This window comes from Serpula lacrymans (genome assembly GCF_000218685.1).
Source record: "Serpula lacrymans var. lacrymans S7.9 unplaced genomic scaffold SERLAscaffold_2, whole genome shotgun sequence".
Taxonomy (NCBI): domain Eukaryota; kingdom Fungi; phylum Basidiomycota; class Agaricomycetes; order Boletales; family Serpulaceae; genus Serpula; species Serpula lacrymans.
This window is the reverse complement of record NW_006763291.1, coordinates 2,502,683-2,638,943: the sequence shown is the minus strand read 5'-3', so window position 1 is coordinate 2,638,943 and position 136,261 is coordinate 2,502,683. Positions and strand designations below refer to the sequence as shown.

Below are 136,261 nucleotides of genomic sequence, written 5' to 3'. Positions count from 1 at the left end.
GTGAGTAGTAAACTTGAGATTAGAGAAGAAGTCTGGATTTGAGTTCTTGTTTTTTTTTACAAGGTAAAATACAGGGGTTTATATAGTGAAAGAAAAGTAGGCTATGCACAGTATAGCTGTGCAAAAAGAATGAGAAAGAATATGAAGGAAGGAATGTACGCTGACAAATCCTGCGTAGGTAGTACAGGATAAGATTGTCAAAAAAAGGAAAAGAAAGGGATAGAACAATAAATGCTGTGAGTAATGTCACAGGTTTGTACAGCCATAAAGTAAAGTCCAATAGCAAAAAGAGAGCAGGAAAATTATGATGTCATGGGAAGATGCAGTAAAAAAAGGGCAAGGCAAAACACTATCAGTATCAACACAGTTCCTTTATTGTCAGTCAGACATTCTAAAAAAATATGTGTCCATAAAAATGATTCAAAAATCAAAAATAATTGCACTGTAAATGAATGTTCTGCTGAAGAAAAAGAAACTGGAGCCACCGGTCCACCACCTAGTCCAAATCCAACAGTTCCATGGCCTTACCAATGGACTGGTTGTGTTGGACCACCTGATCAAACGAGGGAGAGAGAGGAGTAGTTCCAATTTGGAACAAGTGAGTCCCAGGCAGCGTGTGGTAGGTGTAGCTGTAGCGAAGACGATGGACAAAAGATAAGTGTACCCAAGTGAATGGGACAGCAATGAACATGGGCGACGCAAGGGGATGAACCTTCTCCAGCTCAAAAAATACCCACCCACGCTCCAACCAGGCAAGACGAGCGACCAATGTTTTGATAGTATATGATGGTAGATCGACGTCATGAAGATGGACCTGTTGCCCTATTTGGACCGGCCGCCGGGCCTTTGCTGATATCAGCAGTGGCACATGGTAGTTGACGGATTGGTGACAGAAACGGATAGGAAGTGGTGACATCAGAAATGGTGGGGGTGCAAATAAGATGAGGAGGAGGAGGGTGGAGGTGACGAGGAGGTGAAATAAAATGGGGATCCAGGAAACGACCGTCGGGTGAGAATAAAAACAAGAGTAAGGGACCCATGGTGGGGCTAGGCAAGTGAAGGAAATGACAAAAGCAAGGGCGCAACGCAATGCAATGTGTAGCCAGTGGCAACACGAAAATTTGCCAAAATGCCAAAATGTGGAAAGTACCGAATGGAAAAGCAAAGGTGAGCGTGACTGAATTGCCTAATAGAGGTGGTGCTGATCAGCCACAAGTTCAAAAAAGGCAATATTAATTACTATTCCACGTGGCACTGTGCCTGTGTGGCGCAAAGGCGAGTTTTTTTGAATATTCGCTTTGTTATTGACACCTGTCCATGCTACCAATCAACTTTGGTGCATGACACCGGTTCGGACCAGTTGTAGTCACCCAGGAAGGTGAGGAAGAATTCGAAGTGGAACGGGTGGTAGATACACGCTTGAAGTGTGGAAAGTTAGAGTTCCTAGTCATATGGAAGGGCTATGGAGACGAGGACAAAATGTGGGAACCAGAAGTCCATCTGGACAATTCCTGCAACGCTGTTTGTGAATTTTATTCTAAGAATCCCTCGGCTCCTAGGAAGCTTAGAGGCATGGATTCAAAACTTTTTATTTCCCTTTTTCAACCTATGCCCGAAAATTTAACTACTACCTCTGGTACTTGGTCGAGCCTGGAAGTCAAGCCTTAGAGGGGGGGGTAGTGTTACAATACACAATTTTTGGACTTTCAAACTTCTTTCTCCGTTCTAACTTACCTTTCTCAAAGAGTTCTCACGCACTCGGGCCACGTGGCACTTCCCTTTGTTCAGACTTCCACTTTCTCGTGCCGTGCTGCCTTTCTTACTTTAGCTACAAAAGTCTCTCACGCAGTGGAGCTGGTCACACGGGCTGCGCCCTCTGACATCATCAGCCACTGCTTCCATCAACTGTATAGTACATAAGTACAAACACGCTGTATTAGCATATAAACCTCAATAGATCCAGGAGACTCCTCAGCGAGTCCTCCTGTTGTTTACCCACAACTAACTCGGTCCCATCTTAAGGGGTAACCACTCCCTCTCTTTACTCTTTTGCCTGTCTGAGTTGCACGCCAGAGTAACTAACTCTTGGTTGTTACAAGATAACATGTATGATTTTGCCGTGGGGCCATACATTGTGTGGGTGAACATGTTACTCTCTGTACAGGTCCAAACATTTGAAAGTCAAAAACAGACTGCCATCATTAAGCTGAAGTGGTTATGTATTTAACTGTCAGTAGAATAATTTCTCAGTACTGTAATAACAGACTGATATGGAATTTGGTACCTGTTAATAGAATAATTTTTACATAGGCTAGAGCAGAGGAGATTGTAATCCTATGTTAACTCACCTCAGTACTGTAATAACAGACTGAGGTGTCAAGTGTTCCGAAAACCAGGAAATAGACCTTGCGGGAAAGTCTGAAGATAGAAAGAGGAAAGAACTTCCCGCGGTTACAAAAGTTGTAAGTAAGGTAATTGTTTCTAAGCGGAGGCTCAACTTCTATGAGCGTTGTCTAATGCTCCAACACAAGCATATCAAAAGTTGGCAGACTGCTGATTGCCCATGGTGGGGAGGAAGAGCTTAGTGACAAATAAGAAGATGACCAAGATGAGATGAGTAATTTATAAAAGGTCCGCAAAAATCACGGCGTAATTGCGCAATGGAAACCTGGATCCTACGGGTCCAGGAATTACATGTTCTCTCTCCGTTCTGTATCTTAGAGAAAATAATCCTTCGCACAACAAAGTGAATCACATTATTTTCCTCTTTCCTCACCAGTGCGGCAAACAACAAAGCGTGTCTATCTGGCTTTTTTGAAGGTTCAAGCGGAGGATCTGGGCTTCTGAGATTAGGAGAGGTTTCAGGTGTCTCAGACCTGGGAGCTTCCGCGGCCCGCCGCACCCTTATTTTTCTTTTCTCCTACTTATCAGCAGCTCTCTGCCGAACGCACACGTCAACGTCTGGCCTGTCGGAGCGTGCTCAGTCATTCTGTTCTTTCTCCTGTTAGCAGTTGTCTGCCGAACGCGCACGTCAATGTCTGGCCTGTCGGAGAATTCTAAGCTTCGCTACCGCTGTGAAATTGTGTGAATGACTCGGTTTACAGTACATATGCTGACTTGATAAAGTGTTTGTATTTTAGTCAGATGAGTCCCTTAAAACCCTTCTAGATTCATCCAGAGATATTCAGTGTGAAGCTTTCAAAAGTGCATAGAATCATGGGTCTTTCTTCATATATCCCTTAACCTGGGCTCATTGCTTTGATTCATTACAGATAACCAAAAGGTCAATATGACGGACGCTGTTTTAAACCATCTGACTGCAAGCAATATCTTTGATCTTCGTGGCGTTGTCGCCGTTGTCACTGGTGGTGGTTCAGTATGTCACGGTTTTTCTTCATATGGATTTTACCTTACCTCACTATTTGCAGGGTATCGGGTTGATGATCAGCTCAACTCTTGTTGCCAACGGTGCAACTGTGTATATTGTGGGACCGAAACAGGCTGATTTGGACAGGTGACCTATTATCGCGTACATTGTGCCCACTAGTCTCTGATGAGTCCGGTGTTTATATTATAGATTTGCTCATACATATAACGAGGCTGCATCCCAAGACCCACGAAAAGGACGTATGCATGGTATCGAGGGAGATATCAGGCTAAAGGTCAGATGGCTCGTGCTTTTCACCAGTTTTGATATTTAGTTCATGTTTCAGTCGGAAGCAACCCGCTTAGCTGAAGAGATTGGAAAACGCGAAAAATATCTCACTGTCTTGTTCAATAACGCGGGAGTTCTTCAGGGATCATATGAACCTCCTACTGAAGCCACTGCTGCCTCCTATGTCGCAAGTCACTTTGATCGCGTCACTCAGGAAAACTTCAACAATGTTATCAACACAAATTCTATTGGACCGTATTGGCTTTCTTTTGCATTTCTGCCTCTTCTCGAGAAGTGGAAAAAGTCGGAAGATCCAGCCACCAAAAAATTCTTACCACAAATCATCATGACAAGCAGTATGAATGGGTGGACCAAGGTATTTGACGGGTATTACTATTTTTTCAACATCGTCTCATTGTGATTCCTCCCCTCTAGGATTCTAACACAGCTGGCCGTTCATACCCCTATATGTTTTCCAAAAGTGCAATAGGGCATTTCACGTCCTCTTTGGCTCACGAACTTCTTCCACTCGGTATCAGAGTCAATGGAATTGCTCCTGGTGAAAATCAAATTGTATACCTATAGTTTTCTCTATATTCTGCTAATATAATCCGTGATAGGACTGTTCGTCTCCCAGGTATACTTTATTTACTTCTTATACATCAAATCCTGTTCATGATTATGCACTAGATGAGTGCCCCGGGGATGGTTGACCCCGTTACTGGGGCTTCGCACCTACCTCAAGGGGCAACCTTTCCTCTTGAGGTTCCCGCTGTGCTCGGTTCTAATCGCGACATGGGCTCCCTCGCTCTATTCTTGGTTGCTAACTGGTTTGTCAACGGAGAGACTGTCCTCATTGATGGTGGGGTACGTGCATGTCTCGCTGCATCCGAAGAATTTTTTCCCCCAGTGACTAAAGAAAATCGTGAATACAGACCTTACTCAAGCATCCGTCATCATATTAGTATGCGGACTGCTCTATATTATGCGCGAACTTCGAACTTGTATGGTTTTACTTTCCTTCATATGACATATACTTGGGCCGTCTTGGCACATGTTACTGAATCCCTGTCATATCTCACTCCTTTCTTGCGCTAGGTCATGTCCAACTGTACTTATCCCAATATATTTCATACTCGAGAGCCCCATGTTCATTGAACGAGATCAGAATATTGAGTTTTGGTCAAGTACTGTCCCCCAACTCTGCCAAATACCGTTCTCCTTGCTTATCTGTCAGTCAGCACATAACATTTTGGTGGACGTGTGACCATGTGATGATCTGCACCTGGATCCATGGCCCGAGTACTACGCTATTAGCCGAAGAGCAACATTTCGTTCCTTGCCAGATAACTTGGTTTGTCAAAATCATTCCAAGGCTCGATCGTATCACTCTACATGGGTGTATTAAATCTGCTTTCCAGGGACGCCAACCAAATCAGGCATGTGCCAGATTCGGGCCACACTGATGGCTTGAGATGAGTTCTGACGCCAATGGTGGCAGTGTTAGTGGTATTTTGAATGGTGGCAGTGATCGTATCTGATGACCTGCGCAGGACTGAAAATGGTGATATATATGTCAGTAAGCCACCATGGTCGGGAATCAACAGTGGGAAAGATTCTGAATCACTGGCATATCACTTTAGGCCTGAGTAATCTATAGCATCTACTTTTTTGATGGCGGCGTCAACAATATTTACGAGAATGATTCTAGCGTTTTCGAATACACGGTTCTATTACTCTCCGCGAACATCATGACTTATAAAAGGACGCAGATGAAGATGGGTTTCGATTCCTCCCCCAACCCGACATATCACTTCTCAAATTAACATGGCAGATACTGTCCTCAATAATCTGTCTGCCAGTACCATTTTCGATCTCCGAGGTATTGTCGCGGTAATTACTGGTGGTGGATCTGTGAGTAACTTGTCGTTGCATTGTATGATTTCTGAGCCCTCACTTTAAGGGAATCGGTCTTATGATCGGTTCTACCTTGGTTGCTAACGGTGCTACAGTATATATCATAGGTCTTGAGCAAGATAAGTTAGATAAGTGAGTCGTGAATATGGTTTTTTTAGAGCACCTAACATTATGGCTTCAACAGTATCGCAGAAACCTATAATGCAGCTGCGGCAAAGGACCCTAGGAAGGGACGAATGTTTGGTATTAAAGGCGATGTCAGACTAAAGGTGCATACTATATCAATCACTGTATCGCAGTCAGGCCCAAGCTAAACGAAGATATGATTCAGTCCGAGGCAGCCCGCTTAGCAGAAGAAATTGGAAGACGTGAGAAATATGTCACTGTCCTATTCAACAACGCTGGCACAAGTTCGAATTCCGCCTTTTCAGCTCCAGCTCCTACTGCCGAGGCCTACAGGTCCCAATACTTTGATTCTATTCAACAGGAGGATTTTCATAATGTTTTCGATACCAATACTGTGGGCCCATATTGGCTTACCTTCGCGTTCCTGTCTCTACTAGAACGTTGGAAAACTTCTGCCCCAGAAAATGCTGTAGCGCAGAGGTTCGTTCCACAAATCATTATGACCTCTAGTATGAATGCCTGGACGAAAGTAAGGCAACGATGCATCTACTCTGCTTTATCATTCGATAGTTTTCTCAATTACGATTGACATCAGGACTCAAGGACAGCAGGGCGCTCTTACCCTTACTTGTTTTCGAAGAGTGCTTTAGGTCAAGCTACATCTAGTCTGGCGCACGAACTTTTACCCCTTGGAATAAGGGTGAACGGGATTGCTCCAGGTAAGCTCATCGGATGATTCTTGGTTCTTGTCATCATGCATCATTCTAGGTTTTTTTCAAACTGAAGTGAGCTGCATCAAATAGTATCGAGACTATATTGGCTTTCAGACTCACGCACTCACCGCTTCCGTTCAGTTATCGGCTCCTGGTACAGCAGATGAAGCAGGTCTGTCCCATGTGCCGGATGGTATGGAAGATCAAGTCGAGTTCCAGGTGCCTGCTGGCTTTAAGACTGGCAGTAACCGGGACATTGGTTCATTAGCTCTATTCTTGGTGGCCAACTGGTTTGTGAATGGGGAAACAGTATTAATTGATGGTGGCGTAAGTAAACATTTTCAGTCTTTCACCTTTCATCTCTGCTGAGGATGTTACATAGACTCTATTGCAGCACGCTAGTTCGTACTAATACCATTATGGTATAAAATCTTTGTTTTGGCGCAAGCACCGACGTTATCATGGTATCTGCGCCTAACCGTATAGCTGTTAACGTGAGTAGTGTACGTGCTAGCATTATTTTGTAGAGTATTATACAACGTACAATGTTATGAATTTTGGAATTATAGCCAAGAGCATAATTGAATTGGTCATGAAGCCTTCGTGCATGGGCGCTTATTTTGTTGAACATGTCATGTCTCCAAAATCCGACTCTCGAGTCCGCCTTGTCTCTTATGTCTGCCTCTTGCCCGGCTATCAGTGGGACATCAATTGCTAAGGAATCTGCTGATATATTTTCTCGTATTTCACTCCCATGCGGTCGTAGTGTTCGGAATAGGCTCGTAAAGGTTCTTTGCTATGCTTTTGAATAAGCACAACGTGGTACTAATTGGGTGGTTTCTGGTCTGGGTTAGGTTGCTACATACGAGCATCTTGGAAATACTCCTAACCCATATCACTTCGCTCTTTATTCTGAATGGGCTCAGAATGACTGGGGAATGATTATCACGGGAAATGTGCAAGTTTCACCAACCCATCTCTCACTGGGATATGACATGATTGTGCCGCGAACAATTACGCAGGAGACATTGAAGGCTTTCAAAAGATTGTCAGGTGTAATTCACAATTTCAGCGCGGCGCGACATACATCCCCGGTTTATGGCGATTCTGTGTTGTCTCCACCTCCTTCACAATCTGCACATGAGCATCCAACCTTGGCTATCATGCAACTATCTCATGCAGGACGCCAGTCACCCAATATGCTCGGGGGTCGCTTTCCCTTTGTCCCACCACTCTCTGCTAGTGCTATCCGACTGGGTTCTAGCTTGCACGCCATTGGTGGTTCTTCGGAGACCAGTAAGGTCAAGCGGAGTGTAATATCAAATATTTTTTATCGCCTTTTGTTTCAAAGACCTCGAGAGATGACCCCTCTTGACATCGAAGCAACAATCCAGGAATTCGTTCATGGAGCACACTTTGCTGTAAAGTCCGGATTCGATGGTATTCAGCTACATGCTGCACATGGGTGTGAGTAATGGCTTTGTCCACCGCCCTTTTGTGCTCTCGTGGGCTGCGGGTGTACTGATTAGAACCTAGGACTGTTTTCAGACCTGCTTGCACAGTTTCTATCTCCTGAGGTATTTCTGTTTTTTCCGGGTGCAGGCTGCGTAGATATATAACGCAAACCTATTCTTTCTAGAGTAACTTGCGCCAAGATGAATTCTCCTGCGCTCCAGAACATGCACTTCATCTCCTTCGTCGCATTGTATTTTCAATTCGTGAAGCGGTTCCCCCAAATTTTATCGTTGGGCTCAAGATCAATGCTGCCGATTATGCTCAGTCAAAGATCGGGCGGTCAAGTACTTCTGATCACGGGATAGATGAAGAACGGCGTATCCTGGATCACGTCATGACTATCGCCCGCTGGGGACTCGTTGATTTTATTGAGATCAGTGGAGGTGATTATGAGAATCCAGGTGCATATACTCTTCTGCGGTATATATTCACGTTACTCACGGCGACCCCTGGTATGAAGACTTCATGTCTGTCAGACCCTTTCCTGAATCGAGGCGTCAAGCCTTGTTTGCGCGATTTTCTTATCAGGCACTGAAAGCAATCCAGTCTTTGCCTCTTCCTCCTGGGTCTCATCCTTTGGTACTTCTTACAGGTGGATTACGTACACCATCTCATCTACGTAATGCACTTGCATATAGACATGCACAACTACTAGGCATTGCAAGAGGATCGATATTATGTCCTCATCTGCCACAGCTGTTGCAACAAAGTCAAGAAAACGCCTTTCATAAGTCGGACGATGATTTTGAACATCAATCCTTCGCACCAGAACCTCGAATACAGTCTGGACGATCAATATTCAAACGCTGCATTTACTCTTGGACCTCAAACATTAGACTTGTTGGTGCAGGAATGGGTATGGCCTGGTATATCGTAGCGATGAGGAGGCTGGCGATCGCTCGCATACAGAAATATGGAAACGTTGCTGAAGTCAGCGTGAAGCAATCCCACCATGAGACGACAGCAGTGGACTGCAGCATGGATATGGACGGAGTAGATGCTGTGATCAGGATGTGGGTGTGGATAGGCGTGGACCATCGCGTATGGGCACACTTTGGCATACTATTACTTGCTCTTTTTGTGGCATATTATTTGAGCTGACGTCGACGATGTTATCGAACTATAGTATCTAAAATCCTGCGCAGCTCCTGGATGAACGAATGATGAAACTAGCACGTAGACGCACCCTATCTATTCAGAACGATCAAGCAATGGATCATATTATACTTATCCAAGCACCTGAGTGTGTTAGTGCTACGCATTGGACCTGATTTCGAAGAGGTCGGCTTGCATATCGGTATTTAGGCCCGAACAAGGGTGTCAAAATAAATTGTGCACCACTTGGAGTCGGATTCTGTCGGCCCGAAGCATTCCTGCACATGGATCCCTTGATGGATCCTACTACAGTCCCCACTTGGTCCCACTGTCAAGTTCACGTGAGCCCATCGTACATGACGAGTGTCACAACGAAAGATAAATGTTTCCCACCTTTTTACAAGGATATCTGGGAACGGACAGTCAAGCAATGTCAGGTCATTCTCGCTGCTGTGATGACTCTGTGGCAGGAATCTTATCGAGCTGGGGGTTACCTTCGATTATTGCCAATCGCCTTATTAGATCGGGAAACTACTATTACTTTTCTCCGATGACGTTTTCACTAGTTATCCGAACTTTTCCCGGCGCACAGGATCGAGAGAAAACGTCTATCAACTAAACCACTCACGTTCTTGGTGCGGTGCGGTGTTCCGTTGATAGTTCGTTAATACTTTCATGCGCTCACCGATTCATTGGCTAATAATTTTACAATGAAAGGTAGGTAATTGCTATAAAGTCTGAAAATCACGAGGATTGTTTTACCCCAATCTCAAAGGATTCGGTTTTTCCCTAGTCTTTTGCTCTTTCGTCCATCGCTATGCCTGCTACAACGTCGGTCAAGCTTAACACCGGTGCTATTATGCCCACAGTCGGTCTAGGTGTGTGATACACAGACTCGGGGCCCCTTATCTTATCATACACTGATATTTTTGCCCTGGTTTAAGGGACCTGGAAGTCTAAACCCGGAGAAGTAGAGATTGCAGTCGAGTTTGCCTTGAAGAATGGCTATAGACACATCGATACCGCAGCTGGCTATCAAAACGAGAAAGAAGTTGGTCAGGGCTTGAAAGCATCCGGTGTACCAAGAGAAGAGATTTTTGTCACAACGAAGCTCGACAACCCCGATCATAGGAACGTTGCACAGGCTCTTGAAACATCTCTTTCTAAACTGGATACGCCATACATTGATCTCTGTAAGTGCTTACGTGTGGCAGGTAGACTCTGGCATTCTCATGTATGTATGATATCCAGGGCTCATGCATTGGCCTGCTCCTATGACCCGAGATGGTAAAGCTGACAAGGCGTACGATTGGCTTGATACCTGGAAGGATATGGAAGACATCCATCTTGCTCACCCGCAGAAGCTGAGGGCTATTGGTAAGATTAATTTCGTCGCGGTTTCACCTGGGTTGCGCATTCTCATATTATATCAGGTGTATCCAATTTCTCAGTGGAGTATCTCGAAAGGCTCACTAAGTCTGCTCGGGTCACACCTGCTGTTAATCAAATCGAGCTTCACCCGTATGTATGTCGTCGCTGGAATGGCAGGTTTGCTCAATCATTAATATAGATCCTGTCCTCAAGATGATGTGGTCGAGTACTGTCAATCAAAAGGGATAACCTTGACTGCGTACTCGCCATTAGGCTCTGACAATTCACCTTTACTCAAGAACACTGTCGTCAATTCTATTGCGCAAAAGTACAAAGTACAGCCCGCCAATATCTTGATTTCGCTACAGGCGAACAAGCCAGGACATACAGGTATGGCACTTCGTGCTAGATCATAACATGTATATATATTAAGTTTTGTCCTTGTCCAGTTTTGCCCAAATCTGTGACCAACCATCGTATCCTGAGTGAGTCTTCGTCAAGAATGCGTTGAACTTCTCGGCTGCTGACAATCTTGTGAAAAATCACAGACAACTTCACGATCGTAGACCTTACTGATGAAGAAATTAGCGACCTACACAAAATCGATGAAACACATCACTTCCGCGCCTGTCATCCCGCCTGGACTGGTTGGGGTAGCATCGGCTTCCCTGATTGTAAGTAATGCTCTAGCAGAATGGGTTAGAAAGAAGTGGCCCTACGTTAATTGCTCTACTGCGTCTGGAAATGCCATGGTAGTCAACTGACGTAGTATGCTACCTGTTCGTTGTCTTGTATGGTGTCCACATTTCTACGATGTAATGGTCATACAATAGCCTGACAATAACGCAAATTTAAACTTCTCGTTAGTGTGTTAGTGTGTGGCCTGTAGCGTAGTTTTCGATATACGAAGCCAGAGCGGGTAACATCAATTCGTGTATTCATGCAGAAACGGACGTGCCAGCTCGGTCGGCAATTTCCATGATTTCGAAATCGGATGTTTGCGTTTACACCGTGACATCCATTCAATGATCATGAACTCCGTTTGTAACAGCAAATCTTTCTACTTTGGCAGGACTTGAGATCTGGGACCCGACAGATATGTCTGACAGTTATACATTTTTAGATCAGTAGAGTAAAGTCTCCCAAGATCACAAACAATATTGGTGGTTCGTGAACTCGCCTGGTCATGATTGTTGTGTACAACTAACGTTCGAGTAAAGCTAAAAGCAACTTGCCGGATGACGCAACCTGTCCTTTCGGCGCGGCTGTAGATGGAACATGATTCCACGATAGCAGTATCACCAATCACGATGGCACACTCTTATTCAGCAGCAATTCAAGAAGTCCCTCTCGTTCTGATCGGGAAGCAATGGGTTCCACACAATATATATAAAGACAGCAGACCGGTGAGTGACTATCCATTCATTGTTTTTTCCTCCGCCTTCAACACCTCCCCCACAGTAGTAATAATGTCTTATCCCACACGTAAAATTGGCAATAGCGATGTTTCAGCCATAGGCTTTGGTGCCATGGGTATCTCTGCTTTTTATGGCGCCGTCGAATCTGATGAAGAGCGCTTCAAAGTATGTCAACAGTTTGTCATTCTCACATTCTCTGATGGCGTGAATAGGTCCTGGATGCAGCTTATGCGAAAGGTTGCACCTTCTGGGACTCTGCAAATATATATGGAGATAGCGAAGTGCTCCTTGGAAAATGGTCTGTCGATTAATGACAGTCAGGATCCTTTACCCCTGTTCTCACCTATCGCTTTCAGGTTCAAGCGGACGGGAAAACGGAACGAAATCTTCCTGGCCACTAAGTTTGGTGTTGATCGTAATTCAGGAAGACCTGCTGGTGTCAATGGAGAGCCTGAACAGGCAAAAATCCAGTTTGAAAAGTCTATTTCGCGGCTGGGTGTGGACTTTGTAGAACTGTACTACCTCCATAGGTACCTTTCATGTCAAATCCACCTCGTTATATGTCATTGATGACCTCTTTTGATAGACCTGACCCTGACGTTCCCATCGAGGTAATTCCATGACTTTCTTAGCTTATGATATATCTTAAGAAGCTACGTAGCTAACTGTCGGCGCTATGGCTGAACTGGTAAAGTGAGAAAATAACCCTTTTTGTTTGATCCATAATTATCTGATGTTTTGTGATTTCCAGAGCTGGCCAGGTAAAGTACCTTGGTCTCTCTGAATGCTCGTCTGCCACTCTTCGTCGTGCCCATGCGGTGCATCCAATTGCTGCGGTGCAACTCGAGTATTCGCCTTTCACGCTTGATATTGAAGACGAAAAACTTGCTGTGCTCAAGACCGCTCGCGAACTTGGCATCAAGATCATAGCATATTCACCTTTGGGCCGTGGTTTGATCACCGGTCAATATGTGAGTGATATTTCCCAATTTGATATCACGAGAAAAAGTCTGACGTTATCTATGTTTCAATAGAGGTCTCCAGATGACTTTGAGAAAGATGACTTCCGAAGACTTGTTCCACGGTATGCGTATTACTCGTTTCCAGGCATGTCGACCGCTGACTTGTGATCGGGTATCTCAAATTCACAGTTATTCGAAGGAGAACTTCCCCAATATTCTCAAACTCGCCGACAGTCTGAAGGAAGTCGGTGCTGCTTATAATGCTACTGCCGGTCAAGTTGCCCTTGCCTGGCTTCTTGCTCAAGGCGACGATGTTATTCCCATTCCAGGTACCAAGAAAATCAAGGTAAAGTACATTCTTATATTATACTTATGTTGCGTCAACTTTGACGCAATGATATATGCAGTATTTGGAAGAAAACCTCAGTGCTGCCTATGTTAAGCTTAGTCCTGAAGATATCCAGAAAGTACGTGCTATTGCGGAGAAAGCAGATTGGGCCCAGGGAGATCGCTATCCTCCTGCCTCTGTGAAGACTCTGTTCGGGGACACTCCTGAGTTGAAGTAGGTACAATTTTTGTGGAAGAGGCAATGCAATAGAAGTCTTGCCCTTGGGTGGTCAAAAGGAGTTTGTTTTTCGTTTTTGATGTAATGTTAGCGATTATTAGGCCCTTTCAGAGTACACTGTCAGTAAGGCCATATACTTATACTCTCCCTTACTGGCGTTCCTGTTGGGATTCGAGAATGTATGAATTTGGTTATGACTAGGGCATGATGGGAACAACTAAGTAAATACAGGTTTTGTAGTTGTACTTATATACTATCTATAGTATTCCTATGAGTATTCCTATGTAGGTAATGATGTCACAGTCAATGTATGATGACAAAGGTTGTCATCAAAGAAACACCATCTGCAATGGAGAAAAACTGCACTGTTGATTAAGCAGTTGCCAAATGCTAAAGTGTTTCATGTGAACACTTGGAATTGTCTATGGTTGTTGGACCGTCAGCCTTCATATCTTGAGACTTTTATCAATTGATAATGGTTGATAATGATAATAGATAACAGTTATTGTGACAGTGGATCAGACATAAATTGGTAGATAAATAGTTTGCAGATTACTATACAACATGAAAGTAGGTAACAAGAACTAAATACAGGGGTTACACAAAATCCATCAAAAAAGTGTGATGCATGTCTTTATCTGAAAAATTGTTGATATAAGATGCAGAGGAGTACTCCAGAGAGTGATTTGGAGTAAGTGTGTGGTTGACCTGCACACCATAAACATACAGGAATAAGCTCAATTGCATGTGATATACAGTGAGCAACAGAACCAATGCAATGTTTGCACTACTTTTCTGAAGTGCAAATATCTTGAGATATACTGATGTTAGACTCCCAAGGTATTGTTAGAATACAACAACCATACATAGAACTTCACCGGATTTCCAATTCCTTGATTACAAATCTGCACAGCCACTCACATAGAAATGTCGCACCACATGTTTAACTGCCTTAGCTTTAGCAAGCCAGTTAACATGTGAGTAATAATTATGCAGACATTATAGAGACATATCATTAATAGCCTTCTAGTACATTATTCTGTCTAGGTATATAATACCAATATATGAGCTTTAGCAAGCCAGTTAACATTACATTATTCTGCCTAGTTTGACAGCTCACAGGTATCATTAGAAAGCCCTTGATCAGGGCTTTCAGAAGATATTTGGGTTTCCTATGTAATTCTTTCTGACATAGATTATGATGTTCTCACTGTAGTAAATGAGTAGAAGTCTATGGAGGATGTTCAGAAAGAATTATTCTACTGTAAGTCTAAATGGATATGTTCACCTCAGTTCAATATGCAATGAACTGAGGTACGAAAAACTAGTCTGAAAGAAAAATAAGACTATTGGAGAAATCCAAGAAAATAGAAAACTAGTATGGTAGTTGTTTCTCATGGTTCATGTTGGTGAGAGCTCCTCGTTGCAGCATTGTAGCTGCATCATACTCCTACACTTACTATATCAGGAGATATTCCAAATTAATGAGGGGTACTTATTGCATCAGTTTTGTTGCTGATACTACAAAGTATTTAAACTACATGTTTGCAAGTGATTATTATATAAGCAATTGATCATATGATGTATAATAAGTTCAACATGGTACAAACACACACACACATCATTATTTTTTCACAGCTGTCATCATGAAATTCTTCTCTGTTGAGCAAACTCATCATATTATCTCTCTCTTGGAATAGGGTCATTCAATCCATCAAATCACTCATTCTACTGGTCTCTGTTTGTTATAGCGGTATTTTTGGCATCTATTTTCACTATTATTTTACTTTTTCTTTCTTTTATTTCCAGACTCTCACTTTTGAAAGTCACATGACTGATCACATGACACATCACCTGACTGGTGTCTAGACTCAACACGTAATTGGTCACATGCTATGACATCAGATACTTTACTTACTCAGCAGTGACAACATATAGCGTTAGTTTTGGTAATTCTGCACCTTTCTGCTACCTACATATTTTCATTCCATTCAGTATTGATCGTGTTGCTTATTATTTTGCCTCTGTGGCTCATTTGTTTACCTTTGTTTACAAAACTTCGGACAGTACTGCAGTCCAATGAAATTATTTGGGTTTGATCTAGATAAGATAAGAGCTTAGAACTCGTAGATGAGTCTCAGGATATATTCAAGTACCTAGATAAGATAAGAGCTATACTAATGATTAGCTAGGTATCCAAAAGGGGGGGGGATAAAGGGTCTCACCTCAGAACTCGTAGATGAGTCTGAGGTGCTACATGGTGACCAGGCCAGTTTATAAGTAAGACAGAACCAAAATATTTACTGATGGGATATATTGGTGCACAGACCACCTCAACTTATACTCCTTTCTAGATGTTTTGTGACTGCTTGTTTCATGCTTCAATCCTCAACGTCTAACACTCCCCCTCAAGCTGCACGGAGCCCAAGTTCTTGTGCAAAATGCTTCACTTTTGATGATGGCAATGCTTTAGTCAGTGTATCGGCGATCATATTGTTTGTGGGACAATACACCAGTTCAACAGCGTGGTGTATGAAGTGCAATTGTATATCGATGTGCTTCATATGTGCATGGTACTGGCTGTCCTTGGATAGGGCTATGGCTGACTGGTTATTGCAATAGAGTATGGTCGCAGGTGAGTTGCTTATAAACACTTCATCAACAAATATTTTTTCCCACAGGATTTCTTTGGTTGCATGTGTCGTGGCGACGTACTAGGCCTCTGTGGTTGATAAGGCCACAAGCTCCTGCTGTTTGGAATATCTCCATTCAGCATGATGGTGTAACCCAAGATCACCATGCAATTCTTGTTCATGCTGCCATCAGCATCACTATTTTGAGGAATCAATTTTTCTCATTGCATTCCCATCATGTCATGGTTATCCGATTCATTCCCCATCACTCCTCTTGCCCTTGGACTAGAGATCACAGCTGGTATCTTGTTACTCTTATCTTTCTTCTTCTTATTTTCCATTCATACTCATGTCCTATCGTACTTACAACAAAGGAGAACCGTTGTAGACCCTCGAGAAGATATCCAGATGACATAGCATTGATCCAATGCTATGTCTGGGAATACTTTGGAGGGATATTGATCAGCAATGTAGGCTGTGACTCAGCGCCTTATCATGGGCTTACTGATACAGCCAATTGTACATCTCTTACCAAGACTCTCTCTCACACGATTAGTAAATACAATAGATCGGACCACTTTCTTACTCTTTCCCTTTTTTGGTCTGACCCTCGCTGTTCACTATATAAGGAGTACATACTTGATGTATTATTCCTTAGTTCAATATTAGTTTGGATTTGTGCCTATACCAATACTCTTCAGCTCTCATACCCTGATCCACCGCCTTTCATCAAGGACTTGGCCAGGCATTGGTTGTTGTTATATAGCTTCGTGTTCGTTGCCTGACAGAATGTTGAACTCACCTTCTTCAAATCCTCTTCCAGAGACCCTTTGGAAGACTATCTTGCTATACCTCAAAAAGACTGTTGTTGCATCTGCACCAGTCTTAACCCTCATCGTCACCTTTTCTGCACCTCCATCATCCCTATCTCTCTCCTCACCACCGTCATTGACCTCTTACTATCCATACTACCACACCTATCATTGTTCAGTCCTCTCAAACTGGATGTCCCATCTACCATAATCACTCTTGTCCAATTCCTTGCACTCTTTGCATCATTCGATATCTTCAGACTGAGCTCATCAGCGATATTGTTTACCTTCACCGTGTCTACATCCCGACAGCACTCAGAAGAGTGGGTTTCAGAAGCGGACCACAGACACCAGAGAGACTTCCTCGCAGCCCTCAACAAGCCGCTCCCAGTCCTCCCTGTCCCTACCAAAGCCCGTACCCCAGACGCGGAAGGAACAGTCGAGCAGATCACTGAATTGTATCAAGACTCATCTGCTTTGTCTTCTCCAATTGATCCAATTGAGGAAATCATCCTTGACATAAACAATGCCCTCGCCCTCGCCCTCACCCAATCTATCTTTTACCATTCCACCATCTGTAGGAGAAATACTAGGAGCCTCGAGGAGGTTCTCCAGCGTCTCAGATAGGGCACAGAGAGAACTTTTAATCTTCATATTCCTGCACCACGATCAGGTTCTGTTGAACGACTACTTCGAGAGCCTAGTACGCCTGAGTTACGAGAACACTCAGAGGGTTAAACTCTTGAAAGGAGCAGTGAACGTACAGGAACAAAACCTGCATCTCATCTTGCAGGATTATATTCCCTCTCTCCTTGAACTTTATCGTATTCACCCTCTCTCATTCCCAAGCATACCCAGTCGACTTCTCCCTTACAATTTTGAACATACCTTGCCTTGTGGTATTGTTCTAAGGAAGAAGCCCAAAGAAGAACCCACCTACAACATCCCCTCCTCATTTTCTACAAACAACTACTACAACATCTACTCCACTTCTCCAGTCCACTATCAACCCATCAAGTACTTTTGCATCGGCAACCATCTCGACAACCTCTCCATCATCAACTACTTGATGCGACTCCGCTGTACTCTCTACCTCCCCCAAGTCGAAGATCTCGAAGCATTCGGACCATGTTTTGGTCTTCAACACAGTACCTCTGTTATCATCGTCACACCTGCTACCAAAGATCAGATCCGACAAGTTGTTGCTGGTTTAGCTCAATTTGATCAGCTTATTGCAACTGCACAGAGGAAAGCTCGTGACGGGGAAGACTACACCGCTGATATAGACAACATCCAATATGTCTCCAAATACGTTGAGAAGTACTACTGGGTCTTAGAAATCCTCACGCCATTCATTGTTAACCAGCGATCAGATTACCCCGAACACTTCATCATTACTGTTTCCAAAGTGACTTCTGGGCCATTGCTAATTATAGTCCAAAAACTCATATCTACTCGCAATCCTCGTCCACCTACCAAGGTCAAAGAGGAGAAGCATCACTTATCCCATCAGTCGAGCAACTTTTTGCACCTAGCACAGAAATAATTGAATTAGAAATGGGAAGTTTGTTGGAAGATATAATAGGAGGCAAATCAGACGAAGGGACAGAATTGGAAAACAAAGAGTCTACAGGAGGCATAGAATATTGGAGACCTCAGGAAGCAGAAGGAGGAGATTTCCCTAGTAACTTTGTTTTTGACCTGGACTTTGATTGAATAAGACTCATTTTTCTAACTCGTTAAAACTGGAGCCCTATCGAGAACCCCGTCCTTTTGTTACTCCCAAAACACCTCCTCCACAATCTCTAGGAGCCGCCACTGAAGCCCTAGAACCAGACAATTTATATCAATCTGCAGGACCAGAAGACTTTCCCCCCCACCTCAGAATCCACCACCTGAAAACCAACCTGACAATTGGTACAATCAAGAGTCTTTAGACCTTGAACCTGATCTAGCAGCCAGAATGACCAACAAATCCAATCAAGGCAGCAAGGCTGTCCTTGCCTCTCCTCTGTTCGAATTCATCGGCAAAAAGGAAACATATGTTGACTGGAAGAACGTGCTAGCAAACTACTTCATCGCATATCCCCAAAAGTTTCCAAACTGATTCCTCCAAAATCCTCTTTGCATTGTCTCAAATCTCGTCCGATAAAGCCAATGATGCCTGCCACACTTGGAAGGCAAATTTCAACAACAAACCTGCGGTGCTGAGAGACTTATTCGCACCACGGAATTGGGGAACTATCTTGGAGTTTATCAAGGAATTAGATAATGAATTCATGGACCCCACCTCAAGTTGAATGCAGAAATAGCGCTTCATAGCTATGAGCAATGAGATATGACAGTTGATGTATACTTTGGGGGACTCGAGTCCAAACCTATGGAAGCGGGATTACCAACAGACACACATGAAAGTTATCCGTTTATTCACAGTATCCTTTGCCAAAACCTCTCTCAATTCCTTTGCAACCATATCTCGCAACAGGAAAACCTACCCACCACGTACTCAGAATGGAAGACAGCAGCCCGGAAGTGGGAGCAGCGGAACAAAGAACTTAACTTGGAAAGGAGGAGAGGCAGACCCACACAGCAGAGACTACCCCCACCTCAGTACCAATGGTATCAACCACGTTATCAGCAGAATCAAAACTATCCGCCGCCACAGCAGAATCAACAAGTAGTACCGTGTACAGAGATGCGAAGACCACAGTATATTCAACAACGACCGTATTATACTCCACCTCAGATGCCACTGCCCCAGAATGCAGTCCATCCCAACGCAGCAGGAACATTTGGAGGATCAGGTGTGCCTATGGAGATTGGGTGTTCGGACACACAGAGACAATGTTGGCCCAACCTGAACATTATTTGTTACAATTGTGGTGAGCAAGGCCACATTTCTAGGAATTGTCCATATGGAAAGGTGGCAATACATTATATGGAAATGGAGGAAACCAAAGACACTCCCACTACGTCATCGTTAAAAAAAATTGAAGCACCTCCCAAGGATTTTTGGAATGGTCAGGAGTAAGCACGGACTCTCTGACCCGTAATGTTGTATCTAACTCTTGTACACTACCAACAACTGCAATGAATTGAGTTGATCAACATCTACGCTGTACCCAAAAACTACGCAAAGCCACATTCACCGGAATGGTTGGCCAGACAAATCAAAGACCAGAAACCGGAAAGAGCAAGGGCTCTACTACAAAACTGGGCGAATAGAGACCATTACGAGCATATCACACTGCAAGCAATACAGATGCTGAAGAATCACAATGAAGAAAATATTGTGGAACATATCCATGCTTACACCTCGCCGCATAGACCCATGCCAAAATGCAGCCTCCATGTCATTTCTCAAGTTACTACCACAGACAACAGACAAATGTTCACCGTACCTACCCTTATCAACTCCGGCTGCACCAACTCAGTTATTGACCAAAGCCTGATTGACAAGTATACCCTCAACACCACACCACTCCCCGTCCCTCTTGACGCCACAGGAGCCAATGATCAATCCCAGAAAGTAATGTGTTATGTCACCCTTCACATCAGTGTGAAAGGGAAAGAACACTTAATGGATGTCATCGTGGCATCATTACTTCCGCCACACATACTACTGGGACATGACTGGTTGATATTTACTAATCCTTCAATTGATTGGCGGGCCAACAAGATTACTTTCCCTGCTGATAATTTGGAGTATCATCCCAAAGAAGGAGATAAAATCTTAGCCGTTGATCTTAACATGAATCATAGAGATCACGCAGTTGGAGTTGAACGCCTTCGCTACCAAAAGCCAACAGATTAGCTGAGTCCTCCAAAAAGGCGAAGTCAAAACTCACCTTCCGAGATGTTGTCCCCCCAGTCTACCACAAATTTGAACCCGTTCTTATCAAAGAATTATTCGACAAACTTCCCCCCAAACGTCCTTGGGACCACGCAATTGAATTAGTACCTGAGGCTAACAGTCTTGACTGCAAAATGTACCCTCTTAGCCCAGACAAACAGCACCATCTAGACAAATTCCTTGACAAAAATCTGAAAAGTGGACAAATCCGAGTGTCCAAATCACCCTACGCATCCCTGTTCATCTTTATCAAGAAGAAAGATGGTTCACTACACCCTGTCCAAGACTATTGCAAGCTGAACAAGCTTACCATAAAGAATCACTACACCCTCCCCCTCATATCCAAACTCATTGATAAACTCAAGGGTGCCAACTACTTCACAAAGCTAGACGTGCGATGGGGATACAACAATGTCCAAATCCAAGAGGGAGATAAACATAAAGCTGCATTCAGGACCAATCACGGCCTGTTTGAACCCCTTGTCATGTTCTTCATATCACAACACAATGGGATCCGCACCCGTGTACAGTGATTCTGGACCTTCTGGGCATGCAACCAATCAGTATGCTTTCCAAGTACGCCTTGGTAGCTTAGTTGGTAAAGCACCAGACCATGAAAGCTGGAGTCCCAGGTTCAAGCCCTGGCCAATGCATGTTTTCTCATACTATAAACAAATGTCATAATTTGTCACTTCAGACTTACCAACTCGCCGGCAACCTTCCAAACAATGATGGACCACCTCCTCAGAGAACTGATCACGGAAGGAAAAGTTATCATGTACCTGGACGGTATCATGATCTTCACAGAAACACTCGAGGAACATTGTTGAATAGTCACCAGAGTCCTTCACATTCTGCAGCAAAATCAGTTGTATCTCAAACCGGAAAAATGCAAATTCAAGAAACAGAAAGTAGAGTACCTAGGCCTGATCATTTCCAGAAACACTATCCGTATGGATTTGTTAAAGGTTGCAGCAGTTGCCAACTGGCCAGCACCAAAGAACAAAAGAGAACTCCAATCATTCCTAGGATTCTCCAACTTCTATCAACAATTCATCTGAGACTACGGAAAAATTGCAAAACCACTCACCACACTCACTGGAAAGGTTGATTGGACCTGGAAAGATGAACAAGAAACATCTTTTGAAATGTTAAAGAGAACACTCACCACTGCCCCCACCCTTGCTATACCAAACAATGACGACCCGTTTAGATTAGAAACTGATGCCTCTGACTTCGCTGTAGGAGCCGTCCTATCATAAAAACAGAACAATAAGTTTAGACCCATAGCATTCCTTTCAAAAGCCCTCACCCCCGCCAAACGAAATTATGAAATCTACAACAAAGAGATGCTTGCAGTCATGACTGCACTAGATGAATGGCAACATCACCTTGTAGGATCGAAACATCCCTTCACTATCTTCACAGATCATCAGAATCTCCTTTATTTCCGCCAACCTCAGAAATACAACCGACATCAGGCTCAATGGTCCTCTCAGCTTGCAGATTATAATTTCAAAATGGAGTACATCAAAGGAGATCAAAATACAAAGGCTGACCTGTTAAGCAGATGAATCAATCATCCTAGAGGCACAAACAATAACAAGAATCAAACACTCCTCCCAGATGTACATTTTGAAGTACTTGACACCAACGAAGGATACCTACCAGATATACATCGAAGCTTCCAAGAACAGGACGACGTAGTAAAAAGGAACTTGAAGGATAAGTTGGATACCTGGAAGGTGAAGGATAGGATCATCTGGATCAAAAGAGAATCCGCGATGAGTTCCTACCCGATCCCATTAGCTGACCGCGTATACATTCCTCGAAACCACGAATTACGGGCGCAAATATTGAAGGATCACCATGACAAAGCTCTGGCTGGACACCCAGGAGAGAGAACAATATTTGAACGAGTAAACCGAGAGCTCTGGTGGCCGAGTCTTCGTACAGATATCAGACAATATGTACGAGGGTGCGAGAGTTGTCAATGCACCAAGGCACATCAGACCAAGCCTAACGCCCCCCTACATCCAAACCCGATACCCGATCGGCCTTGGCAAATTATCACCACCGACCTTATAGGCACTGTCAATGATGAGAACTGCTGTTAGAAAACCACACACAAAAACAAACTAACACACAATCCTCCCAGATTCCACGGAACTTGTTTATGGGCTTTGCCTCCTAGAACAGTGGAGTGGTCTGGTTGTTCGTGGGGTGGTACATATAAAAATCCTTCAAAGTAAAACCCAGAGGTGTATGAGTGTGGGTTTTGAGGAGGAGGGATAGTTGAATTGATAGAAGATAGGGGCTTAGTGACGAGTATAGATGAGCACTACCTTGCTCATTGTAGCACAAGGTAGGTTTGAGAACGACAAGGATGACAAGGTGACGAGGTTCCCAGTGATAGCGCTCCTGACGCACAAACTGTAGTGCTCAGAAGGACTCTAATCGAAAGGGATAACAATGACTTCAAAAGTGGGAAGTGACAATGACAGCAATTAACAGTGGTAGCAGTGGGAAGTGTTGTGACCACACTGGATCACAAGTAGCAGAGAGTAGTGAACTTGAGATTAGAGAAGAAGTCTGGATTGGAGTTCTTGTTTTTTTTACAAGGTAAAATACAGGGGTTTATATAGTAAAAGAAAAGTAGGCTATGCACAATATAGCTGTGCAAAAAGAATGAGAAAGAACATGAAGGAAGGAATGTACACTGACGAATCCTGCGTAGGTAGTATAGGATAAGATTGTCAAAAAAAGGAAAAGAAAGGGATAGAACAATGAATGCTGTGAGTAATGTCACAGGTCTGTACAGCCATAAAGTAAAGTCCAATAGCAAAAAGAGAGCAGGAAAATCATGATGTCATGGGAAGATGCAGTAAAAAAAGGGCAAGGCAAAACACTATCAGTATCAACACAGTTCCTTTATTGTCAGTCAGGCATTCTAAGAAAATATGTGTCCATAAAAATGATTCAAAAATCAAAAATAATCGCACTGTAAATGAATGTTCTGCTGAAAAAAAAAGAAACTGGAGCCACCGGTCCACCACCTAGTCCAAATCCGACAGTTCCATGGCCTTACCAATGGACTGGTTGTGTTGGACCACCTGATCAAACGAGGGAGGGAGAGGAGTAGTTCCAATTTGGAACAAGTGAGTCCCAGGCAGCGTGTGGTAGGTGTAGCTGTAGCAAAGACGATGGACAAAAGATAAGTGTACCCAAGTGAATGGGACAGCGATGAACATGGGCGACGCAAGGGGATGAACCTTTTCCAGCTCAAAAATTACCCACCCACACTCCAACCAGGCAAGACGAGCGACCGATGTTTTGATAGTATATGATGGTAGATCGACGTCATGAAGATGGACCTGTTGCCCTATTTGAACCGGCCGCCGGGGCTTTGCTGATATCAGCAGTGGCACGTGGTAGTCAACGGATCGGCGACGGAAGCGGATAGGAAGTGGTGACATCAGAAATGGTGGGGGTGCAAATAAGATTAGGAGGAGGAGGGTGGAGGTGACAAACAAGTGGATTAGAATGGGGACCCAGAAACGACCGTCAGGTGAGAATAAAAAGGAGAGGAAGGGGCCCATGGTGGGGCTAGGCAAAGGAAGGGGAGTAAGGGAAACGACAAAAGCGAGGGCGCAATCCAATGTGTAGCCAGTGGCGACGCAAAAATTTGCCAAAATGCCAAAATGCGGAAAGTACCGAATGGAAAAGCAAAGGTGAGCGTGACTGGATTGCCTAATAGAGGTGGTGCTGATCAGCCACAAGTTTGAAACAGGCAATATTAATTACTATTCCACGTGGCACTGTGCCTGTGTGGCGCAAAGGTGAGTCTTTTTGAATATTCACTTCATTATTGACACCTGTCCATGCTACCAATCAACTTTGGTGCATGACAGCGCACTACCGGAGTCCAAGGGCTACACCGCCGTTCAGGTCTTTGTAGACCAATTTAGCAAGATGGCCCATTTTGTCCCCACTTTCGTTACCCTCGACTCCGCCGGTTACGCACTTCAGCTCAGAGACAATGTGATACGACTCCACGGAATTCCCAAGAAGATTATCTCCGATTGAGGTCCTCAATATGTCGTTATTTACTAAAGACTTTTATGAATTGATGGGAATAATGCCAGGTCTTTCTACAGGTTATCACCCTCAGACGGATGGACAGTCTGAACAGATCAACCAGAATCTCGAGCACTACCTGCGTGTCTTTGTAAATCATAAACAGGATGATTGGGCAGATTGGCTCTCCATTGCCAAATTCACGTATAATAATCATCTTCGCACTTTGACGAATCAAACACCTTTCTTTTTAAACTATGGTCTACACCCACGAACAAATATCACCATTGCATTGTCCCCTTGATCCGCGTTGGCGGCCGAGTTTGGTGAACAAATGAAACGACTCCATGACCTCACAAAATCTTCCCTTCTTTTAGCAAACAACAATCTCAGATGTTACTACGACTGTAAGAGATCCCCACCGCAAGAGTATCAAACTGGTGACAAAGTCTGGTTGGAAGGGCACAACATCATGACAGACAGACAGATGAAGAAATTGGACGACAAGCAGTTTGGTCCTTTTAAAATCATCCGGAAAGTTGGACCTTCCACTTACCAACTCGACATTCCAAAAAGCTGGAGGTCCATTCACCTAGTATTCAACAAAGCTATTCTATTGCTGTACCATACCCCCAAATTCCCTAACTGTTACGCACAAAGTGCTTAACAAAGTCTGAGGATTTGTCGAGGGTTCAAAGAGACTTATCTGAAGACAAATTTGAGGATGTAGTTCTGAGTAGAGTTCTTCCAACAAGAGTTGGTCTTCTTCTGAGTAGAAGTCTGATCTTAGGAGTCTAGCTTTGTAAGCGTAAACTGCGTAGAATTGTATTGAAGAAATACTACTACTGTTACAAGGGTATTTATAGGGAATAAGATCGGTGATAGGAGTTAGGTCCTATCTAGGGGAGGCTTGCCTGTTGAGGGCTAACTACTATACTAGGTAATGTAGTCTGTGAAGAAAACAGAAATGTACGTGAAGGAAATGAGTCATCAGTCCAATGGTATAACCAATGAGTAAGGAAAAATAAGTAGTCCATAAAGGGAGTAGAAATTGTAACACTAACCAGCCTTTCTCCTCGAGACCACCACCTGAAATCATTGAAGGGGTAGACAAATACAAAGTAGAAAGTATAGTTGTGTCTAGACCGACCAAACTACGAGGCACTAAACTCGACTACTTGAGACTTCAACAAGTTAGTTGTGAGGATACAACGAGAAGACTCGCTGAGTCCTTCCCCATGTATTGCTCCTGTATATATACTAAAATACATGAGGTACTGTACAGTTGTAAATAAAGTTTAAAGTCCGATGTTTAGACACATGATGAGTCTAGACATTGGTCAGGTGTTGTGTCACATGACTTGGTCATGTGACTATAAAAAGTCGAAAATGTACAGTGAAGTAAATGGTCACATGACAAGTCATGTGACTTGGAAAACTAAAAGTAAAAGTGCAAAAAGTGAAGTGTAAGTAGGTACTGGTATGTCAATTGTAACATTCTGTAGATGAGCACTTTCAGACAAGTGCACCATACTGCTGTGTAGAGGTCTGGAGTGAACATTATCAGGCAGGACCAACATGGTTACATTGCCTTGGTGTTCTGAATAGCGAGAACATTGTGGTGGTGGTGGTGGTGGTGGTTGTTCTTCACAGTCATCCAAACTGGGAAGTGGTCTTTTATGAGCTTTAAGACTCTTCATTGACACTACTTGTAGCTCAATCTCAGCATGCTTGTGCTCTTCCATTAAGGAAGCTGATCCATGAGCAGGAACAAACATGTCAACATTTGTGTTGGAAAGGCTTGCCTCCTCAGCTGCAATAAGAGCTGCTTCACGGTCATTTTCTTTTTGTACTTCACGCAGCAAACGGTCGTGATTGTCTACAACATCACTCGCAGTTTCATCGCACTCAAAGGCATCATGTAGTGTTGGATCCATGTCGGGGTCAACAGGTCTGTTATCAGAATAGTAAACAATGTCAGGATCATTGGCTGTTGCGCAATGGGCAAAGTTGTGATCACGTGCATTTTTACACCCGTTCTCTACATCCATGTTTCTCATAATAGCAATACTATTGTTGTCAAATTCATGAGCATTGAATAAAGAACACCAGCTCTCATCCTCTGATTTCAAGTTGGCTGCTGTTCTCCATGGTTTAAATAATATTAACATTGCACGATGTCATGCACCAAAGTTGATTGGTAGCATGGACAGGTGTCAATAACAAAGCGAATATTCAAAAAGACTCGCCTTTGCGCCACACAGGCACAGTGCCACGTGGAATAGTAATTAATATTGCCTGTTTTGAACTTGTGGCTGATCAGCACCACCTCTATTAGGCAATCCAGTCACGCTCACCTTTGCTTTTCCATTCGGTACTTTCCGCGTTTTGGCATTTTGGCAAATTTTTGCGTCGCCACTGGCTACACATTGGATTGCGCCCTCGCTTTTGTCGTTTCCCTTACTCCCCTTCCTTTGCCTAGCCCCACCATGGGCCCCTTCCTCTCCTTTTTATTCTCACCTGACGGTCGTTTCTGGGTCCCCATTCTAATCCACTTGTTTGTCACCTCCACCCTCCTCCTCCTAATCTTATTTGCACCCCCACCATTTCTGATGTCACCACTTCCTATCCGCTTCCGTCGCCGATCCGTTGACTACCACGTGCCACTGCTGATATCAGCAAAGCCCCGGCGGCCGGTTCAAATAGGGCAACAGGTCCATCTTCATGACGTCGATCTACCATCATATACTATCAAAACATCGGTCGCTCGTCTTGCCTGGTTGGAGTGTGGGTGGGTAATTTTTGAGCTGGAAAAGGTTCATCCCCTTGCGTCGCCCATGTTCATCGCTGTCCCATTCACTTGGGTACACTTATCTTTTGTCCATCGTCTTTGCTACAGCTACACCTACCACACGCTGCCTGGGACTCACTTGTTCCAAATTGGAACTACTCCTCTCCCTCCCTCGTTTGATCAGGTGGTCCAACACAACCAGTCCATTGGTAAGGCCATGGAACTGTCGGATTTGGACTAGGTGGTGGACTGGTGGCTCCAGTTTCTTTTTTTTTCAGCAGAACATTCATTTACAGTGTGATTATTTTTGATTTTTGAATCATTTTTATGGACACATATTTTTTTAGAATGCCTGACTGACAATAAAGGAACTGTGTTGATACTGATAGTGTTTTACCTTGCCCTTTTTTTACTGCATCTTCCCATGACATCATGATTTTCCTGCTCTCTTTTTGCTATTGGACTTTACTTTATGGCTGTACAAACCTGTGACATTACTCACAGCATTCATTGTTCTATCCCTTTCTTTTCCTTTTTTTGACAATCTTATCCTGTACTACCTACGCAGGATTCGTCAGCATACATTCCTTCCTTCATGTTCTTTCTCATTCTTTTTGCACAGCTATACTGTGCATAGCCTACTTTTCTTTTACTATATAAACCCCTGTATTTTTACCTTGTAAAAAAAAAAAAAGAACAAGAAATCCAATCCAGACTTCTTCTCTACTCTCAAGTTCACTACTCTGCTACTTGTGATCCAGTGTGGTCACAACACTTCCCACTGCTACCACTGTTAATTGCTGCCATCGTCACTTCCCACTTTTGAAGTCATTGTCATCCCTTTCGATTAGAGTCCTTCTGAGCACTACAGTTTGTGCGTCAGGAGCCTGCTATCACTGGGAACCTCGTCACCTTGTCATCCTTGTCGTTCTCAAACCTACCTTGTGCTACGATTAGCAAGGTAGTGCTCATCTATACTCGTCACCAAGCCCCTATCCTTCTATAAATTCAACTATCCCTCCTCCTCAAAACCCACACTCATACACCTCTGGGTTTTACTTTGAAGGATCTTTATACGTACCACCCCACGAACAACCAGACCACTCCACTGTTCTAGGAGGCAAAGCCCATAAACAAGTTCCGTGGAATCTGGGAGGATTGTGTGTTAGTTTGTTTTGTGTGTGGTTTTCTAACTACAGTTCTCATCATCGACAACGACACCACATTTCATGTTCGTCTGGGGATCTATTCAGCCTTGCTATACTGCCACCAAGTAGGACAGGTACCAAAGGCACATCATGCATACACAAAAGATGACTCTGATGCTGAGGATGTTGGGGAAGAAACCTACCTCTTGTATTTTGTGGTCTGCCCCAATTTTGTAGGTGATCTGTATCACTGGATGGCCCCTCAGAATCAGAATCAACTGTTGGTCTATTGTCACTTTTGGTAATGATTGATTCTGTAAATTTCCACAATGACAAGTTTGAAAATGCAGCTTCATCTGGTCTATAACAATAATCCAAAATATCACTTGTCATGAAAAACCCCCCGTCCACCAACACGAGATCAATCTCATCAAAATCATTGACAGCATCATCATCTTGCACATTGTCATTGTCAACGGAATCATGTACCACATGCTGCATGTGAGCAACATCATCAAAGTGCCACTTTATATGATTATCAAACAAGAACCATTTCAGGAGTTTAAATGTATGGCTTTTTTAATGGTCGCCCCCACCTACTAAATAACTCATAACCTGTTGGTGGGAGACTTCTTGGCGAGCCATGATGGCATTGACTGTTTTGGTGAGAAGGCTGTTGTGCACAGTATGTTCTGGAAAGTCATTAGTGGGAAATTTAGCATCATTTTGTTGTATAGCATACAAAACTGCTTTTAAACCAACATGGGTGGCCAGTGAACTTTCCAATGCTTTTGCAGCCTCACCAGAACCTATATATTTTATGTCCATATTGCAACGCAGCAAAAATGGAACAACATCATTGAAGTTATTGATGCGGTGGTGGAGCCATTTCAATAAGATTGACAAGATTTTTGGATCAAGCTCAGTAAAGTGTGAGGAATCAATTTTTCTCATTGCATTCCCACCATGTTGTGGTTATCTGATTCATTCCCTGTCACTCCTCTTGCCCTTGGACTAGAGATCACAGCCGGTATCTTGTTACTCTTATCTTTCTTCTTCTTATTTTCCATTCATACTCATGTCCTATCATACTTACAACAAAGGAGAACCATTGTAGACCCTCGAGAAGATATCCAGATGACATAGCATTGATCCAATGCTATGTCCGGGAATACTTTGGAGGGATATTAATCAGCAATGTAGGCTGTGACTCAGCACCTTATCATGGGCTTACTGATACAGCTAATTGTACATCTCTTACCAAGACTCTCTCTCACGCAATTAGTAAATACGATAGATCAGATCACTTTCTCTCTCTTTTCTTATTGGTTAGTTGTTTGATCAGACCACTTTCTTACTCTTCCCCTTTTTGGTCTGACCATTGCTGTTCATTATATAAGGAGTACATGATAAAATTGGATAATGACCAGACCAGGGATTGAACCTGGAACCTTCTGGATACATGCCAGCTGCTCTACCAATTGAGCTATATGGCCAAGGTTATACAATATTGGATCTTAAACATGACATGCAACCACAGACGTCTTACACAGTATAACTGCTGCATACTGGGCTGGCTTACAAATCAGAGGTATTATCCTATGGAGTATTGGTATGTCAGAGTATATTCTAACCGTACATACTCGATGTATTATTCCTTAGTTCAATATTAGTTTAGATTTGCGCCTATACCAATACTCTTTAGCTCTCATACCCTAATCCACTGCCTTTCATCAAGGACTTGGCCAGGCATTGATTGTTATTATATATGTTATTATATAGCTTTGTATTTGTTGCCTGACATAAAGGACCTTGTTGATCCATCCATACACATCCTACAGTGCTTATCATCTCTTGGTTCACCAGGTTTCAAATGTTTCCAGCAGGTGTCGGAGTGCTTGTGCCAATTACAAAGTACTGCAAGATTTTTCACAGTTTCACGAAAAGCAGACTCAAATTCCACATCAGTCATATGGCAACAAGCAGGGTTAGTGTGTACTGTTGGGTGCGGGATTGATGCATCACGAGGAGGACGTCAATGAGGAGGGTCCAAACAACATGTAGTCATGTCAGGTAAATGGCATAATATGACTGACTCCAACCAGCTAAATACAGATGATTTAAAAGTTGGGTCTGATGACATGCGATCATGAAGGTCTTGCGGGTGCGGATTTCCCTCTAGCCAAATCAACATATGACAGTGTAAACTGCCTCTGCCTTGAGCTTCAACTATGCCATAGTAAGCTTTATATCTCCCAAATAAACCAAATCCCTTTTTATAGTGCAAGATAATGTCAATGAAACCTTTGATCAAGGAGTCAAAGAACTGGGCAGCAACACCTGAATTATTAGCAACAAACATGCCCCGTTGAAATGTGTTCATTGCCATACACTGTTCAGCTGACATACCACCAATTACAGCTAACAAAGGATTGCAGACATCTGCGGGATTCAAAGTGAGAAACAATGCCGGAGTAGCAAATTGTTTAATGAGTGCACAGATCTTATTCTTGCGACAAAGTTTGTAGTCATAACTTCCTTGTAAGTTCTTTGCCACAAATTTCAGTCTATTCAATAGTTTTAACGCTCTTTTTTCTTTTCTATTGGAAGGTTTTGCATGTGGATGTTTTTCCCAATTAGAAATCAATTTGGTGAGTGTAGGACTTAGCTCTTTGAGATCATGAGCAATTGCCTCTTTTTCTTCATGTATTATAGAAAAAGATGTATTTTTGTTAACCTCCTGTTTTTGTAATATGTTCCAACACACAAAGGCAAAGCGGGATCTTTCACGAATGGTGATTCATCTTGACGGAGAAGATTCTTCAGTTGACGCTCAAAAAAAATCTGTTGATCTTTCCGTCGACGTGGATCATGAAAGCCACCTATGCCCCAAGGATCAAGATGAGGAAATAGAAAAGTCAGTAAAGAAGCATCTGATTATGAACTATTGTTACATAAATGAGTACACGGTTAAGAATGCCTACCTGCTGCCTTTGATTAGCCAGCTAGTAGACAAATTAGCAGGTGCCAAGATCCTAACAAAGATGGATCTCAGATGGGGGTACAACAATGTACAAATCAAAGAAGAAGATGTTTGGAAGGCCGTGTTCACATGCCACCAAGGATCCTTCGAGCCCCTTGTCATGTTCTTTGGGTTGACCAATTCACCGGCGACCTTCCAGAGCATGATGAATGAAATCTTTGCAGATATGGAAAACTGTGTTGTCATTTACATTGACAATTTGTTGATATTTACAAAGTCGGACAGTGACACGGAGTATGACAGGATTGTGCAAGAAGTCCTTTGACGCTTACAGGAATGGGACCTATTTGTCAAACATAAGAAATATAACTTTAAAGTGAAGGAAGTAGACTTCCTTGGTATGATAATAGGCCAGAATGGAATCAGGATGGATCCTGAGAAAGTTCAAGCTATATTGGATTGGCCAGAACCTACTTGAGTAAAAGGAGTTAGGGCCTTCCTTGGCTTAGGCAACTTCTACCGAAGATTTGTTGAAAATTTTGCAAAGATAATGAGACTGTTGAATGATCTCTGTCATATCCGTACCAGAGGACAGAACTCCGGAATCTCTGAAGGAGATATTTCCTCAAGTCCAAACCTCCCGAATCTTTGGTATTCTCAGGATTAGGCTCCTCATGGCCTGCTGGTCAGCATAACCCCATACCCCACCCCCACATGGTGCCCCGGACTCCCGTTCTGATACTCCTGTACCGGACTTCTGATCCGCCATATGCTTTCCTGCACATATTCTCATACTCCTCATGGACTCTGTAGTTTAGACCTTATGATACACACTTTGCACATACATTTCTCTTTCGCTAGATAATTGTCTGCATGGAACTCCGTACCTACATTACAAGTTACTCCTTATGAGCTCCTACTCCTCCAACAGTATATGAGTTGTAGCTCCTGTACTCCATTCCTGCATCTCAAATATCAACTAGATTCTCTTGCCTTTTTACAAGTTGTAACAACCTAGAGTTTGTATACTCTGGCGCACAACTAGAACTAACTAGAAAGGTAGTGAGGGGAGTGGTTACCCTTAGGATAGGACCAAGTTAGTTGTGGGTAAACAACAGGAGGACTTGCTGAGGAGTCTCCTGGATCTATTGAGGTATTTATACTACTACAGGTTGTTTGTACATGTTGTACTATACAGTTGATAAAGCAGTGGCTGATGATGTCAGAGGGTGCAGCCTGTGTGACCAGCTTTACTGCGTGAGAGACTTGTAGCTAAAATAAGAAGAAAGGCAGCACAGCACGAGAAAGAGGAGTTTGAACAAAAGGAAAGTGCCGCGTGGCACAATGTGAGAAGACTACAGTAAAAGATCAAAGCGGAGAATGAAAATAAAAGGAAAGGTCCAAAAATGTGTTATTGTAACACAAGTCCCTTTCCGGTCCTTCTCCAAAGGATCTTTACTCTGCTCCCTTTTCATCCTCTACTCTCCTCCGTCCATTCCAACAAGTTAGGGACCAAGGTCCGCAGAAGGGCCTAGGGCCTAGTGCACGAGCTAAGCCAACTCCCAATCTCATACTTCATTAACCCCCCTACTCCATCTTCATACTCCCTAACTCCAACACTCCAAAAGGTCACGGCTCTGACAATCTCACAAAAAAGGACATTGTCTGGCATTGGGGCGTCAAAGAACAAGAAGCTTTTGATGAGCTTAAACAAGCATTTACAACAGCACCCATATTAGCATTTCCTGAATTAGACAAAGAGTTCTGGTTAGAAACTGACTGTTCTGATTTTGCTACTGGGGCTGTTCTGTCAATTAAGTGTCCTGACAATCTTTGGAGGCCTTGTGCCTATTTATCACATAGTTTGCCGCCTACAGAGCACAATTACCAAATTTATGACAAAGAGATGCTAGCCATCATTAGAGCTTTAGAGCACTGGCAGCACTACTTAGAAGGTGCTAGGCACCAATTCAGAATTTGGACTGATCATAAAAACCTGAAGTGTTTTATGATGGCCCGGGGCCAAAACATATGTACTGAAGTAAAGATCAAAGACCAAGGACCCCAGAAGAATATATGGAGATGAGGGACATACCGTATTGCAAAGCGGTGTCGATGATGAGAACTGCAGTTAGAAAACCACACACAAAACAAACTAACACACAATCCTCCCAGATTCCACGGAACTTGTTTATGGGCTTTGCCTCCTAGAACAGTGGAGTGGTCTGGTTGTTCATGGGGTGGTACATATAAAGATCCTTCAAAGTAAAACCCAGAGGTGTATGAGTGTGGGTTTTGAGGAGGAGGGATAGTTGAATTTATAGAAGGATAGGGGCTTTGTGACGAGTATAGACGAGCACTACCTTGCTAATCGTAGCACAAGGTAGGTTTGAGAACGACAATATAACGAGGTTCCCAGTGATAGCAGGCTCCTGACGCACAAACTGTAGTGCTCAGAAGGACTCTAATCGAAGGGGATGACAATCACTTTCAAAAAGTGACGAGTGACGATGACAGCAGTTAACAGTGGTAGAAGTGGGAAGTGTTGTGACCACACTGGATCACAAGTAGTAGAGTAGTGAACTTGAGAGTAGAGAAGAAGTCTGGATTGGATTTCTTGTTCTTTTTACAAGGTAAAATACAGGGGTTTATATAGTAAAAGAAAAGTAGGCTATGCACAGTATAGCTGTGCAAAAGAATGAGAAAGAACATGAAGGAAGGAATGTATGCTGACAAATCCTGCATAGGTAGTACAGGATAAGATTGTCAAAAAAAGGAAAAGAAAGAGATAGAACAATAAATGCTGTGAGTAATGTCACAGGTTTGTACAGCCATAAAGTAAAGTCCAATAGCAAAAAGAGAGCAGGAAAATCATGATGTCATGGGAAGATGCAGTAAAAAAAAGGGCAAGGCAAAACACTATCAGTATCAACACAGTTCCTTTATTGTCAGTCAGGCATTCTAAAAAAATATGTGTCCATAAAAATGATTCAAAAATCAAAAATAATCGCACTGTAAATGAATGTTCTGCTGAAAAAAAAGAAACTGGAGCCACCGGTCCACCACCTAGTCCAAATCCGACAGTTCCATGGCCTTACCAATGGACTGGTTGTGTTGGACCACCTGATCAAACGAGGGAGGGAGAGGAGTAGTTCCAATTTGGAACAAGTGAGTCCCAGGCAGCGTGTGGTAGGTGTAGCTGTAGCAAAGACGATGGACAAAAGATAAGTGTACCCAAGTGAATGGGACAGCGATGAACATGGGCGACGCAAGGGGATGAACCTTCTCCAGCTCAAAAATTACCCACCCACGCTCCAACCAGGCAAGACGAGCGACCGATGTTTTGATAGTATATGATGGCAGATCGACGTCATGAAGATGGACCTGTTGCCCTATTTGGACCGGCCGCCGGGGCTTTGCTGATATCAGCAGTGGCACGTGGTAGTCAACGGATCGGCGACGGAAGCGGATAGGAAGTGGTGACATCAGAAATGGTGGGGGTGCAAATAAGATGAGGAGGAGGAGGGTGGAGGTGACAAACAAGTGGATTAGAATGGGGACCCAGAAACGACCGTCAGGTGAGAATAAAAAGGAGAGGAAGGGGCCCATGGTGGGGCTAGGCAAAGGAAGGGGAGTAAGGGAAACGACAAAAGCGAGGGCGCAATCCAATGTGTAGCCAGTGGCGACGCAAAAATTTGCCAAAATGCCGAAACGCGGAAAGTACCGAATGGAAAAGCAAAGGTGAGCGTGACTGGATTGCCTAATAGAGGTGGTGCTGATCAGCCACAAGTTCAAAAAGGGCAATATTAATTACTATTCCATGTGGCACTGTGCCTGTGTGGCGCAAAGGCGAGTCTTTTTGAATATTCGCTTCGTTATTGACACCTGTCCATGCTACCAATCAACTTTGGTGCATGACAGCGGTTGGCTCGCTGATGTATGCTGCCATTAGGACGCGACCTGATATTGCTCATGCTGTTGCGATTACTTCCCGATTTGTTGAAAATCCTGGTAGGGCCCATTGGGAAGCCGTGAAGCGAATAATCCGATACCTAAAGGGGACTTGTGAGCTCTGGTTAATGTATGGACCTGAGCAAACTGACCTTGTAGGCTATAGTTGTCAGGCAACAAATACGAAGCTATATAACAACAACCAATGCCTGGCCAAGTCCTTGATGAAAGGCGGTGGATCAGGGTATGAGAGCTGAAGAGTATTGGTATAGGCGCAAATCCAAACTAATATTGAACTAAGGAATAATACATCAAGTATGTACTCCTTATATAGTGAACAGCGAGGGTCAGACCAAAAAAGGGAAAGATAAAGAAAGTGGTCTGACCGAACAACTAACCAATAAGAAAAGAAAGGGAAAGTGGTCCAATCTATTGTATTTACTAATTGTGTGAGAGAGAGTCTTGGTAAGAGATGTACAATTAGCTGTATCAGTAAGCCCATGATAAGGTGCTGAGTCACAGCCTACATTGCTGATTAATATCCCTCCAAAGTATTCCCAGACATAGCATTGGATCAATGCTATGTCATCTGGATATCTTCTTGAGGGTCTACAACGGTTCTCCTTTGTTGTAAGTACAATAAGACGTGAGTATGAATGGAAACTCAGAAGAAGAAAGATAAGAGTAACAAGATACCGGCCGTGATCTCTAGTCCAAGGGCAAGAGGAGTGACAGGGAATGAATCAGATAACCATGACATGATGGGAATGCAATGATAAAAATTGATTCCTCACATTAGCTCCCCTTTTATAAGACTTGTGTCCTCATGAGTCCAGAAGCGGCACTGTGGAACTTGTTGGTAATCCAATCAAAAAGCATCGGAGATTTAGAAGTTGCGGTGTAGTTTTCATAGGGACAGAAATGAAGTGAAGCAGTGATGATGCGAGGGGCAGCAGGATGTGTTTTATGGAAGGTGGCAAGCAAATCGGAGACGTGTGTAAGATTGGTGTTGGGTTCCTAAGTACGCTCAGAGACTGGATAACCATGCCAGTGGACCAAGGGTAACCACTCCCGCATCATCATCTTTATAGTGTGTTCTAGTTGTGCACCAGAGTAACAAACTCTTGGTTGTTACACAGAATGTCTTGAAAGAAAATGGCATTCTTGGTAATGCTGAACAAGAGCACACAATCAACATAATTGTGTGACATTACATATCTAACGATCAAAATCAACTATTAATGTATGTAGGAGGTGTTGGTGGTATAGGCAAGAGTCATATAATACATACCTTGATGGATTTCTTTTGTTGCTGCAGTGTTGAGGACATGCTTCTGATAAGTGCCCCAACTGGATGTGCTGCTGTGTTGATTAACGGTTATACCATACATTCTCTTACTTTCCTGGCTAGTAAAAATTGGGAAAGTAGGTCGCAAGAGCTCAGCTATTAAACATCCAACACCTGCTTCTTTTGCAACTACAGTGGGGAACAAAAGAGTACTTTGATGATATGGAAAAGACTATTTGCACCAAAGGAACAAACAAACCGGCAGCTTTTTGGGTACCAGGTTGCATTAACCATTTGTGGATCACTGAGCGCAATGGTGATCCTGCTAAGCAAGTCTCTATCAACATTATTCCATTCTTGTCAACTGCATGCACAGAACTACAAAACACTCTGTCTGAATTTACATTTCCCAGTAAATATATGTTATCATATCAATTTTTGGCACTGATTCACGCAAATCTACAGAAACAAAGACTGTAGTCTGGAAAAATATTCATTTCTCCTCTTGGCAAAACAGCCTGGTCTGCGGCTCTAGAGATCTGGTATGTACTTTACCACATTGTAAAAGATTTTGACGCTTTACATATCTCACAGATTTGCCCATTCACCAAAGTGTTTGACGCTAGGAAAGAGTTTGGTCCCAAAAGAGAAATGTCACATTTTGCTATTGAAGACTTGGATAATAAGGACGTTGTACTTGTTGAAGGCACTATCTGTTGCTATTCCACCACAAAAAAGAAATCACTGTCTGAAGCCAATACCTGGTCAGCCTTTTTACACTTAGAAAGTATTTCTTTCCTACACAGGGCTATAACTCTGGACAGGAGTGCACCTCAGCTTTGTATTTGATAAATAGACTGTTATAATATGTATCTTTCATTTGAGACACCCCCTGGGGGATGTGCGTAATCCAAGTGTCATACATGATGTCCCACTTGATAAGTCCTATTCTGAGACACTTTTGCACTTATATTTGCCTGAAACGTGGCACGCTATCTACAAACATGTCTTCCCCCTCTGCCAACATCCACCCTTGCAATGAAGAAATACTGCAAGGAATAAATGATTTATTTCTACATCATTATTCACAAAACCCTGCATGTGTACTCACACTAATTAAAATGTGTCAAATAAACTAAACAATAGGTGTAAAAGTGAGTCTATCAATTGCAACATACACAAACTTTCTCACTAATTAATGATAGCGTACACAGAGGCTACTATCAATTTGTGATAGGACATCAAACTGTGCCATACTCCATGCATACCAACCAATTACTGCATTGAATGATTTGCTGTACAACATCAGACCTTTTCACATTGATACCAACACTTTCGATCCACTCGTCATGCAAACCATGGCTTCTGCTTTTGGTTGCAAAACAATTACTCCCATAGCAACTTTTTATGATCGAGATCCTGCTGTCATAAACTGCTATTTTGAGGCTTTTCAATGCAAACTTCCATGGACCAAATCAATGCACCACTTATCGACATCATGCAATCCCTTTGCCAACATTGTCTGCCCAGGGTGCAAAGTTTATGGTCCAATGATCATCCTGAAAAACATGCCGTGTAATAAAATAGGAGAGAGTACAGCATTATTCAGCACAGAGAATTTAGCATGCACACTATGGTGGTACATTGCTAGTGGCAACTCCATGAAAGATGTATGCAAAGAATAGGACTTATGTTGTCTACTACAAGACACATAAAGTATTCAAGTTACTGCCCGTCAAACAATGTATGTTACTTTACTTTCTCACTACATACTCTATAATCTCCATTAATATCCAAACCAGGCAGATGCAACTATTCAATATGTACTGTACATGAGAAATGCAGACAATTTCATATTCATTGCGCTCACATGTCTCACACAGGCTCACCCCTTTAATTTGCAACTCTGATCATGTTTCGGACCATTATTTTCTGCCTTTAGTACACCACATGACAATGTCAAATTTGAGATCTACGTAGCAGCTCCAACACCATCCTTTGCACTGACTAGATCTACAGATCAAAGTAAAACCAATGGTGATATGCCGCCTTGCCATCCTAAGGATTTCACCCAAATCCAAAACCTCACTTCATGTTATACAATGCAATACTTCCTGGTTTTTGTATTATGCACCCCACCCTTCTGCTATTGCGCTCCAGATGAACTTGCAAGGCTTTGTCAAAAGCCTTATTCCATTACAAAATTGGATGTTGAACGAAGACAAACGGCATGCAAAAGCTTTATGATATGCACCGTTTAACATCCCCTCAAACTAAATCTTAATTGGTCATAGCCAAGCACACATGCTTGCAAGCGTGAAAAACCACACAAATACAACTTACGCTATAGATCACCTCCCGCACCCCATAAAGTGGCAGAATGACCTTGCAAATGAGTTGTGTACAAGTATGGGAGAACTTTACACAATCATAGTGGTCGGATGGCTTTCACTCCTTCACTATACCACTGTAACATCCATCCTGAAATGGTTAATCGAGGTCACCCCATTGGGAAAAAACTCTCGACAACTTGGCATGCACTACCTACGTCTTTTATCAAGAAGTCAGAATCTGTTTAAGAGTTTAGACCACTGTGACAATGTCATCAATGCAACACACACCATTTCTTCTCATATATGCATGCTTTGTTCTCAGTAGGTTTTCACTCATCCCTTTCGAGGTCACAACTCTTGAAATGCTAGATGGAAGGGTAGGCAAAGTTGACTTGTCATCAATGACATCATTGTCTAGCTCTGCATTCTCTGATGATGATGTAGTCCTATTGTTGTGCAAAATTAGGCGTGATAACCACATTGCATACTTCCACGCTGAAACGGTGGTTATACTACATACTCATAAAAGGTTTTAGATACTTCTCCTTATACTATGAAACTTTCCAGTCCTGTGATACCGATATAAAATTCTACTACTATTAAGCACATGGTATATCTGCATAAAGCCGGGTCCAGGACTGCCCGGAGGGCGATTTCTTGTGTTACCAGAACGATATATTAGTCAGATATTTTCTCTCTTATATTGAAGGGTAATTGTATATAATACTTTGCCAAATCTTCATCGATTTCCTGATGAAAGACGCCCGTCAATTCCGAAACCTATCGACTTTCAGCCACTCATCCTAAAAAGGGTTTCTTCACGTGACTCAATCTTATCAAGCGCTTATAGAAACTCGTTCAAATTTCTGAGTGCCCCGTGTATCATCATCGAAGAGATGGCGGACAAAATTACTCGTATCGCTATTGTAGACGCAAATCGCTGTAAGCCGAAAAGATGTGCCCAGGAATGTAAAAAGGTAAGCAACCAGCGATTATAATATCATTGGAAACTTGAGTTAATCAAAGTCTTGCCCAACAGTCATGTCCCGTGGTCAAAATGGGTGAGCTTTTTTCACGAGATAGATACAGTCAATCCGATTAACTGATATACTGTAAAGGGAAGTTGTGTATAGAAGTGAAGTCGACAGATAAAATCGCGTATATATCAGAGTTTCTGTGTATTGGATGTGGTATTTGTGTGAAGAAGTAAGTACAAACCCATGCAGATCACATATTATCTAACCTATCTAACGCAGGTGTCCATTTGAGGCCATTGCTATCATCAATTTGCCCACAAATCTAGAGTCAGAGGTTACCCATCGCTACACTGCTAATGCATTCAAGCTTCATCGGCTACCAACTCCGAGGCCTGGTCAAGTTTTAGGACTCGTAGGGACTAATGGTATCGGGAAAAGTACCGCTTTGAAGATCCTTGCTGGAAAGCTCAAGCCAAACCTGGGACGCTACGATGTGAGTATAGTTTACTGGTTACAGATCAGCACCTTTAATAGAATGTTTGTATGTCAATCTGATCAGGATCCTCCCGACTGGCAAGAAATTCTGAAGTACTTCCGGGGCTCGGAGTTACAAAACTACTTTACAAAGGTGCTCGAAGATAACTTAAAGGCTCTCATCAAGCCTCAATACGTGGACCACATACCGAAAGCCATTAAGGGCAACTTGACGGTCTCACAAATGCTCGACTCTAAACTCGAATTGGACAATAAACAAAAGATGTGCGACGAACTAGAACTCAATAATGTACTGGATCGAGAGGTAACTCAGCTTTCTGGTGGGGAGCTTCAGAGATTTGCTATCGCGATGTCATGCATACAAAGGGCAGACGTGTGAGTAGGGTTCATTTGTGCGTCATGGATTAAACGCTTACTGCGTTACCGGAGAACAGATATATGTTCGACGAACCTTCCTCGTATCTGGACATTAGGCAAAGACTGAAAGCGGCTGAAGTCATACGGTCCTTGCTGAGTCCAGACTGCTATGTTGTCGCTGTCGAGCATGATCTGTCTGTGTTGGACTACCTCTCTGATTTTATCTGCTGTCTGTACGGAAAGCCATCTATGTATGGTGTGGTTACGATGCCGTCATCCGTTCGTGAAGGTAAGTCCCTTTGCGGTCGTCTCCCATAAAGTTTATCAAGCGTTGTAGGTATCAATATTTTCCTTGATGGATTCATCCCCACTGAGAACCTCCGGTTCCGTGAGGAATCTCTCTCATTCAAGATGGTTGAGACTGCTGAAGAAGTCATTGTCGATAAAACCCGACATTATTCATACCCTTCCATGACCAAAACATTGGGAGGCTTCAAGCTTACTGTTCAAGAGGGAAGCTTCACGGATTCTGAGATTATTGTCATGTTAGGAGAGAATGGGACTGGGAAGACGACGTTCGTTCGATTGTTGGCGGGAGATACTCCTGACGTTGAGACGGATAAACAAACTCTTTCTGTGTCGTTGAAGCCTCAGACCATATCTCCGAAATTCCCAGGCACCGTCCGCATGTTATTGTTGAAGCAGATCAAGATCGCATTCATGCACCCACAATTCCAAACCGATGTACTGAAGCCAATGAATCTAGACAATATCCTGGATCAAGAAGTGAAAACACTTTCTGGAGGAGAGCTACAACGAGTCGCCATTGTCCTGGCTTTAGGTTTGTATGCTGTTACTTTGACTCATCGGCCAGCGAACTGACTGAATGGATAGGGAAACCCGCCGTTTCAGTATACCTACTAGATGAGCCCAGCAGGTTCGGCTCTTTTTGTTTACTCTACACGAGTGTTGCTTATGTTTATATTCAGTTTCTTGGATTCCGAACAGCGTATCATTGCGAGTAAAGTGATCAAGCGGTAAGCTGAACAACCACTCAGACAACTCCCTTTTACTAATATGCTCGTACATAGATTTATCCTTCATGCTAAGAAGACAGCCTTTGTTATCGAGCATGATTTTATTATGGCAACTTACCTGGCTGATCGAGTCATAGTCTTCGAGGGGCAGCCAGCGATTGCGGCTACTGCCACACCGTGAGTGCCGCCTGATCGACTATGCTGCGGTGATTCTCACTATCCCCACCAGACCACAATCTCTTCTGTCTGGAATGAATAAATTCCTGGCATCATTAGAGATCACATTCAGGAGGGATCCTACCAATTTCAGACCGCGTGTGAATAAGCTCAACAGTGTAAAAGATCGGGAACAGAAAAGTGTGTCTTAAAACATTGCCTCCTGATTCAAATATTTAAATTATCTATTCCGCTTAGATATGGGCAACTACTTCTTCCTCGAGGACTAGATTCCAATCATATATATGTCAGCTAAGAAGGGTGGTGCACTGGAACATGGTGTAGGATAGGGGTTGTAACTTGTAGTTTAAGTGTTTGGATCACATAGGAAACTACACTTTTATTGTACTCGATTACTGTACAGGTCACTGCGAACACAGGTGCGACAGCCTTGGGTGTCAATGCAGAACGTTGACAACTTCGACTGACCTTACTTAGTTTAGACTCAGATAATGACTTTATGTAAGCAAACCGTCCCATTGTTCTCTCAGCGCTACAGCGTAGGACGGATTCACCGTCTGGAAGGCTTTCTGGATTTTGAATGGCATCATCTCATCTTTGATTCTTCCTCAGTAGGCCATCTTTAGGAGCTGCGTAGAGAACCCAATCTCCCTATTGATATTTTCCGAAGAAAGCCCGTTCGAGATTGGATATGCATCTTCTTCTCCATAAACGGGGGTGATTAGAGTCCCACACAGTAGTAAAAGCTCACTTCGGCGCTGATTCGTCTGCCAGGTGTATAGTCTTCGCTTCGAAGGTGCCTAACTTGAAAGCCCTATACCATTATCTAACGCCAGACCATGACTGGCATCGTGGTTTCTCTTCATGCCTCCTCAGTCCACTCGATGATTGCACCGTATACCCCTTTGCCTTGAAGCCCTATAAATACGCGGCCAGAAGTGCTGTTAAATAGGTAGACTACATTTCCTCATCGTCCACAAGTGAGGCCTTTTACTGAGAAAATAATATTCAAATATGCTGCGCCTCCCTGTCACATACTTTATCTTATTCACCAACGTCGGCATCAGGTTCACTCAGGAATCACAAGTCGCTGAAATCTGCCAGGGTTACGAATGGGGTATTATCATTGAAAAAGTTCACTCAGAACCCTACCCAGTTTATAATCGTGAGTATTCTTTCATCTACATGTGTGCCGTGCACTACTCATGACGGGGATCACTTAAATTCACTACGCCACCTCTTTCAACGGGGCAGAATATATATACCTACCCAACTGTGACGGTCCTGCTTCTGTGCAGTCCAGCAGTAAACCAGGCCCTCCTTCATCTATTCACGCATTTGGCCAAGTTTGTCCCATTCCCGTCGGCGTCAAGGGCGGTGGCTCATAATTTGTTTTGCAGATTCATTTGTACTGTGCCCGATTTATCTTACTTTTGTGGAATTACTCCAGTCAGTACTTGTGTAAGTATTTTATACCCGGCTCTACAGGATAGTGATTGCTCAAGGGTGAACAAATCAACCGATCTTGTATTAGTGTGGTGACAGCTCTAAGCTATAATTCGTAGGGCATAAATGGTTACTTCTTGCGTTTTGATGTTTATTCTTTGTTTAACAGATGCTAGGTGTCAATTACGGCAATATATCTCGTATATCATGATTTAGAATGACCTTGAGCTGTTTCTAGCGCTGTTCGTGCCCTTTTGACCCATCGAGGATTTTTAGTTCTGGCTGGGGGCCGACACTGCCTTGATGGATCACAGCCCCGTTGCACAGTGAGTTCCCATTCAGGGTCGGACACTGGCCATACCCAAGGCACTCCAGATAAGGTACGAAATTGTGGCATGAGTGATAGAACAGGGTACCTTTTCCACTGTTCCGTTACACTTCGGAGTCCTGATTTATGCTGCAGTCTTGTATAGAGGGATACCGCCATCTGAATGCTCGACGGAAGCTCTGATTTTGCCACTAAACATGCCTTGGATCCTGTTCCTGTTATCATGGCGCTATCATCTAGATTTGACAAGCTTTATCTACAAGCTCACCCGGCCTTTCATATCCGCCGCTGACACTGCTACCTATGGCCGACAGGGGTGCCAACGATATCAATGTCCATGGGATACTACCTTTATTCGTTCCCGATGATGCAAGTAAAATTCAAACAGGCGCCTTTGGAGGCTATAAGAGCGCGCCCTGCTCCTTTGACTTCCAGTTACCTCCCAAGCTTTGCAGACATCAACTGGTTCATCTTGTTTGCTCATCTCAAATGTTTCGTAGGATCTTAATTCTTTCAGCTGCTAGTTTTTATGGTGCCATTGATGCCCAGACTGTTTCGAATGAAGTATGCCCAGGATTTGAATGGGGAGTTGTAGTCGAGCTTATCAAAGAACCGCCGTATCCTGTGTATGACCGTAAGTCTCCTCTATATCGTGTTACACTCATAACGACTTATATCTTCTTGTATAGTTTGTTGTGCTGAGCAGCGACTGTTCAGGTCCAGCGACGGTCGATTCCAGTGACTTGCCCGATCCTCCTCAGTCTATTTATGCTTTTGGATCTTAGTGAGTTTCTCTGGTCGTGGTCTGATTCCTGCGAGTCTCGATCTGATGTTCTACGACAGTTTTAATTGCACAGTCCCTGATGTATCATATAGCTGCCCCATAGGAAGTATATCCACAAGTATATCCACATGTGTAAGTGATATCAAATTATTTCCGAGACAGAGTTAACCACAACTATAATCCTAGTGTGGTACATTAGATTAGTTCTCTATAGACTGTTTTACTGCGCGAGATCACACATACAGATAATTCTGCTCATTGAGGATTACAATCTATAGAAAAGCTTTTCTGAAACTCATTGTGAAGTCGCCCATCTATCCGCAAGCTCTCTACTTGATTGTCACGTGCCTGCCCTTTGGCTATGTGTCATGAAATTATCCGAGCCGGTCTGACTGGCGTCCACAGTGGCACGTCTGAATACTACTACCAATAGTGGCAGTCACGGTGATGACCTGCTTAAAAAATATCTAATGATTGCAGTAAGTTGCATTCGGATATCTGTCACTTTTCTCGATGTTCTATGATGGAAGATAGACACAGGTCTATTCTGAGCAGGATCCCATGATCGCTTCACACACGCAAATGGCACTGTCGTGCACAATCTTTATAACTCCATTATCCAAGCAGTATCATCAGTGTACAAATCTTAGGCTATGAGTGCTTTGGTTTTGTCGTTACCACAGTTCTGGAGAATCTTGCTCGACAAACTCTTCCGTGGGGATGGCTCTGCTCTGAGGCGCGTTATCCGCCGTCTATGCCATTCATGGACCCTTTTCATGGACCGTTTCGTTTTTTGTACCTCGCCTGAAACGAAGGCGCCACATAATGAGCCTCCCGTTATCTCATCTTTCCCATCTAGTACAGGCTCTTTTGTGCTGCCTTGGGTTCCTGGGTGGACTATTTGCCCAAGCTTGCAGCCTTCGGACAAATCAGTACACGATTGTTCGCGCGATATCAATTCGCTTACAGGGGGCGCTCCCACCTATAGTACACCGCTATCATCGAATTATCTATCCGTAAAGCCCCTATCTCCCATGCTCCATGGAAATTATACTATGTCACATGAAGCTCCAGAGGCAGCTACTTCGTCCAAAGTGGAACACTCGAATTTACACATTGGGTATGGCTCGGATAACACGAGAGAAAGCGCATACTGTAATTCGAGTCCTGCTCACGTTACATCTATGGAGCAAGCTGTCCAAAAAGAATCAGGCATTACGAATCTATCAAGGGCCCCATCATCTGTTTCTTCTATTCTTAATCTGGCCGCACCAGCTGGAATAGCGCCAGGTCAGGTTCAACTATTGCAGAAACCTATAATCGACCCTTGCACCCGATCTGCCAGCCCTGTTTCGAATATCAGTCATACGAGTAGGAACAGTACTACCTCACGCGCCTCTTACCGGAGATTTTCAGAAAATGTAGTCCCTCGGTGTGCTTCTCCTCATAAAGATTTGGTTTACATAAATGGTAGGCGACCTCCATCACTTTGGGATTTTCAGCTCATGACTTGGTTGTTCGCCTTCACTGTAGCTGCTGTACCGTCTAGCAATATCCACCCCAGTGAGTCGACAGAGACCGTGGATTTTTCTCGGGTTCACCCCATCTCGAGCTATCAGCTGAAGAGGTATGATAAGGAAGGTATCATGTGCGTACCGTATCGCAGCTGTGACTTTGATGCAACTGTTCACATTCACAATTTGAAGATCGTCGCATAAACACTATCCTATAATACCTGCGCTTACAACAAAGTATCCCGACTATGAGTGAGCCGTTCTTTATGTTTTCGTAAACTGGTCCTGATAAATCATCAGTCAAACTTTACAACCTGGCTGGGCCAAGGCATCTCATCCAGGTGGAGCTTTTTATTTCCTGCACTCCGAACAGGTGCACCTTTTCTCGCAAGTTGACCATGGAAACATTTCTTATGGTCTTTGACAGAGGATTTTTGCTGAGGTAAATATATGGAATTCAGACATACATATGGATGTCTGTGGTTTTGCCGACTATCTGCAGAATGAGCTGCGTCGCTTGATATCTCAGAACGAATCATCTCCGAGTCTAGCCTATGATGAAGTGGAACTTGTGCTTGAACCAGGATTGGCCGCCAACAGCGACAATATTTTATGTCACTATTATTTTGTGAACCCACACAACCAATGCTTGTTTTGGCTTCATGATTTTGATGCAACACCCATTATGCATAATTGTAAAGGTGTCGACTCACTTTCACATAAGAGTAATTAATTATACTCTCAGTTACTACGTCATAAACTCACAATATTTCTGCTTCCAGAACTCGCCATACATGCTGAGTACTGGTGAGTTTGATTCATTCCATGGATGGGTGAGCCTGAACGCTGTACTAGGCTCCATTGGCAGTTGTTTCCTAATTTTTGCCACTTATCACAAGCCACCTTGGATTATCTCAAAGAGATGATGCTATACGCTCGTTGTGGTTAGTTGTTGTTTTACAGACACTTGGGGGCTCTGACTTACCAGATCGCGATATAGATCATCTGACATGCCCTCAATCCGTAGAACCTTACGATGCTATCGAGCTCGAGAATCTATACCGTATAGTCTCAGAAATCAAACCTAACAGTCAGTCCTTTTTCCTAGTGCATGCGACTTGCAATAAAAACATTCTGTGCCAGATTCAAACCTCAAAGATCAAACTCATTCTATCTGGATTGTTGGTAAATATCTATTCGTGTTATATATTTAATTGAAGTTTTGATTATCGTGTTCATCAGGCAGACTGATGCATCAATTTGGTATATGCTCTCTCTTGATATTATTCATTATATCTGATACTCGCTTTAAGCACGAAATAGTTTTCTTAACTTCCATGGTCAAGCAGGTTCCCGTCTTGAATTTCAGCAATCGATTTACGGTCAATCATATAAGCGGTCGAACTTCATGTCCATTCTCTCACCCTTGTTTTTCTATACTCCGGATATACACGTGCGAGCATTGCACGGGTTGTTTGTTGACCATATCGTGAGCTCTCATACGTGGAGTAAGTTTATAGATAAACTCAACAACGAGTTACAAGATCAGAACCTACTGGTAAGAGTTCGGACGCAAATCTCACCGGACTAAATAGCTATAGCTCAAGTTCAAATGTTTATCGTAGGCCACAGTATTGCTCAATGCCAATGTGGGCTTCTTAGCTATCAATAGTGTCGATAATGGTAGCGGTCCGAATGACACATCTCGATCAGCTACACAACTTGCAAGTTATTTTTCACTTGTCGCCAGCCTTGGGAGTATCATCAGTGGTCTAGTACTTTTCCGTCATACTCGTACCAAAGCGCAAGAGAATGCCTTGAAACAAGTAAGGCTGCTTCTTCTATCTAATAAATTTGCTCATTGTTTGACGTATATAGGCAGGCTTCTTATCAAAGATGAGTCATGAAAGGTACGGCCTAGAGAAACTTGCTATAGTGTATAGTCTTCCCTTTGCGTTACTGATGTGGGGGTGAGTTGCATAATATAGCAAGGTATATCGCACTAATATAGCACCCGTTTCTAGAATGCTTTGTTTCTTTTCTGCACTCTCGATGGAGTGTTATACCTCTAAAGCGAAACTCCCCAATCTCTTTGTAGGATCATTTTCGATAGCAGTCATCGCACTCATGGCCTGGTGCATTCACGCTCTCTGGGCTGAACAGGATAAATTGAATGTTACAAAAGCACAGGCTGAGATTGGTGATATACCAGTCACTACAGCATCTGTAGTCCATGACGTACATGTCTTTCCACATGAACCCGAGAGAAGCTGGCATACACGTCTCCGAGATGTTTGTGCGGCGGCATTCAAGAGGAGGACTAAGCCACTGACAAAGTCGGAAGTGGAGGTTGAGCTACAAAGTATTGGAGGCGGCAGAAGTAGGCCTGTTATAAAGGTTCAGAGAGCTACTTCCACGCAAGGTGATTTGGATGGTGGGGAAGAGGATAGATTTCAAGTGTAAATTATTTTAATGAATTTACTATACATCAAGCCAGTCTTTGTCATATCGAGCCTGGAAGCTACTAATAATTAAGTATGTAAGATTTCACTGTGACGATCTCACGCCACCAGCGCGTTGATGGTCTTGTCGCGGTCGCGGTTCCAAGTCATATTACTAGTACTAGTACCTAACCGTGACATAGGATTCGTTTGCTCGAACTTGGTCACGTCTTTCGTGTTTTCTGGCCACATCATCAAAAGCAAAGACATAATATGTCAGATCACATTTCAACCAGAGTTAATTCCAGTCGTCTTCCTCAGTTTGTTGGGCGCACCGTACGTTTGGCGTGCAAAGTCTTGAGGGTTCGTTTATATCGAGTCGGCCGTGTGTTTTCTGAGCTACCTACTGATTAATTGCCGTAGTTTCAAGGTGATACCGCGTTAGTCGAAGCTAGCGATGGTGGCCAGATAGAAGTCCGATTACCCAAGGTGGGCAAACACTCCTTTTTGCGACCATTGTATTCGCGTCAACGTTTACTTATCATCAGGACCATCAAATGACATCGACGTATGTGGAGATCATTGGAAATGTTGTTACTGAGTCCAGTATCAAAATGATGGCGTGCATAAATATGGACAGTGACCTTGGTATGCACCCTCTTAGGGAATCCTTTCATATCCGGGACTCACAACTAGAACTAGATATGAAACTAGTCAATGATGTCGTCGAGCTAACATTTGATCCTAGGTTCAAAAAACTATTCCCCCAATAAATACGTGCACCTAAAGCCATGCACATATCTGCGAGTCACCAAAGTTCTCTTTCACTCGCTAATATATTAGTTGTACTTTAATCATGTAGTTTGAGACCCTTCAATCATGAAGTTGTTGATATTTCTCTAAAGTTATACCGAAGGACCCGCTCCAGCCCTTACCATTTTCTTGTCGTGGTTCCTCTTTCGGTTATGATTTCCCCTGCTAGCTTTATTCTTGTCCTTCCATGCACGATCCCTGGTGTTTATGTCAGCCCCTCCGCCACTGCTTCCACCCGTTCCTCTTCCACGCCCGCGGCTACCTCCCCTTCCTGGTCTACCACCTCGCGCCGCTGAAGCAACATTACCACCTCTACTATAATCTGCAATTGGCATTGCCCTGTTACCAGCAAACTCATGCTTCTGCAGGATCGCATCTTTTTTGGGCTAGAAAATACGTACAAGAGTAAAGACAAATACCACGATACTGGTAACTTAGAAAACTTACATTTCTTTCGAGCATGATTCTCCATCCCTCGATTTGTTCATCTGTCCAACCTACAACCAAGCCCTAAGCTTTACTTGTTACAGCGAAGGATCAGGTCAAACACCTACCTGTTTGACTTTTGAGTTCCGCGCGGGCTTGGCTCCTTCGAGTGACCCCATCTCTTTCAAAGAGCTTCTGGTTACGAATATAAGCCAGCTCCAGGATTATTTCAGGTCCAGGATGAGCCGGAGTAGCCGAGCTATCACTCCCTTCTATATCATCTCCGCTATCCTCCCCATCACCGGCAATTTTTACCTTTTCAGTGAAATCATCGTCAAGGTCATCATCTGCAGCACGTTTTTTCTCGCCATACTGATCTTCTACATCCTCATCATCGTCAGACAGCATTTCAGAAAACCTCAGAATATCTGCTTTCATTTTCTCCATAAATGCTTTGTCCTGCCCAATGGTGCTTTCGCCCAAACTGTTTTTTAATGTGATTTGAGAACGACATATAATAATATCAAGATCAGAATATACCTTTTCTTCCCTTTATGCACTTGGGTAAGATCCATTTCCTGGTCGTCGAAAATATTTTTTCTATCCTTCGTGAAAACCCATTCCTCCATAGGTCTTCCGTCGTTGATTATGTTTGTCTGGTCTGCTTGTATCTGCTGTAGATCATCTTCATGAGGCGCAGTACCCTCCAGTAATGCCTCTATAACCTTTTCTGCGCTTGCATGAAAGGAAAAATCCGTATGAGTAAGGAGTGCCCTTATGTATTCCGGAGAGTGGTCGGGGAAGATATCAAGCACTTGCGTGATTTTGAGATCAAGACTGGGATCCTGAGGAGAAACATCTACAGGAGGAATCTCTCTAGCCTTGCCTTTGCTACCTCCTTGGCGCACGCGTCCGTTCCTATTCCCCAGGTTATCAACACCCGTAGCAATCCCGGACGATCTAATGAGTAGTTTCAAAGCACCGGGATCCTTGGCCCTTTCCGATCCTGATGACCCGATATCAAAGGAACGGAGAGTTGATTCTAATAGATCAACACGGGCATCATCGTGTGTAGCTGCCTGTAAGGCAGACGAAAGGGTCCGAGCTAGATCATAGGAGTGCTGATAATCTGCCACGATTGAGCGATTGACAAACGGGGTAACGGTGGCATTACTCCCATCGAAGGACGACACAGGAGACGGGGAGGGAGTATCCAGCAGCGAAAAGAGGATGCCAAATATACTCTCCGACTCTGCGGCAAGCACAACGCCGGAAGCATTGGACAAGCTCTTTAGCATGGAAGTGATGAGCATATGAAAGCAGTCCATCAGATCAACTTTTGTTTCTAGCCAGATACGCTCCCAGTCGTCTAACTCTCGATCTTCACTCGCAAATCGAGTACCTCCATAGGAATTGGCGAGCGCAGTAAGTCCTTCGTCATAGGAACGAGCCAAGGCAAGAAAGAAGGGCTTGTTATGCACAAATGAGCTTAGAAGCTGTGGTGGACAGGTGTGAAGGAGGGACGACAAGCAACGAGCAGTTTTACGAAGACCATAAAGCCCTGATGAATGGGATGGGCCAAGAAATGACGTAAAAGCGGGAACTACGTCTGACTGAAAGGCTGAAGGCAGAAGCGTGGATGTTGCAAGAGCGGTAGTAAACAGAGCACGGACCCGAGAATGATGTGCTGGTGCGTAAACAATAGCAAGATCTATGAGTGTTTGGATATCGAGACTCGGTGGTGTCAATACCAGCTTTTCTGCCAGCACAAATACGCGTTGTCTAATGATAATATCAGCATTAGAACTCCGTTTCCCCCAAATCAACGATTCTAGGTATTGCTGGGCTGCATCTCTTGCATAGGATGAGATAAAAGACCGACTTGCGGGGGTGTCTCGCTTCTCTGGTGGTAGTGCAATAGTCTCTGACAAGGAATTCGACACAATCTGGTTGAAGGTTGCCAGCTGAGAAGGAGAAAGCGATTTCCTGGATTGTGTTGAGGGATAGGGTGGAAGAGATGCGAGGATGGTCATCGATGGGATTAATTGAGTGCTGAGAAATGCGGAATTTTATGGAGTATACAAAACCCGCAGCGACGGGGGACAAATGATTCGAGTCATATTATGATCGGACCCGATGCTGGCAATCCAACCCTTTATTTGGCAACAACGAAATAAACAGGGCCGTCCAGACAGTTCTCATAACTATCCTATAGCTAGTAGTAGCATGGACTATCCAATTAGTCCCAACACCTCTAAACTCAAAAAATAGCAGACAGGAAATGAAACAAATAGCCGTGTAACATTTGTACTAGGGACCAGAAAGTCATTGATTGGACAACACCCTCAAGTTTACCATGATCGTAATGAGTCAAAGCTTACTAACCATCAGACTGACGGTGTACAAGAAAAAGTAATGGGTTGGTGGGTCTGCGGTTGTCTGATATTTATACTTTGAGTCTTACAAGAAAAGTATCAATCAAATAAGAGGGTGTAGTCAAAACAGGATGTCCGTCTCACTACCACACACCCTACCAGAACTTTCCAAACACACTTGCTCGTCCGGAAGTGCCTCCAAGTATCATTCCCACCCCTTCTTGTATTGCGACACTGACCGGTCTCATAGGAGCTGAATCATATACGTGCGGACAGGGCTGTGAGAGGGGAGATGGTGCGAGATTTGGATTCTCTAGTTCGCGCTCATATCTAGACGCTTGACGAGGTGATTTGCTTAGTATGTCGTACTGAGGTGAGTCGAAAGTTCGCCGTGCGCTCCTCAGTCTAACCAAGACTTGTTCATAAAATGCGATCTCGCCGTCTAGATGTTCCCTGGTGACGGTGTTGAAATCTTCCAGTTTCTGCGCGTGATATGTTTCCATTTCGGCCATGGTCGTGTTCAATACTGTCTCGCATCGTCCTGCAACGTCTTCGTTTGCCTGGTGTTATGATCAACATTCAGTCATACAGCTGGATATAACCGTGAATTCGTACACAGTCTTCTTTGATAGCGCCATGGTAACGCGAAAGAGTAGATCTATGAGTTTCAATGACACCCTTTGTCAAACTTTGATCAATGATGGCGACGTGGATAAGAAGATAAAAGTCCTACTTCATACATAGCGAACGGATGAGCCACACTCTTCAAGGACTCGTGAGTAGCCAATTGCGTCCTCCTCGCCTGTTTGGGATGGTTTCATTGGCATATCGGAAAGCTGCTGGATTGACGTACATGATCATCATATAGGTCTGCGACGCTCTGCAATGTTTCTGATGTTTTATCCATAGCTTTCATCAAGCTGAGACAATCTGCAAACATAATGAACATGTACACTTCTCAAACACCCATCGGATGCTTACCTTTACAATCTTCACGCCAACACCAAGCACCTTGGCTGTTCAGGGGGCCCCTGACCTTAGCGTCACTTTCATCGCCTTCCTCTTCTTCACTTATACCATTCATCGGAGCCGACGCCAGAGGTTTCGACGTTATCAAGGATAATAATGAGTATGACAATAATCGCTCAGCCTTGGACATCTCTAAGTCAAAAGGTGTCAGTTTTGTAAACGTGGGCCTGTGAACGAGGAAATAAACCAACCTAGCCTTGCTTCTCTAACACGGCCGAATATGTTTCTTAGGCCTTGGACACCTTTACCGACGGATCGTAGGTGACCATCGAATCGGTTTACGGTTTCTGCTGCATCTTCTGCATCGACATTAAATGCTGGATGGAAAACACGGGCGAAAAAGGAAGGTCCTGCCGCTGGCAATGCGAGATGCTGAGGTACCAAACGCTTCCACTCCTTTATTTGAATTAGTTCACTTTTCTTCAAGTTCAAGTTGCACTAAAAATACTACATACCGAATCGCTTTCACACCCCAGGAAAGACGTCATAACTTCCGCATACCTTGCAATCGGGTGCCGCACGATGCGCCCAATATACCTCTCAAGGTCTCCTCTCCGAGCTTCAACAAAATCCGTACTGAACCTCCCTGCGTATTGCTTCTCAGGTAGCGGTGGTAATGCTATGCCTGGTAGCCGCTTCGTGAGCGCAGTGTGTAACACGACAAAATGAGAGAAGCGACGATGGACTGTGATGCGAGTAGGAGAGGCAGGAGGGGCATAGCCATACTCTGCCAGGTCTTCTTCCTCTGGAATAGAGGGGTAGAACAGCGACGTTACGTTATAGATAGTGTAGGCACCAGACAAAACAGATGTACGCTTCGATGGAGAGTGTACCAAGACTCGAAATGGGGGGACTTTTGTTTGCCAAGCGGGGCCTGCATCAACGAAGTGTCGATCGGCCTCGCCCGTTGCAAGGCTGCTTAATCTGTTGTTATCGTCATCGTCTGCAATGCTGGACTGGCTGGGCAGTCTTTGATGAGAGCCTTCAGCTTCAAGGGCTTCGGCTTCTGCAGCACTACCATTCAGGACCCATTCTTCTGCACCGCTTGTAACAAACGTCGAGAAACGATTCAAACTCTTGCCCCCCAAAAGACTTTGACGGAAGCTAGGCAATGCATTTCGCCACTCTCCTGTATTTTGAGGGACAATTGGTAATGACTGAGACTCTCCCTTTGGAGATCCACGAGGTGTTAGCGAACTACTTGAGGCCTCCTTCTTTCTATGAAAGGATGGTATATCCAAAGTTGGAGCCGCAGAGAAATCGGAAGTAAACTTCAGTGAACATGTCAATATATAAATGCGAATGTAATGGATGGATTTTTACCGTGTAATATGAACGAGGCAATAGGCCTATCTCTCCGCCCTCGTTTCTCACTAAACTCCACCCGTCGCCAACTTCTTCCTTCAGAACATCCAATTCATCACCGGCGTCTACGTTGAGCTCCCTGAATTCTACTTTCCCTTCAAAATGATACAGCGCACGCGCAGGACAACCCTTCTGGTTAGATATATCAGGATCGTCGTCTGGGTCGTCATCTGACAAGGATCCTCGTTCAAGGTGCTCAGTCCAAGCAGTTGAAGAATTGATACCGGCATCAAACTGGGACTCTATGCGAAGAGATACATTGGTGTCTTGAGGAGATGAAGCCGAAGAGGAAACGGGAATGGTTTTGGTGGGACGAGGTAATGTAGCCATGGTTCAAGGATATGTGAAACGTGAAGATGTGAGTCCTGTTTAGAATGCCCGTGGGTCACTGCATCGGAGGAACAATCCTAGACTGAGTCTCAGGATTTATAGTGCAACGTCAAGCTACTCAGGAGTGCCGATGGCGCTGGCTGCTAGAGGGAAAAGTCCAAGAATGGATGGCTTCTTGAGACTCCACTTAGGAGTTTGTTTTACCGTGTCATATGCATGATACGATGGTACTTGTCAGTGCTTTAACACTCCTGTGGTGACACCCTTCACATACGCTCTTTGAGGGAATAATAGTCTATGTCACATGCGTTGTCATTCATGTTGGTAATTTATTACTAGCATTACATAAAAAACGTAAAACAAACTCCTTTTGACCATGCAAAGTTCTTCTACAATAATTGCGCCTACTTCAACTCAGGGGTGTCTCCAAACAGAGCCTTTGCAGAGGCAGGAGGATAGCGCTCTCCATGGGCCCAATCTGCTTTCTCAGCAATAGCACGTACTTTCTGGATATCTTCAGGACTAAGCTTAACATAGGCAGCGTTGAGGTTGTCTTCCAAATACTACATATATGATAGCGTCAAAGTTGATAAGTATAATATAAAAATGCACTTTACCTTGATTTTCTTGGTACCTGGAATGGGAATAACGTCGTCGCCTTGGGCGAGAAGCCAGGCAAGGGAAACCTGACCGGCAGTAGCATTATAAGCAGCACCGACTTCCTTCAGACTGTCGGCGAGTTTGAGAATATTAGGGAAGTTCTCCTTCGAATAACTGTGAATTTGAGATACCCGATCACAAGTCAGCGGTCAACATGCCTGGAGACGAGTAACACGCATACCGTGGAATACGTCTTCGGAAGTCATCTTTCTCAAAGTCATCTGGAGACCTCTATTGAAACATATATAACGTCAGACTTTTTCTTGTCATATCCAATTGGGAAATGTCACTCACGTATTGACCGGTGACTAAACCACGGCCCAAAGGTGAATATGCTATGATCTTAATGCCAAGTTCGCGAGCGGTCTTGAGCACGGCAATTTTTTCGTCTTCGATATCAAGCGTGAAAGGCGAATATTCGACTTGCACCGCAGCAATTGGATGCACCGCATGGGCACGACGAAGAGTGGAAGACGAGCATTCGGAGAGACCAAGATACTTTACCTGGCCAGCTCTGTAAACAATAAAACATCAGATAATTCTGGATCAAACAAAAAGGACTATTTTCTCACTTTACCAGTTCAGCCATAGCGCCGACAGTTAGCTACATAATTTCTTGAGATTTATCATAAGCTAAGAAAGTCATGGTATTACCTCGATGGGAACGTCAGGGTCAGGCCTATCAAAAGAGGTCATCAATGACGCATAACGAGGTTGATCAGACATGAAAGGTACCTATGGAGGTAGTACAGTTCTACAAAGTCCACACCCAGTCGCGAGATAGACTTTTCAAACTGGATTTTTACCTGATCGGGCTCTCCATTGACACCAGCAGGTCTTCCTGAAGTATGATCAATACCGAACTTAGTGGCCAGGAATATTTCGTTCCGTTTTCCCGTCCGCTTGAACCTGAAAGCGATAGGTAAGAAACACGAATAAAGGATTTGATTGTATCGAGTTGACAAACCACTTTCCAAGGAGCACTTCGCTATCTCCATATATATTTGCAGTGTCCCAGAAGGTGCAACCTTTCGCATAAGCTGCATCCAGAACCTATTCACGTGCCGTTAGAACAGAACAATACGAGAGCGACAAACTGTTAACATACCTTGAAGCGCTCTTCGTCAGGTTCGACGGTACCATAAAAGACAGATATACCCATTGCACCAAAGCCAATGGCCGAGACATCGCTATCGCCAATTTTGCGTGTGGGATAAGACATTAGTACTTCTGTGGGGGAGGCGTTGAAGATAGAGGAAAGAATAACGAATAGAAGGTCACTCGCCGGTCTGTTTCCTTTATATTTTGTGTGGAACCCACTGCTCCCCGATAATCATTACGAGAGGGGCCTATTGAAGACTTGCTGAATAAGGATGTACGATTAGTGATATCGAGCCACTGGGCAGACGTTTTGGAAGGCGCGGGAAAAGCCGCACAAGTACTGTGGCTGGATGGTTATTCCTAAGCAGACGGTCCGTAGGGGGAGGATCAGGATTGATGGAGGATAACGATGACTCACTTCGAGCTCGTGGTCGTCCGGGTATAGTCTTGCTCCTAACCCGGAGGTTATAAGGCAGGGATGTTGAGGGGTTAGTTGTCATCCGTTTGGTGTTTGAACTGGAGCCATGCGGCTGTTATGGTGATCTGGTTGGTGCTAGGTAATAACCACCCCTTGTTCTGGATACATGATTTCCTCACCGTGTTCTTGTTCTTGTTTAATCGCGCCATTTGTGTTGGAAACGTTCATCACGGTCTGGGATGAAATGCTATAAAGTTCGTTCTGCTATGTTGTCTTCATTTCAATCAATCAGTTTCCTCACCCCTACAAGGTCCGTTCAACGCCCTCCCTTTGTGTGTGTGAACTCTAACACAGGCTTGTAGCTTGCTACAGAATCAAGCACTTATTTTCACCAAGACCGTCACTCATTTCACCACTTGAAAGTAAGTTGTTTCTCTTCCTGTCACTTAATCAGTGTTGACGCTATTGTCCGCTCAGAGCAACATGAGCGGTATCCAGTCCACTGTATAGAAGGTGCTTGAAAAGGCCATGAAAGTACAAAGTTCAAGGTGTTTGAACCCACTCCAGTGAATGGTGGTGGAAGCCGGGCTTTTCAGAACGAAGACCTTCGTGTTGACCATGTTGAGGTTGGCACTGGCAATCGTGTGGTACAAATACAAGCCCAGACGCAAAACTCTACACTGAAAAGATACATGCAGAAGAATGGTACTCATGTCAAAATTGCTGTGGTTAAAGTTAATGAGGATCCAGGTGCTGGTGGTAAAGACGACACTGATGGGTTCGGGTTCTTCGCGGACGTTGTGAAACAAACCAACTAGGGATGGGGATTTGCTTTTGGTCTTTCTCATTGATGGCAGCATCAGTAAAATGCGCGACTCCTTGGGCAGCTTATTTTTGTTTCCAAGCAGTGTAAGATAGGAAAGTTGAATATAATACGATAAAGGAAATTTAAGATGACGAGAAAGTCATAAGTGAGTTGGACATTTAACAAGACTAACTTACTAGGGCCCGTTCGGCAGCCATTCAAAACGAGAGCCGTTTGCAAACGCGCTTGTTTTGAGGCAAACAAAATTTCTCACGCTATGTCACGTCATGTTACACGAATCTCAAATCAAGTAAGCTTAGGTCTCATCATAACCGATGCTATCACATGACGTGACTTGGCCCGTGACAACCGGCGCGACGAGGCAGATCAGTTTGATTTTTTGTCATCTTTGCCACAAAAATCTACCTCGTCTTTATAAGGCACCAATTTTTTTTTTGAGTTCTGCTCACAGAAATCTATCTAATTATCGAGTCCAGCCTTTCCTGCAAAAAACAAACCTAAGTAGTTCATATTGAGCGAGAAGACAGCCTTTTCTAGTTTGCCACCAAGTGTAACACTTTTCGTCATACAATCACATGATGGCATCAAAGGCCTATCTTATCTTATCAGTACTCAGTGGTGTGACAAGCTCTTTTCAAAACAAACTGTGTCGCCGAACACGTCAGCTCGTTCCGAAACGGGCCCATTTCAAAAGGGCACCCTTTTGAAACGAAACAAGACTTTTTTGGCGGGCAACATTTTGAAACGGTGCCCTTTAGGAACGAGCTGACGTGTTCGGCAACTCAGCTTGTTTCGAAAAAACTTTGTCACACCAGTCTGAAAATTGCGTTCCCAACTTTTACACTCAAACTACAGTAGCTCACACTGCTCTATCACTCTCAAACCCACCTCAAAAGCTCACACTCAAGATTTCATCTATGAAAGACAGGCTCCTTGCCAACAAAGAGAACCAACCTCCTAGTCAACAATCTCAGAGTCCAGCCCCAAAAGAGCCCCAAAACGCGAAATGGACATCAGAGGATGATGCCACATTAGTGGATAAATTGAAGGAGGCACAAACGGAAGGTAATCAACCTGACAATAACTTCAAACAACCAGCTTTTGTTGCTGCAGCTGTTGTGCTAGTGCAGAGCCATAAAACCAGTGGTGGTGCACCAAAGACATCTACAAATTGTAGCCGACGTTGGGGAACAGTAAGTCAACCATTGTACAACATATATTGTACTGATTTTTATCATCACAGTTAAAGGCTATGTGCCTTGTTGTTCAGCAGCTCCAAGAGCTGTCTGGTTTTGGATGGGATGATACCAGAAAGAAAGTAACTGCTGAAGAAGATGTGTGGGATAACTATATTGCAGTAAGTGTAGAGTCAATAATTTAGTATGAGATTTACTCAATTAGATCTGTCTCAATCTCATCCAGAAGCAAAGCCATGGCGTAAAAACCCTTTTCCGCTCTACAACAATATAATCGGACTCATTGATGGACGCTATGCCACTGGTGAGGGTGCTTTTCATATCCCAGAGACTGATGAGCCTTCTTTGCCTTTGCCTCATCCTTATGAGGAGCAAGTGGATCAAGATGATGTGGGCACAGTGGATGGTCATCCAGAGAGTGATTTAGACTTGGATGGGGAAGAAAAGTCTCAGGTATGTGATATGGCTTGATGTTGACTTTACCTCACTATACATTCTTCTAGGATTCTATTGAAGTGTCTCAGAGCTCAAAACACAAATGTGCAGCTTCTGGATCACCCACTCCTGCATCTGCATCAAAGCACCTTTGTACCAAGGTGACAGGACCTTCTGCCATCCTTGGAATTGCAGATGCACTTAGTGCTGTGGCTTTATCACTCAGTCGTCCTGACCCCAGTATTTCCCAGCTTATTGGTGATGTCCCCAGCACACCTAAGAGGAGAATTGCTGTAATTAAGGCTGTTTGTGTTGATGATGCATTGGCCACTGCTGAGCGCACACAAGCAATTGCACTATTCACCAAGAATATTGCTATTGCTGATGCATATTCTGCTATCTCTGATGATGTCCTTTGATCCAACTACATCCGCCTTGAGATTGATAGCATGTAGTTAAAATAGCTTTACTATTACTAGTTTCTAGTTTGAGTATATGTGATATACTGTTCCCACATTGCCTTTGCAATTATATCACGTTTAAGTACTGCCCTCTCCTTTTCCTGAGGTGTGATGACATGACTATGATCCCTTTGATCCTGCCGCATAGCTTGACTATTCTGTCCACCACCTATGCTGTCCCCTTCTTCATTGTTACTGTCATCAGGATCATGAACTCGTGTGAAGTTGTGAAGAATGCAAAGTGCAGGAACAAGCTTTGCTTGTACCTCCAAAGCATACTCTGGAGCTGCAACCATTAGTTGAAAGGTCTCTTGACCACCCCAAAGATGCACTCAATAACATTACGAGCTTGAGCATGACGTAAATTGAAAAGCTCTTTGAAGTCTTTGGGCCTGAAAGATAACAAATATGATATGAGCTGAGATATCAAAGTGAAAGAAATAAAAAACCTTTGTGAAGCTCTACCCCATTCCTTCAAATGATATTGTACTCCACGGTAGGGGACCAAAAGAGAATCACATGAGGGAAAGCCTACATCCGCAAGATAATATAGACCTGGAGGAATTACAAAGCCATTGCTCCGAGCATTGTTGTACACACAACTATCAGCAGCACTGCCCTCCCAGCCAGACAGGACATGTGAAAAGTGCATGTCAAAGGTGCAAGCAGCAAGGATATTTTGAGAGAGTCGACCCTTCCAATTACGATAGCGTCCAGTAAAAGCATCATCAGGAACAAAGATATTGATATGGCTACCGTCTATGGCACCACAACACTGTTTAAAGAAGGGATAGAACTTGGGCTCATCTCGGATTTCAGGAGGGACCTCCTCATTAGGCGGGAGATTGATGTATTTCCGGTAAAAGGCAGGAGAAACCACCATATTGAGCATACAGTGAAAGATCCTATAAGTAACAAGGTTTGATACTCAGTGAATGATATTGAAGAATAAACACATGCATACTTTGAAATTGTATCAGCATGCTGAAACCTCTCCTGCATATCCCTATTTGTTCCACCAGTGCGACACATTCAGAGAAAGATAGCAAGCTGCTCCTGTGTTGAGATATACTTGGAGTAACAAAAACCTGCATGATCCTTGAGCTCTTGTAGGAGCCTGTGGAAAACTGGCTTGGAAAGCCCCATTATATTATGGAATTAACAAGGATGTCCACATAATAGTTCCCTAACCCAAGCATGACCAGTTAAAATTGAATTATGCTGAGGTGATTTAATAAGAGATGATACTGAAGCCAGTGATACAGCAGCAGCAGCTGTGGCTGAAGCCAGGGAAGCAGCCTTCCTTCGTTGAGCATGAGATGACTTAAGGAGAGCCAAAGCAGCTGCTTTCTTTTGAGAGGAGGATGTGGTCATGATAGAGGCTCAGGGGGGAGGAAAACCACTATCTACTGATAATCTACAATACCAAAATGCACGTGACATGGTGTGACATAGTGTGAGATATTTTGTTTGCCTCTCAGCTCATTCAAAACAAGCACATTTTCAAACGGCTCTCATTTTGAAACGGTGGCTGCTGAACGGGCCCCAAAGCTGCACATAAAGGCAAGATCATCATTGACAAGTGGTACAAACAATAAAAGCACCAAAAAGCGAGAATAAGAGCAGAGAAAGAAAAATAATCAAAATATTATATCAAAGGCCTGATGATCTATGAATTTATTGACATAAAATGAACTGAAGCTATCAAGGGAATTATGACTGGTAACATCCGAGTCAATAATTTTTTCCCAAAATATTGGAAGTAGATAGGCAGCCCAAAGAACACAATCTAAGTGAATGATTTCTACTAATGGAGAGTTATCTTCATTGAAGTCCGGTTGAACTTTGTACATGCCTGTGAGATCATCAGGCATATTGTCAACCTTTTAAAACCATTGCACAAGTGCACAAGGATAGTAAACACCCTCAAACGAGAAAGAAAAAAAAGCCAGGATCCGGACAACGTCCAGTCCTTGCATGTCTTGAAGACTAGGGTCTCGCTCGACAAAGACACAGTCATGTCAAGGAGCACCCCCACGCCAAGATGGTACTGCTCTGAGGATCTTGCCCCTCATGCAATTGATGCCACTGGGGTCACAAGGTGCATAGTAGTATGCAGTAGCGGAGTGGAAGACTGAGACTTGGCCATCAAAGTAGGGACAAAGCGAAAAGGGAATATCATGTGAGGATGAAGCATTCACATCGTCGAGATGGATCTGGTCAAACAGAAATTGCTGTATTAAATTGGGGAGGTCAGGTTGGTTGATTTGATGACCTAGTTGAGCAGTGTGCCGTGCATATCCTGGTTCTGTTAAATTCACGAGTGAAATGTAAGCTGGTAAGCTGGATGTGGGGATGTGGTACTCACATTGTTGTCTTCCTAGTTCTACATGGCTAGTAGTTGTGTGTCCTGGTACAGCATCGTCCTCATTGTGGTTGTTATTGACAGCATTTGAGTCAGTGTCGGCATTGGTCATGAGCTGATGATGGCCAGGAACATCTGGTAAGAAAGAGTAAATTATTGAAAATGTCAGTAAAACCATGGTAATGATAGAAAAATATGATAAAAACCTAGCAAGCCAGCCTGGATATATGTATCAGGGAGAACCGTACCAGATACTATCCCTCAGCTGGTGAAGGAAATCCGGGATGCTGCAAGTTTATCTAGCCTCTGGTTAATAAGTAGCATTTGGCCAAGGGCTTTGTTCTTGCTCGAGCAACGCCAGGGCTTCTTGATAGCCTGAATGTGCTTTGATTCAGTAATTGATGAACAAAGTCCATTTGGAGCACCAAATGTTTGAATGAGGCAGTAGTAGTGCGTCATTGAGTGCTGACGAGGTAGAGAAAACCCGGTTGGCCTGACACCAAGATTTTGAAATATTGTTCGGTATTGATGAAATTTGCTGAGGGTGTCTTGTATCTTTGCTAGTGTATCTTTGTCATGGACATCACGTCGGACTAGATAGTAGAATTCCAGGAATGCACGAAATGTGCGTACTATGTCAGGGGGGGACATGTCTTTCAATGGCTGGAAGGTAAACCTAGTATTATGTCAGTGGATATGTAATTACAACTGTAAAGTAGTTTTGCACCTTCATTAGTGCTTTTGAGTTGTCTGCAGTCCACTGTTTGAATCCACGGCCTTGAGGGAAGCGGCGCAAACCTGAAAAATGAGGTGCCGAAGCAATTCTAACCAGTGTTCATTAGCTAGTCTATATATAAAAATAACCACAAAGGCAACATACCTTTGGTCAATATTGTCTAGTATTTTGTTTGCACGAGTTGAGCTATAAGTTTATGTGATATATTCTTCGACCCAGGTGACTAGATGATCCTTGAAGGTACCCTTGATGAGCTGATGAAGTAAGTCAGGAGCCAAGAGCTCATGAATATCAGCGCGTGGAAAGTCATTGGTAAAAGGCTTAGAGGAACCGGACAAATTATATTATAGATCAGATAATACATTGAAAACATGAGAGAGAACTTACTACCAGGTCCCCTACAATGCCATACTCATCCCACAATACACCTAAATCCAAACAATTGACAAGCACTTCTGTATGCTCTTCTGAACGTCTTTTGCCTTCTCCATCAAGGTTGGTTGGTAGCGCTGTACAGCTGATTGAAAAATGTTTGAGCATTAATTACTATATGAGGATTAAACTGGACTTACCGTGGACACCATCCCTGGACAATACAAGCCAGCAATGCTTGTTCTGGGTAATCAGCTATATATGGTCCAAGCCCGGAGGTAGCTCGTCGGGGGTGTTGGTCGGGGCATCGTGCTGACAAAACCGGATAAACCCGGTCTCTGCTGAAGCAGCCATTGTTCTCCATGGAGTATAGCCACCACTCCATGGAGTAACCATTGTTCTCCTAGGAGTTATTATACTGTAGCGAGTAGCACCTCCGACTATAAGTAGTAGGGGGTTTAGTATAGGAATACCTCAGTCGTTTCTATAGCCTCTCGGGCAGCGGCTGAGTTTCACTTAGTTTTATTACGTGCTACCTTGGGATTGGTCATTCCTGGCCAAATATCCTGAAGGATAAAAGCTAATGATGTATGGAAAAGTTGGCGGCAGAACTTGCAAAACTTACTTTTTGGGATGGCCAAAAATCCTACTAATACAACACCATTTTTGTGGGCACAACAAATATTGTTGTGAATGTTTCGAATTAAAAGATAGAGTGGATAATATTTGTTCTGTCCAGTTGCAACTGAGACAGTGAGTGGTCTTGTCACTCCCAAGAATTACAGGGACAAACATGGAACCGTGAGTTTGTGGATCCTCTGCTATTTTGCCGGCCTATTTCCAGGCCCAGCTGCCAGACATGAAGTTCTGCCATTTTTGTTTTCCATTGTGATCAAACTCCCTCAATGGTGCGTAGTCGACTTCATTCTTGAATTCTGGGTTTTTGAGGATATTATGCACCAGTGCACGGGGTGAACAGAACCACACATCGAAAGATTGAGACATCCATGAAGGGGAATCAATTTGAGGCATTTGGCCACTGTAAGACAACAAAAACAACTTACAGGGAATGCCGCCAATAGGTGTGGAGTCTATTGTATTGTGTAGATTAGTATGGTCAGTAAAAGGTGTGGTGTCCTCGCTGAATAGTTTGTTTTTCACAAACAATGCCTTCCAGAGGTCTAATAATGTGTCTATATGGTCCGCTGACATCTCCTCCTTTCTATACAGAAACTCTGCAGTCTCAAATGAAACCTGATCCTGGTATGGTGTCCAATCATTAAGTGGAGGCTGTGGGGCAGGCGACACTGGTGCATTTGCTGGCAAGGTGTTGCCAAGTTTGTTACATGGCTTGCCTGTGGAGTGAATGTAACTAAGAGTCACAGAAGCACAATTTTGGGACGCTGTTGATGATGAGAACTGCAGTTAGAAAACCACACACAAAACAAACTAACACACAATCCTCCCAGATTCCACGAAACTTGTTTATGGGCTTTGCCTCCTAGAACAGTGGAGTGGTCTGGTTGTTCGTGGGGTGGTACATATAAAGATCCTTCAAAGTAAAACCCAGAGGTGTATGAGTGTGGGTTTTGAGGAGGAGGGATAGTTGAATTTATAGAAGGATAGGGGCTTTGTGACGAGTATAGACGAGCACTACCTTGCTAATCGTAGCACAAGGTAGGTTTGAGAACGACAATATGACGAGGTTCCCAGTGATAGCAGGCTCCTGACGCACAAACTGTAGTGCTCAGAAGGACTCTAATCGAAGGGGATGACAATCACTTTCAAAAAGTGACGAGTGACGATGACAGCAGTTAACAGTGGTAGAAGTGGGAAGTGTTGTGACCACACTGGATCACAAGTAGTAGAGTAGTGAACTTGAGGGTAGAGAAGAAGTCTGGATTGGAGTTCTTGTTCTTTTTTTACAAGGTAAAATACAGGGGTTTATATAGTAAAAGAAAAGTAGGCTATGCACAGTATAGCTGTGCAAAAGAATGAGAAAGAACATGAAGGAAGGAATGTATGCTGACGAATCCTGCGTAGGTAGTACAGGATAAGATTGTCAAAAAAAGGAAAAGAAAGAGATAGAACAATAAATGCTGTGAGTAATGTCACAGGTTTGTACAGCCATAAAGTAAAGTCCAATAGCAAAAAGAGAGCAGGAAAATCATGATGTCATGGGAAGATGCAGTAAAAAAAAGGGCAAGGCAAAACACTATCAGTATCAACACAGTTCCTTTATTGTCAGTCAGGCATTCTAAAAAAATATGTGTCCATAAAAATGATTCAAAAATCAAAAATAATTGCACTGTAAATGAATGTTCTGCTGAAGAAAAAGAAACTGGAGCCACCGGTCCACTACCTAGTCCAAATCCGACAGTTCCATGGCCTTACCAATGGACTGGTTGTGTTGGACCACCTGATCAAACGAGGGAGGGAGAGGAGTAGTCCCAATTTGGAACAAGTGAGTCTCAGGCAGCGTGTGGTAGGTGTAGCTGTAGCGAAGACAATGGACAAAAGATAAGTGTACCCAAGTGAATGGGACAGCGATGAACATGGGCGACGCAAGGGGATGAACCTTCTCCAGCTCAAAAATTACCCACCCACGCTCCAACCAGGCAAGACGAGCGACCGATGTTTTGATAGTATATGATGGTAGATCGACGTCATAAAGATGGACCTGTTGCCCTATTTGAACCGGCCGCCAGGGCTTTGCTGATATCAGCAGTGGCACGTGGTGGTCAACGGATCGGCGACGGAAGCGGATAGGAAGTGGTGACATCAGAAATGGTGGGGGTGCAAATAAAATGAGGAGGAGGAGGGTGGAGGTGACGGAAAAGTGGATTAGAATGGGGATCCAGAAACGACCGTCAGGTGAGAATAAAAAGGAGAGGAAGGGGCCCATGGTGGGGCTAGGCAAAGGAAGGGGAGTAAGGGAAACAACAAAAGCGAGGGCGCAATGCAATGTGTAGCCAGTGGCGATGCGAAAATTTGCCAAAATGCCGAAACACGGAAAGTACCGGATGGAAAAGCAAAGGTGAGCGTGACTGGATTGCCTAATAGAGGTGGTGCTGATCAGCCACAAGTTCGAAAAGGGCAATATTAATTACTATTCCACATGGCACTGTGCTTGTGTGGCGCAAAGGCGAGTCTTTTGAATATTCGCTTCATTATTGACACCTGTCCATGCTACCAATCAACTTTGGTGCATGACACCGGGGTCAGTGACAATTTTGACTTTCTTGTTGAATTTTGCTCAACTGCTTCAGGGGCGCTTGCCTGAAGCTCAGCGAGCTGTGTAGTCTGACAAAACCGGATAAACCCGGCCTCTGCCGAAGCAGCCATTGTTCTCCATGGAGCATAGCCACCACTCCATGGAGTAACCATTGTTCTCCTAGGAGCACAATTGTACTCCTAGGAGTCATTATACTGTAGCAAGTAGCACCTCCGACTATAAGTAGTAGGGAGTTTAGTATAGGAATACCTCAGTTGTTTCTATAGCCTCTTGGTCAGCGGCTGAGGTATGTTATATTACATTTATTAGAGATCACCTTAAACTAACATCTATTGTAGTTTCACTTAGGTAAATAATAAAGTTGTTTTTATAGCCTCTCGGGCAGTGGCTGAGTTTCACTTAGTTTTATTGAGTTATGAGCCCTGGTGCGCAAAAGCTATGCAGGAAATAATTCTTATTTGAAATGGCAACCTCGGAACCATGACCACAGCATGCGATACATCCACATGTCCAGTTCTCACTGGACCCAACAATTTTCAGATATGGAAACTCCGGATCATCTCAAAGCTATGTTGGGAAAAAGTTCTCCAGGTTGTTACTGGAGAGGAGCTTAAGCCCTCACCAGGAAAACCTACCTCCTCGGAGGATCCTGAGATCACCTGGATACTTAAGGATGAGAAGGCACATGGAATCATCCAGGACCACATCTCTGATGCCCTCCTAATGAGGACTGGAGACCTCACCAGCTCCAAGGAGTTATTTGATAAACTTGTTTCACTCCATCAGACATCCAATATTGCCTCGGCCTTCTATTCATTCTAGCAACTCACCAAATTGTCCTGGGATGGGACATCACCTATCCAGGACCACATTGCGAAAATCCGGACAATTGATTCACACCTCTCCAGAATGAAACTAGGAGTTGATACCAAACTCATGGCTTTTTCTTTTCTCCAATCCCTCCCATGCACTCCTGAATGGCAAATATTTCAGTCATCAGTAATCAACACGATTGAAGAAAATAAACTTACCTTTGATGCAGTTGAGATCCGGATCACTGCAGAAGTTGCACAACAGTCAGGGAAGGCAACTGGAGGTTCCGAATCAGCACTCAAATCCGAGGAGAAATGGTGTAACTTCCACAAAGCCAAATCACACAACACCTTGGAGTGTCGAACACTTCAGTCAGCTGAAAAAGGTCAAAGGAAGAAGGGAAAGGAAAGACACAATGATAAAGGAAAAGAGAAGGAAAAGGCAAATACAGCGGAGCAATCATCTGGATCTGACTCCGAGGAGGAACAGAGTCATATTGCATTGGAACATGTACATATTTCCAAGCCCCTTACTAAACACATTCAAGCTTACCTTGTGTCGGAACCCGATAAGACCAAAACAACAATTATTATTGACTCTGGAGCAACATCCCACATGGTCCCTCACCGCTCCTGGTTTGAGCCAGGAACATACCATGTTCTGCATCCTCCGAGGACAATCAGTTTTGGGGATGAATCCTCTGTAAATGCCATTGGCATTGTAACAGTAATTGTTAAGATAACACATTTTCGGACCTTCCCTTTACTTTTATTCTCCGCCTTAACCTTGTACTTTAGCCTTCACACATGGTGCCACGCGGCATTTCCCTTTCTCGCGCCGCATTGCCTTTCTTCTTATTTTAGACACGACTCTCTCACACAGTGGAGCTGGCCATGTGGGCTAGGCCCCATGACATCATCAGCCACTGTCTCTATCAAACTGTATAGTACACATGTACAAACAACCCTGTAGTAGTATATATACCCCAATAGATCCAGGAGACTCCTCAGCGAGTCCTCCTGTTGTTAACCAACAAACTCTCTGCAGCTTAAGGGGTAACCACTCCTTCATCATCTTCCTTATAGTGTGTTTTGTGTGCACCAGAGTAACTAACTCTTGGTTGTTACAGTAATCCTACAAGCAACTGTTGGCAAAAAGGACTACAATATTGCACTGTCAAATGTCTTACTTGTGCCAAACTTTACTTTAGCACTTGTCTTTGTCCACAAATTGTCTAAAATGGGGTTATCACACTTCAGTCACCCCCAAAACATAAGCATTTAGCTTCAACTATCTGTGTAAATGTATAAAGCTAAGAGCTTGTTTTTCCTGGTATCATCCCAAGTGCTCCAGCAAGGATGGGATCATCCCAGAAGCGGAATAATACCACCCTTCTGGGATTTTCCCATGGTATCAGACCATGTACCATAGTGGGATTATCCCTCAGATGGGATAATCCCAATAACCTGTCACATGTCACATGGTATCAGGGGGATTGGTGCTAATACTAACATGTGAGAATGCTGGGCCAACTAGTGAAGATATTTCCAGTCTTTTCCACCTGAATAATGGTACTTTAGCCCAATATAATCAAGACTATTTTGAAATATATGAGTTACAAGTTCCTCATTGTAGCTTACTGCAAATTTGGGGAGAAGCATTCCCTTTTTTTTAAATGTGGAACATTATCAATTTCTAGATATAATCAATTGCAGGAACCATACACTAGAAAGATGCTGTTGTCCTTGCTGATAGATGTGATATGTGAGTTCTGCTTTTTTGCAAGGTTTATTATACCCTTAACTGAAGTAAAAACTAGGAAACACAACACAAATGCTGTGACAACAAAGTAATCTGCAGAAGGACATCGAATATTAGATTTACACTAGATCTGGCATATTCTGTGAGGAAAATCCTGACCTTGTAGAAAGTAAAACATAGTAAAAAGAAACATAAAGTCATGTTCTTGCAAAAACATGAATTTACCACTTTTGTGGCACTACCAAGGTATTTGATACCTTATATTGTACATTCTCTGAGAGTGGTTCCTGGGGGCTGCTGGCTGAAGGTCTATGGGGAGAGGGGGATGCTTGCTATGTACAGTATAATACACAAGATCTCCATTTTGATACTCCTACACTAGATGACTTGAGTGTGAGGATTAATTAGGCACTGCTTAGGTATTTAATACCTTGAGTTGTGCCATTTCTGGGAGCTACCAGCTGAAGGTCTAAGGGGTGACTGGTGCCTATATGCTGACTGTGTATAGTACAGTATCTAAGTCCACAAAGAATCTGAGTGCTGTAAAGGTATTCTTTTTTTAGATTCTTGAGAAATTGAAATGAATCCGGAAAATATATTTTCATGCCAAGTAAGGTTTCTGCCAACATTCTCTGTCTCTCATATGATAGTGATGCTGTCTCACACCACTCTTTTTGGATTATCATTTTTATGGCAATATGTAGAACTCAGGTAATTTCCTTCAAAACTGATTCTGACCATTGACATTGCCCAACTTTTGATTTTTTTTACTGAGGATCATCCCACACTGATCTGGACAAATCCCTGAAATAGGGTGTGATCATCCCAGTTAAATCTGTACATGTCCCCACGTAACATGGGGTTACCCACTTCTCACATGGACAAATACCAGAAGGGGGTGGGATCATCCCAGTTCAATATGGACAAATACCATAAAGGGATGGGATGATCCCAGCTCAATGTGGACAAATACCACAAGAGGATGGGATAATCCCAAGCCAATCTGGGATGATCCCAAACTGTGAGGCAACGATAAACTATAACAAGAACTAAACCTATCTCCTTCTGCACTTGCAGGGAGTAAGGGTCCAATGAGCTTGAGGTCAACAGACGCTAGAAATATAGCGAGTCGAGGACTTTGAGAGGTAAGCTTCAAAGATTCTTGTTGAGGAGTAAAGCGGGTAAATTCAGTAATAGAAAGCTAAGGAGCTATACATGAATAAGTACGGCTTTATATAGGGAACTGTCCGTTCCTCAGACCGAAAAGAGAATATACGAAAAAGTGGTCTGAGGAATTAATCAACCAATAAGAAAAAAGGGGAAGCAACTATCGTACGACTTCTGACTTGATTAATCAGCAGGTGAGAGACTTGTACTAATAATAGAAGATTGTCACGCGTGGTCAGGAACCGTATCCTCATGATGAGGTACGATTCCAGATAAGGCGTTATTAGTATTACCAAGCTTTACTGGGGCTTGGAGCTGGTTGGCGAGATGCCTACTACCAGTCCCTACCCAGTGTGCTGGCTAGCTGGGAGCGATGCCCAGTCTCTGATCTGTGATATAAAGTGATAGTGATGGTTAAGAAAGCCTGTGAGGGCTATGAGAAGTAAGATGGCAAAGGATACCTCTAGCCCTAGAGCCAGAGGTGTAACGGGAAAGGCGTTCGAGAACCAAGACATAGCAAAGATAAGAAAAATAATAAAACGGTCCTTACACAAACCAATCTGGGAAAATCCCAGTTAAGCATGGACAAATACCAAAAGAGGATGGGATGATCCCAATTGAATCTGGGATGATCCCAGTAAGAGATGGGATGATCCCAGTTTAACATGGACAAATACCAAAATAGGATGGGATGATCCCAATTGAATCTGGGAAAATCCCAGCTTAACATGGACATATACCAAAGAGGATGGGATGATCCCAATCCACTCTGGGAAAATCCCAGCCAGAGATGGGATGATACCAGTTTAACATGGGCAAATACCAAAAGAGGATGGGATGATCCCAATCTACTCTGGGAAAATCCCAGCCAGAGATGGGATGATCCCAGCTCAACATGGACAAATACCAAAAGAGGATGGGATGATCCCAAATCAATCTGGGAAAATCTCAGTTCAACATGGACAAATACCAAGGGGGGATAGGGTCATCTCAAACCAATCTGGGAAAATCCCAGCAAAAAAGGGGATGATCCCAGTTTAATGTGGACAAATACCAAATGGGATGGGATCATCACAATTTGATATGGACCAATGCCTGAAGGGTAAAGCATCATCCCAAACCAGCCAAGGAAAGTCTTGGAAAGAGATGGGATCATTCCAGTTCAATCTGATCTAGAAAAATCTCCAAATTACATAGGATCATCTCACTACATCACAAACAAATCCAAGCAGGGGACAAGATCACCCTGAGTCAGAATAGGACAGGGAGATCCCACAACAGGAACAGAATTATCGAATAGCATGCTTAGGCTGCTGGTGACTCAGCATGACAGGGGAAAATACTCCTGAAATGCACTAAGGTTATTCTGTAACATATAATCATAGGTAAGTTCCCAGCAGCTTAAAATATTATTGTCCTTTTCCAGCAGTTTCCATTTTTTACATGTTGCAGTATTTTGTTTGTAAACCAACTATTATGTTATGGTAGGACCTGGATGAACCTAAGGTTGAACTGGGACAGTGATTCAGAGTAGCCCTCACGTAGGTTCATCCCAAGTCACATGAAATTGCATAAGCATGCAGAGCACACCTTTCAGCCATTTTTGTTTTCACAAAAATTTATAATCAATTGTATGCGTGGGGACATATAGTGGATAAAGTGGGTGTTGGCTTGTGGATGCTGGGCTGCCACAAAGAGCCAGCAATTTGTCTCATGCAAGACATGTTCTGCCTTTGACAATGATGCAGCAGAGGGAAGGATAATGAATATGTAGTACTTACTCGGACTGGTATCTTTGTGCATTTTTCAGTTCAGGCACTTGGATAAAGCTGCACAATTCAAAAAAATATCATATCTTTTGGATCAGCACATTAAATGGATTTGTGACATATCTTTGCCTGGTTGCAAGAGTGTTACATTATTTAAAGTTGGATGAGCCTGAATGAGAGGTATTGTAATCCTGCAGATGTATATGCTTGGTATTGTCAAACATCTTGTATTCCTTTGACTATAAGCCATTTTAAGTAATATTGATAGAAATCCAGGGTAGATAAATCTACTTTGTGATATGCAGTAAATTATATGATAAGTAGGAATGACAAAGTTATATAGTCAGTTAAGGAAAAGAGATATGGTTGAATTATCTCCTAATCAACTGAATTAAATCAGGTTAATTTGTAAATGGTTATATGTCACAATTAGTTACACTAACCTTTGGTCAAAGTCTCCTCCATCAATCTACAGTATATGATATTACACTAGAAGCTGGACAAATTAAGGTTCAATTGAGAGTAAACACCATTTGAAATTTGTATATATGTTATAAATGATGAAAGCAGGTAGTATTGTATTCTGCTTCATGGCTATTAGTACTATTGATAATGTATTGATGTTGGCTACATTTATGCAGGAACTATTTTTGCAGTAAAGCCCCCCTGACACCATGTGACATGTGGCAAATGTCTGGGATTATCCCACCATAACAAATGGTCTGATACCATGGGAAAATCCCAGAAGGGTGGTATTATCCCACTTCTGGGATGATCCCATCCTTGCTGGAGCACTTGGGATGATACCAGGAAAAACAAGCTCTTAGCTTTATACATTTACACAGATAGTTGAAGCTAAATGCTTATGTTTTGGGGGTGACTGAAGTGGGTTATCAACACTTTTTCCAGCAGGGTCAAATGCTTGTGAAGTTCGGAAAAAGGAGGAACTTATCCTCACTGCCTTACACAAGCGAGGACTTTATCACATCCAAGCAAAACCCAAAATCAACCCGGAGTCAGCTTTTGCAGCAGTAGATGTAAATTTATTGCACAGGAGAATGGGACACATTGGAATGGACCGCTTGTAACGAATGGTTACAAAAAGACAGCTCCAGGACATAGACACCCTTACCGGAACCCCGGAGTTTTGTGAACCTTGTGCTTTAGGAAAAATGAAGAAATTATCTTTCAAGTCCACTGGAGGAAACCGAGCCAAGTGCCCCATACAAATTGTGCACACAGATGTTGGAGGACCAATCAAACCAACTTCCAGGGAGGGTTTTTGGTACTGGATTATCATTGTAGATGATTTCTCCAAATTTCCATGGATATATTTCCTAAAACATAAAAGTGAAGCACTGGAACGATACAAGCAATGGAAAGAAGATGTCCAAACATTCTTCCGGACTCATTTGGGAGAAGAAAACTTCACTCCACTATACACAGAATTCCTCCGGAGCGATGGGGGAGGAGAATATACTGGCAATGCATTCAAAAATCAACTGTGAGGAGATGGTGTCATCCAAGAAACTACAGCTGCAAATACTCCGGAACAAAATGGCATTGCAGAACGCATGAATCAAACATTGGCTACATTAGCAACCACTATGCTCCATGATTCCAAGCTCCCAAAGTCATTTTGGGTAGATGCCATGCAAACAGCTGCATATATCACAGCACGCAGCCCAGCATCAGGACTCCATGGAAAGACCCCATATGAAATACTGTTTAAAAGGAGAGTTGATCCAACTTTGTTTCGCCCTTTTGGATGCCAAGCATATGCCTTGATTCCGAAAAACAAAAGGCAAGGGAAGTTTTACTCCAAGGGGCGCAAAGCCATAATGATTGGCTACACACATGGAAAGCAAGCCTACAAACTCCTAGACACTGAAAAACGGACTGTGTTTTCCAGTTGGCATGTCATATTCAATGAATCTGGAAAGGTACAAAAGGATGACACTGCTCCCTGGAACACAGACACTAGCACAGATCAGTGGGAGGGACTCATTCCAGAGAATGCTCACTATCCAGACCAAAATACATTGGAGGAGGATGATCCTGACCCTCGGATCCGAGATCCAAATGAATTGCAAATGGAACCACATCTCCAAGGAGATGTTCCACAAGCAATAGAACCATATCAGGATGAAGATGTTCTGAGAGCAGTGGGGCAATACCTCCGTGGAGACGTTTTGAGAGCAGTAGGAGCACCTGATCAGCTAAGACACCCTCCACAACAGTCTCTACAACCAAGACCTGAACACTGGCCATCTTCAGAACGGAAAGCCAAAGTAGAGTCACAGTCAGTGGGAGGACAGCCCCTCAACATACAGCCAGCTGATGTGGAAAAAGTCCGGATACAGCTAAACAGCCTGTCCATTGGATCAGCTTCTGGAAGGCATCCAACACCTTCAGGAGTGAGTGGGGCAACACACACACAAATGTGTCTACTCCCTGGAGTACCTGCACAAGTTCCTAAAAGAGCAGTCATGCCTGCTGAAGTCCTAGGAGTACGCAAAAGCAGTCGCCAGACCCGTCCTGCAGACAAAAACCGAGATTATCAAAGGACTTTAGATGAGAAACAGTCTTGAAAAGAGCAGCATGACAACTCCATGGAGAAACCTAACACTCCTGAGGTTCATGAAGAAACATCTGATACAGAGGAGACATTCTTTGCTGGAATAGCAAGTACCGGTTCATCTAACACAGACCTTCCAAGGACACTAAAGGAAGCCTTATCACGTCCGGATGGAGAATTATGGAAGTCTGCCTTGGAGGAGGAACTCCTAAGTCTCAATACTAATGCAGTATATGACACTCTTCCACTTCCGAAGGGAGTAAAACCCATCACATCAAAACCTGTGTTCCGGATCAAGTTTGATCAAAACGGAAACATTGAGAGATACAAACTCCGGATTGTTGCACAAGGTTTTACTCAAAGGGAGGGGATTGATTACCAGGAGGTTTTTGCTCCGGTTGCAAACTTAGAGTCAATCCGAATTATTCTAGCCCTGGCAGCAAAGTACGACCTAGAACTTGATCAAATGGACGTATCCACAGCTTATCTCAATGGAGAACTTGAAGAAGAACTGTACATGCTTCCTCCAGGGGGTGTTCCTATCCAACCTGGATACTGCTGGAGATTGAAGAAATCCATCTACAGGTTAAAACAAGCTGGTTGTACATGGAACAAAACTTTTGATCACAAGCTCCAGGAGCTCGGTTTCACAAGACTAAATGCAGAAACATGTCCCTATGTATTCCGGGACAACAAACAAATATGCTTTGTTGTTGTCTATGTAGATGACCTCCTCCTAGGAGCTTCATCCCGAAAATTCATGGATATCACAAAAGCCAAACTCGAATCCATATTCAAAATGTGGGACCTTAAAGAAGCAAAATACATCCTCGGAATAGAAATCCAACGTGATCGTTCAAATAAAACAGTATCCCTATTGCAACACCAATATATTGACACAGTCCTGGAGCATACTGGAATGAAGAACTGCAAGCCAGTATGGACACCAATGGCCCATGGATCAAAACTCCTTGCAAATGCTCCAGGGGAAGATATTGCGCAACACGAGATGCATATTGAAGGGCGCCAAGTATCATACCTCTCAATTGTAGGCTCCCTCATGTATGCCATGCTCGGAACCCGCCCAGACATTGCCTACGTTGTTGGAATACTAAGCAGGCATAGCTCAGCTCCAAGAAGCCATCACTGGGAAGCTGCAAAATGTGTCCTCCGATATCTGAAAGCAACCAGGGACATGGAACTACGATATGATGGCACAGATGTCTCCATGGACATGGATTTCTATAAATATTCAGATGCAGATTGGTCTGGAGACCCAGACACGTCTCAATCAACATCAGGCTTTGTTTTTATCACCATCCAAGGAGCAATCTCCTGGACAAGCAAAAGACAAAGCATGGTAGCTTTATCCTCCACGGAGTCAGAGTACATTGGATTGAGCAATGCTGGACAACACCTTGCATGGCTTCGGACATTTTTTGAAGAAATTGGACATGCTCAAAATGGACCTACAACATTGCCCTGTGACAATCAAGCAGCTATCATTCTTACACGAGATCCACAGTTCTGTGCTTGCACAAAACACATTCAACGCAAATATCATTTTATCCGAGATGACTTAGGATCAAAGGGAGAGGCAGTAATCAGATACATTCCTACACATATGGTTGCAGACATTCTCACTAAACCCCTCACTCATGAAAAACACTGGAAATTCTCTAAAGCTATGGGACTACGGTTGCACTCGAGTGGGAGTGACAAAACCGGATAAACCCGGTCTCTGCTAAAGCAGCCATTGTTCTCCATGGAGGCTAGCCACCACTCCATGGAGTCACCATTGTTCTCCTAGGAGTCATTATACTGTAGCAAGTAGCACCTCTGACTATAAGTAGTAGGGGGTTTAGTATAGGAATACCTCAGTCGCTTCTATAGCCTCTTAGGCAGCGGCTGAGGTATGTTACATTATATTTATTAGAGATCACCTTAAACTAACATCTATTGTAGTTCCACTTAGGTAAATAATAAAGTTGTATCTATAGCCTCTTAGGCAGTGGCTGAGTTTCACTTAGATTTATTACCAGGAAACATTTTGTAGCCAAGACCAAGTACTTTTGTTGACCCCACCAAAGTCAAGAGACATTCCCATGCCTGTTAGTGGTGCGCTTCATGCACCGTGTTTAGGCCAAACATTGCAACGGTTTTTGGAGTCACTGTATGTTCCCTATCCAAGACATTGACCATCCTGTCCTTCAGCCATGGCCAAACATTGCAATGGTTTTTGGAGTCACTGTATGTTCTCTATCCAAGATATTGACCATCCTGTCCTTCAGCCATTGCTTATACCTCCAAGGAAGGCAAGTCCATGGAGTAAGCACACCTACCATTATTTGTCTGACATTGGTTTAGTCACAAAATGATTACATGAGACAATAGCTGGATCATTGTTCAGAGTATCTGCAAGTCCTCATGCAGGAAGAGGGGCGGTCCCCGGGACAGACTTGCAGCATTTGTTTAGTGAGAGAAGGAATTTGGCGATGCACAGGATGTTTGGGGAAACCAGAGTATTGCATGTCATGCTGCAGGGATGCTCATCAGAGGTTACCATTTCATAGAGTTGAACAATGGGTGGGCACACATTTTGAACCTTCTTGGTGTTATATAGCTGGCTTGGTAAATCATCTGGGCCACACCAGGAAACCATGCCCAGGACATGATGACAACCAGTCTAGCAGAGGACAACTTGCCGGAGGGTGATTCCCAGGGGGACAGTGTCATGCACCAAAGTTGATTGGTAACATGGACAGGTGTCAAAAATGAAGCAAATATTCAAAAGACTCGCCTTTGTGCCACACGGAATAGTAATTAATATTGCCTGTTTTGAACTTGTGGCTGATCAGCACCACCTCTATTAGGCAATCAAGTTGCGCTCACCTTTGCTTTTCATTCAGTACTTTTGGCATTTTGGCATTTTGGCAAATTTTCGCGTCGCCACTGGCTACACATTGCATTGCACCATCACTTTCATTGTTTCCTTTACTTCCCTTCCTTTGCCTAGCCCCACCATGGGTCCCTTACTCTCTTTTTTATTCTCACCCAACAGTCGCTTCTGGATCCCTGTTCTAATCCATTTCCTCGTCACCTCCACCCTCCTCCTACTCGTCTTCTTTGCTCCCCCACCATACCTGATGTCACCACTTTCTATCCACTTCCGTCACCAATCAATCAGCCACCATATGCCACTGCTGATATCAGCAAAGCCCCGGGGGCCAGTCCAAATTGGGCAACAGGTCCATCTTCATGACATCGATCTTCCATCGTATACCATCAAATCATTGGTCGCTCGTCTCGCCTAGTTAGAGTGTGGGTGGGTAGTTTTTGAGCTGGAGAAGGTTCATCCCTTTTTGTTGCCTATGTACATTGCTGTCACATTCACTTGGGTACATTTATCCTTCGTCCATTGTCTTCGCTACAGCTACACTTACCATACGCTGCCTGGGACACATTTGTTCTGGATTGGAACTACTCCCCTCCCTCCCTCATTTGACCAGGTGGTCTAATACAACCAGTCCATTGGTAAGGCCATGGAACCGTCGGATTTGGACTAGGTGGTGGACCGGCGGCTCCAGTTTCTTTTTTTCCAGCAGAACATTCATTTACAGTGCAATTATTTTTGATTTTTGAATCATTTTTATGGACACATATTTTTTTAGAATGCCTGACTGACAATAAAGAAACTGTGTTGAAACTGATATTGTTTTCTCTCTAAGAGTTCTAAGAAATCAATTACTGAAGCATAATAAGTAAATGAGAGTATGAAAATGACTGTATCTACTAACCTCAGTTTTGTGCAATACAAACCGAGGTGTAACTATCCTTGGAACAAGCATAAAGGTCCAAATATTTGAATCTTAATAAGGAAATACTTTCCCATGACTGTAGAGTAAAAAATTGGACTGTAAATGAATTATCCAGTGTTTGAGATATTAGTGTAGGCTCAAAATAAATACTGTATTATGCTGAGTGCATAGAAATATGCCTACACTCTCCTCCTACCAAAACCACTTCCCTTGATCATTTCTTCGAGCCACAACATAAGGTCACATCCTCAAGCAAGGCTGCAGGATTGAGTGCAGGAGCAGCCAAGGCCAAGCAAGTGCTGAGGCAAAATGGCCTCGTGAATACAACTACAGCCAATATCAACACCCTCACTGCCCCTCTTAATACCCCTATTCCAGTCCCAGACACTACTGGCCTTTCTCCATCGGAGAGAATATTCTCCATAGCCACCTGTATGGAATTTGGTCCCTGGATAGTTCTCCAGGAATTGAATTTTTCACATTCATGAATATGTGGCTTGAACTACAATGGACCTCTCACACCATGGTGTCAAGAAAGTGGGTGGAAGCCACCAATGAGTATAATGTGTGGCTTGAGACGATGGGAGCTACCTTTATCAAGAAAATTCTTTGTGCTTTGTTTGACAAGCTTGGGGCAATTGAAGCTAAGGTAGCGCAGAGAATTGCAACAGGGAATTTTAAGTGTAAGTAAAGGTTCTTCATTCTGTACTATGTACTAAACTAACAACTTCATTAGCTGCAAAAGGTAACAAGGATTTCTGGCAGAAACACTGTCATGCAATAGCCATGGCCAAGCCTGAGCAAGGAGGTACAGACCTCACCAAGCAGGTATATTATTCATGCTATACAATGCACTAACAAACCACACCACATGTACTTATCATGGCTTTCCAGCGAAAGATGCAGACCTGCTCACGCTGCCAAGTGACTAGGTACCCTGGGGGAACCGGATCCCAAGGCAAGAAAACCTTTTGCTCAGATGGTGTCAGGATTAAGGCGAGTAGTGGTTGCCCTCTAAATGAACACCCACCTTGGCCTCAGCCGAAGGAGTCTTCTCTCATGGCTTGTTCTTTCATCCCATTATGTTCCTATCAGCATTGCAAGAAATGTACCAGGAGACAATCATTTGGGGTGATGATGGCTCTTCTGACTGAACATTGGAGTATCACGCTTTTGCTGCCATGTTTGTCAAACGTCTCAAGACTGGACCTGAGGGTGGTTTTCTCTTTAGGCTGTACAATGGGTACACTCTCAGCCCACCAATGCCAGAAGCCATTGTCTAACTCGACGGGGAAACTTATCTTTGTGTTGACTGCCTTAGCAGTGCATCTAATAGTGAGGCCAATAATGACTAATTATTTTGCTCTACATACATACAGGCTACGCCTTTTTTTGTGCTCTTTTGTTGTACTCATTTTTACGGCCCCCATACCTATGCACCCCTTGTTTCTCATCTCCATGCCCCCCTTTCTTTCCCTTTTGTGCCCTACTATGCCTCCCTATTGCTGTTTTGTCTATCCTATGCTTCCCCAATCTGATTTTTCTCAATTCCTTCCATTTGGTTTGTGTGGTGTGGTGTTACTGGTTGTTAGAACTGTGGCCTCTTTGGAGTAGCAGAGCTGCGGAGTGTGGGGACGGAGTAACGGAGTACGGAGGACAAGGTGGGAATTGGCTTAGTTTGTGCACTAGGCCCTTCTGTGGACCTTGGTCCCTAACTCGTTGGAAATGGACAGAGCAGAGTAGAGGATAAAAGGGAGCAGAGTAAAGTGCCTTTGGAGAAGGATCAGAAAAGACTTAGAAAAGGACTGGTAGAAAGGCGAGGGAATCTAGTTGATATTTGAACTGCAGGAACGGAGTACATAGTACAGGAGCTACAACTTATATACTGTTGGAGGAGTAGGAGCTCATAAGGAGTAACTTGTAATGTAGGTATGGAGTTCCATGCGGACAATCATCTAGCGAGAGGGGAATGTATGTGCAAGGAGTGTATTATATTGTCTAAACTACAGAGTCCATGAGGAGTACTAGAATGTGTGAGGAGAAATGTATGGCAGACTAGAAGTCCAGTGCAGGAGTATTGCAGCAGACAACCAGAGTACCATGTGGAAATGGGGCGTAGAGTTATGCCAACCGGCAGACCACGAGGAACGTAATTCTGAGTATGCCGATGGTTCAGGAGTTTTGGGCTCAGAGAATATCTCCTTTGGAGATGCCAGAGTTCTGTCTTCTGGTATGGATATGACACTGGTTTTGTTGCTTGCGTTGTTGTCTCATCATTGTATAAATACATGATTAGTAAAAGAATACAGAGTTGCTTGCCTGATTTTGCTTACCTTTGTGTGAATTTTTCAAGCCAGGCCTGAGGCCTGGGGACTTAGTGAAAATTCACTGCAACAAAAAACTTGGAATGTGGGGTAAAATCAATCAGTCAACTCACGTGATCAATTAGTCTTTGAAAATCAATCAAATTGATTTGGTCACTAAAGCCTGCATATGGCGAAGTTGCCCTTTGAACTTTATTTACAACTGTACAGTACCTCATGTATTATAGTATATATACCTGAGCAATACATGGGGAAGGACTCAGCAAGTCCTCTTCTAGTGTATACCAACATTAGTATGACAAGTTCCCTCTCTTGATGAGTTGTACCATACCATTTATTCCTTGAGTTGTAGCCTTTGAGGTTGTGCTCCAGTGCCCCAAGATTGTATCTTGTTGGTGTTGTCACATGGGTTTTGTTTTCAAGGATCATAAAGCTGTTAGAACTACAACAATCATGCCTAGTATTAGATTACAGTACCTCCGACTTCATGATTACTAATACCACAGCCACAGCTTTGCTACATTTGTTGCATCACAGCTCTGACTACCTTAGCTCTCTGAGGCAGTCAGAACTGTGAGTATAGTTATTATGTTCCTGCATCATCTACAATACTGATCCTTCTGTAGATATCTCACTATATCTTAGACTGCCAGCTCACAAAAGCTTACCACCCCACAAACCACCAGAGCACCCACTGTTCTAGAAGGCCTAGCCCACAAACAAGTTCTGTGGAATCTGGGAGGATTGTTTGTTAGTTTGTTTTGTTTTGTGTGTGGTTTTCTAACAGGTGGTCTTCATCATCAGCACTGCCACCACCTCCCTCCCCACCATCACCACCACCTCTTCTCCACCATCACCACCACCTCTTCACCACCTCTACCACCATCACAGCATCACCACTACCACCTTCACAACCACCACCACCATCACCTCCTCCACCATACTGCCACCGCCTTCTCTCCGACACCACCACCACATCCTCCTCCACATCCTCCTCTACCACCACACCACCTGAGGGAGGGTCCAGACAATGTGTCAATGCATTGTTTGAGTGCTCCCTCAATGTAACGATCACGGGGAATGTCACACAAGTAGTAGGGGGAAAATGAGAGAGCTCTCGAGCGATCTGAATTCACAGTGTTAAGTCTACTATTGATTCTGAAAATGCTGCTCTCCTACTATGAGTACGAGGTCCTTATATACTGTAGGTAGGTTAGCTAAGAGGTCCATAATTTGATTATTAAATAACTAAAGAAACTAAATGAATGACTTATTCCTAGGGATAGCTGAGTTGACCGTAAAGGATAGTGTTAGAATATACTCTGACATACCAATACTCCATAGGATAATACCTCTGATTTGTAAGCCAGCCCAGTATGCAGCAGCTATTCTGTGTAAGACGTCCGTGGTTGCATGTCATGTTTAAGATCCTACATTGTATAACCTTGGCCATATAGCTCAATTGGTAGAGCAGCTGGCATGTATCCAGAAGGTTCCAGGTTCAATCCCTGGTCTGGTCAATATCCAATTTTATCAGATAGTGGATCTAGCTATGTATGCGAAGGGAGAGTGGGAAATTGACGAAGACTAGGTTCTGAGACAAGCGAGGCTATGTGACCAGCGTCACATCCGTTACACTCAAGCTTCCACCTCCCCACACCACACCACCACCACTGTCCATTCTGCACTTGCTATATATGGCAAGTGCAGGCGCTTTAACCAGTTTGGGGGTTCAAACTGGTTGGTTCAGTCCAGGTTCAGTCCGGTTCAACCCTTTTAAATCAAAGTTCAGTTCGGGGTTCGGACAAAAGCGTCTGAGAACAGAACAGAAATTTGCCATCCCTACATATTATGTACTACATATATACGATAGTTAAAGGTCACAGTTCTGACAGGATAGCAATGAAGGGGAAGACTGCAAAAAATTCACATTGTCCAGTTTTAAAATTAGTGGTGTTTGCTCATCTACAACTGTAACACTCAAAGATGAATATATCCACTCCCTTCGGCAGTGAACCCCTTGCAGTCAATTTCTGGAATGAATGGAGAAGATAACATGCGAAGAGTTTGACATGAACAAAACCATGATACCTTGCCAGAAGGAGGCTTTCCAATCCACTAGCATTGATAGTAGGGGCTATGACAGCGTCGACCCGTTCACCAAGAAGGTTAGCTTTTATTACCATTCTCATCTATAATCTCAAATTTATCGAGCACTGCCCTCTCCCACTCCTTTAGCCCATCTGCATCCTCGGCGCCCTCGTCCTCCGCCGCTTTCGTGAACACCTCCCACGCAATGCAGCCTTTTGCACCGTCCGCCTCTTCGTCTGGTGAGAGAGCAAATCGACTCTGACGCGATCGGGTGAGGGTGACAACGTGAGCAGCTGAGCCAAGTGCATGCCCCAAATCGTGAACTATGGACCGGACATATGTCCCGCCTGAAACACGCATGGTAAGGACAAAAGCAGAAGGCGTCTGCGTCTGTTTCTGAGCTTGCTCTTCCTCACTTGCTCTATCCAGCCCATCACCCAGAGTGGTCTCACGCTCTGGTTCGAGTCCATCTTTAGGCTCAGATGTGGGCTCGGGATCATTTCGAATGACAACGTCCTCCTGAACACTCCGCAGGGCTTTCTCCATCGCCTCTCTTTCTTTGTCCGTGAACTGCTTCTCAGGCCAAGTGAACTCGTGGTTGGGTCCTTTCCAGTCTGTGAGTGTGAGTGAATGTACCGTCACTTTTCGCTTTTCAATGGGTCGAGGGAGTGGGATTCCCTTTCGCGCGTATTCGTAGAGAGGTTTACCATCCATCTTGAGGGCAGAGAAGCTGTAGGGGAATGTTAGCACTGGGTTTAACGTGGAGGAAAGTAAGGTACAAGTTATAAGAATAAAAAGAGGGTGAAGGATGCTTACATAGGAGGTGTCTGGTATATCTCACCTCTGAAATTGACGAGCTGCTCCTCGACCGCTTCTTTGGTGACATGACGCCATGGAGCGACGCGGACACGGACGCCTTCGCTGTCATATGTGTCTGTTTCGCAACCTAGCAATACCGTAGTTTTGTATTCCTATGGTAATGTGAGTGTTTGATGAAGTAAACATACAATAGTAAGAGTTGATTGGAGAAACTGACAAGGATTTGTGTGCTTACCTTGATACAATCTAAGAAGTCGCCCAGTTTTTTAGTTCCTTTCCCCACTCCGACCACTACCAATCCACAACTTCGAGTCAGATGAAAATACAACGAGTAGACAAGATTCGGTTCATGAAATGCGATCGCGTAAAATATGAAAGCAATGAAAGACTGGAACAACATAATCGGAACAGATCTTACCCAGCACACCGTCTGCAAGTGGATCGAGCGTCCCTCCCTGGCCGATTTTGACCACTTCCCGTGCCCTTCTCCCTCTCTTTGGCGTCCTTCGCTTCTCTTCAAGCTTGGAAGCTTCGACGAAGAGGCGCGAGTTACATACAAGCTGCTTGACATCGTTGATCACAGACATGGATGTTGGCCCCGAAGGTTTGGCGATTGCGAAGAGACCAGATAACGGTAATGGAGGAAGGCTGATCTTGGGCATGTCTTTGGCTCTTACTTGGGTGAAATGTCGAGACGACCTGTCAGATCCAATGTATAACCTGCAACCTAGTACTTACTCCGACAATTAAGCGGGCACAAGTCAAAATGTACGGAAAACTTATTCAATTCGAATTCCTTACAAATCAAGGTGTACAGTTTATTTTGTTGGATAGGATATTTATCCTGATAACTGAGACAGCACTATTCGATTCTTGGCTTTCTAAGCTGTAAAATGATGCCAGTTATCAATCTCTTTGAAGCCCCTTACTCAAGTTTCTACATGCTTGAGTATGGTGACTTCATGCATTTGACCTCGTACACACAGCTTCAGAATTCATCACATTTCCGTGCCATAAAAGAGACAAAGAGGGAAAAATGCCAACAATTTTTTTTCTAGCACCTTTATGCAACAATCTAGCTTCGACCCTGCCTCCATTCACCAGTTTTAGCCAAAGCCTGCTTCCCAGCAAAGACAGTGGGGACTGCAAGCAGACTGCCGTATAACAAGACCTGTCCCAAATTGAGCTCGACCCAGTACCAGAATAGCAAAAGTTCAAATGCGCCAAGCAAGGTGGTAAAGGGAACAACACTCGGAGAGAACAAGTGAGGAACGCTCGGGCTGACTTTTGCCCACTAGATGGGGAGGGAAGTAGTTAGACAACAGAGCAATATACCGGGTTGTGAATATCTTACCAGACCGAGTAAAACAACCCACGGAGAGAGCACTAGGCACGCAAAGACAGCGGAAATCATAGTGGGAGGAAGTTTTTGTTCCGGATGGAAAGTGTGCTCTATGACGGGGCGGGTATGGAAAAACACCTCGTCCGCATGTTGTGGCGGGGGCTGCGAAGCAGGAATGTAAAGATCGAATAGCTCATATTTCACAGGTTCATGGACGAAAGAGCCCAGAATCAGAGTAACTTTCAACGGGTCGGTCGTGGTAGGCGGGATGGAGGCGGGCGGGCGTGCCATGTTCTACCACGCTTCGTTAAAGTTGGTGTAAGACAGCGCACTTATTTAGGTACTCACGAGCTCGAACTTTGCCTTGCCGCCAGGAGTTACTCGTATGGGCTGAATACCTTCTTCTCCTGATACCCCATCGTAAAACCTAAGGAAAGTCTGATGAGGCTGGACACCTTTTCCGCCCTCGCCCTCCTCTGTTATTTGGAAGGTAAGTTTGAAAGTATCAGATGATGAGAGCGTCAAAGGCTCGGGTTTTTGAGTTGTGGTAAACCTAACAGAAGCTGAGTATCCTACAATTGGTATGTGACACTGTAATCTGCTGTACTCACGTCTCAGTTCGGAGTGTAGTCGCATTGGAAGATGAAATTGTGAAACGAGGGGACTGAAGAGTCAGTTTTGCAGCCTGAACTGAAGCTGCAAGCAGCAGCCATGAGAATATCACGAACATGGTGAAGTACAGAGAAACAGTTGTGGCTGCGCGAAGCCAGCGTTACGCGACTGCTGGCGACGTGTCAACCTCAGCGGCGTTTCAGAATCCCACCCAACTATATAACACAAATTGTTCGATTCGAATTAACAAAAAAAAAAAAAGAGAGAGAGAGAGAAAACATGGCGGAATAAATAGCCAAAATGCAACTGCATACAAGCCAAGCCAGTAGGCAAAATATTAAAAAATGAGACCCCACCGTGGTTCGAACACGGGACCGCACGATCTGCAATCGTATGCTCTACCACTGAGCTATGGAGTCGTTGATGTCGGCGCCCAATGAGGTAATTCTTATTTCGGTGCACTCGGAGTCTGAAAGGTCCTGCACAACGCGGTCTTGCATAGACGCGTCACCGACCATTTACTTGAGTGACTATCTGCCCAATATGACTGACGTCGAAATGAAACCAGCAGAAGAAAAGAAGGAGGACAAGAAAGACGAAAAGAAAGACAACAAAGCAGAGAAGAAGGAAGAGATCAAACCAGTACCCCTTTCCCCAACTGCAGAAATCAAGTTCAATGTTACCCTCATCGAGAAGGCAGTCTCTACTCTGGAACCACGATTCACCCATCGCGTTTTGCGCTCGTTGATGACACTTCGCAAGCGCGTAACAGATAAAGTATTATGCGATGCTATCGAGGAAATCTATCCAAAAGGTATGGCGTGTGGCTTCACATACTGTCCTATGTTTCATTCGTTCTCGTACTCTAGATTCACCAGTAAAGGCAACCTTACTTGCCTGGATTCCTGTTACCACTGTAGCAGATATTTCTATGGACATCGATACCAGTGCAGCACCTCAGCCCCCGAAGCCCACCGTCGACCCTGTACATGAAGCTGAGATGTATATCCGTCTCCTCATCATTCACCATCTCCATACGTCTCCGAGCACGTATGGTAAATCGATAGAGCTTTCTCTGGAAAGTGTAGAGAAGATGCAAGCTCTTAACCGTCGAAGTATGGATCCCATCGCAGCCAAAATCTGGTTTGCAGTCGAGAGGTCGTATGAGTTGGGTGGTGAGTTAGCGGATGCTAGACCGTAAGTTAACAAGTTTCTTGTGCACGCAAAGTCTCATAAAAAGCCTAGGTTGTTCCTTGCCGCTCAACGCACTGCATCTCTGCGCCACGACGACGACACGCAAGCCTCTTTGATCAATCGGCTCCTGCGCAATTACGTGCACTATAACCTTTACGACCAAGCGGATAAACTAGTCTCAAAAACGACATTCCCAGTCTCTGCACCCAATTCGCAGTATGCCCGTTATCACTATTACCTTGGTCGGATCAAAGTCGTGCAGTTGAACTACACTGCAGCCCACACTAACCTACAACAGGCAATCAGACGTGCACCACCAGCGAAGACTGCTCCAGGCTTCTATCAAGCAATGCACAAATTTTTCGTTCTAGTGGAACTCCTCATGGGGGACATTCCTGATAGAAGCATTTTTAGGCATCCTGTGCTCGAGAAAGCCCTGAACGCATATTTCGAGATTGTGAAAGGTTAGTACTTACTTGAAATTCTAGAAATTCACTACAATGTCTTCTGGTTCATTACAGCTGTCCGCACCGGATCACTTTCGCAATTCCAGTCCACGCTCAATAAGCATGCGTCTCAATTTGAAGCTGATAAAACGTACACCCTAATTGTGCGTCTCCGACAAAACGTAATCAAGACTGGGATCCGACGACTGTCCTTGTCATACTCCCGTATATCGCTTCGAGACATTTGCTTGAAGCTCCACCTCGACTCCGAAGAGGATGCCGAGTATATCGTTGGTAAAGCTATACGAGATGGAGTAATTGAGGGCAGGATCGTTCACCAACAGGGATGGATGGAATGTGGCAGCCAAAAAGACGGATACGGTCCCGAAGTTAGCGAAATTTTCTCCAGGCGGATTGGATACTGCCTTGAACTGCATAACCAAAGTGTGAAGGTAAGTTCCGCAGCGTTTCTTCGCCCTTGCTCTATCGTGACACTGATAAACCGCTAACTACTACTACTAGGCTATGCGCTATCCACTTAACGCTCATCGGAAGGAGCTAGCAGCTGCGGAGGGAGCTAGAGAGCGGGAGAAGGAATTGGCTAAGGAAATACAAGAGGGCGATTTAGATGATGACGATCCTGCTGGCCTGGGTGAAGGATACTGATTGCTGTCCTGTGAGATACTTCTTCCATATTCTAGAAAGGTGATCACCACATGCTCCAAACTCCATGGCGTCGATGTATTTTCATGTAGAAATTTGAAGACCAGCCTTCCTAAGATTACTATTTACTGATGTCCGACTGTCACACTGCGTATACTGACTAGTCTTCCTTTCCGACAGTCACTGTAGCTTTAACTCTCATCCGTTCCGTTCGGAACGCAGTGAGGTTTATGTCACGTGCTTTCGGTCTCGCGGTGCACATTTTTTAACGACAGCGGGCGAAGACATGCTCCGCGTAACTGCTCCGTTCTCTCTGCTGTTTCGCAAATCCTGAAGCTGACATTGCATTTCAAGCGCAAAGATAGCGCCGAAACCAGTATCCGCTCTGCATCACCGGCCAAGTATTTTCACTAGATCTCTTATCGATGTCGCTGTTCGCGCGTCTCTGGCAGCGTATAGGAACTGGGGTAAGCCCCCCAAACCCGAATCACTACCGGTGTTGAGTTCTAACCAATGCATGCTCTGTCAATGGCATAGGCTCGTTTTGTAGGGAAAGACTTGGAAGGTTAGCGCCATTTGCGCTTCTTTATTTCTGTCCCCCGCAAATCAAGCACATGTCACTTCAGGAAATAAATTTTACGAGCGCCCTAGCTCGACAGATGGTATTCTTTCATTGTAGACCTGTGCCGAGCAGCGGTTGGTTGATTACAATGATAACAGATCCACTGAGGACAAAACGTTCGGTAAAATACAGAAATCCGGACGATATGTGGCATTACATAGGTGGAGGGAGGCGACTACCAGGTATATGGGCATGACATCAGTCCTGAAAACCCTTTCACATCTAATGTAGAATTGCGTCACAGTGCAGTGGTCAACGTGGTTAACGCACACTCGCCCTAACCCTCCAACCATAGAGGTAAGATTAGGTTTCGATGACGAATGCACTTGTCTTGACGCTTCTGGACTCGAGGAACTCCACTTTGACTTAGCACGCCAGCAACGTGTAGTCCTGAATGCTGCTATACTAGAAGCTAAGGATCGGGATGAGCGCGCAAGGACTGCCATAGGTCCAGAGGATCCCCCTACCCTACCTCACCTTGAAGATTCAAGGAGCCGCACCGAAATTCCGGAAGGACTGGGACGCTTAGACCCAGTTTCACAGGAGCCAACCCGTGTAAATCCTCCCCGTGCCCCCGGAAACGCCAAGGAGCATATGAAAGGTACGGAAGGCGTGTCAAGACCAAGACATCATGCAACCTCGGACGAGCCCCAGCCTTGGGTGCCGAAAAGTCGTGCTAGATAAAAACTGGTCCCCATTATGTGTTATACATTTATTTCTGGAAAGCTAGCTGACGGGGCGTCATCGGCAAGAATGTATACTTCTGATTATTAACAGCCTTTTTTTTTCTTTTTACAAGAGTGGCTAGTAAGCTTGACCTACTCATGGTGTCAAGCCGTCGACGTGGCAATCACTGGCTGCACCGACCGCGAGTACTGTAACTCCGGTAATATCGGTCACCTGTCACGGGCCGAGTCCGGTCACTAGTTGAAATCTTAAGACACAATTCAAGTTGGCAGGTTTGACAGGGCACAGCCGGCAATGGTCCCACCAATGCGACATCCAAAGGCAGTCTTTAGGCATGAGCCATCCATGTTTCACATAGCCCTCTCTACATGATGGTATCCGACCGGCATAATCAGATACTGACGCGCGTCGTGCGTGCACTTCACTTGCAACTAGGATAGATATACTATTATTGATTTGCCACAAAGTTGGGCTAGTGTTGTACAAAAAATGTAAGTTTAAACTTTTCTACTACAAGTGTGACCATTCATCTGGTTTAATTACCCCTCCAGGTGTGATAGATATCTCAGAAGTTTCTGTCGATCAACAAGCTTATCAAACCCCAAAGATTCATTTCCCATGTCATCAGTGATCCAAAATTAATTGGATGATGACTTAACGAGACCACGAAAATACTCATTTTGCACTGTGTATACACACAGCAAGATATCAAGCCGTACTTTTCCCAACTTGGATTGCACAAGGTCTCAAGGTTTCAACTCTCTAGCAACTAGCAAAAATCATTTTCAAGTGTTCGTCAAAACGTCGCAGGTTGCACAGTGTTTTGAGCGGTTTTTGTTCAGCTTCACCTATAAACATACACATCAAGAAGTGAGTTGTTCTATAGACTTTTCTACTAGGCCCTCCGAAATCGGGGAGCTTTCGATCCATCAAGAGAACATATTTCAATCTATCCTCATTCACAGACGATATTGCTTCTAGAAAACCTTCGCCGCGTGTCCAACAATCCAATCCATCCAAATATAATCAGTGTGGCAGAGGACATGATCCACACAGCAATCAGGTCGCTTGAGTCTACTCACAAATGCATCGATTTTTCCCATGCATGTGGGCCACTGTTCCGATTGCAGCCGCACTCATTGCTGGTAGCCCATCAGGTGATGATGGTTTAGAATCTTTGGATGTCTCACAGAGTTGTTGTTCTATATGAATGATAACCACAGCTCTCAGTATCCCCAAGACTACTTGTTGTATATCAAGTACATGGCCATCCAGGTCTGACACTGCAGCATAGCTCGGGCCAACTTTTCTGCCTACCAATCGGCGTTTTATGATAGCTACACCAAAATGTATGATCCCACAAGGCCTCTCAACCGACGTACCTCAGTACGTATGCTGTTGATTTTGAACACCGTGGACTAGGTTCCGGCGATATGACCACGGCATTCGCAGGTTAGAAAGATCTACAAAACTGAGGGCAGTGCACATTTTTATCGGTTTCGTTCTATTGTACCACGAACCTATACACTTCGGATGGAATAGTCTGAGGCCTGAACTTTATTATGGGAAAGGACTCATCATGATTAAACTAATACCAGCGTGGTGTAGTGTCTGCAACTATTTTTAGAAAGCGGTGCGGATCTTTTCCAGAAAAGCTGCTACAACATTTGAAGGCGCTCAGCGGCTGAGCGAGCTGATCAGACATCGCTCGGGGGGCAAGAACACCTGTGGTTATTAATCAGTCAACACCAACACTTGTGATTTTTTGCTTTATGGATTTCGATGCTGGGGCTGTCTTACAAGGGCAAAGGCATCGGCATCACTGTCTCACCAACGCACCAGCGTCTGTAGCCTGAGTTACCCACTTTTCTTTCGAAATCAGGTTCTCACTTGCAGGCTATGACACAAAAGCCTTATTACCGTGAAACTCCCTGGGATGAGAGTAGGAATGGAGGTGAAATAAAATTACATTGTAATTCTGACTTTTGACAACAGATTCTTTGACGACCGCTGAATATGATGCAATGCGGCAGTGTTTGTATGTAAAATTGCAACTGAAATACAAGGTAATTGTCATGACCTCCTTTAATTGTCTCTAATGCGTGATAATTCTATTCAGTCGAATCATGTCAGTTTTCCATATTCTTTTCACCTTGTAGCTGAGCTATTTTGAAGTTTTTCCGACGACATTTTGCCATTAGTCCATCGCGAGTTCCTCGATTTCCATGGGCGTCAGGGATGCCCGGCTGTGCTGTGGCCAAAGTGTTCACAATCATAGAAGCATTCCGCGATTACAACAGTATTTTTTCCCCTATTGGTGCACACCTTATGAGCGTGTATGGACACTGCAATGAGCTTTATATGGCTTCGCTCATGCCAACTAGTCCAGGTTACCGGACTGGTCCTCGCGAGGGGGAAATTCAGCATTGAATCTCAGAATTGCAACTTATTGGTATGTTCATGTTCACAAGGAACCCATTCAAAACTTTGGCATCTCACATCTTATGGTGACAATAGTAGGCTACAATACTGCCAATGTGGGAGTTTTGGCTATTCAAAGTATCGGCAATGGGGGTAGCTACGACGGACATTATCTAGCTCAATGTTCCTTACCTATTGTAGCACGTTTGGCATTATCCTGGATTAATTGTTGGTGCGCAATCATTCCTTTGGGACAAGGTGCGTGTTTTCACAGCAGTGTGACCTCACCTCACAGGTGTAATACAAATCTCAGCCTGAGTATGCTGTTTATCATATCCGAGACACGGACTCAGGCCAGAGGTATCTGCTGTAATATGGAGCCTTTCCTATGCCAGAGGTACGTACAATGCCTGCACACTGATTGACGCACACGTGTAACCCCTATTCCTTGTCCAGTATGGTTTCCTTCGTCCTTGCATTTTCGGCGGAGTGTTGGGCTATGAAAATGGAACGACATTGCCAGTGATAAACCCGTATCAATAGGAGGAAAATTGTCTATCAAAAAGGTGCCATACTTATCCATGTCTATGCCTTGAGTGTAACTATGGTAAATGTATTTGTGGGGATTCCTTCTAAGGACTACTAAACACACTTTTGGTTTGCTGCGGCTGTTGTGCTAACTTACTAAGGCACCTTTTGCCATGGAAACGATTCAAATATTTTCTCAAGTAGGCTCGCTGATACTTGATTGACACGATGAATTGTATGAAAGAATCAAAACAAAGGCCTAGGATCCATCCATTGTACTGCAACTTGAAGAGCGCCCAAAAAGTTTTGGCGCTGAATGCATAATCTTCGCACGAAAATGGAATCTCAGATCTCAGCAAACAAAATTCAAGATATAGCCTCAACTCTCCTCTTAAATAAAAACTCGAGTACAACAATTATAAGTACACTGCATCGAATCGATCTTTGGTCGTACACAAATTCCCAAAAAATATCATGATGACTCAAGTTTTAGGATTGAATGTAGAGTATGTCCTCCGTTTCTTACTACTTTTTTCGATGCAGCCAGTGAGTGCTGAAAGTTTAAATGTCATAAATAAGGACGCACGGGGTGCCTGGTTGGACTGCTGGGGTCTGTGGCTGTGGGGCAGAGCTGCATCGAGCTTCATATAATATGAATTCTGAACGAAAGTTGAGCTAACGCACCTCTCTTGCTTCCCTTTGTTGGGTGGCTTTGGTGCAGGTGGCTTTGGTGCAGCTGCCTTTGTTCTATTGTTTGGACCACGACGACGATAGGCGTTGCTATTATCGGGCTTGAATTTCTGAGGCAAGCCCACATCAAAAATTTCCTCACCGGCTGGTTTGTGCTCGATCGCTACAGGAGCCAAACGAGTCTGATTCTAAGTCGGAACCGGATGTTTGGTCGTCACTGCCACTGCCACTGCCACTACGTTTCAATTTTTGTTCTTTAGAAACGTCCGTAATGGACCTGAACTAAAGTGAGCTGATCACGGTTTAGCTGAAATTGGGGGCAGAGTACCTAGAGGCAGCTCCTTCTGGTTTTTGGGAAGACATCATACAATGAGAGTAGGTGTTGGTTTGCTTTGGCGCTGCAGGGAAAGCATCTTATAAGATGTGATAAGGAGAAACTGGCGCGTTCCGAATTAAAGCCTCCTGGCGCCTGTAGTTGATCTGTTCCCAACTTGGACATGCTTCTTAGGCGCTTGAGCGCTTGAGCAATGATTATCAGGCGCTTCATGATAAGTATGTCCTTATTCTGGAAGGAAGAACCCTGAGCTTATACCAGGCTACTACTCCAGTCAATCACTCATAGACGCATACTGGATCCGCATCGGTGGACGACGCTGAGCGTCAATGCACACATGTAACCCCTATCCACTATCCAGTATGGTTTTCTTTGTCTTTGCATTGGTTATTCTTTCCAGCATCGCCAGTCGCGTTCCCATGAACTTTACAGTAGCCATATCAATGCTTTATCGCATGGTAGTGCATATCACAAAGAACACAATGTTACTAGAACTGCTAAACGATGCATGACATCAGACGCGTACTGCTCAGGTAGGGTGGGGAAGTTACTGCAAGTGATTGTGAGCGCTATGGAAATGGAAGGACATTGCCAATGATAAACGTCGATAAACTCCCCCAACGGCATGTTGATCTCACACATCAATTGAGGACAGCTGATTATCGAAAAAACCTGTACCTATGCCCATCTGCACTTTGTATTTAACTACTGTCGTTAACCGTCAGTTCGGATGGGTAAGGTACTGCAATCTCAGTCTCAAAAAGTTCAGGTGCGCCACACTCAAAATCATGTTCAAACAGTGATAGTGCCGAGCGGAGCTCTAACTCGGCTTGTGTGACCTCTGTGACGTCCGAATAGCCCCCCCCCGCCCCCATCTGAGCTGACGGTTAACGACAGTATAGGAAATATATCATTCTACTTTTATTCTCAGCGACTGTTATGCATCAAGTCCATTTCCCCCTCAGACAAACTCACTGATCTTTGATTTACGGACTAGGTATAAGAAAACAAAGGCCGGGAGCAAGGACATAGGATGCATGTATTGTACACAAGCTGCTAGTAGTTAATATTCATACCAAACTGGCGGTCACGGTTGACAAACAAAATCTGATGCTACTCTTGATAAACACTCAACTACAACAACCTTTAGCTTGCTATGAATACACCTTTGGTTGGAAGACATCCCCAGAGTAACATCGTCGACGTCATTTTTTGCTTGGAGGATCGTGTAGAGGATATCTATTCTGTTTCTTATCAGTCGTATCAGTTTTTCTGATATGGCCCAGTGAGCGCTGGAAGCCTATATTCGACAAATAAAAACGTACCCGGCGTTCTTGTTTGTTTGGGTCTGTGTGGAACGGCTGCCAAGAATGCGAGTGATCAGACTGTACACCGACCTTGATGGTACTTGATTCAACGCACATATTTTTGTCCTTTGCCTTGTCTTTGCCTTCGACTTCCAAGTCAGGAGCTGTACTCTTTTGAGACGTTGGTGGTCCACGACGGCGAAATTCATGGCTATTTTCGGGCGAAATTCAGAGGCAATGCTCTATAAAAAAGATGGGGGGAATATACAAACCCCTGAGCCCTAGCAGGTTTTCCGAGTACTTAGATTGCAAAAAACAGTAAGCATCGTAAATAGCTCACGAGCGAGAACTACGTCCATTACTATAGTCGGTGTCTGTGCCGGAATCGTTGGATGCTTGGTCGTCACTGTGAATGTCACTGTTTGGTTCTACAGCAAGATCCATTTCGGACCTATACTAGCAGTGAGTCCACTGTGGAGAAGCTGCAATTTGAGCCAAAGTACCTGGAAGGGGTAGCCTCTGGCTCTATAGATGGCGTCATCCTAGGAGAGTAGGTGATAGTGATGGTAAGCGTTGGTTGGCAGGCATCTTATAGGATGGTAAAGATAAGCAGAGAGTAGCGCTGCTGTATGCATCTGGTGCTCCTCCACTTGACGCTCCTCGATCAAATTTTCTGGCGCCTTTCATTGGGAAGAGATTTCTCAAGTGTTGCTTCCTGAGGCGCTTGAGCGATAGGGATATGACAGCATGTAGTTTGTTTTGAATGAGATTCTTGAAAGGTCTAATAAGGAATGTTATTTCCCTACCCGACAGGTTGTCGAATGCGGCCATTTAACTATTTGCTAGTGACAGTTCAAAAAGGTACATTGCAAGTACTCATAGTATATCTCTCAAGGTGGATCTTTTCCGATGAATTATGCACCTTTCAAACCCATCTCGGATTGAAGAATTAAGAGGTGGTTGTCTCGTCCCGCATTTCTTTACACGTCAAACCTGTGAGCACCGAGTATGTAACGTCTCGTAGGGCCGGAACAGTTGTGAACGGTCTGCTTATAGGATACTATATCGAATCACCGTAAAAAGGCGGTGAATCGTATTCCAGAAGGCGCTGTGTTGTTCTCCACATCGTTCCGACACGGTGTGTATTAAGAACCTGCCGCGGCGGCTATAGCTAATATAGGCTGTGTTTCAGTGTTCCACTGAATCACTGCACTGCCGATCGAAATCGGTCTTTCAATTCTACGACCATGTGCGTACAACAGCCGTGCATAATGGGACTATGGCGGTATATATAATATAAGTACGCAAGTCTTCCACTGGCATCGACGCTTTCTAACTTACAATGTCGCAGGACCTCCAGACAAAATCTGACTCGGATATTTCTATCAGTACATCCCCCAGAGTCCTTACTTGTCCAGACACAAACACGTGTTACTTGAAGCTTAATCCGACTACTTCTTTGTGCACTGGGAGGTATGCGAAAACGGAAACGTGCGTTCGATGATTGATATAACCTTTTTCCTATGCTGAAAAACATGTTGCTTCACAGTGTGGAACCTAGTCATACCACTGTAACCCCGGGCCTCTCAACCAAGTAACTATTGATCCTTTGCCAAAGTCTTTTCTAGGTGGCTTATTGAAACTGCATTCTAGGACTGCCTCATTACCCCCCACTTGGTCATCGTTTATTCACCCCGAAGGACAGCGATATTATTATTGTGATGGCTTGAAACTCCGCGTCGTGACCGAAGAAAACATGGACGACCCGCATGTAGCTACGGCTGTATCATTCTGCGTGAAATGGATAGAGGACACTCTGTGGCAAAGAAACATAGAGCTGCCAGACTCTGCGGAGCTTTTCCTTCAACTAGAAGATACCCAAGAGAACTCATGCAGCTATTATTTCGTGGACCATGCATCTCGCACAGAATTTTGGATTGACAAGATGGACACCGAGTCACTGGATATGGATCCAGTAGTCTCAGCTTCGCACCTGAGTTTGTTTTTACAAATTATCTGAACTAAATTTTTTGCTTACTTCTCTTCAGATCTAGCACTGGAGAAACTATATTGGACACATGTTGAATTCTTCCCCATGCACTTGGAATCTCGTCTACCAAAAGAAATCGTTGATAGTATCATTGATGTTTTTTCACACGGTCAAGCCGGTAAGGTGACTGCTATCCAGTTGGTTTTCATTCAACTGAAACAATCCATTCAAAGACCGCATGTCGTCCGATTCCTCGACTTTTCCATATACCACAGATCAATGCGCACAACTTTTAGTGCTATTAAACAGCAGGCAAGGTATGACCCGTGTTTGATTGCCTCTTTCCGACTTAGCTCATTTGTCAACGCTTTCGTTTGATAGGTCACAATCTGAACGGATACACTATCTGTTTCGTGGGTAAGTGCTTCAAGGAACGCTATTTATTTAGTATTGCCGCTGATAACTGTTTTTAGCACGCCTATGGAACGCTATCTGTGAGTATAACAATATGCACTTTATGTCCGGATTACTCACTTTTCATTTAGGTCATCATCGATTTACCAGCTATTATGGTCAGGATGTTGCACAACTAGATAGAGAACAAGCCATGCTACCATCAGACACCCCTGACCATCACTGGCTGACCACTGCTTGCGATTGGATGCTGTGGAACATGCCCAGTTTTCATATAGAAAAACTCAATAAGCTTTTCGTCGATAACCAAGTGTATGTAGACCAGTGGTGCCTCGTCATATCTGCATGTTTGAGTGGTTGGAGCTCAACATTGTCACGGGTACGCTACTCCTTTTAGGATTTGGGAAGTGTGGACTAAAGCAGATATTTTGTTCCACGCAGGTTTCCTTGGCACTCATGTGAGTTTGACGGTGTTTTGCAATTAATATCTCATTTCTCTAAACACTCATCTTCTAGCGCCGATATCCTACTTTGCATGGTACCAGGAGCATCCATGACGCTGGCACTCTTATCAATAGTGGCATGTTGTGCCAGTATCACATCGGGATCTGTACTTCTTTTACGACACCAAGGCCTCGCGGAGGCTAGCGCGTCTACAGCTGTAGGTTTAATATCGAAGCTCACAGTGCTGCGCAATCAGCTCATGCATCACCATTCAGGCAATTTATCTCCGAGATGCAAAGTCGAAGACGTATGGCTTCCTTCCTTCCGCAGTCATTTTTAGCCTACCCAATGCCCTCTACATGTGGAGCCTTGGCTTTCTCGCCGTTCACGTTATCTTTCTTATGTCTCATTTCTTCAACGCCGGGGTTGTCATCGCTGTTATCTTCCTAATGGTTAGCATGGTCTGTGCAATTTTACGTTTCACCTCTCCGGATCAAGATTCCTCGTCACTCAGCCAGCTTCTCAAACCATGGTCGTGGTTCCAGAGGGTCCTTCAACAAGAATGTAGTATTGTATAAAAGTATAAAAACAAATAATCTGTAGCTTGTACTCTTGTTAATAATATTCTATCCACCTCCGAGGCTACTTTCGCTGCGGTTTGAAGGCGTTCGTGATGTAAATGTTGGCGGAGGAGGTAAAAGTGTATTTTCTTTCATTATTCGAGCCTCTCGTGCATGAGCTTGCCGCACGTAAGCGTACCTCTGGAAATGGTTGAGTGCTTGCAAAAATATAACTCCGACCTATGACAAAAAAAGGGAGGGGTCATGTCCGTGTCAGACTTGGGTGAATGAGAACCATCCGAAACTTACAGGGTATCGGCGTAACATGTCTAATATGTCAACAGTCGTATCTCGTATTGACTCTTGCTGATGGAAAAGACAAAAGCTCAGCGGCTGCAGACCACCCGTGTGAGGTGGAGCATAAGCCAGAAGCTACAAATAAAACTAATCATTACTATCGCGGGAGTAGATAAGGCAGGTGGACTCCTGACCTCGACGACCTGGTCATATGACCGCATGTTTTCAGATATCGTGCGCACAATTAGTTCTACCTCAGCGTCTGCGATACTTTTAGCCTGACGAAGTCGAAACATCTGATGTAGAAGGTCGAATCCTTGAATAGCATTTGTAGATTGTGATTTCCTGAAATCCTGTAACGTATTAATGTATTGAATGTAGTGTCACCAATCAAAAACAGACGCGCTTACCGCAACACAATACTGGTAAGATTGAGTTCTGCGCCAGCCCTCTATACGAGCGGCATTGGAAACAAGCTCCTTGTTACCAGACGCCTCATCAGGGAAAAAAATTCCGCTACCAAGGTGTCCATCCTTAAAAGGGGTACAGGTATAACTGACTTGGGTTGATCCAAGTGCGATCTCCTCGTAGCGCGCAGCGAGACGCACGAAACGCGCTATATACTCTGTAAACCGCATTCGGACCAGCTTCTCTCCAAAGTGATAAGTAATGGCAGAAATAACCTGTAGATAAGACAAAACACATTTAGCCAACTGCCCATTTTGACATCTTTAAATGAATAAGGGTCGCTACTAACGTCCTCGATAAATATATTGTCCAGGCTGTCACCTTTCGCGGAGTAGTCGGCCTTTTGGGCTTCTTTGCCATCCCTAGTAGCTATTCGAGCGATATCGTCTTCGCTTCCCACTGAAGATTCAGCTTTAATTGTGCCTGACCGCGTCACCAGAGGAATAATAGCTGGGGGTGTAGTGGTAGGTGGGAACGATGTAAGGATATCTTTTGAGACAACTACTCGGCCAGTTCCAATATCCATAAGAAGGTCCCAAGAACCTGACGACTCAAATATTGGGTTTGTTACACCTGCTATGTAGGCTGGGCTGTTATATGAATAAAAGGTTCAATCATCGTCACCAGACACAGATATCAGTATATATCGAATCAGATGAAGCTGGGCACTAACGTTGATTCCCACTCCTCCCCTCCTGCCAAGCCAGCATACGGAAACGCGCGCTCAATAAATCCCCTCAGTATAGCTCCACACCCTGAGCCAAGGGCACACGCAGACAAGACATAACTAGCCACCTGCCCTGCAGGTATATTATGGCCCAAAAAGAGCACACGTTTACCGGTCACGAGGGCATTGAACAAGATAATGATAGGGTGAGTGAGGCTGCCGTTGGTATGAAGGTGTGGGTGCAGCGGTCCAGAGACGCTCACGATGGGGGAGGAAAATGTTTGAATTAACTGGATTAGTGAATACTGTGATAGAGTCCTGGGTCAGTAACACGCCATGCGTAGTCATTGGTTTGAGGATGTAACTTACATCTCCCACTTCCTCTGGGAAAGTGGACAAAGGGATTTTAATGGGTAACTGATGTCCTTTGTAGACAATAGTAGTCTGATAAAAATGGGTATCTTTGGAAATGCCAGAACGAAGATGGGAGTCATAAGCGGTTGGAATAGTCCCAACGTGTGTGTTGTTCTCTCTCCCTGGTGGTGCATGGGATGAGGATGATGAGGCGTCAGTTGACTTTCGCCCGCGACTGGCCAAGGTACTACTCCCTCCTGAAATGATACTACCAGGATCACCCCCAATAGCGACCCCAACTTGACTATCCAGTACACTCTCATCTCCAACCCACACTGCGCTTCCTCCGAGTGAGAAAGAGGTATCAGAAGGTGGCGTTACACTTCTGTGTGGAATACTTTTTGAGCTGCTGTGAGTTCCTGAGCGTGCCCGGCTGCTAGCGATGGGTTCTCGATTTCGCGGGATGGTTCCTTCCTCGAAGCTCGAATGCGAACTAGGAGAAGAATCTGTTTTATGTTGTTGCTTCGGGCGACTACCATTGGACCAATTTGCGGCAGCATCCATAGTCGGCCTATATTGTGCAAGCTTCTCTGCGAATATGTCCTTCCGTTCTGTGGCTCGCATCACGAGTTTCTCTGCGCGAGTCAAGGTAGGCGCAGCCATTATATCCATGAAATTTATGGCATCAAAAAGACGTGCGAGGCAATCTTGAGACGGATGTGAAAAGTAGTCATCGAGTGCAAGAAGAAGAACTGGCTAGAGACGGGGTATCCGGGTCTCAGATAGCTATTTTCAAGGTCAATTAGTAGAATCGGGATAGCTTACCTTGAATATCTGGATAAATGGATGTCGAGTACAGATGGCCATAGCCTTAACAACAGCACCTCTGTAGTAGAAATGGTTAGTTGCATACGCTAGTGCATGGCTGAGGTGAGACAGCTAAAAGTGGACGCGTACCTTCTTACTGACTTATCGTGTTTTGTTCTCACTAAATTCAAGACATACAGAAGCTCGGGCTGGCTTCCGTCACGACTCTGTTTGTCTCCGTTCGGTTCTGGTGTTTCGAGGGCAAGCACGGGGGCTATGGTGTTGAATGGTGTCTGGTTTAGGAAGAAGATTGTCCAATCTTCTAGATGTCTTTCTGCTCCATCAGGAAGCATCAAGTTTGCGAGTAGCCTGGGGAATAAAACTTGTTAAACAAAAGCTGAATGAGATATAGTGAGCTGGGTCATACCCTTCATCTGTCCCAAGGGGTTGCGGAAACTGATATGTGAGTTGGGCGCCGCTATCAATGTCAAATTCGGCGAGGAGGACGAAGGAGCAGTGTTGGCCCTTGCCGGTCATGGTGGTGTGGTGGATGTGGAGAAAGGATATGGATATCGTAGAAAAGATCACGCTCGGACAAGAGTTCACCAAAGAAACATAGTTCGAAGACAGAAAAATATCACAGCGCTGCACTGGTTCAGCTTCAAAGTTCAAACAGACAAGCTTTGCCCGACAACGCGAGAATGGTGGACGGTGCTATTATGAATTTCCTTTTTTGGACCTGCACATACAGCAGCGACGAACATGACATTCAAGCATCTAGACACCGCGATGGCTATCTCCAATAGTAAACTATATACAGGCATTCCTACTTAGATGGAGATGCCAGCAATGTTTGCAACCGCGCTGTTGATCACTTCGAATAATGCACGCAGACGGTCACGGGTGCACTCTGGATAAGAAAGGGTGTAATGTGTTAATCATACATAGCAACCTGGGTGATGGCAGAAGCAGCAATTTGCAGAATATTCGCATACCGAAAAAAGACATGAGGGAAACTGGGTGAGACGACCTGCCTTGCTCTCTCTGCACTTCAAGCAATGAGTCAATTCTCTTCTCGATCGTCTCCTCTGTCGTGGTCCGCTCGTGGACTGTCCTGGCGACCGCCCAGGTGTGGGCATTTATAGATGCAGCCAGAAGCGCACTCCTAAGCTCTGAGATGCTAAATGTTAGCCACTAAATATGGTAATTCAGACCTCAAGGATAACCAGGAGCACTGGCTCCGCACAACTGAGCTCCAGGACTGCATACATACGCATATAGTCACCGCACCCCCCTTAAAAAGTGACCAACAACGTCACCTTCATACTCACTTCGCTGGAAAGCATCATCTCTCTGACTTTGTTCTCGAAAGGGGTCTGCAATGAAGGCAGCGTAGTCAAACGTCTTGCACGCCGTGTCGAGTTTTTGTTCAACGTTCTGACTCTTGTCTGGGGATCGGTCATCTGAATGTTGTTCATCCTCCCTGTCGCCGTCGTGTAACATAGCAGTTGGACTCGGAACTGGTTGGTTTTCCATACGAACAAGGTAAGGAAGAGGAAATGAGGTTCGATAGGACAGAAAGACAGAACGATGTGCGCTAAAACTCCCACTCTACAAATATTAGACGTGTTTAAGCACGTGACAGCTTTAGTATTTAGAGCCGATTCATCTCTCCAAGAAACACGACTTTGAGTTGAAGAATGATGCGAATGAAGATTGAATGACGTCGTTTACACAATACTAACCTAGCCTATCTCACAGTCACCGAGGAGCAGGTAACCCAGATGACACAGCTCCTATTTCTGTCAGCTCCGTGAGTGGATCCAGTTTTCCCATGAAATCGGGTAAGAAGGAAGCATCAGTGTACGGGCAGTGCACCGCTGGCGACCCCTTAAAGATCGGTGTATAAGTTGCGGCACATATCTCGAACTCAGTGAATTCGTCATATGATATTTCCACCGCATTTCGAGGGTTGCGGTCTCCTGCAGCAATGCGTTGCCGTGCCTACGGGAACCATCAATACAACCAGTTACAGATAAGGGTACCATAGACAAACCTGCGCAACAATTTTTGGATCTGGATTCAAATCCAAGAGACGCCTCGCAAACTTGGCTGCCGTGGCATGGTTATTCGCTTTGGCAAAGACACCGATAGCACTGCGCAGGGCAATCTGCATGTGCGGGGGTTGCAGCTTGCAGTGTGCAAAGTAGGCAGCTAACTCGAGACTTCTACGGACGTTCTCAGGCTCGTGTTGAGCTACCCGTCGTCTTTCCAGCTCGATTGAGACGCCAAGTAGATATTCCCGCGCAGCGGTAACGGTGTCGCGCCACTAAAGATACCGGTTAGACTAATAGTTTCCAGAAGTGTGACAGAATATATACCTCTTTAGCTTCGTTATCTGATGAAACGACAACAAGTAACAGCGCCTGCAAAACAGAACGGAAAGTTGTCTGTGCTTCTGGAAGCTTGTTTCCCGATACGAAACGATAGCCTTCTGATAATTCGCTGCGTATAGACTGTAAAGAACGAGCGGCCACAGGCAGTACTCGTCCAGGCGAGGACTCTGATGGGTTGCGTCTCACATGTAGTTGGAGAGGAGGTAACGAGGCAATAGGAGACAAATACGCATGCGATGAGCGATAGATAGACAGGAATAGTGGTTTGAGCAGAGCGAAATTAACAATGCCTAATTGGCGGTTCAGGAGCTAGGTTGCTGTTAGCATAAGTACACCAAACCACGACAATCAACTCACTTGCATGGCGGTGTCGAATGAGCCAGCTGCTACGTGATCTGCAGCAAATGGAGAGTTTCGGACCCAGAGCTCGGTTTCGCTTACACCAGGTGCAGCACCAGCTCCAAGGTCCTGATCAACGATGGCTTCATCTTCATCCTCTACATGCTTATTCTCCGCTTCTGTGCCATCCACATCAAGCTCCCATCCGCCTTCTTCAGGGTCGATATCGTCATGAATTTCTTCCTCTTTGGCCCACGCATCAAGAGCAGACGACGCAGCCGCACCGTTTGTATCAAAGCCATTGACGTGAGGAATGTCACCATCTGATTCCAGGCTTCCATTGGCCATCGCACGGTCGAAGAAACTTTCGCCACTAGCGACTATGGGCCAGGTGAGGGTAGTGGTGGGAGTAACGATGGGAGGTGGTTTTAACGTGGAGGTACCATATGAAGGGACATCATCGATATCTGCGTCAGTCAAACCAGCATCCTCTAAAATCTCATTAGCCAACTCATCCAGACCATTCGTTTTGGCAGTAAGATATGCCAGAGGGTCTAAAGGGCGCATATAACTATCAGTCTTTGAGAATGTTCCTGATTATGATGGAAACGCTCACAAAGACCAACATCTCGAAGGACCGTAACTCGGCCATGTACATCTCCAGCGTACAATGCGTTGTGAAATTTAGACATGGGATCACCTCTCGCGTCAGCAATCTTTTGCATTTTCGACAACTTGTCGGTACTCCCAGTAGCAAGATACAAGAAGGACAAGCGATCGAAGTTTTTCGTCTGCTGATAGGCCTTCTCAACAATCTAATAGAAAACACAGTCAGACGGCATGTACGGTTAGATATCCAAAGGAATAAAATAGACTGACCGCGTGATTACCTTGAGTAAGAGCTTGCTGAGCCAGACGATCCCAGCACTCTGGCCGGTCGATAGCTTTGGCGGTCTCTAACGCGACATCAAGGTTACCGCATTCAATGGCCAGATCGAAACGAGTGTTCTTGTCTTGGACAAAATGAAGTGCAATCTAAGTTTTGGGTGAGAGCCTGGGGGATATGTAGGCAAAAAAGGAAATACCTCGGGGAAACCTTTTTGCTGCAGGTACGCTATAATGCTTTGACCCAGCAAAGTTGAAGTTCGAATGATATGCAACATTTCCTCGTAATTATTGCGCAACAAAGCAAGTTTGAAACGATATTCTGTCGGATCAAACGTAATAGTCCGTGGTCGCGCTGAGCGATCCAGGCAATGGACCGTCTTGCCCTTGATCCGCGTCAAGTAAACAGGATTGTCGAGGGTACAGATAACACCGTGGTCACTAAACGAGTGATTAGGATTTAGTAGCATGATCGATCCAAAAAAAATGATAATATACACACCCTTGGGGAAGACAGTATTTTATGTGATTGAGCGTAGAGTAAATAAAGACGCCAGCATCATCCCATGCCCCTGACTTTATGCGGATAGTCTCGTGTATAAGACTATTTTGCGAGAAAGTCTTATTGGCAATGGTGATTGCTGGGGGGAAACACAGTTATTAGAAGAACTACGTGAATAATTAGTATAGATGACTCACTGTGTTTGCTCATTAATGCCACCAATTGTCCGTCTGCACTCCAGACTACATATTTCACGGGGGGGCTATTAAGATCAGCTATTGTCTTCTGTTGTTGAATATCGTATAATACTACTGAAGTTGTAGAGCTCAGGATCAAACTAGCGGTTCCTCCGTAGAATATTTCATTAGTTTGAACGGGAGGCTTAATGGTCTTGACAACCGAATTTGACAGGTCGCGAACCTCGATGAGCTATGTAAAGTGTAAAGCAATGTAACACTTGAACACTTTTCAAGAGCGTGGAAGCAAACGCTTACCTGGGTGGTCTTGTTCAATGCTGCGAACCTATTTCTAGCCACGAAGATGGCGCTGTGGGCAGTACCTCGTTTCCCATCGACAGAGGAATCTTTCACTTCCCCAATAGCTTGGGTAGGAAGTGAAGCCAACTCGAATAGCCCATTATCGGAGGATATGGTTGCAATGACAGCGCGTTCAGCGGGATTGAAACTTAACGTCCTTGGTGGAACATATGGGCTCCCAAATTTGCGCACGCTGAGTAACCCGATATCTGATCCAGAGTTGAAGTCGTAGGCACGGACATATTTGTCGCGGATATAGTATAAGGAATCAGCATGGACTGCAAAAGCTGGACGTTCACGTTCCAGTTTGAATACGATAAGACCATTATCGTGTCCTATATACCAGGAAGTCAACAAATAATGGTTTCAGTATCCCGGGAGAAACACACCAGCAGCAAAAAGATTAAGTTGAGGGTGAGCAGCCAAAACCCAGAACCGATCGTGCTCTCTCCTGAAAGTTTGAATAGCGGTCCTTTTAGCCAGATCCCAAACGCGAACAGTCTTGTCTTCTCCACATGAGACAATTAGTTCATGTTTGGGGTGGAAAACTGCACTGGATACGTTGTTGAAATGTCCCCTGCAAGAGTCGACTTCCCACGCTTTCGTTTCGCTCATTCTCCATATTTTGATGGTACGATCATCAGCCGCAGAAATAATCAAAGGAAGAGTAGGGTGGAATGTTGCAAAGTTTACTCCTCGGTCGTGTCCTTCCAGTACGTACTTGACGGTAGAGAATGTATCAAACGTTTCAAAATTACCGGGTGCAGTGTTGGGCGTATTTTTACGCAGACCAGATATATCCCATACGCGTACAGTCTGGTCCATGGAAGTTGACACAATGAGGTCTTCCTTAGGATGGAACTGAGCAGACATCACGTAGTGCGAGTGTCCAGTCAAAATCGCAATGCAATTACGAGAAGTACTGTTCCATATGCGAATAGTTTGATCATCAGAAGACGAGAGCTGGAAGCGAATCAATATCAATACTATTGCCACATATCTTGATCACTCACAATCCAGGGCATTTCATGATGAAATTGGACGGTGCGGACGTAGTCTAAGTGACCATGTAATGTGAAGAGGCACCGTCTGCTCTGAGGTTTGAGATCTACGCGAGGTCAGATAGAAAAAGAAACTTGAAATCCACGCGACTCACCCCAGACTTTGATCTTATAGTCGTCCCCTCCAGTCACTAACAGTGCTCTGCTCGGATGAATGGCGACCGCTCGGACAGGACCTGTAACGGATTCTCGTCGTGATATCTTCACAACAATACCAAGGAATGTTACCTTCATGTTCCTCGAATCTGTCTACCAAGACACCCATCCGGTAATTCCAGAGTTGCACGCTGCCATTGTGTAATGCGGCTGCAAGTAGTGGTTGAGTAGGATGAAACGCGAGCCCTGAGATAGTAATATGTCAAATAAGAACTTCTGATCTGCGAATACTGCACATACCCTTTACACGATTACTTTTGGACTCGAATTTTGTGAGCATAACCGACATCTTGGGAATGTGCAAAGCTGGCCCTTCGACGGTAATATTTTTTGTTATTGAGTGTTCTAACCAGTGCTGTACAAAAAATGGGCTCGCAAGCTAGAACGCCAGTGTATCGGTCGAGGTGAAAGGAAAGAGTCCTGTAGTCGTTTGTATACCGTGCGCTATGTGCACAGGCAGAACGGGCACGACGTGGCTGCAGCAGCGGAGTTGGAAAAAATCGAGAGATTATGAGTGGCACAAGTTACCGTAAACGTTGGAACTACACTGGCAACTCTTTGCGTATCGTTTTCATATATATGGACAACACTTGAAGTAAATTATAGGATATATAGAATTTTCAAGGCTCAGTACTAGAAATCATCGTCTATGGGCGTTTTGGGTCTGACACCATTCCTACAAAAGACCTGGTAAATCACTGCTAATGCTGTGCTTCGTTGGGTTCCTGATTTCACCATTGTCATTTAGCCCAGAAGTAATCAGAAAACTTCCAGATCGTCTCAGGTCGTTGCGGGGCAAGACCATAGTCATGTAACGTTTCTCATTGCCAGAATCACCGTAGCCTTCCTCATGATTCATAGTGACGGCACTCTCATAACTCAACGGTTCCACTTCGCACCCATCCCCCACCAACATAGGCATGTTTTGGGATGGCATCGTATGGTTACAGAGCTCAAAGAATGCGGGGTGAAAGCCATCTGTGTCTTCGATGGTAAAGAGCGCAATGCAGCTAAAGCCCGGGAGGTAAGTGACTTCGTTGCAGGATATCCTAATGCATTAACATAATCTAAAGGACTGTTAGGTTGAAAGAAGGAGGGAAGTACGGAAATTGGATGCTGCCCGTGGTTCCATCGAGGTCGAGAGACTCAGTAGACTCCGAAAGCTGGCCCGTCTTCTACTCCAGTGCCGTTCTTTGGAAGCCCATGATCGTGATAGAGTAACGCAAACGTTGCGTAACATCTCATCCAGCAGATATCCGTCAGCGCAGAGTGCCAATGGGATATGGCAAGCTCCTCCCGCTCCAGAACAGTTGTCCACGGGACAAGAAACACCGTGGCCTGCTTCAAAGGAACCTCCTTCGGGAAAAGGCTTGGGTGCGACGTCGCCACTGCCTGTTAATATCGAATTGCCCGCCCCTCATCATGGGTCAAACTGGGAGGATAACTCCTCGTCGTCATTCGATCTCGTTGACATATCCCAGTCGGACATTCGTGATATACTTCTCAGTCGTATCGGGCAGGTTGTATCCGTACCTCATGAAGTGCAAGAACCATATGACCTTTCCTATCAAGATTGTAGTCAAATGTCTGAAATAGCGTACGATTCGCTTGATTGCCAAGCCACGCTAAACTAACAGTGATTTCAGCGAGAGAAAGGTATCTGAAGAACATCCAGATCTTTTCCGCAGGCTTGACAAGAGTAGCTCTGTCTTCATATCAGAAGAGCCAAACAATGCTATGTCCCAATTCAACTCAATAGCTGGACCGTCTTATGATATGTCATCAACGTCCAAAATAGAAACAATCGTTGCCAAAGACATCCTATGCGCTTTATCTTCCCTCTATATAGATTATCGCCAAAGTATCGCTCGAGTTACGTCTCTGCCATCACCACTATATTCCCAACAAGCTTCTGAATCTACGGAGGATGCGGCAGAAGCCCGACTAGAGTATGCTATGTCCAAGTCGCAATTGCAGTTAACATTGGACGAAGGGAAGGTCTGGGATGAACTCGTAGACCCGCCAGGATTGTTTGAAGATGTAACAGGTGCAGCAGAAATAAGCCTTGCCCTACTCGCGGAAAAAAGCAGTATAATTTCCGAGTCTTACGAACGACGAACGCACCCTCCTTCTTTACAAACATACCAGGAATGTAGAGAAATCATACGTGCTATGGGCATACCGTGCATAGAGTCCACAGGTCCATTTGAAGCGGAAGCGCTGGCGTCCTCTCTAGTCATCAATGGATTTGCAGACTATGTCGCCAGTGAAGATACGGTGAAACCTTTTTGTGATCATTTTTGAAGTTATTAGCTAAACCATCATTAGGACGTCTTGGTATACGAAGCCCCTCTCATTCGGAACATTGCAAACCGTGAAGGACCCCTCATCGTGGTATCAGGATCAGACGTACGCTCTGTCTTACAGCTCGAACGCTCAAGCTATATCGACTTTGCTTTGCTTCTCGGAACTGATTTTTCTCAACGGATAAAGAATGTGGGTCCTCAGCGTGCACTCAAGTTCATAAGAGAGTATGGTTCGATAGAGAGAGTACTGGAACAAGAAATCAAGTACCCACCTCGCATGCCACTTCCGATATATCTCCGACAGGTTGAATTAGCTCGAACAGTCTTCCAGACTCTCCCTCCAGTACCAAATCCAGATCTTCTCCAAACTGCGGCTGGAGATACCACTCAAGTCTTTGAGATTTTGCAACGTTATAACTTACAACGACATATTACAAATCATTGGGATCACCAGACCACTCTGGCTGGCAATTACTTTGGAGATAATCCCACTGCATAGACCTGCAGATTTGTAGTCTATATCGAATGTAAATCTAGGAGAAAACGTTTCCCAAATAAACTTTATAAACTCGTGACGATAGCTATAGATCGCTTGATTAGCACCAGAAAGCAAATATACTATCGATGGAAAAGGTACAGCTACAACATACTGAGCAACGTCCAAAAAAGGTCCGGTACAATGTGAAAAATGGTATACATGCGACTAGTTGATCCTCTGTCATACTTCGTTCCGAAGCATGAGACTGAAGCAAGGCTCGCAAAATGGTTTGCTATCTCGCAAGAAGAAAGACGGATTCTCAAAAGGATTTTCACATCTCTGCAACCACAGTGTCAGATTCAAACCAACCAGACAGCTTGAGACTCACCGAGCAAACAAAACACTCCCAGCACCATTTCCCACCTAATGCCTCCACAGCACGAGTCCCGTCGCGTATGCTCTTCTTACATCGCTTGCACTTGGGCATACGCAACCTGACATGGCATGCTTCACAATATGGATGGCCTTTGTACACCGTGAAACCAACGTCGTCGTCTTCGAACATACCATCTCCCGTTACGCTCAGTTCACCCGTTCGTGTGCTCGCGCCTGAAGGAGCTAAGAACGGATCGCCGCACTCCGCACAGAAAAAGTGCTGTTCGTGATACGTCCGTTTCCCAAGGGCAGGATCATCTAATGTGATAAACCGCTCGTCGATGATAGACGTCTTGCAATGGTAACACCGAGGTGCAAAATTCTATAAGGAAATATATGATAAAAGTTTAGCGACTTATGTTATCGTTCTAAACGCCGTACATACCTCGTGATAATCAAGATGACAGTATGGGCGGCCTTCGTGTTCATATGACGACACGTGTTCAAGCAACTCATTACAGACCGTGCATTTAAAACATGCAGGATGCCACCGTAAACCCATTGCGCTCACAATCCGTCCTATGATAGGCCCACCACAGCCGCCGCACGCCAACTCGCCCGGACGTCGAATCGGAGGGGGAGGTAAGCCGCGTTTCGCACCCCCCTGCTCCTCGTAATGAGTATGTCTCGAGCCAAACTGGGGCTGATCTTGAGAGGATACTGCAGGAGGGAAAGCCTGGATGGACGGAATAGAAGGGTCCAGTACACCAAATGATGGCTCTGAGATGGACATCTTGGGTGTAGAGACGGTTATGTTAGGCTGGCCAGGATTAGAGACAGATATGCGGGGTGGGTCTGGAGAAGAAATACTGATCGTGGGGCCAAAATCATGGTCATCAGAGTCGTCTCCGTCGTCGTCGTCAGGGAGAGAGATTCTAGGTATATCAGGTCGTTGCTCCGCTTTCGCAGGTGAAGCTGGAGCTTCTATCTTTGGCGTTGCCGTATAGCTGTTAGTCCCATTGACAGGTGGAGCCCAGTGAGACTGACGGTCTGACTTATTTTGTTGTGTGGGTGCATGAGATACATTGATCGATGGGACGGATGAAGCAGGCTGTCGAATGGGGGACGGTGATCTGCGTAGGGAAGGAGGAGGAGCATCGTCGAGATTCACAAATTCCCTTTGTCTTCCGCTCATTGCCATGCTCGCATTCATTATTGGTGAGAATGGTTGGCTGGGTACGGTGGGAGTGCGAGGAAGGGGAGGTACGTGAGCAGGCCATGGGGGCTTGGTCGGAGAATTTCTTGTGGGCCCAGCTGGTTGACGATCGGGCTCGCGGTCCTCCTGGAGAGCCATTGAAGCCAAGCGTAATGTTAACGACTGTGTACCTTCTGCATGTTGTTCCGAATCGATGGGTGGCCGGGCTGCGGGAGGTTGAGGCAATGTAGCGGAACGCACTGGTCGGGTGCGTGTATTGGATTGCTTGGCCTCAGGGCTGGGTGGTAAAGAGGAATAGTCGTCAGTCTGTGCACGATTAATAATTGTCCTTGAACGCCCCGGTAAGTCGCGGATGCCATATTGTGGACTGGGCGTCCGTGCTTGCTCCACCCGGGTACCTTGTCCCATTCCATTCCTTTGTCTAAATTGATTCTCTTCATCAGAACTTATATCCGTGGAGGCCATTTCGTCTTCCTTTCCGGACGATGCGGGAACACGAGCATGAAGGGTCAACTTCCGCGTGATATTGCTACCAGAATTAGCTTTACTGATGTCTGGTGAAGTCGTTGGAGAGGCTGGCAACGGCCTTCGCGTGGAAAAGGACAAGCTCTTCTCCAACGTAAGCGGTACATTTTTAGGGCCGTCTGAGCGTTCGGAAAAGTCATTTATATTTGCTCCCACTCCAGAAACTGTACTTCTTCGCTCCATGTTTGTTTTACTGATACCAGAACTTGCGGGAGCAGGCGATGGATTTAAGTTCCGCTTCCATAGCGGAACGAATTTAGTTCCAGCAGGGATATTGCTTAGTTGACTAGCGGGCGCAGGCGGCATACTCTGCGACGAATCTGCAGCAGGGTTGGCAGGTTGATCTGCGTTATGGATGGAAGCATAGTTCTTCACCGGACTAGGTGTACGATTATGCAGATCCAAAGACCCATGCCTAACTGAGCGTGGCAATGGTGTCGGCAATGGTCTCCTCGAACCATGAGATGAAGTAGATGTTGGAGACGCAGCGGATATAGTATCCGCAGACGATGATGAAACCGAACTAGGTATAGTACTGGTGAGCACAACGGGACGAGACGGTGCAGGTGCCTGGATAAGCGGTGGTTGACGCGAGGGAGGAGGCATGGACTCGGGGCGTGGCTTCGGAGTGGGTAGTGGACGCCGAGACTGGTTAGCGGCAAACTGCGAACTGCTAGGTTGCGAAGTGTGGGGGATCGGGGCAGGAAAACTTGAAGGCATCATGCGACTCGGAAGTGGTGCAGGGACATATTGTGAACCTGTCGCTTTCGTTAATGATTTGTTGTATGCAATGGACTGGGAGTTAAATCCTGCTGGACCTATGCGCGGCTGAACAGCTGAAACGGCTTGCGTCTGCGTCTGCGATTGGGGCTGCGGTGTATACGGAGATTGTTGCACCTGAATCGGAGGCTGTGAATATCCTACCTGCTGAGAGTACGGGAGACGTTGCTGGGGCTGCTGAGACGTGTAAGAAAATCCATTCGACTGTAATGACCGCTGCTGAGGCTGTTGGGGCTGGTATACCCTTGGATCATAAGATTGGCCTGCAAGTTGGCTTGGAGCGGTATAGCTCGATGGTGGCTGCTGGGCATTCTGGTTGTAAGAGCTACGTTGGTAAAGATGGGAATTCGGATTAGGTTGCTGATTGAGATATGAAGGATATTGGTTCTGTGCCATCGCAGATGTAAGGAGGTATAAGTATTGCTGAGACGTTGGGAAGAAAACGCTGATTTCCGTTGAAAAAGGCACTTTGCAGTGATCTAAGTCAGCAGAAACATGACCCTAACCCTATATTCGGAGGATTTGATGGCAGAACACATCAGTTGCCAAAAGACAGCTGAACCACTGGCAGGCTCACATGTACAGTATTCTCTATGGGGAGTATAGCTCAGACAAATCCCAGCACATCCCATGCAGAGGAGGTATAGACAAAGCGTTCTAAACAGAACTTTCCACTTCTGGCGCCATATCTATATTAACCTGACTAGGATGGCGTCGACGTCACCTGGTAACCCCACGTTCCAGGACAGCTTTACAGCTGCTTTCTTGGCCTGTCCATATCCCACAGTTCGTGCCAGTGACCTACCATATTTTCGCGATATTTTCTCAAAATCACAGTGATGCGATGCAAATGGAAACGAATCGTATAGCGATGGCGTCGTGAGTAAGTAGAGAGAACATGACAGATGGGCAGAAGTAGAAAAGAACGACGTGCGATATAGGCAGGAATCAGAGGAAAAACTTTTCGCTTGTATAATCTGCGATGTGAAGGAAATGGAAGGGAAAGGCAGGGATCCTGTTTCCCCTACCCCACCTACTCCGCATGAAAAATAGATACTCCTGTCAGTTAAAACAGTACCATCTCCGCGTACTCAGTACACCAGGCCTTTTTTGCACAATCAGTTCAACTCCTCAAGCTTGTCCTTCCCCGCAGCTTGATCTCCTTCCACATCAAAGTTCTCGACCAGGTCAGGAACATCGTCGTCATCTTCATCGGCCGCACCAGCGTTAGGGGCCCTCTGTTGCCCTTGCTGCTGGATGGCCTGGTAAGATTCCGCGAGTTTACGCAGCGATGCGAGGGAATCAGGGCCCAGTTGGTTCAAGATTCCGGGGACAAGCTCCGTGAGCTCCTTCACATGTCCCGTACCGTAGATCGCGAAAGTGTTGGCAGAAACCGCGGCGTGCACTGCGTACAAGGACGGTTAACCTTATTACCCAGTAAACGAGCACATGGATCGAACAAGCGAACATGATGCAAATCATGCACCGCAATTGCATCGAACAAGGAGAGAGAAAAAAACACACCTTTTGGAGCAGTGAAGTGAAGCACGTTTCCATCTTCCCTGAACATGTTGACCTCCTCAACCCCAGGAATTGGCTGCACATTTAATTTCTTCAATGCGCCTTGAAGTTTCTTATCATCTTGTGCAGCGGAAGGTTTGGTCTTCCGTACTATCTTGCGGCGCATAGTCCCCTTTCCACCTTCGCGTCATTTCGTTTTATTCCAGAAGATGAACAAAATGTCAATATCGGAATATCGCGAGTCACGCTGCAGCACGTTGGCTGTAAAATTGCTCACCAATCCTGTTGGCTGCCGCCTGAGCCTGGAGTTTAGCCAATTTTGCTGGATCCATGTTGTTTTAGAGGTGGATCAGGAAACCTTTGGTTACTTTGGAGGAGGGACAACGAAAAGTTGCAACAAGGTTCAAAGGTAAACACGTGTATACATCGATAACCAACCCCGCGCCCTTTCAGGTCTGCGCCACCGACAGGTTGCGTGGTACGGCTTGTTCGGCCCATAAGTGGACGCTTAGATCCCACGAAAGCCTAGTAGTAGTTATCGATCTTCAGTACTGCAGTGTAGCTTAGCTCTATCCACATTCTTGTCAGGTTTATATCTAATGTCAAACCCAACTTTTCATATTCGACCAGCCAAGGTGGAGGACGTAGTATGTCAGGCTTCTATCGTGGCTGTGTCTCCAAGCTGATAAGATCACTGGTTAGGATACAATTTTGCAATTAATCATCGACTTGGTAAACACCCTTGTGCACAATTTCTACTTTGAATGACTGAACATATGTTATTGCATTCACGTACAGGCAACATATGAAAAGGAGCCTGAATCAGTCAAGGCTACTCCACAAATCGTAAGTAAACACGCATAGTCCTCTTTCCGCTGACACGGACACAATTCATTCGTACCCAGTTGCGCCAAAATTTGTTTGACACGCCCTATGCGCACACTCTTCTTGCTTTCGATGGGACGTCCGAAGATCCCGGAGAGCCTATCGGAATGGCGCTGTATTTCTTTAATTACTCAACTTGGACCGGCAGACCTGGCTTGTATGTGCGTATAAAATTCAGTGTGATTTACCTGCGTGATGCATCAGCGTGCATTCATGTTCATTCTGACTGTGTGAACAATTTTAAGTTGGAAGATCTATATGTGAAACCCGAATGCAGAGGAAAGGGCATTGGCAAGGCCTTCTTTGGTGAACTGGGCAAAATTGCACAGGAAAAGGTACTAGTAACTCTACGAGTCGTTCAACTCCGAGGAACATATACTAATCATATTCAAATACGAAGAACTGCCCTCGGCTTGACTGGAGCGTGCTCAAGGTGAGCGGCTGTACACTCACATATACTAAAGGCTCCGAGTCTAACTCCGTCATTTCACTAGTGGAATCAACCCTCTATTGACTTTTACGAGAAAACCTTGGGAGCTAAGGCTATGTCAGGATGGATGGGCATGAGGCTAGAAGAGCAGGGAATCGACAACCTGAGAAAATTTGTTGACAGTTCAGCCTAGTCACCCACCACATTGCTGCAGCGTTGCAGTGAAGGGGCCCCAGTCGTCACAGATTGTTCCTGAATATACTGTCAGGGTTTTATCGGGGGTTCCGATATAGACCTCGGATGAAGAAACCCTTGTCAATCACTCTTCGTGTGCCAGACCGTCATTCCGATGGCATAGCAGATGAAATGCAAATGTCTTCCATTATGAGCGTCACATCCTTGGTAAAAGCAAGTGACCAATACCACAAAGATGATTTGTTGTGGTCTACACCCCATCATAGCTTGCTCCTCCCGCCTGGTGGATAGAGTAAAACAAAAACAAATGAGTCACAATCGCCGCTGTGAGAACATACGAACACGCACCTTGCGCAGTCGTACAATAATAGGATCCTCTTTTAAGTCGTCTTTTTCTCGTGCAGGAACTTCGATTGAATAAGTGCGCAACACGGCTTTGACATCGGCGGTATGCACGGAGATCTATATTGTGAGAATGGTCAGCAAAAGTCGCATTGCCATCCCAATTCAGGAGCAATAGAGATGGGGCATGCGCCACATCGAATACATCTCGGCAGGCTCGTCAGGACAAAGGTTTACGCCAAACACCCAGAGACGTAAGTAAACATGCTGGACGGCCTACCTTTGCTTTCCGCATCACTTTGCAGCCGGGACCAATCCAAACTATGAGGATAAACTTCTCGCGTTGGGACTCCTTGTCGTTTGAGAATGTAACACGAGCATAGGCGTACGATGCCCTGGAATCGTCAAGGGCTTCACGTAATTCAGAGAGTCCCCCTACGCCAGTCTGTGTGACCTTGAGTTTGTCGGAGCGATCGGACTGTTCACAGCAGGTAAAGCGGATCCTAGGGTGTCACGACATGCAAGACATGAGGACAATGATCCTGACCTCATAGTCCAATAGCAACCAGTTCGTCTCGGATTTGTCGGCACGAACGTCCAGGTATGCTGAGAGAATCAAGAACACGATGTTGGTCAAACTATATTTTGACTAGTTTCCCGGAGTTCACGCTAACCTTCGTTTATCTGGGGATCAGACACATCGGCCATAGGGCTAGTCTATGAAAGTAAGCAGGCAAAGCAAAGTCTCGTACGACGTAACGAGTGAAAGTGGGCGCAGGTGAAAAGTGCAAGGGGACGATGAAACTGATCACTGATGGTTGGTTGAGACCCTACGGGATAGTGGTTACTATATTGCTGAACTCACGGATTACGCCGACTACTGCTATGGCCGCGGAGTCGAAAAAGGAAAGAAAATTATCGGCAATATTCAATGGTGACTTTCGAGTCCAAAATTCAAAACCACCATCACAATGCTGCAGGCCTTTCATTCATTCATTCATCATCTCCCTGCCATCAGTCAAAGGTCCTCGTGTTCGTTCAGAACCTCGTTTCATCGCTTCTATTCATCATCCATAAGAGAACCAAGGCAGCGCGACTGGCGTTCAACTGGTCACCCCAATCCTCTATCACTTGTTCAGGGGGAAGATGAACCGCTCGATCTGAGCGAAGATGATGATGAACCGCCTCCTCGGCCACGAAAGTATGCTACACAAGACGAGACACCCAATGAATGGCGGCAGCATCGGCTCACATTGAAGGAAGCATTCCCTGATGGCTGGAAACCGCCCCGAAAAATATCTCGTGAAGCTATGGACGGGCTGCGCACTCTTCATATGTACGATAAAGATATGTTCTCGACACCGGTATTGGCCGAAAAATTCAAAATTAGCCCTGAAGCTGTGCGTCGAATTCTACGGAGTAAATGGGAGCCTACGAGAGAGAAGAGGGTAAAAATGGCTGAAAGGGAGAGGCGCACAAGAGAAGAGCGGATACTGAAGAATCGGCTGGAGGAAAAGAAGCAGAAGTTAGAGCTCATATTGGAAGCTGCGAAAGATGGGATGGATAGGGCGAAACCTATGCAAAAGGATCGGCCCACCAGAGGCGTCAATTCCGGAGACGAGCTTTATTTCCAGTAGCGGGCCCGAGGTGTTCCTTGCATCATCATCGCTTCGTTCTTTAACTCCGGTTCGCAACCTCGTTTTCTTCAAGGTGAGAAGTAAATTGAGAAGTCGTACCTTAGGAGATGGGTATCACCCTGTGATCGCCGATCGATAGAGAGGATCAGGTCCGAAAGAACATACTATTGTGCATGTTGGCATATTAGCTGGTGGTATACTACATAATTAAAGGAATACATATCCGCTAGCAGAGATATAATGAATGAAGGGGAAAGGAATGGAAATTATAGCGAGCGTCAAAGTACATTATAACAAGGTCCTAAAAGTAGATGAATAATAATAATAGTGTTTAAAGAGTGCGTTGAAAGTACATTGTGCATGATGTTCATGATGAGTCCGAAAGTGCAAAAATCCTGGAATAAAACAAGTCTGTCCGACCTATAGCGGAAGCTCTGACCTCTCGTACTTCAGATAACATGATCCTTTGGCAGGGCGACATAGAAGAATATCATTCCAGTTGGGCTGTGGTAGAGGTTCGGGCCGCTTTCCGGTGCTATCAACCACATCATAGCGAAACCCTAGAAGAAACATTGAGGTAATAAGTTTTAGTTCCACTTTGGCAAGGCGCTGCCCCAAGCAAATGGTTTTTCCTGTGAAGTTATTAAGCAAAAGGCATAGCCTGAGCTAAAAGGAACCTACCACCGCCCCATCCAACGTATCCGAATGCGGTTTGCACTTCCTCCTTGCGTCCTGGATCAAACTTCCATGGATCGGGATATAGTTCTGGATTTAAATGGACATCGCTGAACGGGTACATGATATATGCTCCCGACGGAATCGTCTTTGCGTCAATAGAGACTTCAGGGCCAAGGTTCCGGCGCATAGCCGTGTGTGGCTGGGCTACGCGAAGAGTCTCGTGAATGATTGCGTCGAGTACAGGGGTTTCTGCCTCCCATGCTTCTAAGGGAATGGAAGCAAGGTGTGAAGAAAGAGAAGGTTTGGCCGAAGTACTTTCTGGTGGGGAGTACATTTCGAGAAGCCGCTTGATTTCATCTGTCGCCTTGCCTCTCCAGTCTGGATGGCCTCCAAGGAAGGTAATGAGCCAAGACGCTGTGGTACCAGTAGCTCGTGCGCCAGCAATCAGAAGTCCCATGATAAACTAATGCTATGTTAGTACCGCTTGAGTTTTGGAAATATTGAGACCTTACCCCGACAACCACCAATTTTTCGTCTCCAGCGTCAAGTAACATCTGTAAGGAGTCGTTACGAGAAATGCCGCTTGCTATTCGGGCGTCAATGGCACGGACAACAATGTCATATATTTCCTTCGTTGCTAGAAGTTTCTTTATCATGCTTGGTCCAGGAAACCATGGTAGGAGTACAGTGGCAGGGGTGGTTCCACTATCGAGTTTGTCATATAATTTCTTGAGACGAGCGACAATTGCGGGGTCATCTGCCAGCTCCGCACAAGACAGGGAGCGAACAGTGGTCTGGAAAATTAACTATAGAATTAAACAATAACAATAAGGTAAGTGGCTCAAATTTAGCACTAGAAAATATTTCGCTGACTTCATAGACTTTATCAAACGGGTCGAAAGTCCCAGAAGAACCCCACGAATCCATGACCCGCTGTGTGTCTTCAAGAATTGGGACAATTACTGATTATACATGGGCGTTAGCTAATAATATATTATGATTATTCTGTTAACATACACTGGTTAAGCGGTTCGTTCTTCTGAACGGCGGAAAGGCGTTTATGGATCAAGGCGATTCGACGGGTCTGGAGATCGGAAGTCACTCCACGGACCATGGGAATCTGTCAAAGGAATAAGTTTACGGCATAGTGGGACACGAGGATAACGTACAGCGCCTGAAAGGACCTTGAAGCCTTCGGTGAGGTCAAAACCTTTGTTAGCGAAAAACGCCTTTCGTGCCGACTCGCCAGAGACGACAACGACCGTATCCTAATTAGTCGCGGTCAGCTGGTGCATTATGATGTAGCGAGGGAAAGCATACGCGGAGGAGATTGAATTGGAACAAGGACTGTCCAGTAATGCGAAACCCAGAGTTGAGAAAGTCAAAGCGTTTGCGAAAAAATGGTACTATTGACAATAAGGGGTGACCTGGAAGAAAGACTGGTGAATTTTCGTCATGACCGTCATCTTTGTGTGCGCCAATCCCGAAGACGATAATAATAAAGAGGAGGACGAGAGCAATAACGAGCTGGGCCTGTAAGCTCGCGAGGAGGAAAGCATCTGCGGCAGATTGAAGCCCTACGGTATACATCGCTCTGGCTTGCAGAGAGGCTGAGGAGAGAAATAGATAGCACAAGGGAAGGGATGGACGAAGAAGGAGAGCCGGAGATGGGCCATTTTATATGGCAGCGGGTGCAGCGCGTCTGGCATGCAACGGCGCAGCGACACAGGTCCGAGATCAGTTAATAGGTTGGGGCATGTTTGGCAACGTTGTAACCTCAGGCTCAACATCACTATCAGTGTATAGTACGTGATCTACGCGAGCAGCGCGGTACCGTGCATACTGCTGCCGCTCGATCGATATCTCGGCTCCGACAAAGCGTCACTTTGCGTGGAACTCGCGTGTGCCCATAAATGTCAGAGACTCAGGCTGTTATAATACCCTCGAAACGTGTATATCGTAAGCCAGGGGGCATGCAATGTTTCTGTCCTTTGTCCCTCCATCTTTAGTTCATCGGGACCGCTCCCAGAGCGCACACATCATTATAAGCATTGAACCTTTCATAATCCTATACTGCAATCACCCCACATACCAGTATCGCCTTCACCTAGTTGCATGCTAATGCGTCAGTCACTCGATCCATATATCCAAATACCAGACTCATACGTACAAAGAATTATGGCCTGCAAAGCCTGGCGTACATCTCTTGCAGCCCTAGATTTGCGGCATGGACAACAACTGGTTGTAGACGGCAATACAACAGCGGTGTCCGTCATATCGGCCGGGCGTTAGAATTTTCTTGCTTTGGTTAGAAGCGGTGTCGAACTTCCTCAATCTTTTATGGGCGTCTTCCTCGAGGACTGGTCTTGCGAAAAGCTATCACTACCTGATCGTGTCAACGGTACCCCGCCTTCTCTTCTGTTGGGTCCAATGCAGAAGATACGACGGACCCGGAAAGCGCTCATATAGATGACAGCTGAATGGAACGTCGAAAAAGATTGTATTGACCACTCGAAGATCTAAGAATATCCTCAAGGCACGGTGTCTGCATGCTGCCCGTGGTCTTTCCGGAAACTCCCTAAAACGTTGCATGGATAATTCAGAGTCAAGTTATTGGCCAGTGCAGGACACTCGGTGATGTGGTAGCATATCGTTATCATCTACATTTCCGCTATGAGTAATTGAAAAAAAAAAATTTGTCCACAGATATGACACGTACACTCCTCGCGCCTAGATACACGCACATTGAACCTGTTCCGCCAACGGGAATAGGACCCCACTCACGGGATACAAGAGCCTACGCCTGAATGCCAGTGATCGAAGGCGGTCAAAATACATGCATAATGCGACAGCGCCGCTAGTACAACGCTAAAATGAAATATTTGGTGCGAAGCCAAAAAATAGTCGAACTTGCCCGGTGCCAAACGTTCCGGGATGCGATTCGCACTGCAAGGCGACGGGAATGAAAAAGGCACGATTTTCAGCTAAGGCACACATGGTCCAAATAATAGTATGGGCATGACGCACTAAGTCAACGCGCCAGCGATGTACAAGCCGCCAGATGTTAATAGCCATCCGAAACCCATTTCTGAGACTAACTTGAAAAAGCCGTGGGACATAAGCAACTGTGACACGGGTACAACAGCAGACAATCCAAGGCCTATGAACACCCTGGTCCGAGCACCCCGATGGGAAGGCTTTGCGTACTCGGGGTTCAAGACAATGTAACCTGCTCCTGCACGAAACGGGGCAGCTTCAGCACATAATCCATCGCCAGGAAACGGACACTGCACTTACCTGCCCCAGCCATGGCTATGAAGAGGATGTATAACACTTGGAAGAAGGGCTCACAGTAAAACCCATAGTACAGGCATGGAACGAAGGACCCGACAGTGAGGACTACAGCGAAAGCTCCGCTCAGGGCGTACTCAAACAGGTCCTGCTAGCAAACTTACCGACAATTCCAGAATAATCAAACGCATGACAGCGAGCAGTAACCTATTTGCTAATTGTAGCAATTCACGAGGGAGACCGGCTTAACATTCACTAACCTTTTCTGAATGGCAAGTAGCCGTATGGAATATGGCGCTAGCCGTCAGGCAAAACACTGCCGACAGCAGGAATATAACGAAAACGCAGGTATCAAGCCAGGTTGTGGAAGCGCCCGTTACTACATGGCTGGATGGGAAGGTAAACAGGAAGAAAACAAAGAGAACAGCACCGCCCAGGTGACTGTGTATGTTGACTTGCGTCGGAAAAGCAAAAATTCAAACTTAGCCAGAATCGTGTTGTAAACATGGAGACTCTACCTGTTTCATTGTGCAAATCTGTGTAGAGGGACGTTACGACTTCGAACTTCGAAAGATAAATATAAACACCCTCACAACCAAAGACCGACCTAAGGCATCCAATCCATCCGTTTTGCACGCTACATAGCGATAAGACTCATGAGCATATAGAACCCAGAAGCCTGCACTATGAGAGTTCCCAAAATGAAATTCAGGTGCTAACCGTCGATATCCAGTCAAGATATATTCGTTGTCTCTCTGCCAGTACGGTATTTCGTTCCAAGCCAACGTCACGGACTGTTTGGGCAACGCATTCTGGCCAAGAGATCTGTGTATAAACGAGGACGTCGAGTGTATAGCCTTGTCATCAGTGATATCAGACACGGACATGGTTCCACTTTGGGTACTATTCTCGGTATGTTTCTGCCTTAGCATTGTCGAGTGGTTTGGAGCGAGCGTGACGTAAATTTAAGTTGAGAGGAGGCTAGAATTTTGATTCTATGAAGTATAGCTCCTAGAGCGTATTTCTAGATCCTCGAAACAGTAACCCAAGCGCAACGATAGCCTGTGGGCAGCAAATAATATGGGGTATGGGGTCACGGTATCAACCTGAACAAGTCATTGCTTCCTAATTCCTGGGGTTTGGTGGGAAGCTCTGAGTTCGAACTCAGCGCTTATTGAACAGTGCCCCGGTACCGCTTTACTTATGTACTTACTTGATCACAAAAGAACTCTGATCCTGACAAGATTACCGTGGCCCTTAAGCAGAGCTTTATCCAGTTACAGTACGTTACAGTAAACCTAACAGACTTCATCATCGTATATCTAAATTACAACAAATTCCATATTAGTACACTAGCAGATGAGATCTTGGTGGGTACAGGGAAACTTCTACAAATATTGCAGATATGAGAGAATTCTATGGTACACAAGGCAGAATGGAAACGCTTCACAGCCGAATGTGCTTTCTTTCGCGCAATACAGAGACATATCAATGGCTCCTACGATATGAAGACCTTCTTTAGCGCAGAGAACTCGCAAGTAAGTTCAGACCGAGGGCAGGTCACTTGGCCATTATTCTTCGCTGCCATATCCTCTAAAGCCTGTAATTTATAAGCAGCCGCCACCAGAGCAAAATTTACTTGCGATGACTTACTTCTCTTGAATAAACATAACCATTGGGAAACGCCATAGGCATGTTATCTTCATCCATAATCTTCCCGCTCAGCCTACACACTATAGTCGAGTTCAGGTGGTGACTAAATGGAACCTCTTTAGATAACAGTCCTATGTCGGCATCACAGACAGGACAGTCAATGTTCTTCGTAGAATGGTAACACGTAGGAAGCTTCAGTGAGGCTAAGCCAGAATAAAGCGCAAGGTTGAGAAGGGGCTCTGTTGGGAGACTATTGAGATTGTAGATTGCCAGACGAAAAGCTTGAATCAATGACGTCCATCGCGAGGGATCATATAAGCGCTAGAGAATTCCTCAGATTAGACATCGATTAATGCAGTATCATACTCACTCGATATTGTCCACAGCTGGTCGTAGGAGGCATGGCGAGTAATGCAGATGCCTGAAGGATCTGTTTCATATGAGTCTCTTGCCATGCTATTAAATGCTTCTTGGAATATATAATGGCATCGCTGGATTTGCGGGCGCGGGCCAACTCTATATATTCCTGAAGTCGTAGCTCGAACTCTAAGGTACTCTACGAAGGTGTCAGTCATAATAAGGTAGGCCAGTACGAGTCTCTTTAACACTCACCTTGATTTTGCGCAGTGCAGTTTTGTTCTCGCTACACCAAGACAGAGCTTCAGTGCAACTATGTCGAGAAAGAGCCTCCTCAATGCGATGAATATCCGCGAACAAGTCAATGTCCACAAGCGTCTATGAAATAAACCAACTTAAAGTATGGTCAATATGTGAATTATAAAAACATACTTCTATTGACTTCTCCTCAGCAAGTTTCCTTGCCGTCTTCTCCTTGCCAGAGCGCAAGGCCCAGTCGACCAACCAGCGATCAAGCCGTGTGTCAGCCCATCGAGAAAATTCTGGCTCGCTTGTGGACTGGAGGGCCTCAACAACGGCAAGATGGTGTAAACGTTCGCGAGTAACGTCGAGGGTAGGTTTTCCAGCAGTATCCTGGAGCTCAGAGAGCTACACATTTTCCTGTAAGATGAAAACGGCCATGAGACCACCTCCGGACTGTGCTAACCTTACGTTTCAGGTTCTCTACCCTCCCTATCATCCCCTCCACGGTCTTTGATGCATCCCGAGGCGTAGAGTCGCCACTTTTTTCACGCCGTGAGAGATCGTTAGCGGATGCCTGAACGTTACCCAATTCCCGCTCAATATTCTTCTGTGACGCACGGAATACCTTGCGATAGTTCTCGTAAGGGACCTTCACGAAAGGGGTGAGTCGGAAAAGTGGCGTCAAATGGAATAATGTACATACGCGGGCAAAAGGTTGCTCGAACAGCATGACTCCATCTATATTCAACTTCCCCGTGCTCATGGTGTTGACTTGGATAGTCTAAGATCGTGCGATATAATAGATGTCGGACGAACGTTGCAGTGGTATGGTCGCTAGCCACTCAGTCACAATATCGGTAGTAACTTGCAACGACACTAATTCTATACTTTGTCGAGGCGAAGTCAGCGAGTTGGGAGGCTGTAGGTAGCAATGGGAGGTCCGCTTGCCGTCAAGCAAGCATGCCCACAGAAACCCCACGGCCATACAATGCGCATCACGTGCTAGTGGGGTTTCTCATGGTCACAGTTAAGTGCAGGACCCCTATTTAATACTACGAGGGGCCCGCTACAGTCAGGTTTTATGAAAGTAGGTATGAAAGTCTGGGTTATAGTAAGTTTTGTTCAGGTGATCGACAACATTGTTACTATTTATGAATCTATTATCGCCTAGACTGTTGACGTCGATCCCGCCACCAAGCTAGAATTTCTCTGCCCAACGCAACTACTAGCGGAAATGTGATGGATGCAAATAGTGGGGTGTAGACTGCATACTTGTGTTCAGCAGGAAAATATAGTAGTGCTAACATTCCAGGATTAAAGAAGGCGCGAGAAGCCAAGGAAAACGCCTCGCTGGACCAACGAAGCGCGAGCGTAGGCGAGGATGGTGATACCTTGTACACCTAGCAAAGCAGGAGATAAGCAACATGGATTACATTCAGCAGTCATAAAATTAACCTGTTCGAGCGCTGTAAGAGCATCTTGCACGTCTCCTTTGACATGTTGACCCACAGGCATGTTGTCAATTTGCTCCACTAATTTCACGATGCTGTACAGGGTTTCCTGGGCACCCTGAGTGGCTTCTAGTGCGCGACGCCGTAGGACAGCATCGAGTTGCCAATCAGACAAGGGATCATCGTCCACTAGATTCATCCCTGCAGGAATCGGGGGGACACCCAGAAGGGCCAGAAGCTGGTGACGGAACGCAGAGAAGACAGGCTGGAGATGTGATCGAGATAGAGATAGTTTGTCAGCTGCCTCGCCTGCAATGTTGAGTATGAAAACACCGCCCCATTGTGGTAATAAAAAGGAGCTTGAATCCGTCGGGGAACCTACATCGTCCGGAGTTCAGCAAGTTTGGTAGATGAGCGTCGTAAGGCTCACCAAAATCATCGAGGATGTACAGAGGTTTCTGGGTGGAGGATGGCACGAACAGTACAAAATGCAAAACTGGATCGTTGGATACGCTAGACGCTAAACACAATGTTTCAGAAGCACGGCATCAAGAATAATGACACAACCAACATAATGTCCAGTGTGCAGAATTTATGAAAACGGTGAGATCTTCCTGGCTAAGACCGTGTGCGCTGTCATTTCCGACCGTGACAGGTTGCGGTGCAAATGCTAATGGTGCATGTAATTGCACCTGACTTTCTATGGTGAAGTTGTGTAACACCGAAAGACTCGATAAAGTAGGCGAGAGATATTCTGGTATCTCGATCAATTTATAACTTGTACAAAACCAAGAAAATCAGACCAGCTATTGCGTTGTCAACATCCCAACCAGTGATTGTTTGTCCAAGGGAAGCATCCTCGTTTAGTAAAGAGAATGCAAGGCGGTATCGAGCTGCATATTGAACCACCCGTTGTTCTCGTAAATCGGAGTCCACCGAGGTATGGTAAGGTGCGACTAGACGAGACAAAATTTCAAGTACTTTACAGCACTGAATAAGTATTCAGGTAACAACCCTTTGGTCATCAGTCGACTTACAAGACGGAACATCATTCTCAGATATTGTCAGCTGCCTTTTGGGGCCCAAGGCTCCAGCCTTGCCAACAGCGACCGAATATGTACCGGGGATGGGAACAACCTCTTCACACACAATCAGCTTACAAAGTTTACATCCGAGGTGATTGCATACCTGCGTACCTCTATCCTCCTTCAAACGCAGTTGCATATCAATACCTTTCCATCGCTGTGAAGACAACAGCACAGGTTTTTGGAGTTGGCGGAAATCATTTTTCAATGATTGAATGTCTAGACTTGAATTCGTGGCATCCAGATCAATAGTTACGGGGAAGGCGAGCTCCTTTTCAACTTGGGCACGCACGCGAGCTGAAGGTAAGGATAGCCGCTCGATGCTGGTAGTATGCCACCAGAATGGAAGTGCAAGAAAGATAACGATCCAATACGACGCCAATATAGACCTTCGTGTCCTCTGGCTTTCAAAGCTGAGTTTTGACGGCTCCCTAAGCACAGTCTCGTCTTGCTGTTGGGTCTCCATGCATGCGCCTTGCAGAGCACTTGGCGCCTAAACAGGACGGCAACTCGGGATGTCGGAGTTGCAAACTAGACTACACTGTGGCGGATGGTCGACGGTTGTACCAAAGACCTGCACTCCAAGGCCATACAAAATCCTTTTATAATCAAGGTCTACCATTCTCTTCCCCTTTTACTGGTATTTCATGCTACTTTGATAGAGGAAATATCATCTGTGATATTCCCTTACTGTTCAACCACTAGGTTATACGCTTTCGGGTACGAATTGGCTGTTGTTGATTACTTTTTATCTCGCATTCTTGTCTGGCATGGCTTCCGCAAGCTTCGAACCACTCCCTCCTGCAGAAATCCGTCGTTCCTCGGGAGGTATCCCACAATCGACGTACGATGTCAGTAGACCATGCGCTGTATGTCCAAATCATTCAACTAAGTGTGACAATGTAGGTGCCATCAACTTCGTCAACGCGGCGCAGGTCTCCATCTCCAGGCCCTTCGCCTCGTCGATACGCACCATACGACAGTTATGTTCCTCGCGCAGGACCGCTCTACCGTGATGAATTCCAGAACAGCTATAGGCCAAATGTCTGGCGCCCAGGTCGCTCTTATTATAGCCGTAGTCCCTCGCCTGATCGCTACGAAGGCTCTCGAGTCTCTGATCCTGATCCTTGGGCACGACCGTCTCACTGGAAGTCGTCTTCTTGGACGGATAGACGCACCCATAGCCCTCCGCCTGCTTCGTGGGATAGAGGTCGCCGTGAGATCATGGCCGAGCGCATGTTTGAGCCTTCTGAAGCTTGGAAGCAGCATCATAGCGACCGGCCAAGTCGTCATGATTTGTACGATCATAGCCAGTATATGGTACATTCTGATACTCACTTGAACTTACGCAGCTCCGATTCATCGCCGGTTGACCGATACCAGGATCATCGCATGCGACCTCCAAGAGACTTATCTCCAAGAGCAGTATCACGGTATGATTATCCACATCACCAAATGAGCGACAGTTATCGCCCTTATTCTGGAGGTCACCCTAGCCGGGACTCTTATCCCGTCACACGCTCTGACACTTACAGACCTAGCTACGAGGATAACGGATCCTGGAGATCGACATACTCTCGTGATTCACCTCCGTCTAAAGCTTTCCAGAAACGAGATGCTTCACCAAATAATTACTCTCATCGAATATCATCCACTTATCATGATCACGGTATCGTGCGGCCCCACAGTCCTGTACGCTCGAGTGGTATTCCATCGCCTCGCCGTTTGTCCAATTCATTCCCTTCACGAGTCAGTGCAATGGAAGCACCAAAGAAGCCCGTTCCTTTATCTGATCGCCAGCAACATTTTACCCCACCCAGACCGAGGTCGCGTGGATCTTCGTTCTCGGACGAGCCCCCGTTCAAGAAGTTTAAATCTCGATCATCATCTCGATGCTCCGATATTTCTCATACTTTTAAGTCTGACATATCTGCTCGCTCAAAGTTCGATGTAGCTCGTCAATTACAACCCCCTCAAACAAATTTAATCACTAGCCAAAGGTAAGTACTCAGCAACACCGTGTTATGGTCACTTATTTTTATGTTATTTCTCCACAGTTATTCCCAACCAAGTAAAGATGGAGATCGTCGGTCTCCGCCAAGAAGTCACGAGATATCAAACGCATTGAACGGAGTGGAATCTAGTACAGCTGACGAACATCTTAATTTGACTGCCAGGGAGGAAGAGTCATCTGCGTCTCCCAGAACGTCGTCCTTACCTACACCGCCACAGGATATCTTCCCTCACCAAGGTACTGTCACTTTATTACATTCCAGTTTAGTATTTTACTCATTCCGCATTATAGCCATCGTGCTCCCTTCTGAATTCACGTTTGGTGACAAACTATTGGATTCCGCCAAATTTGACAACGTCTTCGATGATCAGTGTAAACTGCATGAGAACGTGACTCAGCCAACAGGCGAGGAACAACATCCCGAAGAGACGCGAGTTCTATCTCCTGTCCCTTTGGAAACGGCTGCCGTAGATGCTGGCTCTAAATCCCCTGATTCGAAACATGTCCAAGATCACGATCATACATCCTTGCTCGCTCCTTCTGATACACCACAAGAGGCAAGTCCACCTCGTATTGATGCAATACCTGAACCCTTGGCAGCCCATGATGCACCGCCTAGTTGCGACATACAAGCATCGACTGGTCACGTTCCGGATGTCTTGGATGGTGAAACACGCGAAAGCCACTTCACTGCTGTTGCAGACCAGTTGGAAGAGACTTCCAGGGACGCAAGCGTGGTCTTGTCTGGTGGAAGGGAACTACCTGCAGTAAATTCCACAGCTGAAGCGCTTCGAGTTGTCGTCATGACAAGGCTTCGGTGCGATCGACAGACACGAGAAGAGCGTGTACTTCCTGTGTTGCGGGCAAATTTGGCCCTGGTACAGCACTCTCCATCGGGCCCATCCACATCTCCGGAGGCGTTGATACATGAAATGGTCGACTTCCGGCACACGCAGATAGTTGATATGCATACCACGATCAGACCATTGCTGCTCCAACGCTTTAAAGATCGTCAATCTTCCACAGCAGATAAGGCTCAAAAACTGCGAGAGGAATATATGGTCCTTCATGAACGTTGGCTTGCCCATTGTGCTCGTTTAGACAACGCGCATAACAAGAATGGATCACTTGAAGAATCAGTTGTTGCTTCAGGTCGATCTACCCGTCGGTCCGCTGCAATTCTTGGTGATGCTGTTCGCTCTGACCTCGAGATGGAACAAATAATTGCCAGTCTGGGAGTTGAAGAACTCACAGATCCAAATCACCTCGCCATCAAGAACGTTGCCAAAATCCCCGATATGATTTCTGTCACAGACGGATCTGTTAGCTGCTTGTATGACGACACAAATGGTCTGGTGGATGAGCCTATGGAATTTTATAATTCACAATTAGGCATCGAAGATTGGACGGATGAGGAAAAGGCCATATTCAACACAAAATTTGCAGCTCACCCTAAGCAGTTTGGTCTTGTCGCGGACCATCTTCCCAACAAAACTGCTGCACAGTGCATTACTTATTACTATCTGCACAAGAAGGCACGTGTTGATTTCCGGAAGGTGGTCACACAGTATGGTCCAGGTAAACGCCGCAAGGGTGGTAAAAGGACAGATAAGCGGAAGGGTAACGCGCTTTTGGCGGATATAAGGCAGCATGATGCAGAAGTATCTCGCGATTCATCTTCAGCTGCACTGAATGGCGGAGGCAGCAGACGTAAAAAGGCACTGATGCGCACCGGCGTTGCTGAAGAGCCTAAAAAGCCAACTGCCCGTCGTAATGTAATCCAATCTGAGCATACCCCGACCTCAGGAACATCAACGCCCGACCCCGAGCCTAACGGACAAAAGAAGAGACGTCGAGCTCCAGCTTCCGTTCGTTCAGCGGCTATCAACGGTTCGGTCGAATGCGACGAGGGCGCTACAGTAAGTGCTTAGATGTTCAAGCTGAAGGAAGTATTTAAAGTTCTCACAAACCAGGATCAAAGCGGTGAGCGCAGGGTGACAAGAAAAGGACGAGCTAGTCGTAAAGGGAAAGTGCAAGCGGCTACCCCCTTAGAAGAACCAGCAGTCAGTTTGGAAGCTACGAAGTTCATTGACCAAAGTGATGCTACAATTCGACGTAGATCAGCTGCTGGAACTGTGCACTGGTCTGACGAAGACAAGAGTTAGTTGATCCCTCCCGTCTGCGTTCCTTAGTAATTGAACTTATTTTTCAATCTAGGTTTATTTCTCGCTCTTCTCGCTCAGCATGGTGATGATTTCAAGCGCATAGCAGCATCCATGCCGAACAAGGTGTGTTTCTCTCTTTCCAATAATGAAAAACATGCTCATTTTTTACAAGACTACTATTCAAGTCAGCAATTTTTACAAAAGCAATGTGCATGAACTTAATTTGGAGAATGTCGCGGCCTACGCACCCAAGCGCTCGCCGACGCCTGAGGTTTCTCACGATACCTGGAAGGAAGGAGTGTATTATCCAGGTTCTGGTATTATGTCCCCAGTTGCGGGCGCAGGAACACCCGTGAACTCGGGCTCCAGCTCTCCGCCGCGTCGGCTGCAGATTCGAGAACTGCTTAGAGCAACCTCTGCAGACGGAAGGCCCTCTCCGTTACCATGGCTAGAAAATGAATCTACGTTTAGTGTGCAGGGTTCCCCACTTGGCCATTCAACTACTGTCGCGGTAAATTCACAGAGTGCTGAGTCTGTACACCCACATTCCCCATTATTGCCTCGTACTCATCCGCCTTCCAATTTCACCCGCTTTGTTACAAAATCGCGAAGTGCTATGGGGCATGACATGAGCCATGATGCATCCATTTCATCACCTCAATCGTTATCATTTGTTCAAAGTCTGAATCCGACTACTTCATATACCCGCTACCCAGAGACATCATACCCCATTCAAGATATGGTCAGAGCCGACCGCGGAGAGCCGATGCTGGACGCTCGAGTTGGTGTACCCAGCTCACTCCTGTCTCAATTGAGAGTTCAAGTTGAGGATGGCATCTCTAACTTTTCATCCTCCAACGACCTGCGGATTCCAAACAACAATGCCGTTCGGTACACTTCATAGACGAATGCGTTACTAAATACCTTTGCTTTTGGCCTCCAAGGATCGACATGGCCTGTCGGTTTATTTGGGCCTCTCGCACCCATAGATATTATGATGTTGTGCTGGGTTCTTCGACGGATATAAAGCTCTCTTCGTATGGCCTCAACTTCTTGTAGAAACTGGCTTAGCGTCAAGCTTGAGCTGGGTTTTGTAGGCTTACTGTATCTTTATAATATTTTATCCTCGCGCGATCCACGTTGGTATCGTGATCTATTGATTGGTTCAAGGGAAACACTCTAAATCCAAGCGACTAGCTGTTATGATTATCGTGCTGCAATTGCAGCTTGCGAGGGGTAGTCTTTCCAGCAGTGACAGGCATCGGCATCGCTCTTAAGCTCATTATATTATATACAACTGATGACAGCACAGGTTGATTTGTTAGCTACAATTTCACGAACTTGAAAGTACATTGTAAGGGTTCGATGTCAGCTGGCTCAACGACGCCCTTCGACCATGACAATATGATAGCCGAAGTTTGTCTTGACTAGTGGAGACAACATTGGCTTATCCACAGTCGAAGGCTCGAGTGCAAAGGCTGCTTCCTGGAATGCACCCTAATCATGTGTTAGCAGACAAAAACCAACAAGTGATCGGTGTGGGAAACTTACAACCATGGATCCTCGGACCATCCATCCAAGGCTTCCTCCAGCTACATATAAGTCAGTAGCCACACGCCCTGCACCGATGGGGGTGTCCACGAACCTTTAGCCTTATCTTCAGAATACTCCTGTGCAACCTTATCAAATCGCTGGCCCTCCTGAGAAGTGTTCTAAGTAAATAAACAGCAAAACGAGGTCATAATCAAACCTGAAGTTTCTGCAGAGCCTCTGTAGCTTTGGAATGTTTTTCACATAAAATGTGGCGAACGTTAACTGCTGTAGCAGGCTTCAAACCTCCCTTTCCCTATAGCTTAACGCCATCAGCTGCGAGCGTAAGCGGAGAGAACGCGCCCAAGCAGACAGACTTTAGATTGCGAGGAATCATCGTCTTTCCCTGCGTTTTTCCCACTGGCCCCTTTCTTTGCAGCAGACTTTTTCTCTGTGGAGCCTGACTGCTTTTTGGCCATCGCAAGGTGTGACTAAAGCGGTAAAGTCGATAAGAATTCAAGTTTAAAATATAAGTGCTTCAAGCTTTAGGTCCAATGAATCGAAGAAGGAAAGAGCGCAAGCCAGCTCGGAGATCTCTTGGATGGATATTTTAGAATTGGCCAAGGACTGAACTCACAGATGATGTGCAGTCCTCAAGATAGTGCCTACTAGTGAGACCCTAGTAACTCAGCGGATGTCACGGTGTCAGTATCAGTAATCGTGTATGTTGTGACCTATTTGGTTACAGAAGAGCGAAACAGGTCGAAGTCACCGAGTTCTATGTTGTTGAGAAGGAACGACTATCTTCCTTCGAATCTTTTGGACTGCCTACGGGAGACTAACCGAGTTCAGTCATGGCCAACAGTAAAACACCACACTCAAAACCTCTGTAAAAAAAACTATCGTTATTTCATAGTTGTTTAGGAAGTTCCAAATAAATGTGCGTCCTACAGAAAAATAAAGGCGTTTCCATTACTTTATCTAATTTGAAACATCAACAGTTGTGAGGATCACAATGGCAGCAAATTTGGACTAATTCCGAGTGGGAGGATCCAGGGGTCGTAGCTGCACTCACCATCTCTTTTTCGCCACCGCCCACTGGCTCACTAGAAATTATCCAGCACAAATGGACCACCGACTGATGAACGAAGTACCAGACGTGATCCTTCGATCAGGAGATGGTCAGGAGTACAAAGCTCACAAATATCTGTTGTCACTTGCGTCCCCTGTGTTTTCAACCATGTTTACCCTGCCTCAGGGTTCGGAATCGCCGTCGTCGCCATCCAATCGCGATGGACTACCTGTGGTGGACATGCTTGGAGATAATGGCAAAGTTTTGCAGCGCTTGCTCGAAATGTGCAATCCTACATATTTGCACGAGGAAAAGCCTGTAAAGACGCTGGATGAATGGAAGGAAGTGTTTGCCATGGCACAAAAGTTCGAGATGAAAGGGGTGGGATACTACCTCCGCAGAAATCCGGGGTGGTTCGCCGAAAAGGAACCCTTGCGAGTTGTTTCTCTCGCAGTGCAGTCGAAAAATGCCGCAATAGCACGGAAAGCTGCCTCATCTTGCCTCGCAGTTCCCTTCAAAGATTGGAAAGTGTTCCCAGAAATGGAGTCCATAACGGGAGGAGATCTTCAAGGATTGCATAACTACTATATCAAGTGTGGAGAATCTGCCGCTGCGATAGTAAAGACTTGTGACGAACGCCTATGTCACTGCGTTGGGTTCCACTGCGTGGAATGCGCCGCAAGCAACAGATCGTTCAGTCATTGGGACACGGCAGCTGTTGGATGCACGGAATACGATGTAGAACTCGAAGATCAGGAACACAGCGGTGCAATACGCCTGTGGTGGTGGCAGTATGCAGAAGGGCTGTGCCGTGCCCTTGAGGAGAAGCCTAAAGAGAAACGATAAAGAATTCGACTGAGCTTATGCTTACGGCACTAGCTCGTGCAAACGAGTGCAGTTTCTGTAAAGAGAGAGCTGCGGATCACATTGCAGAAGACACGCGCTACCTGACGGAGCGGATCGATAGTACGATTTCAGAGGTAAGTAATAATCAAAGAGGGTGCACCAACGCTGTCTAACTATATCATATCAGATTACTTCGAAAGCAATCTTTTTCAAAGCTAATTACGCGAGCGTTGAAATCAAACTATGACTTACAAACACGGAAAGTCAAGAAGTGCCGTATCAACTGTAATTTGGGGGATGTGAATCAGTTCTTCAGTGCTCAGGTCATGTGTACGATATCCGTTACGTGTTGTTCGAGGCCCTTATTTTATTTATCAGAAAGCTGAATGTAACGTGCTAACCTATCAGTAAATGACATAGAGAATCTCACCTGACTCAGTATGGGGTTATTCTGAAGTGATACCACGTTCCCGCAGCTACCAGTAGTACGTGCTTCAGCGCTAAAAGAGTAAAAGGTAAGCTTCGTAGCGCTTTGATTACGTGGAAAGGGGCCCATTCTTATCCTGAGAACGAGCAGCGCACCATACATATCAGGACAAGATCAGTTATAAAGAAGATATTGATATAAGAGGATACCTACCTTTCTCCACCACCCATCCTATCTCACCCATCTCACAAGTGCATCGCTAACATGGACAACGCCACAGACCATAACCACAGCCTACAAGTTGATGTAATCCTACGATCAGCAGACGGTCATGACTTCAGATTCTATAAATACTTGCTATCGCTCGCATCCCCCGTATTCGACACCATGTTCGCATTGCCTCAACCGTCTCTGTCGTCGTCGTCGCCTGATTCGAAAGATGGCTTGCCGGTGGTGGAATTAGCAGAAACGAAGCCAGCTTTGCAGAGGCTGCTTGGGATGTACCTTCCTGACTATCTGGAGAAAGACGGGAAGATAGCCAGTGTAGATGAATGGAAAGAGGTTTTCAGTGCAGCCAACAAGTACGAGATGAAGGCTGTGGTGAAATGCCTCTCGTGGAACTTGGAGTCTCTCGCTGAAGCGGAGCCCATGCGGGTCTTCGCCCTCGCCACCCAACATGGACTGAACGAGGCCGCTCAAAAAGCGGCCTTCAATACCCTCAAAGTGCCATTCGGGGGGTGGGGCGCATTCCCAGAGTTGGAATGTGTGACAGGAGGCGACCTACAGAGATTATTCCAATACCACACTGCATGTGGAAGGCTTGCCAGCTCTACCCTGAAAGATTGGTTCTTCAAAGTCGATAAGGCGTACTGTTGGTATAACTGCAGCAGTGGGAAAATATGGAACGGGTCGCAATATGTCAGCAATTGGTGGCAGACATTCACAGAAGGCCTTGCTGTTGTCCTTGAGAAAAAGCCTCTGGGGGCGACAGTGGAGGAAGGTGAATTAGCCTCCAAAGCACTAGTTGCAGCGAGCCTCTGCCCCAATTGCCGGACGATAGCTCCCGCAGATATGGAGAGATTCAGACGTGCATTTGCGGCCAGACTTGATGAAGAAATGTCAAAGGTAAGTCAAAAAAATCATTCAAAAGCGACATCATGATAACCAACCTTCCCATCTGCGCCATCTGCGAACCCTTTAGATTGTTCTGGAGAGTCGATCCTGAGGTTTCCGGGTCTTGACGAGATGCCAATGCTTCAGATCAGCGAATGGCAAACTGAGAGAGAAAGGCTGGGGTAGACGTACTATATGTATCAGATAGCGGGGTGGAGTGACAATACATACATGCTTCAGATCTCTGCCTGATCAATGGGTCTGTGAGTAACATGTCAATTGGTTTTGTCGATGGCATTGGAATTCTCGCCTGCCATCAATGGGTGATATGTCCAAGTAGTGCTTACATTCGCTGGGAAGGCAAGAGTGCGGTATTGGTCTTAACGCTGCCATCAATGGATGATATGTCCAAGTAGTATTTGAATTCGCTGGGAAGGCAAGAATGCGGTATTAATCTTAGCGGCTTGATACTGTCAATGTTAAAAGGGGGCTGGTAGTAATCTCTCTCGGCAAACCTGATATAATAAGAGAACCAAACAAGGATGGATTTCTCCGTATAAGGGGCTACTACCCCTAATTCTGAGCGCGACTATTAAAATCTGATAGCAGGACACACAGAGATCAGTTACGAGCAAGACATCGTAGTCAAAAGTCAATATCAGAGAATCCCTCCCTCTGAAACCCTCTCCTCACCGCACATTCCCCTCCACCTAACAAGTGCATCGGTAACAATGGAAAACGCTGAGGACCACCATCACAGCCCACAAGCCGACGTGATTCTGCGTTCAGCAGACGGCCATGATTTCAGATTCTATAAATGCTTGCTATCGCTCGCATCACCCGTGTTCGACACCATGTTCACATTGCCTCAACCGTCTC

General features: G+C 44.9%; 43 protein-coding genes across 43 annotated transcripts in view; 21 read left to right on the top strand and 22 right to left on the bottom strand.

The window, feature by feature from the left end:
- Positions 1-3,018: 3,018 nt before the first annotated feature.
- On the top strand, positions 3,019-6,978 carry SERLADRAFT_457987 (uncharacterized protein; the record flags this gene model as incomplete). Its single annotated transcript, XM_007313941.1, has 20 exons — positions 3,019-3,082; positions 3,141-3,204; positions 3,273-3,375; positions 3,428-3,514; positions 3,578-3,662; positions 3,714-4,031; positions 4,091-4,214; positions 4,276-4,292; positions 4,346-4,521; positions 4,591-4,842; positions 4,897-5,009; positions 5,077-5,157; positions 5,209-5,304; positions 5,367-5,569; positions 5,619-5,704; positions 5,757-5,841; positions 5,904-6,227; positions 6,294-6,483; positions 6,553-6,738; positions 6,794-6,978. The coding sequence occupies 10 exons, from the start codon at positions 3,035-3,037 to the stop codon at positions 4,751-4,753; spliced, it is 1,185 nt and encodes a 394-aa protein (XP_007314003.1).
- Positions 6,873-9,027, top strand: SERLADRAFT_365771 (uncharacterized protein; the record flags this gene model as incomplete). Its single annotated transcript, XM_007313940.1, has 7 exons — positions 6,873-6,905; positions 7,131-7,199; positions 7,266-7,484; positions 7,557-7,878; positions 7,960-7,988; positions 8,051-8,327; positions 8,387-9,027. The coding sequence occupies 7 exons, from the start codon at positions 6,873-6,875 to the stop codon at positions 9,025-9,027; spliced, it is 1,590 nt and encodes a 529-aa protein (XP_007314002.1).
- Positions 9,028-9,372: 345 nt separating this feature from the next.
- Positions 9,373-11,255, top strand: SERLADRAFT_457977 (uncharacterized protein; the record flags this gene model as incomplete). Its single annotated transcript, XM_007313939.1, has 8 exons — positions 9,373-9,738; positions 9,797-9,899; positions 9,966-10,214; positions 10,273-10,398; positions 10,455-10,542; positions 10,592-10,782; positions 10,842-10,877; positions 10,941-11,255. 7 exons carry the CDS (start codon positions 9,839-9,841, stop codon positions 11,072-11,074), a joined length of 885 nt encoding a protein of 294 aa, XP_007314001.1.
- Positions 11,256-11,680: 425 nt separating this feature from the next.
- SERLADRAFT_457968 (uncharacterized protein) lies at positions 11,681-13,657 on the top strand (the record flags this gene model as incomplete). Its single annotated transcript, XM_007313938.1, has 10 exons — positions 11,681-11,798; positions 11,854-11,975; positions 12,023-12,108; positions 12,167-12,340; positions 12,397-12,421; positions 12,472-12,503; positions 12,562-12,781; positions 12,845-12,894; positions 12,962-13,118; positions 13,180-13,657. 9 exons carry the CDS (start codon positions 11,862-11,864, stop codon positions 13,336-13,338), a joined length of 1,017 nt encoding a protein of 338 aa, XP_007314000.1.
- Positions 13,658-17,308: 3,651 nt separating this feature from the next.
- SERLADRAFT_433721 (uncharacterized protein) lies at positions 17,309-18,889 on the top strand (the record flags this gene model as incomplete). Its single annotated transcript, XM_007313937.1, has 2 exons — positions 17,309-18,262; positions 18,668-18,889. 2 exons carry the CDS (start codon positions 17,309-17,311, stop codon positions 18,887-18,889), a joined length of 1,176 nt encoding a protein of 391 aa, XP_007313999.1.
- A 7,997-nt stretch (positions 18,890-26,886) lies between these two features.
- On the bottom strand, positions 26,887-27,302 carry SERLADRAFT_379132 (uncharacterized protein; the record flags this gene model as incomplete). The annotated part of the gene is made up of 1 exon (XM_007313936.1): positions 26,887-27,302. A coding segment is annotated over one exon (165 nt), but the record flags the coding sequence as incomplete, so codon positions are not given.
- Positions 27,303-40,772: 13,470 nt separating this feature from the next.
- On the top strand, positions 40,773-42,065 carry SERLADRAFT_379131 (uncharacterized protein; the record flags this gene model as incomplete). Its single annotated transcript, XM_007313935.1, has 4 exons — positions 40,773-41,053; positions 41,113-41,324; positions 41,373-41,876; positions 42,025-42,065. Coding segments are annotated over 4 exons (1,038 nt in total), but the record flags the coding sequence as incomplete, so codon positions are not given.
- A 61-nt stretch (positions 42,066-42,126) lies between these two features.
- Positions 42,127-42,716, top strand: SERLADRAFT_379129 (uncharacterized protein; the record flags this gene model as incomplete). Its single annotated transcript, XM_007313934.1, has 3 exons — positions 42,127-42,249; positions 42,302-42,429; positions 42,487-42,716. The coding sequence occupies 3 exons, from the start codon at positions 42,179-42,181 to the stop codon at positions 42,516-42,518; spliced, it is 231 nt and encodes a 76-aa protein (XP_007313996.1).
- Positions 42,717-43,929: 1,213 nt separating this feature from the next.
- Positions 43,930-44,248, bottom strand: SERLADRAFT_379127 (uncharacterized protein; the record flags this gene model as incomplete). The annotated part of the gene is made up of 2 exons (XM_007313933.1): positions 43,930-44,111; positions 44,221-44,248. The coding sequence occupies 2 exons, from the start codon at positions 44,246-44,248 to the stop codon at positions 43,930-43,932; spliced, it is 210 nt and encodes a 69-aa protein (XP_007313995.1).
- A 106-nt stretch (positions 44,249-44,354) lies between these two features.
- SERLADRAFT_433717 (uncharacterized protein) lies at positions 44,355-48,784 on the top strand (the record flags this gene model as incomplete). The annotated part of the gene is made up of 17 exons (XM_007313932.1): positions 44,355-44,488; positions 44,524-44,657; positions 44,741-44,807; positions 44,867-44,939; positions 45,491-46,455; positions 46,514-46,573; positions 46,622-46,694; positions 46,749-47,046; positions 47,104-47,128; positions 47,177-47,265; positions 47,310-47,411; positions 47,465-47,506; positions 47,564-47,584; positions 47,635-47,879; positions 47,947-48,147; positions 48,200-48,291; positions 48,346-48,784. The coding sequence occupies 17 exons, from the start codon at positions 44,355-44,357 to the stop codon at positions 48,782-48,784; spliced, it is 3,060 nt and encodes a 1,019-aa protein (XP_007313994.1).
- Positions 48,785-49,404: 620 nt separating this feature from the next.
- SERLADRAFT_359631 (uncharacterized protein) lies at positions 49,405-52,034 on the bottom strand (the record flags this gene model as incomplete). The annotated part of the gene is made up of 4 exons (XM_007313931.1): positions 49,405-49,961; positions 50,023-50,072; positions 50,130-50,485; positions 50,542-52,034. 4 exons carry the CDS (start codon positions 52,032-52,034, stop codon positions 49,668-49,670), a joined length of 2,193 nt encoding a protein of 730 aa, XP_007313993.1.
- A 404-nt stretch (positions 52,035-52,438) lies between these two features.
- SERLADRAFT_359630 (uncharacterized protein) lies at positions 52,439-55,100 on the bottom strand (the record flags this gene model as incomplete). Its single annotated transcript, XM_007313930.1, has 8 exons — positions 52,439-52,936; positions 52,992-53,054; positions 53,110-53,178; positions 53,230-53,306; positions 53,358-53,537; positions 53,597-53,801; positions 53,861-54,676; positions 54,729-55,100. 8 exons carry the CDS (start codon positions 55,098-55,100, stop codon positions 52,532-52,534), a joined length of 2,187 nt encoding a protein of 728 aa, XP_007313992.1.
- A 286-nt stretch (positions 55,101-55,386) lies between these two features.
- On the bottom strand, positions 55,387-57,180 carry SERLADRAFT_457945 (uncharacterized protein; the record flags this gene model as incomplete). Its single annotated transcript, XM_007313929.1, has 10 exons — positions 55,387-55,663; positions 55,718-55,874; positions 55,942-55,991; positions 56,055-56,273; positions 56,332-56,364; positions 56,415-56,439; positions 56,496-56,669; positions 56,728-56,813; positions 56,869-56,990; positions 57,046-57,180. 9 exons carry the CDS (start codon positions 56,980-56,982, stop codon positions 55,505-55,507), a joined length of 1,017 nt encoding a protein of 338 aa, XP_007313991.1.
- Positions 57,181-57,203: 23 nt separating this feature from the next.
- SERLADRAFT_379104 (uncharacterized protein) lies at positions 57,204-58,020 on the bottom strand (the record flags this gene model as incomplete). The annotated part of the gene is made up of 4 exons (XM_007313928.1): positions 57,204-57,418; positions 57,535-57,589; positions 57,642-57,701; positions 57,757-58,020. 2 exons carry the CDS (start codon positions 57,897-57,899, stop codon positions 57,689-57,691), a joined length of 156 nt encoding a protein of 51 aa, XP_007313990.1.
- A 1,328-nt stretch (positions 58,021-59,348) lies between these two features.
- SERLADRAFT_413111 (uncharacterized protein) lies at positions 59,349-59,594 on the top strand (the record flags this gene model as incomplete). The annotated part of the gene is made up of 2 exons (XM_007313927.1): positions 59,349-59,462; positions 59,528-59,594. 2 exons carry the CDS (start codon positions 59,358-59,360, stop codon positions 59,573-59,575), a joined length of 153 nt encoding a protein of 50 aa, XP_007313989.1.
- Positions 59,595-62,218: 2,624 nt separating this feature from the next.
- SERLADRAFT_405629 (uncharacterized protein) lies at positions 62,219-64,544 on the bottom strand (the record flags this gene model as incomplete). Its single annotated transcript, XM_007313926.1, has 9 exons — positions 62,219-62,472; positions 62,566-62,697; positions 63,033-63,225; positions 63,290-63,360; positions 63,443-63,458; positions 63,686-63,815; positions 63,871-63,884; positions 64,296-64,316; positions 64,464-64,544. The coding sequence occupies 9 exons, from the start codon at positions 64,542-64,544 to the stop codon at positions 62,219-62,221; spliced, it is 912 nt and encodes a 303-aa protein (XP_007313988.1).
- A 9,224-nt stretch (positions 64,545-73,768) lies between these two features.
- SERLADRAFT_379102 (uncharacterized protein) lies at positions 73,769-73,993 on the top strand (the record flags this gene model as incomplete). The annotated part of the gene is made up of 1 exon (XM_007313925.1): positions 73,769-73,993. A coding segment is annotated over one exon (225 nt), but the record flags the coding sequence as incomplete, so codon positions are not given.
- A 29-nt stretch (positions 73,994-74,022) lies between these two features.
- On the top strand, positions 74,023-74,265 carry SERLADRAFT_340129 (uncharacterized protein; the record flags this gene model as incomplete). Its single annotated transcript, XM_007313924.1, has 1 exon — positions 74,023-74,265. A coding segment is annotated over one exon (243 nt), but the record flags the coding sequence as incomplete, so codon positions are not given.
- Positions 74,266-79,334: 5,069 nt separating this feature from the next.
- SERLADRAFT_405628 (uncharacterized protein) lies at positions 79,335-80,094 on the top strand (the record flags this gene model as incomplete). Its single annotated transcript, XM_007313923.1, has 3 exons — positions 79,335-79,494; positions 79,548-79,639; positions 79,975-80,094. 3 exons carry the CDS (start codon positions 79,335-79,337, stop codon positions 80,092-80,094), a joined length of 372 nt encoding a protein of 123 aa, XP_007313985.1.
- Positions 80,095-83,232: 3,138 nt separating this feature from the next.
- On the bottom strand, positions 83,233-84,746 carry SERLADRAFT_445537 (uncharacterized protein; the record flags this gene model as incomplete). The annotated part of the gene is made up of 4 exons (XM_007313922.1): positions 83,233-83,956; positions 84,043-84,197; positions 84,281-84,336; positions 84,464-84,746. The coding sequence occupies 4 exons, from the start codon at positions 84,705-84,707 to the stop codon at positions 83,305-83,307; spliced, it is 1,107 nt and encodes a 368-aa protein (XP_007313984.1).
- Positions 84,747-85,009: 263 nt separating this feature from the next.
- SERLADRAFT_457941 (uncharacterized protein) lies at positions 85,010-86,155 on the bottom strand (the record flags this gene model as incomplete). The annotated part of the gene is made up of 4 exons (XM_007313921.1): positions 85,010-85,339; positions 85,400-85,681; positions 85,736-85,940; positions 85,999-86,155. The coding sequence occupies 4 exons, from the start codon at positions 86,115-86,117 to the stop codon at positions 85,121-85,123; spliced, it is 825 nt and encodes a 274-aa protein (XP_007313983.1).
- Positions 86,156-86,503: 348 nt separating this feature from the next.
- Positions 86,504-88,475, top strand: SERLADRAFT_457933 (uncharacterized protein; the record flags this gene model as incomplete). The annotated part of the gene is made up of 5 exons (XM_007313920.1): positions 86,504-86,813; positions 86,869-87,196; positions 87,245-87,657; positions 87,715-88,091; positions 88,162-88,475. 5 exons carry the CDS (start codon positions 86,543-86,545, stop codon positions 88,303-88,305), a joined length of 1,533 nt encoding a protein of 510 aa, XP_007313982.1.
- SERLADRAFT_457930 (uncharacterized protein) lies at positions 88,430-90,189 on the top strand (the record flags this gene model as incomplete). The annotated part of the gene is made up of 6 exons (XM_007313919.1): positions 88,430-88,769; positions 88,840-88,867; positions 88,929-88,964; positions 89,023-89,106; positions 89,169-90,102; positions 90,163-90,189. The coding sequence occupies 5 exons, from the start codon at positions 88,728-88,730 to the stop codon at positions 89,606-89,608; spliced, it is 630 nt and encodes a 209-aa protein (XP_007313981.1).
- Positions 90,190-91,702: 1,513 nt separating this feature from the next.
- Positions 91,703-92,218, top strand: SERLADRAFT_457927 (uncharacterized protein; the record flags this gene model as incomplete). The annotated part of the gene is made up of 2 exons (XM_007313918.1): positions 91,703-92,063; positions 92,131-92,218. Coding segments are annotated over 2 exons (201 nt in total), but the record flags the coding sequence as incomplete, so codon positions are not given.
- Positions 92,219-92,928: 710 nt separating this feature from the next.
- On the bottom strand, positions 92,929-94,039 carry SERLADRAFT_457925 (uncharacterized protein; the record flags this gene model as incomplete). The annotated part of the gene is made up of 6 exons (XM_007313917.1): positions 92,929-93,088; positions 93,147-93,193; positions 93,245-93,340; positions 93,393-93,527; positions 93,579-93,982; positions 94,006-94,039. The coding sequence occupies 5 exons, from the start codon at positions 93,614-93,616 to the stop codon at positions 93,033-93,035; spliced, it is 372 nt and encodes a 123-aa protein (XP_007313979.1).
- An 808-nt stretch (positions 94,040-94,847) lies between these two features.
- Positions 94,848-95,432, bottom strand: SERLADRAFT_433702 (uncharacterized protein; the record flags this gene model as incomplete). The annotated part of the gene is made up of 5 exons (XM_007313916.1): positions 94,848-94,856; positions 94,910-95,102; positions 95,164-95,172; positions 95,232-95,342; positions 95,395-95,432. The coding sequence occupies 5 exons, from the start codon at positions 95,430-95,432 to the stop codon at positions 94,848-94,850; spliced, it is 360 nt and encodes a 119-aa protein (XP_007313978.1).
- A 777-nt stretch (positions 95,433-96,209) lies between these two features.
- Positions 96,210-98,387, top strand: SERLADRAFT_457923 (uncharacterized protein; the record flags this gene model as incomplete). The annotated part of the gene is made up of 11 exons (XM_007313915.1): positions 96,210-96,382; positions 96,441-96,485; positions 96,545-96,888; positions 96,940-97,059; positions 97,115-97,198; positions 97,263-97,298; positions 97,355-97,375; positions 97,427-97,674; positions 97,737-97,753; positions 97,812-97,956; positions 98,015-98,387. The coding sequence occupies 11 exons, from the start codon at positions 96,234-96,236 to the stop codon at positions 98,315-98,317; spliced, it is 1,512 nt and encodes a 503-aa protein (XP_007313977.1).
- SERLADRAFT_365750 (uncharacterized protein) lies at positions 98,366-101,429 on the bottom strand (the record flags this gene model as incomplete). Its single annotated transcript, XM_007313914.1, has 10 exons — positions 98,366-98,539; positions 98,609-98,731; positions 98,791-98,949; positions 99,007-99,279; positions 99,354-99,654; positions 99,738-99,989; positions 100,063-100,841; positions 100,911-100,971; positions 101,043-101,261; positions 101,320-101,429. The coding sequence occupies 10 exons, from the start codon at positions 101,427-101,429 to the stop codon at positions 98,366-98,368; spliced, it is 2,451 nt and encodes an 816-aa protein (XP_007313976.1).
- Positions 101,430-101,722: 293 nt separating this feature from the next.
- Positions 101,723-102,395, bottom strand: SERLADRAFT_433699 (uncharacterized protein; the record flags this gene model as incomplete). The annotated part of the gene is made up of 3 exons (XM_007313913.1): positions 101,723-101,802; positions 101,888-102,064; positions 102,224-102,395. The coding sequence occupies 3 exons, from the start codon at positions 102,393-102,395 to the stop codon at positions 101,723-101,725; spliced, it is 429 nt and encodes a 142-aa protein (XP_007313975.1).
- Positions 102,396-102,426: 31 nt separating this feature from the next.
- SERLADRAFT_445528 (uncharacterized protein) lies at positions 102,427-107,047 on the bottom strand (the record flags this gene model as incomplete). The annotated part of the gene is made up of 15 exons (XM_007313912.1): positions 102,427-102,896; positions 102,949-103,221; positions 103,274-103,597; positions 103,646-104,181; positions 104,244-104,442; positions 104,507-104,662; positions 104,713-104,953; positions 105,015-105,153; positions 105,212-105,443; positions 105,509-105,885; positions 105,940-106,513; positions 106,564-106,658; positions 106,707-106,787; positions 106,840-106,953; positions 107,008-107,047. The coding sequence occupies 15 exons, from the start codon at positions 107,045-107,047 to the stop codon at positions 102,654-102,656; spliced, it is 3,624 nt and encodes a 1,207-aa protein (XP_007313974.1).
- A 294-nt stretch (positions 107,048-107,341) lies between these two features.
- On the top strand, positions 107,342-110,590 carry SERLADRAFT_457914 (uncharacterized protein; the record flags this gene model as incomplete). The annotated part of the gene is made up of 7 exons (XM_007313911.1): positions 107,342-107,457; positions 107,516-107,578; positions 107,629-107,791; positions 107,850-108,364; positions 108,414-109,044; positions 109,096-110,306; positions 110,372-110,590. 6 exons carry the CDS (start codon positions 107,417-107,419, stop codon positions 109,570-109,572), a joined length of 1,890 nt encoding a protein of 629 aa, XP_007313973.1.
- Positions 110,591-113,010: 2,420 nt separating this feature from the next.
- On the bottom strand, positions 113,011-114,381 carry SERLADRAFT_457907 (uncharacterized protein; the record flags this gene model as incomplete). The annotated part of the gene is made up of 3 exons (XM_007313910.1): positions 113,011-113,852; positions 113,972-114,148; positions 114,246-114,381. 3 exons carry the CDS (start codon positions 114,298-114,300, stop codon positions 113,566-113,568), a joined length of 519 nt encoding a protein of 172 aa, XP_007313972.1.
- Positions 114,382-114,523: 142 nt separating this feature from the next.
- On the top strand, positions 114,524-115,674 carry SERLADRAFT_457905 (uncharacterized protein; the record flags this gene model as incomplete). The annotated part of the gene is made up of 7 exons (XM_007313909.1): positions 114,524-114,615; positions 114,671-114,700; positions 114,767-114,814; positions 114,874-115,014; positions 115,099-115,188; positions 115,254-115,286; positions 115,348-115,674. The coding sequence occupies 7 exons, from the start codon at positions 114,568-114,570 to the stop codon at positions 115,474-115,476; spliced, it is 519 nt and encodes a 172-aa protein (XP_007313971.1).
- On the bottom strand, positions 115,643-116,644 carry SERLADRAFT_354186 (uncharacterized protein; the record flags this gene model as incomplete). Its single annotated transcript, XM_007313908.1, has 5 exons — positions 115,643-115,758; positions 115,827-115,940; positions 116,101-116,298; positions 116,368-116,426; positions 116,495-116,644. The coding sequence occupies 5 exons, from the start codon at positions 116,526-116,528 to the stop codon at positions 115,729-115,731; spliced, it is 435 nt and encodes a 144-aa protein (XP_007313970.1).
- Positions 116,645-116,763: 119 nt separating this feature from the next.
- Positions 116,764-119,725, bottom strand: SERLADRAFT_445519 (uncharacterized protein; the record flags this gene model as incomplete). The annotated part of the gene is made up of 7 exons (XM_007313907.1): positions 116,764-118,089; positions 118,139-118,598; positions 118,648-118,941; positions 119,009-119,097; positions 119,153-119,255; positions 119,305-119,403; positions 119,456-119,725. 7 exons carry the CDS (start codon positions 119,723-119,725, stop codon positions 117,878-117,880), a joined length of 1,527 nt encoding a protein of 508 aa, XP_007313969.1.
- An 868-nt stretch (positions 119,726-120,593) lies between these two features.
- Positions 120,594-122,540, bottom strand: SERLADRAFT_359619 (uncharacterized protein; the record flags this gene model as incomplete). Its single annotated transcript, XM_007313906.1, has 8 exons — positions 120,594-120,795; positions 120,855-121,081; positions 121,163-121,370; positions 121,433-121,534; positions 121,591-121,633; positions 121,687-121,880; positions 121,945-122,063; positions 122,147-122,540. The coding sequence occupies 7 exons, from the start codon at positions 122,356-122,358 to the stop codon at positions 120,916-120,918; spliced, it is 1,044 nt and encodes a 347-aa protein (XP_007313968.1).
- Positions 122,541-122,658: 118 nt separating this feature from the next.
- SERLADRAFT_457895 (uncharacterized protein) lies at positions 122,659-124,631 on the bottom strand (the record flags this gene model as incomplete). The annotated part of the gene is made up of 7 exons (XM_007313905.1): positions 122,659-123,026; positions 123,080-123,400; positions 123,450-123,635; positions 123,692-123,814; positions 123,869-124,084; positions 124,143-124,328; positions 124,383-124,631. The coding sequence occupies 7 exons, from the start codon at positions 124,440-124,442 to the stop codon at positions 122,925-122,927; spliced, it is 1,194 nt and encodes a 397-aa protein (XP_007313967.1).
- Positions 124,632-124,772: 141 nt separating this feature from the next.
- Positions 124,773-126,692, bottom strand: SERLADRAFT_457890 (uncharacterized protein; the record flags this gene model as incomplete). The annotated part of the gene is made up of 7 exons (XM_007313904.1): positions 124,773-125,079; positions 125,135-125,508; positions 125,561-125,650; positions 125,702-125,884; positions 125,934-126,110; positions 126,168-126,267; positions 126,319-126,692. 7 exons carry the CDS (start codon positions 126,679-126,681, stop codon positions 124,840-124,842), a joined length of 1,527 nt encoding a protein of 508 aa, XP_007313966.1.
- Positions 126,693-130,574: 3,882 nt separating this feature from the next.
- SERLADRAFT_457888 (uncharacterized protein) lies at positions 130,575-131,561 on the bottom strand (the record flags this gene model as incomplete). Its single annotated transcript, XM_007313903.1, has 1 exon — positions 130,575-131,561. One exon carries the CDS (start codon positions 131,379-131,381, stop codon positions 131,214-131,216), a length of 168 nt encoding a protein of 55 aa, XP_007313965.1.
- Positions 131,562-131,647: 86 nt separating this feature from the next.
- On the bottom strand, positions 131,648-132,613 carry SERLADRAFT_457885 (uncharacterized protein; the record flags this gene model as incomplete). Its single annotated transcript, XM_007313902.1, has 6 exons — positions 131,648-131,891; positions 131,946-131,986; positions 132,040-132,094; positions 132,145-132,240; positions 132,302-132,415; positions 132,562-132,613. 5 exons carry the CDS (start codon positions 132,401-132,403, stop codon positions 131,772-131,774), a joined length of 414 nt encoding a protein of 137 aa, XP_007313964.1.
- Positions 132,614-133,050: 437 nt separating this feature from the next.
- SERLADRAFT_413095 (uncharacterized protein) lies at positions 133,051-134,289 on the top strand (the record flags this gene model as incomplete). Its single annotated transcript, XM_007313901.1, has 2 exons — positions 133,051-133,976; positions 134,030-134,289. The coding sequence occupies one exon, from the start codon at positions 133,051-133,053 to the stop codon at positions 133,840-133,842; it is 792 nt and encodes a 263-aa protein (XP_007313963.1).
- A 244-nt stretch (positions 134,290-134,533) lies between these two features.
- On the top strand, positions 134,534-135,566 carry SERLADRAFT_359617 (uncharacterized protein; the record flags this gene model as incomplete). The annotated part of the gene is made up of 2 exons (XM_007313900.1): positions 134,534-135,392; positions 135,470-135,566. 2 exons carry the CDS (start codon positions 134,534-134,536, stop codon positions 135,508-135,510), a joined length of 900 nt encoding a protein of 299 aa, XP_007313962.1.
- A 636-nt stretch (positions 135,567-136,202) lies between these two features.
- SERLADRAFT_457883 (uncharacterized protein) overlaps positions 136,203-136,261 on the top strand; it is a gene marked incomplete at both ends in the record, with an annotated part of 706 nt that continues 647 nt past the window's right edge. The window contains one exon of the mRNA XM_007313899.1: positions 136,203-136,261. This exon is cut by the window's right edge and continues 647 nt beyond it. Coding sequence (XP_007313961.1) covers positions 136,237-136,261 — 25 coding nt within the window.